Source organism: Zingiber officinale, chromosome 4B (genome assembly GCF_018446385.1).
Source record: "Zingiber officinale cultivar Zhangliang chromosome 4B, Zo_v1.1, whole genome shotgun sequence".
NCBI classification, from domain to species: Eukaryota; Viridiplantae; Streptophyta; class Magnoliopsida; order Zingiberales; family Zingiberaceae; genus Zingiber; species Zingiber officinale.
The window spans coordinates 53703539-53847717 of record NC_055993.1 but is presented as its reverse complement, the minus strand read 5'-3'; positions in this window follow the sequence as shown (position 1 = coordinate 53847717).

Below are 144179 nucleotides of genomic sequence, written 5' to 3'. Positions count from 1 at the left end.
GAGCCCAAAAATGTAATTTGGGATTGGTGCGGTAGTTCAATGATAGTTCTCTAGTGGAATGAATTATCATTGATAAAATTAAGTTGTGTGTTCGGGCGAACATGGGATGCTTAATTTTATCGGAGACCAAACCAATTCCTCCTCTCGGTCCCTATCGTAGCCTCTTATTTATAGAGTACTATACCCATATATACCCACCTCTATACCCACCTAAAGGGGCCGGCCAAGCTTGGGAACCAAGCTAGGGCGGCCTAGGTATTGGTGGCCCTAACTGAACCCAAGCTAGTAGGGTTGGCCATAATTAAATAAAAAGAAATTTAATTTTAGATTTTATTATTATGGAAGATATAATTTAAAGAGAATTAAAATTAAAATATCTCTTGTAAAAGATTTACAAAGATTAAAGAAAGAGATTAGATCTCTTTCCTTATTTGTAGATTAGAGAGATTTTTATTTTCTCTTTAAAATTATTCACATGTTAATAAAATTAAAATTATAGATATTTCCTTTTATTAACCATGAAGAGATTTTTAAAGAGAAATTTTATTTTTTAAAATTTCCGGAAACAAATAAGGAAAGTTTTAATTGTTGATTAAAACTTGTCCAATTTGCTTCCTCTTGATGTGGCCGCCATTAGAGTTTATTTGGGAAATTTTATTTTATTTTCTCAAATAAATCATGTCAAGGAAATTAAGGAAATTTTTTTGTAATTAAATTTCCTAATTTGCCTAGGCCAAGGAATATAAAAGAAGGGGTGAGGGTGCCTTCACAAGACACAACCTCTATTGTTTTCTCTCCCTTTTTCCTTGGTGTTGTGGCCGGCCATTACCCTCTCCCTCTCTTCCTCTTGTGGTGGGCGAATACTTCATCTCTCTTGGAGTTCTTGTGGTGGCCGGATACTACTTGGAGAAGAAGAAGAAGGAGAGAAAGCTAGCATCTCTTGGAGCTTGGTTAGTATTTTGATTTTCTTCTTTGGTAAAGTTCTTCCTTTGTGGCCGAACCTTGCTTGGAGGAGAAGAAGGTGGTTGGTGGTTTCTCATCTCGGTAGATCGTTGCCCACACAACGTCCAAGATTAGAAGAGGAATACGGTAGAAGATCAAGAGGTTTTTCTACAAGGTATAACTAGTAATTTCTATTTCCGCATCATGCTAGTTATTTATGGAAATAATACCAAATACAAGAGGCTTACGTTCTAGAATTTCGAATATGTTTTTTCGAAGTTGTGTTCTTTTGTTTCTTTCTTTTCCTTGTGATTTGATTGTTCTCTTTGGTTAACCTAAAGTTATTTTAGGAAATTAAATATTAGCTTTCTATTAAAGGTTTTGTCTAGTCGGTGGTGGTTGCTCCCATATCCAAGAAGGCCATGTGCCTCGCCACGTCAGCTCTTGGGAACCTTTTATGGAAATTAATATTTAATGGAATTAATAACTTAAGGAGACTTGGGTCGAACGTGTTAGTTCCGCAGGAGATCCAAGTCAAAACCTAAAAGAACAAATAGATTAAGTTTTGGATCAAACGTGTTAAGTTACACAGGCGATCCAAATTTAATCAAAAAGAACACAAGGTAGCTAAAAAAAGGTAAAGATCTATGTAGAAAATTTTTGTACAGTGGAACCTATAGGTTTTCGAGTAGCAACCAACAATTGGTATCAGAGCTAGGGTTTTGCCTCTGTGTACTTGGTATTTAGTTTAATTATGCACATGTCATACATAATTTAGGCAGGATAATAGTAGGATTTGCTAACTTTGTGGATGCAGGATCCAACTATTATGGCTTTTAATTAATTATGTGTGTGATTGGACCCTTGGACATGTCAAGGGCAATTTATATGTGTGTGCATGATTGTATTAAAATACAGCAGGAGCTGTATTTAGTTTTATTAGGATTTTATTTTTGATCTAGATACATATACATTCCTTTTATGGAATATAGGATCAAAATGTAAAATTCTATTTATGTCATGGATCGAATCTTGCAAGGCGAGGACCAGAGGCGCAGCGGAACTCGGAGCAAGATGGATGCGACAGTTAGACACGGTGGCGGTGGCCAAATATGGCAGCAGCTTCGGATGACAACACACGGAGGACAATTAAAGATAAAAGGCATAATAGTTGAAAATTAGATTTTCTATTTATTGCTTTTATATTGTGCTGTGTGTGCATGTTAGTTTACAAGTTTAGTAGGCTAGCATAGTTAAAATTCCTCATTTATAAATAACTAAGTGGGAGAGGGATTTTTAAGTAAATCTCATGGTCTCCATTACTGGTTTGTAAGTGATGCAAACAAGCTTGTGCGTTGGCTCTGAGTGCCTTCCTCCATAACGGATGAGCTTGTTTGTGGATCACTAGAACAGACTTCCATTTTTGGATGACTATAGGAAGTTAATTAAGAGCGTGTGATCTTCCCCAACGGAAGGGGCATAATCTTATTAATGGACTTAGTGTTAAGTAATGGTGTACACTTAGACACATCTAATAGTATCCTCCCCAACGGAGTCACTGTTATTATTTGTGTGACCAAATAATACCAACTATTAATTTTATTTGTCAAAAAGTTAGGTTGACAGGATAATAAAATTAATGGGTTAAAACCCTCCTTTTACAAATATTGAATTTGTATACGTCCACACTAACGTGGCATACAAAATTCACGGTGTTTTAAGGTGTTGGTTAATTTAAAATAGTATTGTTTGAGGAATCAATATTATTCTAAATTTAGAGTTCTGACCAAAAGTTATTTAGGATGTCTTTCAACCCACTGTCCATCATACTTCAACAAAATAGACTTACTGGACCTAACTACATAGATTGGAAAAGAAACCTGGACATTGTTCTTACTGCTGAAAGCTATAAATTTGTACTGACTGAGCATTGCCCTGATGCACCTACTGGTGAATCTACCCAAGAGGAGATTGAATATCATAGGAAATGGGTAAAAGCAGATGAGATGGCGCGGTGTTACATTTTGGCTTCAATGTCAAATGTATTGCAACATCAGCATCAAGATTTACCAACAGCCTATGATATCATGAACAATCTCAAGGAACTCTTTGGTCATCAGGATAGGGCTTCTAGGCAAGAAGCCATGAGAAAGATAATGACAGCCACCATGCAAGAGGGTACTCCTGTAAGGGATCATATTCTAAAGATGATGGCTTATCTGAACGAAATACAGATCCTTGGAGGAGAAATTGATGGGGAAACCCAGATCGATATGATCCTCCAAACGCTACCTAGAAGTTTTGAGCAGTTCCGCCTGAACTATAATATGAATAAAAGGATTTATTCATTAGGGGAACTACTGACAGAACTTCAAGCAGCAGAAGGGTTATTTCATCACAATGCTCAAATTCACTATGCTGAAAATGGTTCTACTTCTAAACCGAAAGGAAAGAAGAAGAAGAAACAAGCTGGTTCAGCAAAGAAAGTGAATAAATCTCAGAGTACGGGATTTAAAGCTGGAATGAAGAAGCCGAAGGGCATCTGCAAGCAGGCAGGACATTGGAAGGCGGACTGTCCTCGTAAGAACCAAAACAAAGGTATATCTCATACTCTAGTTGTTGAAACATGTTTAGCGGTGTTATCTACCAGCACCTGGTGTGTAGATACGGGAGCCACTGATCATGTCTGCAATTCCTTGCAGGGGTTCCAGGAAACCCGACGACTATCTGAAGGGGAGATTACTGTCTACATGGGCAATGCTACTAAGGTGGCAGCTGTTGCAGTGGGAGACGTCTACTTATCTTTTAGTAGAAATAGAAATTTGATTTTAAGAAATTGTCTTTATGTACCCAGTTTTAGAAAGAATTTAATTTCAGTTTCTAAACTATTTTTAGATGGATATTCAGTTTCTTTCAGTAACGATGTAGTTATTAAAAGAAATAAAGTGATTATCTATTCTGGTGCATTAGTTGGCAATTTGTATATTTTAAATCCAAATTCTTCCACAAAGCAAAACATGGAAATTTATAATTCATCGTCTAATTCTAATAAGAGAAAAAAACCTTCAGAAATGAACCAAGCATATCTTTGGCATCTAAGGCTTGGTCATATTAACTTAAGTAGGATTCAGAGGCTTATAGCCGATGGACTTTTAAGTTCATTTGAGTTGGAAAATTTTCCAACTTGTGAATCTTGCTTAGAAGGTAAAATGACCAAGAGGTCGTTCAAGGCCAAGAGGTATAGAGCCAAAGAAGTGTTAGAGTTGGTTCACTCTGATTTGTGTGGTCCTATGTCTGTCCAGGCAAGAGGAGGTTTTGAATATTTTGTCTCTTTCATAGACGATTATTCAAGATATGGATACATTTACCTAATGCGCCGCAAGTCCGAATGCTTTGACAAGTTCAAAGAATACAAGGCTAATGTGGAGAAACGATTAGGTAAAAGTATCAAGACACTACGATCTGATCGTGGTGGCGAATACCTCTTAGGAGAGTTTAGGAATTACTTATTAGAGGCTGAGATTCAATCCCAATTGTCTGCACCTGATACACCCCAACAGAATGGTGTGGCAAAACGAAGGAATATAACTCTTATGGAGATGGTTAGATCGATGATGAGTTATTCAGAATTACCAAATTCGTTTTGGGGATATGCTCTGGAAACAGCAGCGCACATTCTGAACTTAGTACCTTCTAAATCAGTACCTTCTACTCCCACAAAATTGTGGAATGGGCGAAAGCCCAGTCTAAGACATATTCAGATTTTGGGTAGTCTAGCACATGTGCTGAAAGCTAATGCTGATAAGTTAGAATCTCGTACAGAAGTTCGCGTGTTTGTGGGTTATCCTAGAGGAACGAAAGGTGGTTTATTTTATAGTCCTAAAGACCAGAAGGTCATTGTTAGCACCAATGCCTAGTTTTTAGAAGAAGACTATATAATGGACCACAAGCCCAGATAGTAAAGTCGTTTTAGAAGAACTTAGAGGACATGTCTACTTCAGTATCAACAGGACAAGATGAAGTACCACAAGAGACCGCAACACGTGTCACACATGATATACAACCACAGCAGTGCCTCGTCGTAGTGGGAGGGTTGTGAGGCACTGAAGATTCATGTTTTGGGAGAGTCTTGGACTTGATCCTAAACATGAACCCGATCCCCGATCATATGATGAAGCACTCCAAGATATAGATGCAGATCTTGGCAAAAGGCAATGAATTCAAATAGAGTCCATGTACTCTAATAAGGTTTGGGAGCTTGTAGAACCACCGATGGTGTAAAGCCGTTGGATGCAAGTGGATCTACAAAAGGAAAAGAGGGACAGACGGGAAGGTAGAAACCTTCAAAGCTAGGCTTGTTGCGAAAGGGTATACTCAAAAAGAGGGAATCGATTATGAGGAGACCTTTTCACCGATAGCCATGCTTAAGTCTATCCGGATACTCTTATCCATTGCTGCTCATATGGATTATGAGATTTGGCAAATGGATGTCAAGACAGCTTTCCTTAATGGAAGTCTTGAAGAGAACATCCATATGAAGCAACCAGAAGGATTTATTGAAAAAGGCAAGGAGCATCTAGTGTGCAACCTCAATCGGTCCATTTATGGACTGAAACAAGCTTCAAGGTCTTGGAACATCCGGTTTAATGAAGTAATCCAGTCATATGGATTTATTCAGTGTCCGGATGAGTCTTGTGTATATAAGAAGTGTAACGGAAACGTGGTGGTATTTCTTGTACTATACGTAGATGATATTTTGTTAATTGGCAACAATGTCAAGGTATTATCAGACGTAAGGGTATGGTTGTCCAAACAATTTGATATGAAGGACTTAGGAGAATGTGCACACATTCTTGGGATCAAAGTTATAAGGGATCGCAAGAAAAGAATGTTGTGTCTATCCCAAGCTTCATATATAGATACAATCCTTGCTCGTTTTAGCATGCAAGACTCCAAGAAAGGTTTCTTACCTTTTAGACATGGAGTAGCTCTATCTAAAGAGATGTCTCCAAAGACATCAAAAGAGATAGAGGACATGAAAGCAGTTCCTTATGCTTCGGCTGTAGGAAGCCTAATGTATGCAATGCTATGTACGAGACCTGATATCTGTTTTGCCGTAGGCATGGTCAGCAGATATCAGAGTAACCCTGGACAAGGACATTGGACTGCGGTAAAGCATATATTAAAGTACCTGAGAAGGACTAGGGATTATATGCTAGTTTACCAAGCAGACGATCTGCTCCCTGTGGGTTATACGGATTCAGATTTCCAATCAGATAGGGATAACAGTAAGTCTACATCAGGCTATGTGTTTACTTTATGAGGTGGAGCCATTTCATGGAGGAGTGTTAAGCGAAATGCGTTTCGGACTCAACCATGGAAGTCGAGTATGTGAAGCCTCGAGGCAGCTAAAGAAGCGGTATGGCTCGGGAACTTTCTAATGGACTTAGATGTGATTCCTGGTTTGCCCAAGATCATCACAATTTATTGTGATAATAGCGGTGCAGTTGCAAACTCGAAGGAACCACGAGCTCATAAGGCAAGTAAACATATAGAGCGCAAGTACCACCTGATACGAGATATCGTGAAGCAAGGAGAAGTTGTCATCGCCAAGATTGCATCAGCAGATAACCTGGCAGATCCTTTCACTAAGGCCCTTCCGGCGAAAGCTTTCGATCGGCATGTGGAGGGAATGGGAATCAGATGTATGGTAGAAGATATGGCAGCTTAGTCATTAGTATAAGTGGGAGATTGTTGGAGTGTATACTGAAAGCCTAAGCTTTGTAAACATTCATTATGAATAAAGAATCACATTTGGTCTAATTATCTACATTTGTTTGTAGTTGTTCATTTAATTTATATTGTAGATAACATAGTATGTGGTGTCACATACAGAAGATGATGTTATCAGTACCTTATAAATTATAAACAGTAGCTCACGACCAGAATGGAAAGGAACAAACCATTAGAAAGTCGTAGTGTAATTAGGTATTAGTTTATCTTGACTATATAATTACACTAGTACACTCAGAGTGTATTGAGTAGGACCATTTGAGGTCGTTCCTTTTATACTGACTTTATAAAGGAACAAAGACCTCAGTTATTATGGAAGTGTGTGCTCTTAATCCTAATATAATAACAAGCACATATGTTTGATATTTATTTCTTTAATTTATCAATGAGTGAGATTTAGTTCGATGAATCAATAAACCCGATAAATTGGAAAATGGTATCACTCATAGTGTGTGTTGTTGATTATAGAAGGAAACTGTGTCCTAGTGATACTAGGTTGATAATGTCCTCAAGAGGAGCTCATAAAGATTGTCATGTTAAACCCTGCAGGTGGACTTAGTCCGACATGATAATAAGGTTGAGTGGTACTACTTTTGGACTTAGATATTAATTAAATGAGTTGTCAGTAACTCACTTAATTAGTGGACATTCGATATCTTAAACACAGGGAGACTAACACACTCATAATAAGAAGGAGCCCAAAAATGTAATTTGGGATTGGTGCGGTAGTTCAATGATAGTTCTCTAGTGGAATGAATTATCATTGATAAAATTAAGTTGTGTGTTCGGGGCGAACATGGGATGCTTAATTTTATCGGGAGACCAAAACCAATTCCTCCTCTCGGTCCCTATCGTAGCCTCTTATTTATAGAGTACTATACCCACATATACCCACCTTCTATACCCACCTAAAGGGGGCCGGCCAAGCTAGCTTGGGAACCAAGCTAGGGCCGGCCTAAGCTTGGGTTTAAGGTGGCCGGCCCTAGCTTGAACCCAAGCTAGTAGGGTCGGCCATAATTAAATAAAAAATAAATTTAATTTTAGATTTTATTATTATGTGGAAGATATAATTTAAAGAGAATTAAAATTAAAATATCTCTCTTGTAAAAGATTTACAAAAGATTAAAGAAAGAGATTAGATCTCTTTCCTTATTTGTAGATTGGAAAGATTTTTTATTTTCTCTTTAAGATTATTCACATGTTAATAAAATTAAAATTATAGATATTTCCTTTTATTAACCATGAAGAGATTTTTAAAGAGAAATTTTATTTTTTAAAATTTCCGGAAACAAATAAGGAAAGTTTTAATTGTTGATTAAAACTTGTCCAATTTGCTTCCTCTTGATGTGGCCGGCCATTAGAGTTTATTTGGGAAATTTTATTTTATTTTTCTCAAATAAATCATGTCAAGGAAATTAAGGAAATTTTATTGTAATTAAATTTCCTAATTTGCCTAGGCCAAGGAATATAAAAGAAGGGGTGAGGGTGCCTTCACAAGACACAACCTCTATTGTTTTCTCTCCCCTTTTCCTTGGTGTTGTGGCCGGCCATTACCCTCTCCCTCTCTTCCTCTTGTGGTGGCCGAATACTTCATCTCTCTTGGAGTTCTTGTGGTGGCCGGATACTACTTGGAGAAGAAGAAGAAGAAGGAGAGAAAGCTAGCATCTCTTGGAGCTTGGTTAGTATTTTGATTTTCTTCTTTGGTAAAGTTCTTCCTTTGTGGCCGAACCTTGCTTGGAGGAGAAGAAAGTGGTTGGTGGTTTCTCATCTCGGTAGATCGTTGCCCACACAACGTCCGAGGTTAGAAGAGGAATACGGTAGAAGATCAAGAGGTTTTTCTACAAGGTATAACTAGTAATTTCTATTTCCGCTTCATGCTAGTTATTTATGGAAATAATACCAAATACAAGAGGCTTACGTTCTAGAATTTCGAATATGGTTTTTCGAAGTTGTGTTCTTTTGTTTCTTTCTTTTCCTTGTGATTTGATTGTTCTCTTTGGTTAACCTAAAGTTATTTTAGGAAATTAAATATTAGCTTTCTATTAAAGGTTTTGTCTAGTCGGTGGTGGTTGCTCCCATATCCAAGAAGGCCATGTGCCTCGCCACGTCAGTACTGGGAACCTTTTATGGAAATTAATATTTAATGGAATTAATAACTTAAGGAGACTTGGGTCGAACGTGTTAAGTTCCGCAGGAGATCCAAGTCAAAACCTAAAAGAACAAATAGATTAAGTTTTGGATCAAACGTGTTAAGTTCCGCAGGCGATCCAAAATTTAATTTAAAAGAACACATGGTAGCTAGGAAAAGGTTCTGATATTTGTACAAAATTTTTGTACAGTGGAACCTATAGGTTTTCCGAGTAGCAACCAACACCACCTATACCCACCTTCATACCCATGTTATAGGGGCCGGCCAAGCTAGCTTAGGAACCAAGCTAGGGTTGGCCAAGCCTTAGTCCATGGGTGGTCTACCCTAGCTTGAACCCAAGTCTAGGTGGTCGGCCATTATAAATTCAAAAGGAATTTTAATTTTAAATTTTTTCTTATGTGGAATACATGATTTAAAAGAGAGTTTAAAAATTAAAATATTTCCTTTTATAAGATTCTACAAAAGATTAAGAGAATAGTTAAATCTCTTTCTTTATTTGTAGATTAAAAGGTTGATTTTAATTTGGGTTTAAACCTTACATATTTATAATCCACATGTTGAAAAGTTAAATTTTAAAATTATAGAAATTTCCTTTTATAGAATCAATCATGAAGGGATTATTAAAGAGAAATTTTATTTTAAAATTTCTCCGGAAGCAAATTAGGAAGCTTTAATTTTTCTTGTGAAAAATTTCCTTGATTGCTTACATGAGGTGGTCGGCCATATAAACTAAGAAAAGGAATTTAATTTTAATTTATTAAATTTTCCTTTTCAATAGCAATAGAGTTAAGGAAGTTTTTATTAAATTTTCCTTATTTGCCAAGGCTAAAGGATTATAAAAGAGGGGGTTTTGGTGCCTTTGTGGTAACAACCTCTTTTATTTTTCTCCCTCTTTTCTTCCTTGGTGTGGCCGGCTTCTTCCCTTTCTCTTCTCTCCATCCTTGTAGCCGAAACTCTCTTCTCTCTTGGAGATCAAGTGGTGGTCGGATCCTAGCTTGGAGAAGAAGGAGAGAAAGCTTGCATCCCTTGGAGCTTGGTTGGTGGAAAAAGATCTTCATCCTTCGGAAGTCTTGCTTGGCCGAAACTTGAAGGAAGAAGAAGAAGGTGCTAGGTGGTCCTCGTCTCGGAAGATCGTTGCCCACACAACGTTCGAGATTAGAAGAGGAATACGGTAGAAGATCAAGAGGTCATTACCTACTAAGAAAGGTATAACTAATATTGTTTTCCGCATCATGTTAGTTTTATCTCCATGTAAAAATACCAAATACAAGAGGCATGCGATTCTAGTTTTTCGAATTAGTTTTTGAAATTGTGTTCTTTTGTTTTTTCTTTTCCTTGTGATTTGATTGTTCTTAGAGGTTAACCTAGGGTTACTATGGGAAGGTTAAATATTTAATTTCCTTAAAAGGCTTTGTCTAGTCGGTGATGGTTGCTCCCATATCCAAGAAGGCCATGTGCCTCGCCATGTAGTACTAGAAGCCGATTTTGGAAATAGATATTTAATTGTCTTCGTGACCTAGGTGATTTGGATCGAACGTGTTAAGTTCTGCAGGAGATCCAAGTCTAAACCTAAAAGAACAAATAAATTAAACTTAGGATCAAACGTGTTAAGTTCCGCAGGCGATCCAAGTTTAATTTAAAAGAACACATGGTAGCTAGGAAAAGGTTCAGACCTTTGTACCAAATTTCTGTACAGTGGAACCGTTAGGTTTTCTGAGTAGCAACCAACACATGAGAGGTTGGATCGGGTGGAGGATGGGACACCAAGAAGACATCAACAAGACCGTATTACTAGACCATAATAAAGACATGTCCAAGGGATTGATGTCAAAGAAGATGAAGAGGTTATTGTGGAAGACTTTGATGAGAAAAACTACAATCAGGGTAACATTGGATATCGTGGAGATAGAAATAGAACTAGAAGAAATAATGATTTAGGAGGGATTAAGATGAAGATTCCAACCTTCCAAGAGAGAAATGACCCAGAAGCTTACTTGAAATGCGAAACTAAGATGGAAATAATGTTTGACTATCATGAATTCTCAGAGTTTAAAAAGGTGAAGTTAGCTTCCATTGAATTTACTGATTATGCTATTGTTTGGTGGGATCAAGTGGTGATGACTCAGAGAAGGAATAGAGAGCAACCTGTGCCCACTTGGGTGGAGATGAAAGTGTTGATGAGAAGGAGGTTTGTACCCAGCCATTATTATAGAAGCTTATATCAGCGACTTCAAAGGTTATCTCAAGGCTCCAAAAGTGTGGATGAATATTTCAAGGAGATGGAGTTGTCCATGTGTTGGAGTGTATACTTAAAAGTTTAGCTTCTGTACACATTTATTTTGAAATAAAGAATCACATTGGTCAAATGTGTACATTTATTTGTTAAATGTAATTGTTCAATTAATTTATATAGTAGATAACATGGAGTGTGGAGTCACACTTAGAAGATCATGTTGTCAGCTCTCTATAAATTATAAACAGTTGCTCACAACTAAGATGGAAAGAAACAAACCATCAGAATAGACGTAGTGTAATTAAGTATTAGTTTATCTTGACTAATAAATTACACTGATACACTTTAAGTGTATTGAGTAGGATCATTTAGGTAAGTTGTTTTTGTACTGACTTAGTAAAAGAACTAGACCTTAGTTATTATGGAAGTGTGTGCTCTTAATCCTAATATAATAACAAGCATGTATATTTAATATTTATTTCTTTAACTTATCAAAGGGTGAGGTTTAGCTCGATAAATCAATATGCCCGATAAATTGGGAAATGATATTACTTATAGTATGTGTTGTTGATTATAGAAGGAATCTGTGTCCTAGTTATCTAGGTTGAGAATGTCCCCAAGAGGAGCTCATAAGGATTGTCATGTTAAACCCTGCAGGTGGACCTAGTCCAACATGACAATAAAGTTGAGTGGTACTACTCTTGGAGCTAGATATTAATTAAATAAGTTGTCAGTAACTCACTTAATTAGTGGGCATTCGTAATCTTAAACACTGGGAGACTAACACACTCATGATAAGAAGGAGCCCATAATGTAATTTGGGATTGGTGCGATAGTGCGGTAATAACTCTCTAGTGGAATGAGTTATTATCGATGAACTTGAGTTGTGTGTTCGGGGCGAGCACGGGATACTCAAGCTCATCGGAAGGCCAAAACCAATTTCTCCTCTAGGTCCCTGTTGTAGCCTCAATAAAGCCTCAAGTTCATCCAAAGAAAAGCCTATCTTAGTGTCCAAGAAGGAGCCGGTTCATTGCTTGGTGACCAAGCAATGGTCGGCCACATATTCTCTAGAAGTGGCCGGCCCTTGCCTTGGGCAAGGGGGCCGGCCGCAATATTTAAATTAGGAAGGTTGTTTTTGAATTTTTAAATTTCCTCAGATACTTACAATTTGTAAAAAGAGAGATTTTAAAAATTTATAAAATTTTCCTAACTTAAATTAGGCCACAAGGTTTTAAAAGAGAGCTGTAAAATTTATAAAACTTTCTTTTAAAAAGAAATATTATTAGAGATGTTTTAAATTTTAAAACTTGGTTTTAAATTTTAAAACTTTCCTTTTAATATCCACATTAGAAAAAAAAAAGAGTTTGTAAAATTTTATTGGAAGTTTTCTTCTTTTAAAATTTTATAAAAGAGTTTTTTCTTTCTTTCCCTTTTAATAAGTGGTCGGCCACCTTGCTTGGTGCCTAAGCAAGGTGCCGGTCAAATAATTAAACATCAACAAATAGTTGTTTAATTAATAAATCAATCTAGGATTGATTAATTAAAAGGAAAGAAAAATAAAAAATTAAAAGGAAATAGGAATGAGTCTAATTTTTTATAAAACTCTTTCCATAATTTTCCGTTGGGAAACTAATACAAAATGGGGGGAAGGGGAGGCCTTGAAAAGCATAACAATTGATATTGTGTTGTTGGAGATCATCAAGTGGCCGGCCCCTCTCCCTCTCTTCCCTTTGCTCTCTTTTGCTCCTTTGTGGTGGTGGTGGCTGAATTCTAGAGAAGGAGGAGAAGCTCTCCGGGTGGTGTTCGTCTTGGAGGATCGTCGCCCACATGACGTCCAAGAGGAAGCGAGGGATACGGCAGAAGATCTAGAGGTTTTTAGCATAAAAGGAAGAGGTATAACTAGTATTTAATTTCCGCATCATACTAGTTAATTTTTCTTTGTATAAATAACAAATACAAGAGGCATTCGATTCTTGTTTTTCGAATTTAATTTCGATGTTGTGTTCTTTTTTATTTTTTCCTTGTGATTTGATTGTTCCTTTTTGTTAACCTAGAGTTATATATGGAAATTAAATATTAACTTTCCTTAAAAGTCTTTGTCTAGTCGGCGGTGGTTGCTCCCATAACCAAGAAGACCAAGTGTCTCGCCATGCAGTACTGGAAGCCAATTTTTGAAACTAATATTTAATTGAATTTATAACTTAGGTGATTTGGATCAAACGTGTTAAGTTCCGCAGGAGATCTAAATCTAAACCTAAAAGAACATATAAGTTAAACTTGGAATCAAACGTGTTAAGTTCCGCAGGAGATACAAGTTTAACTTAAAAGAACACATGGTAACTAGGAAAGGTTCAGATCACGTACAAAATTTTTGTACAGTGGAGCCATTGGGTTTTCCGAGTAGCAACCAACACCATGATCTGAGCTAATGTCGACGAAGATTGGGAAGCCACCATGGCCAGGTTTTTACATGGTTTAAACCTAGAAATTGCTAATATTATTGAATTGCAGCATTATGTTGAGCTGTCGGACATGGTCCACCAAGCACAAAAAGTGGAAGAACTCAAGAGCAGAGGATTGGCTAGGAAGGGACAACTAATGACTACTCACGGCACATAGCGGACAGCTCCAACAAAGGAGGAACAACCTCAAAATAAGCCAAAGTTTGAACCCTTCAAGAAGGCCAAACCCACACCATCTATTACTCAAGGTAATCGCGAGCCCATTGTTGGTGCAATCGACCTCCAAGGTTTTAATATCAGACAAATATGTTTAAGTATGTTTAAGTATGGAGCTTGATCTAGGGAAGTCCTAGTTGTAGGCTAGGCAAGGGACGTCCTAGTTGGAGGCTAGGCAAGGGAAATATCAGTATATCATGGAAGTTAGGTGGATAGTTCTAGAGGACCTGATCCCTGGATAGCCGAATACTGAGGCAAGGGAAATCTCGATATATCGTGGAAGCCAGGTGGATAGGTTTGGAGGACTTGATCCCTAGGTAGCCAAATATTGAGTCTTGGTGAGTGAAGCCAGGTGGAGAAAATCCTAGGGGGTGGTAACCTTAGGTAACGAGAAGTATTGGAGGAGTGAACTCCAAGCAAGGTTGATCAGATGGTTTCCTGTCAACCGCGCGAGGTCGACCGAACCAGCGGATCTCGGTAAATCTAGGATTAGGTTTACCATTATATTCTGTATTACTATTACTGCTGTTGGCTAATATAGTATTACAAGAAAGGTCTTGGTTGATCAGGTGATCAAACACTAAGCAGGCAAAGTCTAAACATGCCTAGAGGACCATGTTTGGCAGGTAAGTTGAGGTAAACAACTGGAGGAGCGACAGTGAGGTCGGGTTCCTGAAAGGAACAACCTAAGGTCGCTGATCCAACTAAAGAAACCAGGAAGGTTTCCAAGTTGAGATCAAGACAGTTTTACTGTCTAATATTACTCATGCATTATATATATATTACTGTGTTAACCAGTGTGTTGTAGGGATACTTTGCTTAATTATGTGTCCCAGGTTCAGCCGGATCGGACGACCTAACCAAGGGATCGGTCGACCGAACCAAGTTGACTCAGCACAAGTCACCTCATCAGCATCGCTAAGAAGCAAAAGGAACTAGAGCTGATCGGTCAACCGAACCTTTGGATCGGTCGACGGAACCAATCAACATTAATGCACAGTAAATGCGAATCTCGACAAATCTTGACGAACAGGGAAGGAGTCCGTTCGGTTGACCGAAAAGATGGATCGGTCGACCGAACCCTTTATGATCAATAAATGCAAAAGATCGAGCCAGCGTCAGACTCCAGCTAGGAAGGAAGGGAGCGGGTTCAGTCGACTGAATAGTGGGATCGGTCGACCAAACATCTATTACACTTTTAAAAGAAGGCTCGAAGTCTATGGCTGTTACAACACTACTGATCATCTCAAAGCTTTTCTCTGCATACGGATTGTGCTACAAGTCTTCATCAGTCCTGCAAGCTACTCCGTCCGGAAGTACCAACCGAGCTTTGACTTTTAATTACTACTGTCAGTATATTTTATTTGTACTGCACTTAATTTCATATACGATAGTAGGAGTGTTACTATCTTACATATTTGTATCTATACGATCCACTTCTTTCCGAAGATTTCGGAATGAAGGGTTATAGTGATTGCCCATCGGTGCGGTCAAGGACGGCGGGCCTTCGAGTAGGAGTCGAGCTAGACTCCGAACGAAGTAAGCAAACTTGTCTACTCTTTTACTTTCCACTGTGCATGACTCTGATTTCAAAGAAAAAGAAAAATTTTAAATACGCGATATTCACCCCCCCCCCCCTCTATCGCACTTAATCGATCTATCAATTGGTATCAAAACCTCGTTAGCTCTAAAATTATTTAACCATTTTTCAAAGCACTTTTAAAACTTTTTCTTTCATTTATTTATTTTTTGAATTTTCTTTCATTCTCTTTTTTCCCGCACTACTAATCCCAAGACGAAAGTCTTGGAAATATTATTCTTTTAATTCTTTGATTGCAAGAATGTCGATGTCAATCAAGATGGGCGAAGTATCTACGACCCTCCACCGTACAATCAAGTCTACTTCAATTCCTGGAGGCAAATGATGGAATGCTTCGTTGGAAGCAATAATTTCAACAACTGGATTGCGCTAAGACACCTTCTCGAAACTCAGAGTCGAACACAAAGGTAATAAATATGTTGATAAATATTTTACCTAATGAAGCCCTATGTCAATTAGAAGGTTATAAGAATACATTCGATATGTGGACCAAATTGATCAAGCTTCATGAGACTCCGTTGAGGCTAGAAGATCAAGGAGAAAGTGAGTTCAAATCCGTGTCTGAATCTGAAAATCTATCCTCAGAGCCAGATCTAGAAGAACAAGACCAAATCAACTTCATCACACTAGTGGTTGTGGAAGAGGCTGATGGATCCGAACTCGAGTCAGAACATGTGTCCAAACCCAAATCTAAGTCCGACCAAATTCTCGAGCCTGAATCTGAAATGGCAATGGTCAAGGGGGAGAATCCTAATGAGGATTCAGAAGGTAAAATTGTCAATTCTAAATTCAAGGTTCATATAACATGTTTTAAATGCAGTGAAAAAGGATACTATAAAAGTAAATGCCCGATGAATCGATCTGCACAACCAGAGGCAAAGGAGGAACCGATGCCTAAATTCCGGAAAATGAAAGACCATATCGAATGTTTCAAGTGCAAAAAGATGGGACACTACAAATCTCAATGCCCAGAAACAAGATCCAGGGATCCAGGGGGAGCAATTAAGGTAAAACAATTTATGTTACATGAAAAATTGTACGCTTTACATCCTTCTTGTTTGAATTGTACTATGAAATTGAAAATGCATGAAAATCCTACATTAACATTACTTAATTAAAAATAATATAATTAATAAAAACTTAATTAATTCAAATAAAACTAAAATTGATGAAATCAACCCAAACCTTAATCAAGGCCCAGATTTAGTTAATCAAAATTTATTTATTCAAGATAATTTGAATTTAAATCAAAATAATAATAATCTAAAATTAACTAACAATAAACAAAATTTAACTAAAAATTTAAAAAATAAAAAACTGAACTATAAATTAAATACAAAATCAAATTTTAGAAAACTAGAAAAACTAAATAATGTTTTAAAAAATAAAATTGATAAATTAGAAAAAATTATTAATAATTTTATCAACTCACAAAATCTAGATTTAAGTTATAAATCAAAACCAAATCTTAAACAAAATTTCCACAAAACTAATTATAATCATGTACCCTTTAATTATGAAACTAATCAATATTAATAATAATAACAACAATAACAATAAACAATAATAATAACAACAATAACAATAATAAATAATAATAACAAAACAACAACAACTATAACAAAACAATATTAAATAATAATAATAACAATAATAACAACAATAACAAAAAACAATAATGATAACAACAATAATAATATGACTTATTTGAATTAATTGACTTGCCATGATCATGCATATTTATCTGCTATATAACATGTCATGCATCTTCCCTTTATGTTGTTAGTTTAGAACGGTTAGTTAAAAAAGGTTTACCAAACCCTAACAACATAGCATCAGAATGGATTGAGATGATAGTACGTCAAGAAAACTTTGTCGAAGGCATGTCTAGGCTGAATCTTGTGTATTCTACCTGGAGCACTAGACTTAGTGGATCTGACCGAAGCTACCCTAGTCAAACATGGGGTAGTTAGACCAAAATTTAGTATTAAGTTTTTTGAGCGGAAACAGTCTAATAATCCATATGAGCATCAATAGATAAAAGAATCCGGATTGACTTAAGCATGACTACCAGCGAAAAGGTTTCCTCATAATCGATTCCCTCTTTCTGAGTATACCCCTTCGTAACAATCCTCGCTTTAAAGGTTTCCATCTTTCCATCTGTTCCTCTTTTCCTTTTATAGACCCATTTACATCCAATGGTTTTTACACCATTTGGTGATTCTACAAGCTCCTAGACCTGATTAGAATACATAGATTCTATTTCAGAGTTCATTGCACTTTGCCAAGATGCTACATCTTTGTCTTGGAGTGCTTCATCATATGTCCAGGGATCAGCTTCATGTTCACCAGAGATCAAGTCCAAAGACTCTCCCAAAAATATGAATCTTTCAGGTTGCCTAACAACCCTCCCACTGCGACGAGGCACTACCTGTAATTGTGTATCATTTGTGACACGTGGTACACTTACTTGTGGTATCTCATCTTGTACCGTTGGCACTAAAGTAGAAGTGTCCTCTCTTATTTCCTCAAGAATAATTTTATTCATGGGCTTGTGCTTCATTGCATAATCCTCTTCTAAAAATCGGGCATTGGTACTAACAATGACTTTCTGATCTTTAGAACTATAAAACAAACCACCTTTCATTCCTCTAGGATATCCCACGAACAAGCGAACTTCTGTACATTATTCCAACTTATCAGCGTCTCCCTTTAGCACATGTGCTGGACTATACCAAATCCGAATGTGTTTCAAACTAGGCTTATGCCCATTCCACAATTCTGTGGGTGTAGAGGGTGCTGACTTAGAAGGTACCAAGTTCAGAATGTACGCTGCCATTTCCAGAGCATATCCCCAAGACGAATTTGGTAATTTTAAATAACTTATCATTGATCTAACCATTTTCATAAGAGTCCTATTCCTTCATTTCGCCACACCATTCTGTTGGGGTGTACAGGTGTAGATAATTGGGAATGAATCCTAGCCTCTGATAAGTAACTCCTAAACTCTCCTAAGAGGTACTCTCCACCAGGATCATACCGTAATGTCTTGATACTTTTACCATGACGTTTCTCCACATCAACCTTGTACTCTTTGAACTTATCAAAGCACTCAGACTTGTGGCGCATCAAGTAATGCACCCATATCTCGAATAGTCATCTATAAAAGAGATAAAATATTCGAAACCACCTCTTACCTGAATAGTCATAGGCCCACACAAATCAGAATGAACCAATTCCAACACTTGTTTGGCTCTATACCCCTTTGCCTTAAAAGGCCTCTTGGTCATTTTTCTTTCAAAGCAAGACTCACTGGTCGGAAAGTTTTCCTCAACCAATGAACCCAAAGGTCCATCGGCTATTAACCTTTGAATTATACTCAAGTTAATATGACCCAACCTTAGATGTCAAAGATATATTTGGTTCATTTCCGAATGTTGCTTTCTCTTATTAGAATTAGAAGATGTGTTAATAATTTCCATTTATTGCATCGTCAGAGTTATTGGATTAAGAGTATACAAATTGCTAACCAACGCACCAGAACAGATAATCACCCTATTTTTCTTGACAACCACTTTCTCTAGGATGGCCCCGCCGGCTACAAAAGGAGGCTCTAGGATGTGGTACCTTCTCTTCTTCTTCCTCTTCTTCCTCTTCTCCAAGCCGCCGCCCACCAAGGAGTAGAAGAGGGGGGCGTCGGCCGTAGCAAGGAGGGGGACGCCAGCCCTAGCAAGGAGAGGGGCTGCCGGCTCTTAGCAAGGGAGAAGGGGAGGTGCGCCGACCCTAAGCAAAGAGGAGGGGAGGGGCGCCGGCCCTAGGTGAGGAGGAAAGGAAGGGGTGTCGGCCACAAGGAGGAGAAGAGACAAAATTAGGTTTTAGGAACCACCACCTACTCCTTTTTATAGGCTTGTCGTCGGTTACAAAGAAAGAAAAATAAAATAATTCTGTTTAGAAAAAGTCTCCATTTCTATAAGCAAGTTAAACCAAGTCAAGTTAAACCAAACCAAGTTAAACCAAACCGTATTTTGGATGAGTGGATGCGAGGCTTTATATAGAGGCTACAATAGGGACCTAGAGGAGGAATTGATTTAGGCCTCCTAATGGGCTTGGGCTTCCTGTGTTCGGCCTGAACACCCAACCCAAGTCCATCAATAATAACTCATGCCACAAAAGGGTTATTATTGAACTACTGCACCAATCCTATATTACAATATGGGATCCTTCTTATCATGAGTGTGTTAATCTCCCTGTGTTTAAGATATCGTTTGTCCGTTAATTATGTGAGTTACTGACAACTCAATTGATTAACTTCTTATTCCAAGTGTAGTACCACTCAACTTTACTATCATGTCGGACTAAGTCCACCTGCAAGGTTTACATGATAATCCTTATAAGCTCCTCAAGGGGACATCATCAGCCTAAATAATTAGGGCACAGTTTCCTTCTATAATCAACAAAACATCATATAAATAATACTATCTCCCAACTCATCGGGCCTATTGATTTAATGAATAAATCTCCCCCATTGATAAGTTAAAGAAATAAATACTAAATATACGTGCTTGTTATTATATAAGGATTAAGAGGGAGCGCATCCATAATAACAGAGGTTCTGTTCTTTTATGTAGTCAGTACAAATCCACACAAAGTGTACTAGTGTAATTTTATAGTCAAGACAGACTAATACCAAATTACACTAAAACCATTCCATTGGTTTGTCCCAATCCATCTTGGTTGTGAGCTACTATTTATAATTTATAAGGAACCGATAACATGATCTTCTGTGTGGCACCACACACCATGTTATCTATAATATAAATTAAATGGATAACTGCTTTGACATATATATAAATATAAAATACAAACATTTGACCAAAGTGATTCTCATTTTAAAATATTTCAAAACAGATGTTCATACAAAAGCTAGGCTTATAGTATACATCCAAACAAAGCTCTCCTCACTCATAAGTTTATTTTTAGCATGCTTGCTAAACCGGAGGAGTTGAAAGAACCACCAAGTGGTTATGGTATTACACGGGATGATTGGAGTGTGTTTGTAATCAGTCGCATGTCTGACGACTTCAAGGTAAGATTTTTAATTTTTTATTTTCAATTAAGTTGATCACATCCACTATTTTAGTTTGAAAGGTGATATATATGAGGAATGTTTAATTTGTTGGGACCGATTATGTAGCTAGAGGGGGGGTGAATAGCTCGGTGTGATCCTCGTGCTTGACATTGCTTGTTTCTTTAAAGATATGCAGCGGAAATACAAGAAACAAAACATACAACGCTAACAAAAAGGATTTACTTGGTATCCACCTCAAGATGAGGTGACTAATCCAAGGATCCACACACTCAAACACCCTCCACTATGAAAACACTCTTTTATGGTAACTACCAAAGGTGGAGAAGCCCTACAAGTTCACACTACAAGAAGAAAGGGAAAGAGAACAAAATACAAGCTAAAAGCTTACAAGTTAGCACAAGAAAACCCTAACCCTAGATTTCTTGTTCTTGTTGTAGATCCGCCTCTTGACTTGGAAATGCCTCCAAGAACCTTCAAGATCTGGCGGTGAGAACTTTGTCGAGTTGCTGTGAAGATCGCTGAAGAGAAGAATCGAAGTCGTGAAAGTTCTAACGGGAGAAGCGCTCGCCAACAGCTATATCCTGCGCCAACGGTCGAATCCCGATCGATTGGATTGCTCCCAATCGATCGGGGAGGCTTTGGATCGATCGACCGATCAATCCAAAGCGCCTCTGTGCTCCTGGGGATTGCCTGGATCGATCGGTCAATCGATCCAGGTCCCATCGCGCGAAATCGCGCTGATCGATTGGGGGCTCTGGATCGATCGGTCGATCGATCCAGAGCTGTTTTGTGCGATCGCGCACTTCTCCCAATCGATCTACTAATAGATTGGGAGAAGGCTTGTCACGAAGACTTGCCCAATCGATTAGCTGATCGATTGGGCATGAGCCAATCGATTGGCTGATCGATCCAGCTCATGATTTCTCCCAAAATCAAGTCTAAAGTTGTAACGCCCGCCCTCCCACTGCCTAGGAAGGAACGGGGTTACTTAAATCATACGTGCATGCATACATATAAAATCATGGCAACGGAAACAATTATTTATTTGTAACTAAATTAATCATCATGCTTATCAACTGAACTTGTAGACATGCAAATATTCATGCATAAAACTTGATTAATATCAACTACTTGAAACATAGTTCATGATATCATAAGCATACTAACATGAAACCAGGAGAACATAAGTGCATAACTATCCATACTAGTTCAAGTACTATCAAGCATAAAGACAACACATGATTCATATGCAAAACTTATAACATATAAGCACAAGGCAGTCTTCCTCCACCGTGCCACTGCCACACACACTCTGGCCCTTCCTGCTGCTCCTCTTAGTTTAGCCATTCCTTTCCTTTTTCTGCAGTACAAGGAAACATAAAAACTATAAGCCCATAGGTTTAGTAAGTCCCTTTCCTACTCACTAAAACCATGAATCATACATAAGCATCGAGTCATATCATAAATGTGAGAGCATAACATAACATCATATCATATCATGTGAGAGCATAAACATAAAATAGCAACATGATCATATAAGCATCATAGACATAATTTCAAAAGCATCCTACATAAGCATAAAGGAAACACATAACATGAACTTGTAGATGCAAGATGTTCTTTTGAAAACATGTGTCATGAGATGAATACATATGCAAAATGTCCTTTTTGAAAACATATATCATATACATAATTAAACATAATCTCATCATGAGGGCGCGGCTTGTACCACATACATACATGAATGCGCGCATCCTAAGTAGATCCAAGGTAGCAAATCTTGAACCTACTAGGAACTAGGCCCGTTTCATAGACCATCGACCTAGGGGCAACTTAGGAGCCCATCCCTTTTTACTAGGCCCGTTTCATAGACCATCGACCTAGGGGCGCTTATGGAGCCCACCCTTGGTACAAGCCATACAAAAGTAAAATAGCATATCATGTTATCATATCATAGCATATCATGTTTCTTGTCATATCATGAAGAGTGCTCTTAATCCCAACTTAAGGGAAGCATCTCTTTGTCATATCATGAAGAGTGCTCTTGATCCCAACTTAAGGGAAGCATCTCTTTGTCATATCATGAAGAGTGCTCTTGATCCCAACTTAAGGGAAGCATCTCTTAGGCTTTTCATCTTACATAAGCCCTTCATAAACATATCATGAAGCATAGCATGTTCTTGTCTTATCATGAAGCATAGCATGTTCTTATCATATCATGAAGCATAGCATATTCTCATTATATCATGAAGCATAGCATATTCCTATCATATCATAAAGCATAGCATATTCTCATCATATCATGAAGCATAGCATACTCTTATCATATCATGAAGCATAGCATATTCTTATCGTATCATGAAGCATGGCATGTTCTTGTCATATAAGGAAGCATAGCATGTTCTTGTCATATAAAACATATCATTTTCATGCATAGTTAGGGGTTTTGAGCCTTCTACAAACCCTAATCCTACTTGGCCGAAACTTGCAAGGGTTTTGGTCTTGGATCTTAAGCAACTTTAAATAAGGAAAGCATCATATTAATATCACATGGTACTTATCATAACATAGAGGACCTTTAGCAAATATAACCCCTAGTTTTCTTGGTTTGGCCGAAACCTACATGTCATGGTTCTAGGTTTTTTTTTTTTTAGCAACATAAGCATGAAAGATTTAAACTAACATCATATAGGAGAACCCTTCTCATAAGGAATCATGAACAAACATAGTTAGGTTTCAAAAGTTTACTCTAAACCCTTCTTTTTTTTCCTCTTGGACGAAACCTAAGGAGATGGTTTCTAACTTTTAAATCAACATGTAGCATGAAACTTTTTAACCACCATAGCATAGCAAGTGAGGTTCTTAATAAGCATAATTAGGTTTCTAACCCTAGTGTTCAACCTTGGCCGAAACTTGTAGACATGATTCTTAGGTTTTTCAAGCAACATTTTAAGCATGGATCTTTAACCTAATATCTCATGATACATAGCATACATGTGAGGCCTTTAGATATCATGGAAAGTTCCTTAACCCTAACTTTCTTACTTGGCCGAAACATACATGTCTTGGTTTTTGGATTCTCTTTTCTTTTTTTTTTTAAACAATATGAAACTAGAAACTTTTAAACCAATCATCATATAGTGGGTACACATCATGAGGAAATCATAAGTAAACATAGTTAAGTTTCTAAACTTCCTCTAGTCTCCTTATTCCTTCTTGACCGAAACCCTAGGAACATACATCTAGGTTTTTAACAACTTGAAGCATAAAACCTTTTAAGCAAATATCATAAAATGGGTTATTTATCATGAGGAATCATAACAAGCTTAGTTGAATTTTTAAACTTCCTCTTATGCCGTTGTTTCTTGCTTGGCCAAAACCCTAAATTATGGATCTACCCTTTTATGCAACCTAAACATGAGAACTTTAGGCTAACATCATGTAGTGAGTTATAAACCATAAGGGGTCATAAACAAGCATAGTTTATATCTTAAACTTTCCCTAAACCTCTTTATCTATTCATGGTCGAACACTAAAGAGCAAGGTTCAAAAAATCTAAGCAATATCAACATGAAAAACCTTAACCTAACATCATGTAGTGAGGTACAAACCATAAGAAATCATGAACAAGCATAGTTTATATCTTAAACTTTCTAATAACCACTTTATCTTTTCATCGCCGAAACTTCAAGAGTGTGATTCCAAGTTTTAAACATAAGTCTATAAAACTATTTAACAACCATAGATAACCAAAAACTAATAGATAGCATGTTTCCATCTTTCTTATCATGGTCGAAACCTACAAGATAACATCCTAAATTTTTTTCAAAACATTTTCAAACATAGAATCGTAGGAGGCTACTTGTACTGCAGGTGAGGGGGATACTTACTTCCTCTCGCTTGATTTACTAAGGAAAGTAACCTTGCTTGGTGAAACTTTTTCCTAGAGAGAAGCTCCTTTGCTTGGTTCGGCAATGGTGAGGAAGGAGAGGTTGGTTTTCGGTGGAGAGAAGGAGGAGGAGGAAGAGAGAACAAATGAAGTTTTCCAACTCATTTTTCTTGTTTATTCATAATGAGAAGAAGAAGGAAAAATGGTCTTTTCTTCCCTTAGCTCTCTTACTCTCATTCATGAAAAGAAGAAGACAAATGAAATTTTCATTAGAGGAAGAAGAAGAAAACTCAAACTTTTCTTCTTATGTGAAGGGGGCCTTCACCTTTCCTACCTTTAACTATCATTTCGCTCCTCTTTCTAACAGCACACCCCTACTAGGGCTACTAGTTATAACATGGAACCACTTATTAAGAGGTCCAAGGTTCAATCCTTGTCATGCTTCTTTTGGTTCTTTTTATTATATATATTTTTTTAAAGAAGGATCCACATGAAACCCATTTAATCATGCATAATTTATGTAAAGTTTCTAGGGATCCTATGGGTCTTACAAAAGTCCCCTAAACCAATATCCGGTCAACCATGATCTGTTGTCTCATCGTGCCTAGCATCCGGCCATCCTTGACCTGCTAGGACTAGCTCACCAAGTGTCCGGTCAATCCCTTTGACCCACTTGGACTTTCCTCCTCGTGCTAAGTATCCGGTCAATCCCTATGACCTACTTGGACTTTCCTCCTCATGCCAAGTATCCGGTCAATCCCTTTGCCCTACTTGGTCTTTCCAACACCAGATGTCCGATCAGCCTTGATCCATCTGGATTTCCTTGTGTCTGGTTTCACTCACCAGGACTTTCCCTTTGCCTAGCTTCACTCACTAGGACTTTTACCTGGCTTCACTCACCAGGATTTCCCTTCTGCCTGGCTTCACTCACCTGGACTTTCAACTGTCTAGCTTCACTCACAAGGTCTTTCACCTGGCTTCACTCAGCAAGATTTTCCAGTCAAGTATCCAGTCAACCTAATCTACTTGATTCTCCTTCACAATCTCACCACATGAACAATTGCACCTGCAATCTCCATGTCTTGTCTCCATGTATTGTCAAACATCGAAACCCAAAAATCATGACTCGAGCTTGACTCAATTCAAGCTCAGTCAAAACGGTCAACCTTGACCTAGGGAATATTGCACCAACAATCTCCCCCTTTTTAATGTTTGACAATACCTCAATCAATACCTCATTTAAGTTAGGCTAATCCCATAGCCTCAACATTCTTCATGTCACTAGGTAATGAAGACGTAAGTTAAACCCTACATTCTCCCCCTAAGAGGGCAAACTCCCTCTTAGATAATGAAGGCCTAACTTAAACCCTTCATATTTCTCCCCCTATTGGCACACATCAAATTCAAACTCTCCCCCTGAAAAGTTACCCAAACGTTGTTCACAACTTCACTCGTTGCTCACAACACAATAATGAAGGTCTCATACCCTTCATTATCATCACATGCTCAACTATGAGCATGCACCACTTGAAAAATGAAGATATCCACTCTCCATTATAGTCAAATGCCCAACCTTGAGCATTTTCCCCAAAGAAGGTTAACCACCTTCCAAGGTGTATGAAAATTAAATTTTCATGTCCTTAAAGAGTAACTCCCCCTAAAGACATGGTCGTGACTTCTGTCATTGCACCAACAATGACTTGGAATCTCTAAGACTTTAGGAAATCCAAAGTTAGAAGTTATGAGGTTCATAAATTCAATATTGAAACCAAACCTCAACCTAAACCTCTACTTAGTCTTTCTTAACCAATCCAATCTTGTTTTCATCATGAAAACTCTCCTAAATGTATACAAATGTGTTTTGATGGGTAAGAAGTGGTTACCTAGACTAAAGGTGGTTCAAAATGCTAAAAATAAGCTTTCCTAGCCAAAATCAGCATCCCCAATCGATTGGAGTTGGGTCCCAATCGATTCAACCATTCTGAATCGATCCACTGATCGATTTAGACTGCTTGGATCGATCGGCTGATCGATCCAGCGAGCTTCTGCTTACGAGAAATGCCTTTTCAATTGATCACCTAATCGATTGAGGCACTCCAATCAATCGGGTGATCGATTGAAGCTCTGAAATTGTTGAAATTCCATTCAAGTTAACTTCCGAAACTCCCCAAAAATTTTACAAAATTCTAAAAATCTTGAAAATTGTTGTAGACATTACTTAGGGTATATACTATCAAGGAAAAATAGTTTTCTATGAAATTACATTCTATTTTCAAAAATTTACATAAACTTGAAAACATGTAAAAAGTTTAGTGTTTTCTTCCAAGTTTGTGCTCAACTATTCAATGATGATTACTATCAAAAGATAGTCTTCATCAAGGTTTTTGTTAGTTAGAGCCCTAGAGCCAATCATTTGATGATTGTATGGACTCATTGTATCATATTCTTGTATATCAATAAAGGCATTTGTTTGGTTATTATACTTATTTATATTAGTGCCAAATAGTCTAAGTATAATAGCGTCCTTGAGTAGAAGGTTCATACCTATATCAATCGATTAGTTGAATCGATAGTGAGATGATATAGGGAACACTACTCCAAATCATTCCTAGTCGAGTATTAACATTCAGGGACAATGTTAATGCAATAAGACTAGCATGTAGGTCAGCTCGATGACATGATCTCACAAGTCATGGATATAGAGATATCAAGCTGACACATGGGTATACATTGGAAAATGTATACTGAATGACCCGCCATGAGAAAGTATCATGGATCGTTATATGATTGTCATATACTTTCTCATGTGGCTATTAGTATGACTATTAGTCCTTAGACCTGAAGTCACCATGGATCCCTACATAAGGAGTTATTTACTTTGGTTTCGTCAAACGTCACCCGTAACTGGGTGAACTATAAAGGCGATTACTGGGTATGTAACGAATTATGCAGAGGGATGTGAGTGATGTAGATGGGATCTATCCCTCCTATATGACAGGAGTGACATCGATATTCTTGATAGAGTAAGACCACGAAGTGTATGGTCATACCCAAATGAGTCAATATGAGATATTGAGCTCATTTGATTGAGTGAGTCTACTTGGAGTTCAAGATTTAGATTGATTAGAGGATGACACGGTCTATGTCTCACATTGATCAATCTAAATGTCTAGGATAGAAGGACACTTGTCATATATTGTGAGGAGTCACAATTAGTAGTCACAAGGTGATGTTGGATCTCAACATTTCTTGTAACTTGGGTAGCAATGATGTATTGCTAGATGCCGCTCATTGCTTATGTTTCTAAAGGAGTTTAGAAACATTGCCAACGTTACAAGAACCTATTGGGTCACACACAAAGAACAAGTGGATGGAGATTGGGTTCATATGATGAACCAATTGGATTAAGTTCATATGATGAACCAAGATGATTAGATTCATTTGATGAATCAAATTGGATTAAGAGTAATCCAAATTGGGCTAATTGAGTTGGACTCAAGTTGATTCATGTATTCAATGAGTCTAATTTAGATTATGACTCATTAAATCAACTTAATTTAATGAATTAGATTCATTATATTAAGTTGGCTTGAATCAAATGGTTAGATTAAATCAACCATGGAAGAGATTTGGTCAGGTTTGACTTGACTTGAGAGGGAGATGAAGAGTCAAGTTTGACTTGACTAATTTCCACATCATTAGTGAGATGACAAGATGTGGACCAATGATGATACTCCACATCATCATGGTATGCCACATCATGGAGGTTACAAGCCTCCATTCTCATTAATGTGGCCGGCCACATTAAATGAGTAGGAGTTACTCATGTGGCCGGCCACACAAGTGAATGAATGGGAATGAATTTTCATCCATTGGTCTCATTCATTTCATCTCCTTCCTCTAGCCATTCTCTTCTCCCTTTCCTCCTTCTTGGCCGAGAGTTTCAAGCAAGGTGAAGAGGAATGTGTTAAGGTCCAAAGAAAAGGGTGAAGTGAAGGTCACAAAGGAGGACACCTAGAGGAGTATGTGAGATTCCTTTCCTTTCTCTCCTTTCTCCCATTTCAAATCCTACCCAAGAGCTCTAGAAAGTGCTAGCACACTTGGGGCTCTCTTCTCCATCCTTTGAGTGTGAGAGACACTCCTTGTTCGTGTGGATATCATTAGAGGAGTGTCTACGTTGACACTCTCGAGATCCGACAATTCCTTGGACGAGCGGGAAAGCGAAAGGGCTCGCTTCGAAGGTATAACTCTCATCTAGTGTAGATCTAGAGTCTTTGAAACTCGTACTCGTATTTTCATTCGGTTTTTCCTTGCACGGATCCGTTGGCCTTGGGTGATTCGGGGTTTCCGCGACGCGAAAAGCGGTTTTCGCGGCCCGAAGAACCCAACAGTGGTATCAGAGCCACGTGCAAGGCTTGTACGAGTTTAATTTTTTGTTTTATGAAAACTAAATTTTCTGTAATTTTCTGTAAAATTATGATTTTTATAGTTTTTATGGGTAATTTTTCCGTAGAAGCGAAGCACAAGTGTCTCGGCACTTGTAGGCTTCGGCTACCGGAAAGATTTTTCCAAAACGGCTTCGTTTTGCCCCAAATCCGTTTGGGACAGCGGGCTTGGGTGCCATTAGATCGCAAAGGAGCAACTCACGATGGTTAGATCGTGGGTAGGGGTACTGCCCCTAACCCCGCAAGGGGATTTGCTCCGCGATTGCACCCGAAATCGCTAAAAACGAACCTGCCGGGAAGATTTTTCCGAAACGGCAATGTCTCGACCCAAATAGTTTTGGGACAGCGAGTTTGGGCGCTGTTGGATCGCAAAGGAACCCTCGTGATGGTTAGATCACGGGTAGGGGCGCTGCCCCTGGCCCCGCAAGGGGATCCGTTCCGCGATTACGCCCGAAACCGCTAAACGGGACCGCCGGCAAATTTTACTCGTAAAAATTTTTTTTAATATTATAGAAAATTATGAAAATATATAATTTTTAATTATATAATAATTTTGTGATAGTCATGGCCTAAAAACCCAATATGATTAGATTGTGTTGTAATTCATAATACGGCCTGTGTGCCGTTATGTGTTTGCGCGTGTTGTATGTTTTTATTTTTCCGCGACCTGCGCGTCGTGCCTTTCTCTTATATTCTTGTTGTAAATTAGATTTAGACTCGAATGTAACTCGAGTTTCAAATTGTAATGTACAAATTGGAGCGGTGGAGGGTCCACACGAGACGGAGTTCCGAGGCGGGCACGAGCAACACAAGGTGGTCAAAGGGAGGAGCTTGGAGAAGCTGTTGACCCTAGGTTGACCATTCGATCTTCTCATTGGCTTGAGAAGATCGTAGTAGGGCCATGACTAAATCACAAATATATTAATTAGTTAATTGCTTATGTATATGATGCATGTTTAATAAGTAATTAATTAATTAGTGCCTTACGATTAGATTAGATCTAAGTCGTGCACATGATGCACCCTTGCGATTAGATTAGATCTAAGTCATGCACAAGATGCATCCTTTTCGATTAGATTAGATCTTGATCGAACCAACTCTAAATGCCTAACCGTGCCGTGCTACCTATCACTACCTCGATCACATGTATTGTTGAATCTGCCAAAGCAGAGCAATACATATTATCTTGGTAAGTGCGGAGGGACAATCTTGGTCCCGCCTATCAACGCATGGGTGAATACAAACTCAATTAGATTGAGTATTCCTAGTTACTCGGTTGGATCGAGTCAACTATAGGCATTCTTCCAATAGTTGGAATGATAGGTCAAAATCACATCTATATTAACTCTCGGGCGTATTAGCCAAAGCTAACTCGAGTTTAATATAAATGCGGATATTGATTTTATAAACAAGAGTTGCATAGAGATGTAATTGGTAATCGTTACCTACCGATCATACTAAGCCTTGGGCGTATTAGCCAAAGCTAACTCAAGGGTTAGTATGATGTGGATATTGTCCCACAAGAATTATAGAATTCAGTGGGAGCATCATTTAATTAAAGGCCTAATTAAATGATTTTAAAAGAATATGATATTTATTTCTGCAAATTTTCTGTTGTAGATAACCATGACGTCGAATACGAACTCTTTCTCCCTGCGTTCTGTCCTTAAGAAGGACAAGCTCAACGGAGCAAATTTCCTAGACTGGTACAGGAACCTAAGAATAGTTCTCACTCAGGAACGTAAACTGTATGTTCTGGAGCAGCCCATTCCGGAGGCTCCTCCTGCCACTGCCACGCGAGCAGACCGAGATGCTTACAAGAAGCATCAAGATGACGCATTAGATGTGTCCTGTCTTATGCTCGCAACCATGAACTCTGAGCTTCAGAAGCAACATGAGTTGATGAGTGCTTACGATATGGTTGCACATCTTTGTCAACTATATCAAGGACAAGCAGGGCACTGGAAGAGGAACTTTACAGGATACCTGGAAGATCTTAAGAAGAAGAGAAATAAAGTTTCTACTTCAGGTATAAATGTTATAGAAGTCAACCTCTCTATTTCTTCATCGTGGGTATTAGATACCGGATGTGCTTCGCACATTTGTACTAATGTACAAGCACTGAGAAATAGCAGAGCATTGACAAAGGGCGAGATAGACCTACGAGTAGGCAATGGAGCACGGGTTGCTGCTGTTGCTGTAGGGACTTATTTTCTATCTCTGCCCTCTGGGCTTATACTAGAGTTATACGATTGTTGTTATGTGCCTGCATTGACTAAGAACATTATATCAGTTTCTTGTTTGGACAAGAAAGGATTCTCGTTTATAATAAAGAACAAATGTTGTTCTGTCTATTTAAACGATATGTTCTATTGTAGTGCACCTCTGATGAACGGACTCTATATTCTAGACCTTGAGAGCTCTATCTATAATGTTAGTACCAAGAGGTTCAAATCGAACGATATGAACCACACCTATCTCTGGCACTGTCGCTTAGGTCATATAAATGACATGCGCTTATCCCAGCTCCATAAGGATGGTTTGCTGGACTCATTTGATTTTGAATCATATGAGGTATGCGAGTCATGCCTACGAGGCAAGATGACCAAGACTCCCTTTAGTAGGCACAGCGAGAGAGCAACTGATTTGTTAGGACTCATACATAGTGATGTATGTGGCCCTTTCAATGTTGCTGCTAGAGGCGGTTATAGGTACTTCATCACATTTACTGATGATTTCAGTAGATATGGTTATGTGTACTTGATGACACATAAGTCTGAATCCTTTGAAAAGTTTAAAGAATTCAAGAATGAAGTACAGAACCAGCTTGGCAAGAGTATTAAGATACTTCGATCCGATCGAGGTGGAGAATACCTTAGCCATGAGTTCCGTGACTATCTAGCTGAGTGTGGGATTCTATCCCAACTCACTCCTCCTGGAACACCACAGTGGAATGGTGTATCCGAACGGAGGAATCGTACCTTATTAGATATGGTACGATCTATGATGAGTCACACAGATCTTCCGACATACCTTTGGGGCTATGCTCTAGACACGGCAGCTTTCATTCTCAACCGAGTTCCATCAAAGGCCGTGATAAAGACACCATATAGGATATGGACTGGGAGAGATGCCCAGGTGTCTTTCATGAGGATTTGGGGCTGTGAGCCTTACGTACGACGTCAAGTCTCAGACAAATTAGAACCAAAATCTGACAAGTGCTATTTCATCGGATATCCCAAGGAAACTAAGGGATATTACTTCTACATTCCCAATCAGCACAAGGTAGTTGTGGTAAAGACTGGGGTCTTTCTGGAAAGGGACTTTGTTTCTAGAAAGACTAGTGGGAGCGCGTTCGATCTTGAAGAAGTTCAAGATGCGAACAATAGCACTGATGCATCGATGGAAGTTGGACTGGAACCACAAAGTGTTGTGGATGATGTTGTTCCACAAAGAGTTGAGGAACAACAACCAGTTCAAGTAGACATACCTCTTCGCAGGTCTGATAGGGTACGTCGTCAGCCTGAGAGATACTCATTTCTCTTGTCTGACCATGATGACGTTATGCTCATAGAGGTTGAGCCTACCACCTATCAGGAAGCTGTGATGAGACCAGATTCTGAGAAATGGCTAGAGGCCATGAGATCCGAAATGGAATCCATGTACACCAACCAAGTATGGACTTTGGTTGATCCACCTGAAGGGGTAAAACCCATTGGGTGCAAGTGGGTCTTTAAGAGAAAGACTGACATGGATGGACTTATCTATAAGGGTTGCTTGGTAGCTAAAGGTTTACAGTAGATTCATGGTATTGACTATGATGAAACCTTTTCTCCAGTAGCGATGTTTAAGTCCATTCGGATCATGCTTGCTATTGCAGCCTACCATGACTATGAGATATGGCAGATGGATGTCAAAACCATGTTTCTGAATGGAAACCTGCTCGAGGATGTGTACATGACACAACCTGAGGGTTTTCTAGATCCACAGCATACTAGCAGAGTATGCAAGCTGCATAGGTCCATTTATTGACTAAAGCAAGCTTCTCGGAGCTGGAATCTTCGTTTCGATGATGCAATCAAACAGTTTGGTTTCATCAAGAACGAAGATGAGCCTTGTGTCTACAAGAAGGTTGTAGGGGATATAGTTGTCTTCCTCATATTGTATGTGGATGACATACTACTCATTGGGAAGGACATCCCTATGCTTCAGTCTGTCAAGACCTGGCTAGGGAGTTGCTTCTCAATGAAGGACTTAGGTGAGGCATCCCGCATTCTAGGGATACAGATCTATAGGGATAGATCTAAGAGATTGCTTGGCCTAAGTCAGAGTACATACATTGACAAGGTACTCCTTCGGTTTGCCATGCAGAACTCCAAGAAGGGATTTCTGCCGATGTCACATGGCGTGAGTCTTTCGAAGACTCAAGGTCCCTCTTCTAGAGAGGAGAGAGACCGTATGGATCAGATCCCTTATGCCTCAGGCATAGGATCGATCATGTACGCCATGCTATGTACTCGACCTGATGTCTCGTATGCTTTGAGCATGACGAGCAGATACCAGTCAGATCCAGGTGAAAGTCACTAGATAGCGGTCAAGAATATTCTTAAGTACTTAAGAAGGACTAAGAATATTTCTTGATATATGGAGGCAATGATGAGCTAGCTGTAAAGGGTTACAGTGATGCTAGCTTCCAGACCGACCAGGATGACTATAGATCGCAGTCGGGGTTCGTGTTTTGCTTAAATGGTGGTGCTGTGAGATGGAAGAGTTCGAAGCAGGACATAGTAGCTGATTCTACAACAGAGGCCGAGTATATTGCTACATCAGAGGCAGCAAAAGAGGCAGTTTGGATCCGCAAGTTCATCACTGAACTTGGGGTGGTTCCTAGCATCGTTGACCCAGTTGAGTTCTATTGTGACAACAATGGAGCTATAGCACAGGGTAAGGAACCTCGCTCACACCAGCGGATCAAGCACATACTACGGCGCTTCCATCTCATTCGAGAGATTATCGATAGAGGAGATGTGAAGATTTTCAGAGTACCTACAGAGGCTAACATCGCAGATCCCTTGACCAAGGCTTTGGCACAGAGGAAGCATGATGGTCACACTACGTCATTAGGCCTTAGAGCCTATACTGATTGGCACTAGTGCTAGTTGGAGATTGTTAGTTAGAGCCCTAGAGCCAATCATTTGATGATTGTATGGACTCATTGTATCATATTCTTGTATATCAATAAAGGCATTTGTTTGGTTATTATACTTATTTATATTAGTGCCAAATAGACTAAGTATAATAGCGTCCTTGAGTAGAAGGTTCATACCTATATCAATCGATTAGTTGAATCGATAGTGAGATGATATAGGGAACACTACTCTAAATCATTCCTAGTCGAGTATTAACATTCAGGGACAATGTTAATGCAATAAGACTAGCATGTAGTTCAGCTCGATGACATGATCTCACAAGTCATGGATATAGAGATATCAAGCTGACACATGGGTATACATTGGAGAATGTATACTGAATAACCCGCCATGAGAAAGTATCATGGATCATTATATGAGTGTCATATACTTTCTCATGTGGCTATTAGTATGACTATTAGTCCAAAGACCTGAAGTCACCATGGATCCCTACATAAGGAGTTATGTACTTTGGTTTCGTCAAACGTCACCCATAACTGGGTGGACTATAAAGGCGATTACTGGGTATGTAACGAATTATGCAGAGGGATGTGAGTGATGTAGATGGGATCTATCCCTCCTATATGACAGGAGTGACATCGATATTCTTGATAGAGTAAGACCACAAAGTGTATGGCCATACCCAAATGAGTCAATATGAGATATTGAGCTTATTTGATTGAGTGAGTCTACTTGGAGTTCAAGATTTAGATTGGTCAGAGGATGACACGGTCTATGCCTCACATTGATCAATCTAGATGTCTAGGATAGAAGGACACTTGTCATTGTAACGACCCAACTCCTGGGTACTAATCTGTGAGCCGGATCGCTACATTAACTACTGAAGCTACTGTGCGAAAAACTGGGTAAAATAAAATTTAACTAACTGACTCGGTTAATCTGACAACTGATACACCCATGCTGTTATAAGGAAGGATTCAAGACCCTTTCCGGTTGGTGTACATGTGCTAAGGAGGATACTTGACCTCCCATCTGAGCTAGGAACTCAGAACTAACTTCCCAGCTAGCTGCTGATCGATCCACGGATCGATCAAACTTGCTACGATTATGTGCCCTGCTGGATTGGTCTGCGGACCGAACCAGCAAAGGCTGGATCGGTCGGCAGACCAATCCAGGTGTGTCTGGATCGGTCTGCAGACCGATCCAGGCACCTGGAGGCGCTGAGATGCCTACTGTTCGATGCTGGATCGGTCGGCTGACCGATCCATGCACCTGGAAATTTCCTCCGAGGCTACTGTATCGAGCTGGATCGGTCGGCAGACCGATCCAACTCTGATAAGAAATCAGAGTTTCTGATTTCAGAACTTTCAAGCACTGGAACGTACCACAACTCACAGACATAGGTTCTAGATACATGAAAAACAATCTAACATTAACCTACATGCGTCCTAAACTGAACAAACTGAATAGTGCATAGTTTTACTGGATTAAAATATTTAACCAGCTAAGGATTAAACCATAAACAAACTAACAACGTAAATACTAGAATTAAGCTGTTTCGACCCCTAGGATCTTTATTCCAAACCCCTTGCACACACACACCTCCATAGCATTGTCCTCCAGCATCCGTTAGTCCACTTTTCTTTTACCTGTATCTGCAGTATAAGAAAAGTAGTACCTGTAAGCTAAAGAGCTTAGTAAGAAACCATCTACCTCATAAAAACATGCAACGATGCGAGTATGGTTTCAAAACATGCTATTTGAAAACTGAACTGAGCATGGCAACATGGCATGGCATACAAACATGTACTGAACTGATCATGGCATACAAACAAGCTGAGCATAGCATACTGTATCTGAAACTAAGCATACATACTGAACTGGTCATGCATATACATCTAACTGGTCATGAACTCAAATCATGAAACTTAACTGAGATAATCAACTGAAACTGAAACTAAGTTAGTGTTTCCATCACTGATTACATATTTGGAAAAACTATATATAATAATAGATGAAAATACTAAACATGCTGTTGGGGCCCTGGCAAATGTACTTACTTTGCGCGCATCCCTACGAAACCCGGGATTGCAAGTTCCGAATCCAGCAGGGTTACTAGGTTATCTGAACCTAGGGACGACTGTGGGAGTCCAGCCCATGGATATCTGATCCAAGTACAAAGCCAACTAAATAAAAGTAAAATACTGAATACTATTTTATTTTACTTTGTTGTTCTAGGTTATCTGAACCTAGAGGCTACTGTGGGAGCCCACCCAATGGATATCTGATCCATATAGCTGTAATAACTGATAATAAACAGAATAAAATGTTTCTAATACATTTTACATGCTGTTAGGACGCCTACTAGTGCATCCTTCTGAACTGGGCATTCTACCGAATGCTTGTTGTGCACTAAAAGCACACCCTAAAACTGAAAACTGTAAAATTACTGAACTAACGCCAAAACTAACAAGCGAGAGCAATTATACTGCAGGTGAGGGGTTTCTTACCTCAATCGCAAGGTTTTCTTACGATTCTAACCGCTAGGTTTTCCGGAATACTGCTCCGTTCGACGAACCGCTTACGTCCTCACGTTCCTCTCACGGAGAAGAACCTTTTTCGTGTTGGAGTCATCGCCGGAAGATGTTCCCTTGACCCTTAGTTTGGTGTGTGTGCCGTGCGTGAGGAAGAGGGGAAGAGGAGAGGTGCGGCGGTTTTAGGTTTCGGGTGAGGAAAAGCTACGGTGAGAAAATAATCTAAACTTCTCACTTAAATCCTTATTTATATTTACTAATTAATTCATCCAAAATCAATTATAAATATCATTGATTCCCTCTTCTTTCAGCACGGCCCTGCTGGGTTCAACTGGTTACTAGCATTATCTCTTACACCATAGGTCTCGGGTTCGATTCCCGCCTAAGCTATTTTGCGACCTATTTGTTTTTGCTACTTCCGGTACTCCAAAAATTATGTAAAAATATCCTAAAAATCTAGAGAAATCATAGGATATTTCTAAAATAAATTCGGGAATTTTTCGGGCTTTACAATCCCCCATACCTTATAAAAAGTTCATCCCCAAACTTAAAACAATTCTGGGTACTTCTGTCTCATGCTGGCCTCTATCTCCCAAGTCGCCTCTGCTGCTGTGTGATTTTGCCAGCTGACTTTGACTAATGGTACTTCCTTGTTCCGTAATTTCTTTACTGCTCGGTCTATTATCTGAATAGGCCGACTGTCATAGCTGAGATCATCACGGACCTGTACCAACTTGGGCTCAATCACCTGGGTGGCGTCTGGAATATGCTTCTTCAGCATGGAGACATGAAATACGTTGTGGACAGCTGACATCTCCTGAGGTAGCTCTAGCTCATATGCTACCTTGCCCACTCTCTTCGTGATAAGGTATGGTCCCACATATCTGGGAGCTAGCTTGCCCTTCTTCCTAAAACGCATGACCCCCTTCATGGGAGCTACTCTGAGGAAAACTGTCTCCCCAACTGAAAACTCTAGGGGTCTGTGCCGCGTATCAGCATAGCTCTTCTGGCGGCTCTGAGCTGTCTCTATCCTCTGGCGAATCTGCTGTATGGCTGCTGTGGTATCTGCTACTAGATCTGTCTGAAGCTCTAGTTCCTTCTGTTCACCACTCTCATACCAGCAGATTGGTGATCTGCACCTCCGCCCATAGAGTGCCTCATAAGGTGTCATGCCGATAGTGGCCTGATAACTGTTGTTGTATGCAAATTCTGCTAGACTCAGATATTTGCACCAACTTCCCTTGAAATCTAGGGCACAAGCTCGGAGCATATCTTCGAGTACCTGATTTACTCGCTCCGTCTGACCATCTGTCTGAGGATGGAAAGCTGTGCTAAATTTTAACTGGGTGCCCATAGCTGACTGCACACACTTCCAGAAGTGTGATGTAAATCTGCTGTCTCTGTCTGATATAATGGTTCGTGGGACTCCATGCAGCCTGACAATCTCCTTGAGATACAACTGAGCTAGCTGCTCCATGGAATAGGATATTCTAATAGCTAAGAAGTGGGCTGATTTAGTCAACCTGTCGACTATTACCCAGATGGCATCAAAACCATTCGTGGTTCTGGGTAATCCCACTATGAAGTCCATAGAGATATCCTCCCACTTCCATTCTGGAATCTGGATCGGCTGCAGAACTCCTCCTGGTCGCTGATGTTTTGCCTTAACCCTCTGACAGGTTAGACAGATGCTGACGTATCTGGCGATATCTCGCTTCATCCCAGGCCACCAAAATCGTTTCTTTAGATCCTGATACATTTTGGTGGAACCAGGATGCATCGCATAGGGAGTCCTGTGAGCCTCGTCTAGAATCAGTTTTCGTAGTTCCTCCTGATCTGGAACACAAAGTCTGTCACCACATTACACTACCCCACTAGCGGACACTCTGAACTCTCCATTTTCTGATTCTGCTAACCCTTGCTTGATTTTCTAGATTTCAGTATCCTGCTCCTGAGCTGTCTGGATATCATCAAGCAAGGTAGATGCTAAGGACATAGTGGAAAGCTGCCCGACTATAAGCTCGAGACTAAAAGGTGTAATCTCCTTCCTTAGGGGTGGTGACATAGCTGCTAAAGATAATAAGGTAGCACTGGAGTGCGTCTGCTACCTTATTAGCTTTCCTTGGATGGTAGAGGATATCTATGTCATAATCTTTGACCAGCTCTAACCATCTACGCTGTCGCATATTCAGATCCTTCTAAGTAAAGAAATACTTCAGACTTTGATGATCTGTATACACTCTGCACTGAGCTCCGTACAAATAATGTCTCCAAATCTTGAGAGCGAACACCACTGCTGCAAGCTCAAGGTCGTGAGTAGGATAGTTCCTCTCATAATCCTTAAGTTGTCTGGAGGCATAGGCGATCACCTTGCCCTGCTGCATCAGTACTGCTCCTAATCCCAATTTAGAGGCGCCACTGTAGATGTCGAAGCTGTCTGTGTTTTCCGGTATAGCTAAAATAGGAGCACTGGTCAATCTCCGTTTTAGTTCGCTGAAGCTGTTCTCGCAGTCCTCTGTCCACTGAAATTTCTTGTTCTTCCTGGTGAGAGCTGTCAGTGGGGAGGCTATCCTGGAGAAGTCCTCTACGAATTTCCTGTAGTAGCCTGCTAATCCCAGAAAGCTTCTGATTTCACTGGTGTTCCTGGGTCTCTTCCATTTACTTACTGCTTCTATCTTGCTGGGATCTACCATAACACCATCCTTGGAGATGATGTGACCGAGAAAGGCTACCTGGTCTAGCCAAAATTCACATTTCATGAATTTGGCGTACAGCTGGTTCTGCTGAAGGATCTGCAAAACTATCTTCAGATGCTCTGCATGGTCCTCCTGAGTGCCTGAATAGATAAGAATGTCATCGATGAACACGATGACAAACTTGTCTAAGTATTCTCTGAATACTCTGTTCATGAGGTCCATGAAAGTAGCAGGAGCATTTGTCACGCCGAAAGGCATGACTACGAACTCATAATGTTCGTATCTGGTCCTGAAAGCTGTTTTAGGTATATCACCTTCCTTGACTCTAACCTGGTGATATCCTGATCTGAGGTCAATTTTAGAGAACACTGTGGCTCCCTTTAGCTGGTCAAACAGGTCATCTATCCTGGGGAGAGGGTACCTGTTTTTAATTGTGACCTGGTTCAAGGCACGGTAGTCTATGCATAGGCGCATGCTTCCATCCTTCTTCTTCACGAACAACACAGGTGCTCCCCATGGTGAGTGACTAGGGCGATGAAACCCTTGTCAAGAAGCTCCTGAATTGCTCCAGAAGTTCCTTGATTCTGCTGGAGCCATGCGGTATGGTGCCTTGGAAATTGGATTTGTGCCGGAATGAGCTCTATCTCAAATTCAATCTCCCTGTCTGGTGCTAAGCCTGGTAGCTCTTCAGGGAAGACTGCTGGGTAGTCACAAACGACTCGAACCTCTGAAAGCTGTTGGTTCTAGTCCTGGCTGGTGTTGACTACATTTGCTAAAAATCCCATGCATCCTGAATCCATTAGCTGCTGTGCTTTCAATGCTGAGAGAAACTTCCTGGCTTTTCTCTTTGGTTTTCCCATGTACTCCTGCTTCAGGTTGGAATATGACCTTCTGTTTACTGCACTCTATAGAAGCGCCGTATCTGATCAGAAAATCCATTCCAAAGATGACATCGTAGTCCGTCATTTCTAGCACTATCATATCACCAAAAAGTTCTCTGTCTGCTATAATGACTGGAACTGCTCTGAGCCAGTGTGTAGATGCCATAATGTCTCCTCAGGGTAGTGTTGTTAGAAACTGACTATTGAGTACCTCTGGAGGTGTTGCTAATTTCTCGGCAAATGCCCTGGATACATAAGAGTGGGTTGCCCCAGTATCGAATAAGACAATTGCATTATGCTGTAAAATATTGATCTGACCTGTGACAACTGTCGAGGCATTTGCTACGTCCTCTCTGGTCAGTGAGAAAATCCTGGCATTTGTGTTAGCTGTGGGGGCTTCTAATCTGCCCTGACTGATCTGTGGACCATCTAAGGCAACATACATCTGGTGTAGCTGCGCTGGCTGAGCTCCATACTGTATCGGCTGAGGCTGAGGAAGACTGTTCTTGTTCGGGCACTGCTTAGCCATGTGCCCTTCCTGTCCACATTCAAAACAACCTCGCGTACCCTTGCGGCAAACTCCTGGATGATGTTTCCCACAAGCAGTACATTTGGGATGTCTGGAATGTTTTCCAACTGGTCCTACTTTTGGGTCACTGCTTGCCTTGCGTTTCCCCTTCCAGTTGGAGCTATGTCCCTGTTGTTTCTGCTGAGTACCTGAGCTAGCTTGTCCCTTGGGCTCTGTGGATACCTGCTTCTGCTGGGTGATATTGTGCTGATAGTGCTCGGTGATCAGAGCACTACTCACTAGCTCCTCTGTGGTTTGTGGCCTATGAACGCCACCAGCCACATTCATTGCGATCTCTGGTCTGAGCATCTTCAGCATCAAGCGTACTCGTTCCTTCTCTGAGCTGACTAGTTCTGGACACAGACGAGCCAACCTGTTAAATTTCTTCACGGCCTCCTGAAGTGATAGGTTGCCCTGACGAAATTCTGTAAACTCGTCATAGTGTCGGTTCGTGACCTACATGTGAAAGAATTCCTCGAAGAATTCTTTCTCGAAGTTATCCCATGTCATCTGGTTTACAGGCCACTTCGATTTAATCCGCTCCCACCACATGCGTGCATCTCCTGTTAAACACAAGGAGGCACATTTCACATTTTCGTGCTCTGGCTAGTCTAGAAGCTCCATCGTGCTTTCCAGTGTTTTAAACCATGCCTGAGCATCCCATGGTTCGCTGGTGCCTGAGAAGTTCTCGGGTTTAATTCTCTGCCACTGGATAAGGTAAGCTTCTCTCTTAGCCCCTGCTACTGGGACTGGTACTGCAGGCTGAGCTGGTACTACCTCTGTGATTACTGGAGTCGTGAGGTTCGGTACTGGAGTGACTGGGGGAGTAGTCTGCTGGTTAGCCTTTAAGGAGGCTATCTCCTGTTGCTGATCAGCTAACTGCTATTGTAGCTGAGCCACTAGTGCTGTAAGGTCTGGGGGAGGCACTGAACTGCCTGCCTCATGCTGGGGCTCAGCCGCTGATGCTTTCTTAGCTGGACGTCCTCGTACCATTTTCTAAATAGCAGAGAACACATATATATAACTAGGCTATCATGTCATAGTTAACTACTGGTAACATGTTAAATACTATCACTGTAAACATGAATTAATTAACTACCAACATGAGAGCAAACATGAAAAACACATATAACTGATATGAAAGCTGAAAATAAAATTGAGTGAGAGATGTTCTTACTTGGAAGCTGTAGGCACAATGCTGATGTGTGTGTAGGAAGTAAGGAACTTGCTCTGATACCACTCTGTAATGACCCAACTCCTGGGTACTAATCTGTGAGCCGGATCGCTACATTAACTACTGAAGCTACTGTGCGGAAAACTGGGTAAAATAAAATTTCACTAACTGACTCGGTTAATCTGACAACTGATACACCCATGCTGTTATAAGGAAGGATTCAAGACCCTTTCCGGTTGGTGTACATGTGCTAAGGAGGATACTTGACCTCCCATCTGAGCTAGGAACTAACTACAGACCTGCCGATCGATCCACGGATCGATCAAACTTGCTACGATTACGGATCGGTCGGCGACCGATCCGGTGTCTGATCGATGCAGACCGATCCGAGCACCGAAACTTGGATGCTCTCGGTCTTTGGATCGGTCGGACGATCGATCGATAGCATGCATATTGTATGCCTGGATCGGTCGGCCGACCTATCCGGGATCCTCGATATCGAACGGATCGGTCGGCCGATCCAACTCGATACTGAAATCGAGTTTCGATTTCAGAACTTTCGAAGCGAACGTACCACAACTCATGACATAGGTTCTAGATACATGAAAAATAATCTAACATTAACCTACATGCGTCCTAAACTGAAAAACTGAATAGTGCATAGTTTTACTGGATTAAAACATTTAACCAGCTAAGGATTAAACCATAAACAAACTAACAACGTAAATACTGGAATTAAGCTGTTTCGAGCCCTAGGATCTTTATTCCAAACCCCTTGCACACACACACCTCCATAGCATTGTCCACCAGCCTCCGTTAGTCCACTTTTCTTTTACCTGTATCTGCAGTATAAGAAAAGTAGTACCTGTAAGCTAAAGAGCTTAGTAAGAAACCATCTACCTCACAAAAACATGCAACGATGCGAGTATGGTTTCAAAACATGCTATTTGAAAACTGAACTGAGCATGGCAACATGGCATGACATACAAACATGTACTGAACTGATCATGGCAAACAAACAAGCTGAGCATAGCATACTGTATCTGAAACTAAGCATACATACTGAACTGGTCATGCATATACATCTAACTGGTCATGAACTCAAATCATGAAACTTAACTGAGATAATCAACTGAAACTAAGTTAGTGTTTCCATCACTGATTACATATTTGGAAAAACTATATATAATAATAGATGAAAATACTAAACATCTGTTGGCGAGATCGCCCAACTGCCGCAAGATCCCTACGAGACCGGATTGCGAAGCAATCCAAGATGCCTAGGGATCTCGTTCCTCAACGACTCTTGTACAGCTCCGGATATCCCAAGTGCCAACTGAATAAAAGTAAAATACTGAATACTGTTTTATTTTACTTTGCTGTTCTAGGTTATCTGAACCTAGAGACTACTGTGGGAGCCCACCCAATGGATATCTGATCCATATAGCTGTAATAACAGATAATAAACTGAATAAAATGTTTCTAATACATTTTACATGCTGTTAGGACGCCTACTAGTGCATCCTTCTGAACTGGGCATTCTACCGAATGCTTGGTGTGCACTAAAAGCACACCCTAAAACTGAAAACTGTAAAATTACTGAACTAACGCCAAAACTAACAAGCGAGAGCAATTATACTGCAGGTGAGGGGTTTCTTACCTCAATCGCAAGGTTTTCTTACGATTCTAACCGCTAGGTTTTCCGGAAAACTGCTCCGTTCGACGAACCGCTTACGTCCTCACGTTCCTCTCTCGGAGAAGAACCTTTTTCGTGTTGGAGTCATCGCCGGAAGATGTTCCCTTGACCCTTAGTTTGGTGTGTGTGTCGTGCGTGAGGAAGAGGGGAAGAGGAGAGGTGCGGCGGTTTTAGGTTTCGGCTGAGGAAAAGCTACGGTGAGAAAATAATCTAAACTTCTCACTTAAATCCTTATTTATATTTACTAATTAATTCATCCAAAATCAATTATAAATATCATTGATTCCCTCTTCTTTCAGCACGGCCCTGCTGGGTTCAACTGGTTACTAGCATTATCCCTTACACCATAGGTCTCGGGTTCGATTCCCGCCTAAGCTATTTTGCGACCTATTTGTTTTTGCTACTTCCGGTACTCCAAAAATTATGTAAAAATATCCTAAAAATCTAGAGAAATCATAGGATATTTCTAAAATAAATTTGGGAATTTTTTGGGCTTTACAATCCCCCATACCTTATAAAAAGTTCGTCCTCGAACTTAGAATAATTCTGGGTACTTCTGTCTCATGCTGGCTTCTGTCTCCCAAGTTGCCTCTTCTGCTGTGTGACTGTGCCAAACGACTTTGACTAATGGTACTTCCTTGTTCCGTAATTTCTTTACTGCTCAGTCTATTATCTGAATAGGCCGACTATCATAGTTGAGGTCTTCGCGGATCTGTACCAACTGGGGCTCAATCACCTGGGTGGCGTCTGGAATATGCTTCTTCAGCATGGAGACATGAAATACGTTGTGGACAGCTGACATCTCCTGAGGTAGCTTTAGCTCATATGCTCCCTTGCCCCCTCTCTTCGTGATAAGGTATGGTCCCACATACCTGGGAGCTAGCTTGCCCTTCTTCCCAAAACGCATGACTCCCTTCATGGGAGCTACTCGAGGAAAATCATATCCCCAACTGCAAACTCTAGGGTGCGTCGTGTATCAAGCATAGCTCTTCCGACGGCTCTGTCTGTCTCTATCCTCCGCGAATCTGTATGGCTGTGCTATCGCTACTAGATCCATCTCAAGCTCTAGTTCCTTCATTCACCACTCTCATACCCAGATTGGTGATCCGCACCTCGCCCATAGAGTGCCTCATAAGGTGCCATGCCGATAGTGGCCCGATAGCGTTGTTGTATGCAAATTATGCTAGACTCGGATATTTGCACCAACTTCCTTGAAATCTAGGGCACAAGCTCGGAGCATATCTTGAGTACCTGATTAACTCTCTCCGTCGACCATCGGTCCGAGGATGTGCTAAATTTTAACTGGGTGCCCATAGTTGACTGCACACACTTCCGGAAGTGTGATGTAAATCTGTTGTCTTTATCCGATATAATGGTTCGTGGGACTCCATGCAGCCTGACAATCTCCTTGAGATACAACTGAGCTAGCTGCTCCATGGAATAGGATATTCTGATAGCTAAGAAGTGGGCTGATTTAGTCAACCTGTCGACTATTACCCAGATGGCATCAAAACCATTCGTGGTTCTGGGTAATCCCACTATGAAGTCCATAGAGATATCCTCCCACTTCCATTCTGGAATCTGGATCGGCTGCAGAACTCCTCCTGGTCGCTGATGTTCTGCCTTAACCCTCTGACAGGTTAGACAGATGCTGACGTATCTGGCGATATCTCGCTTCATCCCAAGCCACCAAAATCATTTCTTTAGATCCTGATACATTTTGGTGGAACCAGGATGCATCGCATAGGGAGTCCTGTGAGCCTCGTCTAGAATCTATTTTCGTAGTTCCTCCTGATCTGGAACACAAAGTCTGTCACCACAGTACACTACCCCACTGGCGGACACTCTGAACTCTCCACTTTCTGATTCTGCTAACCCTTGCTTGATTTTCTGGATTTCAGGCTGAGCTGTCTGAATATCATCAAGCAAGGTAGATGCTAAGGACATAGTGGAAAGCTGCCCGACTATAAGCTCGAGACTAAAAGCTGTAATCTCCTTCCTTAGGGGTGGTGACATAGCTGCTAAAGATAATAAGGTAGCACTGGACTTCCTGCTGAGTGCGTCTGCTACCTTATTAGCTTTCCTTGGATGGTAGAGGATATCTATGTCTTAATCCTTGACCAGCTCTAACCATCTGCGCTGTCGCATATTCAGATCCTTCTGAGTAAAGAGATACTTCAGACTTTGATGATCTGTATACACTCTGCACTGAGCTCCGTACAAATAATGTCTCCAAATCTTGAGTGCGAACACCACTGCTGCAAGCTCAAGGTCGTGAGTAGGATAGTTCCTCTCATAATCCTTAAGTTGTCTGGAGGCATAGGCGATCACCTTGCCCTGCTGCATCAGTACTGCTCCTAATCCCAATTTAGAGGCGTCACTGTAGATGTCGAAGCTGTCTGTGTTTTCTGGTATAGCTAAAATAGGAGCACTGGTCAATCTCCGTTTTAGTTCGCTGAAGCTGTTCTCGCAGTCCTTTGTTCTTCCTGGTGAGAGCTGTCAGTGGGGAGGCTATCCTGGAGAAGTCCTCTACGAATTTCCTGTAGTAGCCTGCTAATCCCAGAAAGCTTCTGATTTCACTGGCGTTCCTGGGTCTCTTCCAGTTACTTACTGCTTCTATCTTGCTGGGATCTACCATAACACCATCCTTGGAGATGATGTGACCGAGAAAGGCTACCTGGTCTAGCCAAAATTCACATTTCGTGAATTTGGCGTACAGCTGGTTCTGCTGAAGGATCTGCAAAACTGTCTTCAGATGCTCTGCATGGTCCTCCTGAGTGCCTGAATAGATATAGAATGTCATCGATGAACACGATGACAAACTTGTCTAAGTATTCTCTGAATACTCTGTTCATGAGGTCCATGAAAGTAGCTGGAGCATTTGTCATGCCGAAAGGCATGACTACGAACTCATAATGTCCGTATCTGGTCCTGAAAGCTGTTTTAGGTATATCACCTTCCTTGACTCTAACCTGGTGATATCCTGATCTGAGGTCAATTTTAGAGAACACTGTGGCTCCCTTTAGCTGGTCAAACAGGTCATCTATCCTGGGGAGAGGGTACCTATTTTTAATTGTGACCTGGTTCAAGGCACGGTAGTCTATGCATAAGTGCATGCTTCCATCCTTTTTCTTCACGAACAACACAGGTGCTCCCCATGGTGAGTGACAAGGGCGTATGAAACCCTTGTCAAGAAGCTCCTGTAATTGCTCCTGAAGTTCCTTCAGTTCTGCTGGAGCCATGCGGTATGGTGCCTTGGAAATTGGATTTGTGCCGGGAATGAGCTCTATCTCAAATTCAATCTCTCTGTCTGGTGCTAAGCCTGGTAGCTCTTCCGGGAAGACTGCTGGGTAGTCACAAACGACTCGAACCTCTGAAAGCTGTTGGTTCTTGTCCTGGCTGGTGTTGACTACATTTGCTAAAAATCTCATGCATCCTGAATCCATTAGCTGCTGTGCTTTCAATGCTGAGAGAAACTTCTTGGCTTTTCTCTTTGGTTTTCCCATGTACTCAAACTGTACTCCTGCTTCAGGTTGGAATATGACCTTCTGTTTACGGCACTCTATAGAAGCGCCGTATCTGATCAGAAAATCCATTCCAAAGATGACATCGTAGTCCGTCATTTCTAGCACTATCAGATCACCAAAAAGTTCTCTGTCTGCTATAATGACTGGCACTGCTCTGAGCCAGTGTGTAGATGCCATAATGTCTCCTGAGGGTAGTGTTGTCAGAAACTGACTATTGAGTACCTCTGGAGGTGTTGCTAATTTCTCGGCAAATGCCCTGGATACATAAGAGTGGGTTGCCCCAGTATCGAATAAGACAGTTGCATTATGTTGTAAAATACTGATCTGACCTGTGACAACTGTCGAGGCATTTGCTACGTCCTCTCTGGTCAGTGAGAAAATCCTGGCATTTGTGTTAGCTGTGGGGGCTTCTAATCTGCCCTGACTGATCTGTGGACCATCTAAGGCTGCATACATCTGGTGTAGCTGCGCTGGCTGAGCTCCATACTGTATCGGCTGAGGCTGAGGAAGACTGTTCTTGTTCGGGCACTGCTTAGCCATGTGCCCTTCCTGTCCACATTCAAAACAACCTCGCGTACCCTTGCGGCAAACTCCTGGATGATGTTTCCCACAAGTAGTACATTTGGGATGTCTGGAATGTTTTCCAGCTGGTCCTCCTTTTGGGTCACTGCTTGCCTTGCGTTTCCCCTTCCAGTTGGAGCTATGTCCCTGTTGTTTCTGCTGAGTACCTGAGCTAGCTTGTCCCTTGGGCTCTGTGGAAACCTGCTTCTGCTGGGTGATATTGTGCTGATATTGCTCGGTAATCAGAGCACTACTCACTAGCTCCTCTGTGGTTTGTGGCCTATGAACGCCACCAGCCACATTCATTGCGATCTCTGGTCTGAGCATCTGCAGCATCAAGCGTACTCGTTCCTTCTCTGAGCTGACTAGTTCTGGACACAGACGGGCCAACCTGTTAAATTTCTTCACGGCCTCCTGAACTGATAGGTTGCCCTAACGAAATTCTGTAAACTCGTCATAGTGTCGGTTCGTGACCTGCATGTGAAAGAATTCCTCGAAGAATTCTTTCTCGAAGTTGGCCCATGTCATCTGGTTTACTGGCCACTTCGATTTAATCCGCTCCCACCACATGCGTGCATCTCCTGTTAAACACAAGGAGGCACACTTCACCTTTTCGTGCTCTGGCCAGTCTAGAAGCTCCATCGTGCTTTCTAGTGTTTTAAACCATGCCTGAGAATCCCATGGTTCGCTGGTGCCTGAGAAGTTCAAGGGCTTAATTCTCTGCCACTGGATAAGGTAAGCTTCTCTCTTAGCCCCTGCTACTGGGGCCACTGGGACTGGTACTGCAGGCTGAGCTGGTACTACCTCTGTGATTACTGGAGTCGTGAGGTTCGGTACTGGAGTGACTGGGGGAGTAGTCTGCTGGTTAGCCTTTAAGGAGGCTATCTCCTGTTGCTGATCAGCTAACTGCTGCTGTAGCTGAGCCACTCATGCTGGGGCTCAGCCGCTGATGCTTTCTTAGCTGGACGTCCTCGTACCATTTTCTAAATAGCAGAGAACACATATATATAACTAGGCTATCATGTCATAGTTAACTACTGGTAACATGTTAAATACTATCACTGTAAACATGAATTAATTAACTACCAACATGAGAGCAAACATGAAAAGCACATATAGCTGATATGAAAGCTGAAAACAAAATTGAGTGAGAGATGTTCTTACTTGGAAGCTGTAGGCACAATGCTGATGTGTGTGTAGGAAGTAAGGAACTTGCTCTGATACCACTCTGTAACGACCCAACTCCTGGGTACTAATCTGTGAGCCGGATCGCTACATTAACTACTGAAGCTACTGTGCGGAAAACTGGGTAAAATAAAATTTCACTAACTGACTCGGTTAATCTGACAACTGATACACCCATGCTGTTATAAGGAAGGATTCAAGACCCTTTCCGGTTGGTGTACATGTGCTAAGGAGGATACTTGACCTCCCATCTGAGCTAGGAACTCAGAACTAACTTCCCAGCTAGCTGCTGATCGATCCACGGATCGATCAAACTTGCTACGATTCTGTGCCCTGCTGGATCGGTCTGCGGACCGATCCAGCAAAGGCTTGATCGGTCGGCAGACCAATCCAGGTGTGTCTGGATCGGTCTGCAGACCGATCCAGGCACCTGGAAACGCTGGATTCTCTCTGTTCGGTGCTGGTTCGGTCGGACGACCGATCAGATAGCATACAGTAGCATACTGTATGCCTCTGGATCGGTCGGCTGACCGATCCAGGATCCTGATACTGCAACGGATCGGTCGGCAGACCGATCCAACTCTGATACGAAATCAGAGTTTCTGATTTCAGAACTTTCAGGCACTGGAACGTACCACAACTCACAGACATAGGTTCTAGATACATGAAAAACAATCTAACATTAACCTACATGCGTCCTAAACTGAACAAACTGAATAGTGCATAGTTTTACTGGATTAAAACATTTAACCAGCTAAGGATTAAACCATAAACAAACTAACAACGTAAATGCTGGAATTAAGCTGTTTCGACCCCTAGGATCTTTATTCCAAACCCCTTGCACACACACACCTCCATAGCATTGTCCTCCAGCCTCCGTTAGTCCACTTTTCTTTTACCTGTATCTGCAGTATAAGAAAAGTTGTACCTGTAAGCTAAAGAGCTTAGTAAGAAATCATCTACCTCACAAAAACATGCAACGATGCGAGTATGGTTTCAAAACATGCTATTTGAAAACTGAACTGAGCATGGCAACATGACATGGTATACAAACATGTACTGAACTGATCATGGCATACAAACAAGCTGAGCATAGCATACTGTATCTGAAACTAAGCATACATACTGAACTGGTCATGCATATACATCTAACTGGTCATGAACTCAAATCATGAAACTTAACTGAGATAATCAACTGAAACTGAAACTAAGTTAGTGTTTCCATCACTGATTACATATTTGGAAAAACTATATATAATAATAGATGAAAATACTAAACATGCTGCTGGGGCCCTGGCAACTGTACTTACTGTGCGCGCATCCCTACGAGACCCGGGATTGCAAGTTCCGAATCCAGCAGGGTTACTAGGTTATCTGAACCTAGGGACGACTGTGGGAGTCCAGCCCATGGATATCTGATCCAAGTACAGTGCCAACTGAATAAAAGTAAAATACTGAATACTGTTTTATTTTACTTTGCTGTTCTAGGTTATCTGAACCTAGAGCTAGGTTATCTGAACCTAGAGGCTACTGTGGGAGCCCACCCAATGGATATCTGATCCATATAGCTATAATAACTGATAATAAACTGAATAAAATGTTTCTAATACATTTTACATGCTGTTAGGACGCCTACTAGTGCATCCTTCTGAACTGGGCATTCTACCGAATGCTTGGTGTGCACTAAAAGCACACCCTAAAACTGAAAACTGTAAAATTACTGAACTAACGCAAAACTAACAAGCGAGAGCAATTATACTGCAGGTGAGGGGTTTCTTACCTCACTCACAAGGTTTTCTTACGATTCTAACCGCTAGGTTTTCCGGAAAACTGCTCCGTTCGACGAACCGCTTACGTCCTCGCGTTCCTCTCGCGGAGAAGAACCTTTTTCGTGTTGGAGTCGTCGCCGGAAGATGTTCCCTTGACCCTTAGTTTGGTGTGTGTTCCGTGCGTGAGGAAGAGGGGAAGAGGAGAGGTGCGGCGGTTTTAGGTTTCCGGTGAGGAAAAGCTACGGTGAGAAAATAATCTAAACTTCTCACTTAAATCCTTATTTATATTTACAAATTAATTCATCCAAAATCAATTATAAATATCATTGATTCCCTTTTCTTTCAGCACGGCCCTGCTGGGTTCAACTGGTTACTAGCATTATCCCTTACACCATAGGTCTCGGGTTCGATTCCCGCCTAAGCTATTTTGCGACCTATTTGTTTTTGCTACTTCCGGTACTCCAAAAATTATGTAAAAAAATCCAAAAAATCTAGAGAAATCATAGGATATTTCTAAAATAAATTCGGGAATTTTTCGGGCTTTACAGTCATATATTGTGAGGAGTCACAATTAGTAGTCACAAGGTGATGTTGGATCTCAACATTTCTTGTAACTTGGGTAGCAATGATGTATTGCTAGATGCCGCTCATTGCTTATGTTTCTAAAGGTGTTTAGAAACATTGTCAACGTTACAAGAACCTATTGGGTCACACACAAAGAACAAGTGGATGGAGATTGGGTTCATATGATGAACCAATTGGATTAAGTTCATATGATGAACCAAGATGATTAGATTCATTTGATGAATCAAATTGAATTAAGAGTAATCCAAATTGGGCTAATTGAGTTGGACTCAAGTTGATTCATGTATTCAATGAGTCTAATTTAGATTATGACTCATTAAATCAACTTAATTTAATGAATTAGATTCATTATATTAAGTTGGCTTGAATCAAATGGTTAGATTAAATCAACCATGGAAGAGATTTGGTCAAGTTTGACTTGACTTGAGAGGGAGAGGAAGAGTCAAATTTGACTTGACTAATTTCCACATCATTAGTGAGATGACAAGATGTGGACCAATGATGATACTCCACATCATCATGGTATGCCACATCATGGAGGTTACAAGCCTCCATTCTCATTAATGTGGCCGGCCACATTAAATGAGTAGGAGTTACTCATGTGGCCGGCCACACAAGTGAATGAATGGGAATGAATTTTCATCCATTGGTCTCATTCATTTCATCTCCTTCCTCTAGCCATTCTCTTCTCCCTTTCCTCCTTCTTGGCCGAGAGTTTCAAGCAAGGTGAAGAGGAATGTGTTAAGGTCCAAAGAAAAGGGTGAAGTGAAGGTCACAAAGGAGGACACCTAGAGGAGTATGTGAGATTCCTTTCCTTTCTCTCCTTTCTCCCTTTTCAAATCCTACCCGAGAGCTCTAGAAAGTGCTAGCACACTTGGGGCTCTCTTCTCCATCCTTTGAGTGTGAGAGACACTCCTTGTTCGTGTGGATATCATTAGAGGAGTGTCTACGTTGACACTCTCGAGATCCGACAATTCCTTGGACGAGCGGGAAAGCGAAAGGGCTCGCTTCGAAGGTATAACTCTCATCTAGTGTAGATCTAGAGTCTTTGAAACTCGTACTCATATTTTCGTTCGGTTTTTCCTTGCACGTATCCGTTGGCCTTGGGTGATTCGGGGTTTCCGCGACGCGAAAAGCGATTTTCGCGGCCCAAAGAACCCAACAGTTTTCCAAAGACATTTTAAAATATTTTCAAAACCAATATCCAACCATGTTCTTTGGGCTCAATGCACATGACTTGTACATTAGCTTTCCTAATGATTGGAATACACATAACTATGTGTTTTGATGAATCTAAAATCCCAAAAGAATGCACTAAGTTAACATCTTGAGTTTTGTTCATCATCCTTGTTAGCTAGAGCCCTAGAGCCAATCATTTGATGATTGTATTTTGGAATTCTTGTATCATATTCTATATAAATAAAGGCATTTGTTTTTTGGTTATTATACTTACTTGTATTGGTGCCAAATAAACTAAGTATAATAACATCCTTGAGTAGAAGGTTCTTACCTCTATCAATCGATTGGTTGAATCGATAGTGAAATGATATAGGGAACACTACTCTTAATCATTCCTAGTCGAGTATTAACGTTCAGGGACAATGTTAATACAATAAGACTAGCATGTAGGTCAACTCGATGACTTGATCTCACAAGTCATGGATATAGAGATATCAAGTTGACACATGAGTATGCATTAGAGAATGTAAACTGAATGACACACCATGAGAAAGTATCATGGATCGTGATATGAGTGTCATATACTTTCACATGTGGCTATTAGTATGACTACTAGTCCTTAGACTTGAATCACCATGGTTCCCTACATAAGGAATTATGTACTTTGGTTTGGTCAAACGTCACCCGTAACTGGGTTGACTATAAAGGCGATTACTGGGTATGTAACGAATTATGCAGAGGGATGTGAGTAATGTAGATGAGATCTATCCCTCCTATATGATGGGAGAGACATCCGTATTCTTGATAGAGTGAGACCACGAAGTGCATGACCATGCCCAAATGAGTCAATATGAGATATTGAGCTCATTTGTTTTAGTGAGTCTACTTGGAGTTCAAGATTTAGATTGTTCAGAGGATGACACAGTCTATGCCTCACATTGATTAATCTAGATGTCTAGGATAGAAGGACACTTGTCATATATTGTGAAGAGTCACAATTGATAGTCACAAGGTGATGTTGGATCTCAACATTCTTGTAACTTGGGTAGTAATGATGTATTGCTAGATACCGCTCATTACTTATGCTTCTAAATGATTTTAGGGGCATTGCCAATGTTACAAGAACCTATTGGGTCACACACAAAGAACAAGTGGATGGAGATTAGGTTCATATGACGAACCAAGAGGATTAGATTCATGTGATGAATCAAATTGGATTAAGAGTAATCCTAATTGGGCTAATTGAGTTGGACTCAAGTTGATTCATGTGTTCAATGAGTCTAATTTAGATTATGACTCATTGAATCAATTTAATTAAATAAATTAGATTCATTATATTAAATTGGCTTGAATTAAATGGTTGGATTAGATCAACCATGAGAGAGATTAAGTCAAGTTTGACTTGACTTGAGAGGAAGAGGAAGAGTCAAGTTTGACTTGACTTTATGCCACATCATTTGTGACTTGGCATTAGGAGAACTAATGATGATGTGCCACATCATCACATGTGCCACCTCATGGAGGTTACAACTATTTTCTTTAATGGCCTCCACATTAATTGTGATTAATGTGAAGGGGGTTACACCACTTGTAGTGGTCGGCCACTTGATGGAAAAAGAGAAGATTTCTTTTGGTGAGTAACTCTCATTCAAGTCATCTTCCTCCTCCTAAGCTCTCTTCTTGCTCCTTCTCTTCTCTTGGTCGTGGGTTTCAAGCAAGGGAGAAGAAAGGAGAGTGAATCTAATCCAAGAAGAAAGGTTAGTGAAAGTCACATAGAGATTTTAGAGGAGTGTGTTCTCTTCTTTTCCTTTCTTCTTCTTCCAATTCCATCCGAGAGCATCAAGAAGTGCTAGCACACTTGTGGTGTTCTCTTCTCCATCCTTGTGTGTTAGAGAACACATCTTATTTGTGTGGATACTTCTAGAGAGTTGTCTACTTTGACAACTAGAGATCCGGCATCTCCTTGGACAAGCGGGACTCGCGAAGGGCACGCATCGAAGGTATAAGATTTTCTCCATGTAGATCTAAGTGTAGATCAAGGTAAACTCGTACTCGTAGTTTTTCAAAAAATTTTCTTTGCACGGATCCGTTGGCTAGGGAGTTTCGGGGTTTCCGCGACGCGGAAAAGCGGTTTTCGCGGCCCGAAAAACCCAACAGTGGTATCAGAGCCACGTACGAAGGCGTGTACGAGTTTATTTTGGTTTTTATGAAAAATAAACATTCTGTGAATTTCTGTAATTTCATGATTTTTATAGTTTTAAAGGGTATTTTTCTCGTAGAAGCGAAGCACAAGTGTTTAGACACTTGTAGGCTTCGACTACCGAGAAGTTTTTCCGTTACGGCAATGTTTCGACCCAAAACTTTTTGGGACAGCGGGCTAAGGCGCTGTAGGATCGCTTAGGAGCAACTCGCAATGGTTAGATCGCGGGTAGGGGTACTACCCCTAACCCCGCAAGGGGATTTGCTCCGTGATTGCGCCCAAAATCGCTAATCGGGACCGCCGGGAAAAATTTACTCATAAAATTGTAAAAATTATGAAAAATTATAGAAAATTATGAAAAAATATATAATTTAGAATTATATATTATTTTTGTAATAGTCATGGCCCAAAAAGACCCAATATGATTGGATTTGTGTTGTAATTTATAATACGGCCTTCGTGCCGTCATGTGTTTGTGTGTGCTGTATTTGATACGCGACCTGCGCGTCGTGCCTCCCTATTTATATTCTGGTTGTAAATTAGATTTAGACTCGAATGAAACTCGAGTTTCAAAATTGTAATGTAAATTTTGAAGCGGTGGAAGGTCCACTCAAGACGGAGTTACGAGGAAGGCGCGAGCAACACAAGGTGGTCAAAAGGAAGGCGCTTGAGAAGCTGTTGACCTTAGGTTGACCATCTGATCTTCTCATTGGCTTGAGAAAATCATAGTAGGGCCATGACATAATCACAAAATTATTTAATTAGTTGCTTATGTGTGTATGTGATGCATGCTAGTAAAATAGTAATTAATTAGTGCCTAACGATTAGATTAGATCTAAATCGTGCACAAGATGCACCCTTACGATTAGATTAGATCTACATCGTGTACAAGATGCACCCTATCGATTAGATTAGATCTATATCGAGTATATGATACAACATCGACATTTAGATTAGATCTAAATCACGACAACTCAAAATGCCTACCGTGCCGTGATACCTACTACTACCTCGATCACATGTCGTCGTTGAATTTGCCAAAGCAGAGCAACACATATTATCTTGGTAGGGTACGGAGGGACAATCTTTGTCCTGCCTATCAACGCATGGGTGAGTACAACTCAATTAGATTGAGTAACTAGTTAACTCAATTGGATCGAGTTTAACTATAGGCATTATCCAATGGTTGGTAGATAGGTCAAAATCATGTTTCTATTAATTCTTGGGCGTATTAGCCAAAGCTAACTTGAGTTTTAATATAAATGTGGATTTTTGATCCTATAAACAAGAGTTGCATAGAGATGTAATTGGTAATCGTTACCTACCGATCATAATAAAACTTGGGTGTATTAGCCAAAGCTAACTTAAGGGTTAGTATGATGTGGATCTTGTCCCACATGAATTATAGAATTCAGTGGGAGCATCATTTAGTTGAAGGCCAAATTAAATGATTTAAAAGAATATGATATTTATTTCTGCATTTATTTCTGTTGTAGAATTTCCATGACGTCAAACACGAACAACTTCTCTCTACGTTATGTCCTTAAGAAGGACAAGCTCAACGGAGCAAATTTCCTGGACTGGTACAGGAACCTGAGAATAGTTCTCACCAAAGAACGTAAACTGTACGTTCTGGAGCAGCCCATTCCGGAGGCTCCTCCTGCCACTGCCACGCGAGCAGACCGAGATGCTTACAAGAAGCATCAAGATGACGTATTAGATGTGTTTTGTCTTATGTTCGCGACCATGAACTCTGAGCTTCAGAAGCAACATGAGTTGATGGGCGCTTACGATATGGTTGAACATCTTTGTCACCTATATCAAGGACAAGCAAGGCACTGGAAGAGGAACTCCAAAGAATACCTGGAAGATCTTAAGAAGAAGAGAAATAAGATTCCTACTACAGGTATACATGTTATAGAAGTCAACCTCTCTATTTCTTCATTGTGGGTATTAGATACTGGATGTGCTTTGCACATTTGCACTAATGTACAAGCGCTGAGAAATAGCATGGCATTGACGAAGGGTGAGATAGATCTACGAGTAGGCAATGGAGAACGGGTTGCTGCTATTGCTGTAGGAACTTATCATCTATCTCTGCCCTCTGGGCTTGTACTAGAATTAGATGATTGTTGTTATGTGCCTGCAATAAGTAAGAACATTATATCAGTTTCTTGTTTTGACAAGAAAGGATTTTCGTTTACAATAAAGAACAAATGTTGTTCTGTCTATTTAAACGATATGTTCTATTGTAGTGCACCTCTGATGAACGGACTCTATATTCTAGACCATGAGAGCCCTATCTATAACATAAATACCAAGAGGTTCAAGTCAAATGACATGAACCAAATCTACCGCTGGCACTGTCGCTTAGGTCATATAAATGACAAGCGCTTATCCCAGCTCCATAAGGATGGTTTGCTGGACTCATTTGATTTTGAATCATATGAGATATGCGATGACAAAGAGCGACTGATTTGTTAGGACTTATACATAGTGATGTATGTGGCCCTTTCAATGTCGCTGCTAGAGGCGGTTATAGGTACTTCATCACATTTACTGATGACTTCAGTAGATATGGTTATGTGTACTTGATAACACATAAGTCAGAATCCTTTGAAAAGTTCAAAGAATTCAAGAATGAAGTACAGAACCAGCTTGGCAAGAGTATTAAGATCCTTCGATTAGATCGAGGTGGAGAATACCTTAGCCATGAGTTTCGTGACTACCTAGCTGAGTGTGGGATTCTATCCCAACTCACTCCTCCTGGAACACCACAGTGGAATGGTGTATCCGAAAGGAGCAATCGTACCCTATTAGATATGGTACGATCTATGATGAGTCACACAGATCTTCCGACATACCTTTGGGGCTATGCTCTAGACACGGCAGCTTTTATACTCATCCGAGTTCCATCCAAGGCCGTGATAAAGACACCATATAGGATATGGACTGGGAGAGATGCCCAGGTGTCTTTCATGAGGATTTGGGGTTGTGAGGCTTACGTTCGACGTCAAGTCTCAGACAAGTTAGGACCCAAATCCGACAAGTGCTATTTTATTGGATATCCCAAGGAAACTAAGGGATATTACTTCTACATTCCCAGTCAGCACAAGGTAGTTGTGGCAAAGACTGGGGTCTTTCTAGAAAGGGACTTTGTTTCTAGAAAGACCAGTGGGAGCACATTCAATCTTGAAAAAGTTCAAGATGCGAACAATAGCACTGAAGCCTCGATGGAAGTTTAACTGGAACCACAAAGTGTTGTGGATGATGTTGTTCCACAAAGAGTTGAGGAACAACTACCAGTTCAAGTAGACATACCTCTTCGCAGGTCTGATAGGGTACGTCGTCAGCCTGAGAGATACTCATTTCTCTTGTCTAACCATGATGACGTTGTACTCATAGAGGATGAGCCTACCACCTATCAGGAAGCTGTGATGAGACCAGATTCCGAGAAATGGCTAGAAGCCATGAGATCCGAGATGCAATCCATGTACACCAACCAAGTATGGACTTTGGTTGGTCCACCTGAAGGGGTAAAACCCATTGGGTGTAAGTGGGTCATTAAGAGAAAGACTGACATGGATGGACTTATCTATAAGGGTTGCTTGGTAGCTAAAGGTTTCAAGCAGATTCATGGTATTGACTATGATGAAACCTTTTCTCCAGTAGCGATGTTTAAGTCCATTCGGATCATGCTTTCTATTGCAGCCTACCATGACTATGAGATATGGCAGATGGATGTCAAAACCGCGTTTCTGAATGGAAACCTACTCGAGGATGTGTACATGATACAACCTGAGGGTTTTGTAGATCCAAAGCATACTAGCAGAGTATGCAAGCTGCATAGGTTCATTTATGGACTAAAGCAAGCTTCTCGGAGCTAGAATCTTCGATTTAATGATGCAATCAAACAGTTTGGTTTCATCAAGAATGAAGATGAACCTTGTGTCTACAAGAAGGTTGTAGGGAACATAGTTGTCTTCCTCATATTGTATGTGGATGACATACTACTCAATGGGAAAGACATCCCTTTGCTATAGTCTTTCAAGACTTGGCTAGGGACATGTTTCTCAATGAAGGACTTAGGTGAAGCATCCCGCATTCTAGGGATACAAATCTATAGAGATAGATCTAAGAGATTGCTTGGCCTAAGTCAGAGTACATATATTGAAAAGGTACTCATTCGCTTTGCCATGCAGAACTCCAAGAAGGGTTTTTTGCCGATGTCACATGGCGTGAGTCTTTCGAAGACTCAGGGTCCCTCTTCTAGAGAAGAGAGAGACTGCATGGATAAGATCCCTTATGCCTCAGCCATAGGATTGATCATGTATGCCTTGCTATGTACTCGACCTGATGTCTCGTATGCTTTGAGCATGACGAGCAGATACCAGTCAGATCCAGGTGAAAGTCACTGGATAACGGTCAAGAATATTCTTAAGTACTTAAGAAGGACTAAAGAATATTTCTTGATATATGGAGGCAATGATGAGCTAACTGTAAAGGGTTACAGTGATGCTAGCTTCCAGACCGACCAGGATGATTATAGATCGCAGTCGGGGTTCGTGTTTTGCATTAATGGTGGTGCTGTGAGCTGGAAGAGTTCGAAGCAAGACACAGTACCTGATTCTACGACAGAGGCCGAGTATATTGCTGCATCAGAGGTAGCAAAGGAGGCAGTTTGGATTCGCAAGTTCATCACTGAACTTGGGGTGGTTCCTAGCATTGCTGACCCTATTGAGCTCTATTGTGACAACAATGGAGCTATAACACACGCGAAGGAACCTCGCTCACACCAGCGGACCAAACACATACTGCGGCGCTTCCATCTCATTCGAGAGATCATCGAGAGAGGAGATGTGAAGATTTGTAGAGTACCTACAGAGGCTAACATAGCAGATCCCTTGACCAAGGCCTTGGCACAGAGGAAGCATGATGGTCGCACTAGGTCATTTGGGCTTAGAGCCTACACTGATTGGCACTAGTGCTAGTGGGAGATTGTTAGCTAGAGCCCTAGAGCCAATCATTTGATGATTGTATTTTGGATTTGTTGTATCATATTCTATATAAATAAAGGCATTTGGTTTTTGGTTATTATACTTACTTGTATTGGTGCCAAATAAACTAAGTATAATAACGTCCTTGAGTAGACGGTTCTCACCTATATCAATCGGTTAGTTGAACCGATAGTGAGATGATATAGGGAACACTACTCTTAATCATTCCTAGTCGAGTATTAACATTCAGGGACAATGTTAATGCAATAAGACTAGCATGTAGGTCAACTCGATGACTTCATCTCACAAGTCATAGATATAGAGATATCAAGTTGACACATGGGTATGCATTAGAGAATGTATACTGAATGACCCGCCATGAGAAAGTATCATGGATCGTTATATGAGTGTCATATACTTTCTCATGTGGCTATTAGTATGACTACTAATCCTTAGACCTGAAGTCACCATGGTTCCCTACATAAAGAGTTATGTACTTTGGTTTGGTCAAACGTCACCCGTAACTGGGTGGACTATAAAGGCGATTACTGGGTATGTAACGAATTATGCAGAGGGATGTGAGTGATGTAGTGTTAGCTAGAGCCCTAGAGCCAATCATTTGATGATTGTATTTTGAACTTATTGTATCATATTCTATATAAATAAAAGGCATTTGGTTTTTGGTTATTATACTTACTTGTATCGGTGCCAAATAAACTAAGTATAATAACGTCCTTGAGTAGATGGTTCTCACCTATATCAATCGGTTAGTTGAACCGATAGTGAGATGATATAGGGAACACTACTCTTATTCATTCCTAGTCGAGTATTAACATTCAGGGACAATGTTAATGCGATAAGACTAGCATGTAGGTCAACTCGATGACTTGATCTCACAAGTCATGGATATGGAGATATCAAGTTGAAACATGGGTATGCATTGGAGAATGTATACTGAATGACCCGCCATGAGAAAGTATCATGGATCATTATATGAGTGTCATATACTTTCTCATGTGACTATTAGTATGACGATTGGTCCTTAAACCTGAAGTCACCATGGTTCCCTACATAAGGAGTTATGTACTTTGGTTTCGTCAAACGTCACCCGTAACTAGGTGGACTATAAAGGCAATTACTGGGTATATAACGAATTATGCAGAGGGATGTGAGTGATGTAGATGGGATATATACCTCCCATATGACGGGAGCGACATCGGTATTCTTGATAGAGTTAGACCACGAAGTGCATGGCCATGCCCAAATGAGTCAACATGAGATGTTGAGCTCATTTGATCGAGTTAGTCTACTTGGAGTTCAAGATTTAGATTGATTAGAGGATGACACGGTCTATGCCTCACATTGATCAATCTAGATGTCTAGAATAGAAGGACAATGTCACATATTGTGAGGAGTCACAATTAGTAGTCACAAGGTGTTGTTGGATCTCAACATTCTTGTAACTTGGGTAGCAATGATGTATTGCTAGATGCCGCTCATTGCTTATGTTTCTAAAGGAGTTTAGAAACATTGCCAACGTTACAAGAACCTATTAGGTCACACACAAAGAACAAGTGGATGGAGATTGGGTTCATATGATGAACCAATTAGATTAGGTTCATATGATGCACCAAAGATTGGATTCAAATTAGACTTATTGAGTTAAACTCAATTAGATTCAATTGTTGAATGAGTCTAATTTAAATTTGATTCATTGAGTCAATTTATATTAATGAATTGAGATTCATTAAATTAAAATTGACTTGAATCAAAGGTTGGATTTGACTCAACAAGGAAGAGAATTGGTCAATTTTGACTTGACCAAATGGAAGTTGAAACATCAAGTTTGACTTGATGCATTGCCACATCATGAAAGTTGACTCATCCTACATGGCATGACTAACCTTCCCACATCATCTCCACCTCATGAGGTATGCCACCTCATGGAGGTTACACCTCCCATTCCATTTAATGTGGCCGGCCACATTAAATGAGGGAGTTATGTGTGGCCGACCACACTAAAGGGTGGAGGGGGTTTTCATTTGGTGGCATTCATGTTGGGTTTTTCAGGCCGCGAAAATCGCTTTTCCCGTCGTTGAAACCCAGAATCACCCAAAGCCGTAGATCCGTGCAAGGAAAAATTTCGAAACCACAAATACGAGTTTTATACTACGATCTACAGTAGATCTACAAAGGAAAAACCATTTTACCTTCGATGCGTGCCCTTGCAAAATCCCGCTCGTCCAAGGTACTTGTCGGATCTCCAAAGTATCAAGGTAGATACTTCTCTAGTGATATCCACACGAACAAGGAGTGTCTCTCACACTCAAAGGATGGAGAAGAAAGCCCCAAGTGTGCTAGCACTTTCTAGAGCTTTCGAATGGGATTGGAAAGGAAGAAAAAGAAGAAGGTACAAAAGAAATCTTATACACTCACTAGTAGTATCCTTCCTTTGTGACCTTCACTCTACCTTTGCTCTTGGATTCACTCAACCACCTTCTCCTCACCAAGGAAGTCACGGCAACCACCAGCCAAGAGAGGGAAGAAGCAAGGAAGAAGATAATAGAATGAATGCCCACATCAATACAAAAATCAAAAACTCCTCTCAACATTTGTGTGGCCAACCACACAATGTAACCCCCTTCATTAATGTGGCCGGCCACATTAAAACCCAAGGGAAGAGTGTAACCCCCATGAGGTGGCATACCTCATGAGGTGGAGGTGATGTGGCAAGGATGAGTCATCCTTATGATGTGGCAATACATCAAGTCAAACTTGATGTTTCAAATTCCATTTGGTCAAGTCAAAATTGACCAATTTCTTCCTTGTTGAGTTAAATCCAACCTTTGATTCAAGTCAATTTCAATTTAATGAATCTCAATTCATTAATATAAATTGACTCAATGAATCAAATTTGAATTAGACTCATTCAACAATTGAATCTAATTGAGTCTAACTCAATATGTCTAATTTGAATCCAATCTTTGGTGCATCATATGAACCTAATCCAATTGGTTCATCATATGAACCTAATCTCCATCCACTTGTTCTTTGTGTGTGACCCAATAGGTTCTTGTAACGTTGGCAATGTTTCTAAACTCCTTTAGAAACATAAGCAATGAGCGGCATCTAGCAATACATCATTGCTACCCAAGTTACAAGAAATGTCGAGATCCAACATCACCTTGTGACTACTAATTGTGACTCCTCACAATATGTGACATTGTCATTCTATCCTAGACATCTAGATTGATCAATATGAGGCATAGACCGTGTCATCCTCTAATCAATCTAAATCTTGAACTCCAAGTAGACTCACTCGATCAAATGAGCTCAACATCTAATGTTGACTCATTTGGGCATGGCCATGCACTTCGTGGTCTAACTCTATCAAGAATATTGATGTCGCTCCCGTCATATGGGAGGGATAGATCCCATCTACATCACTCACATCCCTCGGCATAATTGTTACATACCCAGTAATCGCCTTTATAGTCCACCATGTTACGGGTGACGTTTGACGAAACCAAAGTACATAACTCCTTATGTAGGAATCCATGGTGACTTCAAGTCTAAGGACTAATAGTCATACTAATAGCCACATGAGAAAGTATATGACACTCATATAACGATCCATGATACTTTCTCATGGCGGGTCATTCAGTATACATTCTCTAATGCATACCCATGTGTCAGCTTGATATCTCTATATCCATGACTTGTGAGTTCAAGTCATCGAGCTGACCTACATGCTAGTCTTATTGTATTAACATTGTCCCTGAATGTTAATATTCGAATAGGAATAAATTAGAGTAGTGTTCCCTATATCATCTCACTATCGATTAAACTAATCGATTGATATAGATATGAACCTTCTACTCAAGGACGCTACTATACTTATTTTATCTGGCAATAATACAAATAAGCATAATAACCAAAAACCAAATGCCTTAATATATATATAAGAATATGATATACATGAGTCCATACAATCATCAAATGATTGGCTCTAAGGCTCTAACTAACAATCTCCCACTAGCACTAGTGTCAATCAGTATAGGCTCTAAGGCCTAAAGACCTAGTGTGACCATCATGCTTCCTCTGTGCCAAAGCCTTGGTCAAGGGATCTGCGATGTTAGCCTCTGTAGGTACTCTGCAAATCTTCACATCTCCTCTATCGATAATCTCTCGAATGAGATGGAAGCGCCATAGTATGTGCTTGGTCTGCTGGTGTGAGCGAGGTTCCTTCGCCTGTGCTATAGCACCGTTGTTGTCACAATAGAGCTCAACTGGGTCAGCTATGCTAGGAGCCACCCCAAGTTCAATGATGAACTTGCGGATCCAAACTGCCTCCTTTGCTGCCTCTAATGCAGCAATATACTCAGCTTCTGTTGTAGAATCAGCTACTGTATCCTGCTTCGAACTCTTCCAGCTGACAGCACCACCATTTATGCAAAATACGAACCCCGACTGCGATCTATAGTCATCCTGATCGGTCTTGAAGCTAGCATCACTGTAACCCTTTACAGCTAGCTCATCATTGCCTCCATATATGAAGAAATATTCTTTAGTCCTTCTTAAGTACTTAAGAATATTCTTGACCGCTATCCAATGACTTTCACCTGGATCTGACTGGTATCTACTCGTCATACTCAAAGCATACGAGACATCAGGTCGAGTACATAGCATAGCGTACATGATCGATCCTATGGCTGAGGCATAAGGGATCTGATCCATGCGGTCTCTCTCGTCTCTAGAAGAAGGACCTTGAGTCTTCGAAAGACTCACGCCATGTGACATCGGCAGAAATCCCTTCTTGGAATTCTGCATGGCAAACCGAAGGAGTACCTTGTCAATGTATGTACTCTGACTTAGGCCAAGCAATCTCTTAGATCTATCTCTATAGATCTGTATCCCTAGAATGCGGGATGCCTCACCTAAGTCCTTCATTGAGAAGCAACTCCCTAGCCAAGTCTTGACAGACTGAAGCATAGGGATGTCCTTCCCAATGAGTAGTATGTCATCCACATACAATATGAGGAAGACAACTATGTCTCCTACAACCTTCTTGTAGACACAAGGTTCATCTTCGTTCTTGATGAAACTAAACTATTTGATTGCATCATCTAATCGAAGATTCCAGCTCCGAGAAGCTTGCTTTAGTCCATAAATGGACCTATGCAGCTTGCATACTCTGCTAGTATGCTGTGGATCTACAAAACCCTCAGGTTGTGTCATGTACACATCCTCGAGTAGGTTTCCATTCAAAAAAACAGTTTTGACATCCATCTGCCATATCTCATAGTCATGGTAGGCTGCAATAGCAAGCATGATCCGAATAGACTTAAACATCGCTACTAGAGAAAAAGTTTCATCATAGTCAATACCATGAATTTGCTTGAAACCTTTAGCTACCAAGCGACCCTTATAGATAAGTCCATCCATGTCAGTCTTTCTCTTAAAGACCCACTTACACCCAATGGGGTTTACCCCTTCAGGTGGATCAACCAAAGTCCATACTTGGTAGGTGTACATGAAATCCATTTCGGATCTCATGGCTTCTAGCCATTTCTCGGAATCCGGTCTCATCACAGCTTCCTGATAGGTGGTAGGCTCATCCTCTATGAGCACAATGTCATCATGGTCAGACAAGAGAAATGAGTATCTCTCAGGCTGACGACGTACCCTATCAGACCTGCGAAGAGGTATGTCTACTTGAACTGGTTGTTGTTCCTCAACTCTTTGTGGAACAACATCATCCACAACACTTTGTGGTTCCAGTTAAACTTCCATCAAGGCATCAGTGCTATTGTTCACATCTTGAACTTCTTCAAGATCGAACGCGCTCCCACTAGTCTTTCTAGAAACAAAGTCCCTTTCTAGAAAGACCCCAATCTTTGCCACAACTACCTTGTGATGACTAAGAATGTAGAAGTAATATCCCTTAGTTTCCTTGGGATATCCGATGAAATAGCACTTGTCGGATTTGGGTCCTAATTTGTCTAAGACTTGACGTCCTACGTAAGCCTCACAACCCCAAATCCTCATGAAAGACACCTGGGCATCTCTCCCAGTCCATATCCTATATGGTGTCTTTATCACGGCCTTTGATGGAACTCGGTTGAGTATGAAAGCTTCCATGTCTAGAGCATAACCCCAGAGGTATGTCGGAAGATCTGTGTGACTCATCATAGACCGTACCATATCTAATAAGGTACGATTCCTCCTTTCGGATACACCATTCCACTGTGGTGTTCCAGGAGGAGTGAGTTGAGATAAAATCCCATACTCAGCTAAGTAGTCACGAAACTCATGGCTTAAGTATTCACCACCTCGATCGGATTGAAGTATCTTAATACTCTTGCCAAGCTGGTTCTGTACTTCATTCTTGAATTCTTTGAACTTTTCAAAGAATTCGGACTTATGTGTCATCAAGTACACATAACCGTATCTACTGAAGTCATCAGTAAATGTGATGAAGTACCTATAACCGCCTCTAGCAGCGACATTGAAAGGGCCACATACATCACTATGTATGAGTCCTAACAAATCAGTCGCTCTCTCGCTGTGCCCACTAAAGGGAGTCTTGGTCATCTTGCCTCGTAGGCATGACTCGCATATCTCATATGATTAAAAATCAAATGAGTCCAGCAAACCATCCTTATGGAGCTGGGATAAGCGCTTGTCATTTATATGACCTAAGCGACAGTGCCAGAGATAGGTGTCGTTCATATCGTTCGATTTGAACCTCTTGGTACTAACGTTATAGATAGAGCTCTCAAGGTCTAGAATATAGAGTCCGTTCATCAGAGGTGCACTACAATAGAACATATCGTTTAAATAGACAGAACAACATTTGTTCTTTATTATAAACGAGAATCCTTTCTTGTCCAAACAAGAAACTGATATAATGTTCTTAGTCAATGCAGGCGCATAACAACAATCGTCTAACTCTAGTATAAGCCCAGAGGGCAGAGATATAAAATAAGTCCCTACAGCAACAACAGTAACCCGTGCTCCATTGCCTACTCGTAGGTCTATCTCGCCCTTTGTCAATGCTCTGCTATTTCTTAGTGCTTCTACATTAGTACAAATGTGCGAAGCACATCCGGTATCTAATACCCACGACGAAGAAATATAGAGGTTGACTTCTATAACATTTATACCTGAAGTAGAAATCTTATTTCTCTCCTTGTTAAGATCTTCCAGGTATCCTGTGAAGTTCTCTCGTGTCTCGCTTGTCCTTGATATAGTTGACGAAGATGTGCAACCATATCGTAAGCACCCATCAACTCATGTTGCTTCAAGCTCAGAGTTCATGGTTGCGAGCATTAGACAGACACATCAAATGCGCCATCTTGATGCTTCTTGTAAGCATCTCTGTCCGCTCGCGTGGCAGGAGGAGCCTCTGGAATGGGCTGCTCCAGAACGTACAGTTTACGTTCTTGGGTGAGAACTATTCTCAAGTTCCTGTACCAGTCCAGGAAATTTGCTCCGTTGAGCTTGTCCTTCATAAGGACAGAACGCAGAGAGAAAAAGTTCGTATTCGACGTCATGGTTATCTACAACAGAAAATTTGCATAAATAAATATCATATTCTTTTAAATCATCTAATTAGGCCTTTAATTAAATGATGCTCCCACTGAATTCTGTAATTCTTGTGGGACAAGATCCACATCATACTAACCCTTGAGTTAGCTTTGGCTAATACGCCCAAGGCTTAGTATGATCGGTAGGTAACGATTACCAATTACATCTCTATGCAACTCTTGTTTATAGAATCAATATCTGCATTTATATTAAAACTCGAGTTAGCTTTGGCTAATACGCCCGAGAGTTAATATAGATGTGATTTTGACCTATCTTTTCCAACCGTTGGAATAATGCCTATAGTTGACTCGATCCAACCGAGTAACTAGGAATACTCAATCTAATTGAGTTTGTATTCACCCATGCGTTGATAGGCGGGACCAAGATTGTCCCTCCGTACCCTACCAACACTACAACAAAATCGCTCATAGACATCGGTTTTCCACCGGTGTCTATTTGATTTTCGACCGATGTCTATGAAGCCGATGTTAAAAGTCTGCCATTTTAGACATCGGGTAAAAACCGGTGTAGTATCACTTAACGACACCGGTTTTCGAATCGGTTATTAACCGGTGTAGTATCACTTAACGACACCGTTTCATACACGGTGTAAAAACGATGTAATATAGTATGTTAATAACACCAGTTTTGGCAGCGGTAAATGACCGATGTAATATTACTTTATAACACCGGTTTAACATCGGTGGAAAACCGATGTAATATGTATTTTTTCTAACAGCACAGATTTGATTTTAAAACCGACAATAACAAAAAAAAATACACAAATATTCACAAATTGTACAAATATTCTTCATTCAATAATATCCATAAAATACACAAATATTCACAAATTATATAAATAATCTTCTTACAACAATATCCATAAAATACCCAAACATTCTTTTTACATGTTTCAACAACTAGCTAATAGATATCAAAATCAAAGTATAACATTCTGTTAACACATTAAGGTACAACTGTCTCAAATGTAATCTAGCATGCATTCAGCCCACTCGAACCGCACTTCATCAATTTCAACTCTGGAGTACTTGAGATTTGTAAACTGTAAAAACACATAAATTCACCATATGTCAAATAACTAAAACAAATGTGTGCATGTATCAAATAAAATAGAATACTGAGTTTTTAAAGGCTGCTGTGGAAGATAACGAATAGAACAGTGAAGGAAGCATAGAAGAACAAAGAAAATGTTCATAGTTAACAAGCAAATGAAGAGATATACTATTTATTGTACTACCTCTGATGCCATCTTCCAAATCTCATAAGCAAGAATGCAACTGTGCCCTTTGTATATACACATGGCTAATAGACATAATACAATAAGGAGCAAAAGCTATAAAATTCACCATCACCACACAATCAATGAAGCAGGCAAACACAAGGTGGGTTGATATGCAGTGAAAGTGTTAATTAAGTGGAACTGCAGCAAATCATGACTCAAGTCTGAGCACTATTTTAACAATACATTGCAAGGATATCTGAAGGATGTGAACACTGTATTAGAATTGTACAAGGCATCACAAATCAAAATATTTCCCTACGAGCAAGGTTTAGACAAATTAGCCTCCTGGTCAAGAATGTTTTTGAAAGAAGCATTAACCACCAACCGAAATCACGAACAGTACCAGATGCGTTTACAAGAGGTAAATGGATATTACTTGCAAAGAAAAATCATGTCTGAACATTCATAAATTTGGAGTTTTGTTCAGGTGGATTATGCTCTAAATTTTCCGATTTGGTCCAATCTGGAACGTTTAGAACATAAAAATACCATTGAGAACTTCACTCTTGGCAACTTGCAAGTTCTCAAAACTTCATACGAGTAAGATTCCAATATAATGTGTAACAACAATGTCTGTTGTCAACTTTCTGCATATTATGCTCCTGATTTTTTTGAACCTGTAAATAGGCGTTATAGCATAAAGGATAGGGATCTAGTGGAATTGGCATTGGTTTCCTTTGAAACTTCTCAGCGTATATATCAGGAAGAACTCCAAATACTTGACAAGTATTTCCACTGTTCTATTACCTACATGACTAGATAGTTTAATCCTCCTCTTTTTCTTTTTCAGTGATCATATTTCTTGAATTTGACAGTTGGGTGAAAGATAACAAACTAGATCAACTGGAACATAAAGAACATATCCCAAATTCAAGAACATAAAGATCCTAACATATCACACTTACAAAAAAAACTTTCTCTAATAAAGAAACATGATAACATCTAATAAAGTAGGGTCATACTTGATGGTAGATGTACAAAAAAAAATTGGTTCTCAAAATTCAGAAAATACACTTAAACAATAAAAAAAAACTTAGTTTAGAGTCACAAAATGAACCTAATCTCTAATTCCTTTCTTCTTAGGCAATCATTTAGTCTCCAACTAGTATATGGTTTGTAACAAAAGCATAGCATTCGGTTTGTATAAAAAAAATCATTGTAACAAATGCATAGCATCCGGTTTGTATAAAAAAATCATAGCAAGCACCAGGGGAACTAAATCAAAATTATCAAAATCACCAGGGGTAAATATTTTATTATTACCATTGCTGGAAGTGAATCCTTGTGGTCAACTCCAAAATTTTCAATTAAATCTTTCATATATCGCATGATATAGAAACCACATTGCTCCGCATCCGGTTGTTGAGGAGCCTATGTTAGAAAAGAAATATTGGAATAACTCCTTCAAGGATAGTGAAACAGTTGCTAATCAAAAGGACATACCTTGACAGCTACCCATGTTGGTTGTTTTTTCCCTTTCCTTCCAGCCTCCGCATTATACATTTTCAAGGCCCTACATGCATATAACCCATGGGAATTGTATTGCCACATCAAAATACTTACATGTTTCAACAAAGGTAAGAAAAGAAGCCAAAAAACTTACATGTTGACAACATATTTCCAATCTTGATCACGAATGCGGTGACTAAGAGGATCCAACAAAAAAATAATCTCCTTCTCAACATTGATGATAGTCAAAATCCAATGAAAACTACACAAAGAAATATAATTAGTGTATATATGCATCTTGCAAGTTCTCAAAATATGCAAGTGAGAGTGATATATAATGTTATTCTTACTCACCCAACGTTGCATGGCACAACAACCAATTGACCAGATGAGGTACCAATTAGCCTACTGCTCAAGTAACAAGCCCTTTTATTCAACTGTTCTTGGATGAAATCTCTATTCTGATTTCTTGATGGTACATATTCCACAGGCACTGGATCCACCAATCTGAAATCTTGCAGCAACATCTTTTCCTGCATCTTTCTATATAAATGCCTACAAAGAGTGGATCTGAGCTCAAGAATGGCACAGGTTTTGTTACTAACATCCATGTGATTAGATAATCTTGCTATCAAGTAGACATGGCAATAATTCATATTTATGCTTTAAAATGCTTCATGCCTTTCGGGAACTGACATATGTTTTGGTACTAACATATGCTTTCTGAAACTATTGAGTTCACAAATCTGTAAATTAGAGATATAATTTCCTAGGAAGTTGTACAAAATGTGAAACATAGGGAGGCAACATTTGGTGAAGCTGTGTAATGAGATATAGTAGACAAGCCATGATTCATCAAAATGTCAAACATAAAGACGACTAGGATTACAAGAGAGGAGACTAGTGAGACAGAAAATATCCCAAAAAAATAATGAAATATAAATTAATGAAACACATAAATAAAGTCCAATTCAATTGAAAGCTTACCACATATACACAACTATGCAAGTGTCTGTGATTGGCTTCAATTCACAAAAGGGAAATATGTCATCGCAATTAACATGGACTGTGCGTTCCATGCCAAATACATCAGGAACTAATTCCAAAATCACATTCTCTGTTTCATCAAGACGTTGAAAATAACTATATAAGATGTGTAAGGGTCTTGGCACATTGGACGATTGTAACTTAGACTTCTCTTGTCTGTTGTCAACTTGTTTCTTCCTGGTCTTCTACATATGTAGATGCAACCATATATATATTAGATATGTGACATACTTTAAATGTACACAAAATTTACACAACACTTTATCACATTTACCTCATCCCGCATGCTGATTAAGTGCACAGGCCAAGCCACATGGCCACCTACAGCATCCCCAATACTCTGACATGCAGACGGGATTGCAACAGGCAGTGGTGCTGATCGATCAATTGCTTTATCAATGGCAATCCTCATGCAATTCATAGGTAATGGAACATCATCAATAAAGTTGCCAGGTCCATTAACAGAGACAATTGTCCCATATGCAACAGTCTTGTCGTTAGGCTGCAATAACAACATCACTGCTTTTCCCTATAAGACAAACAATTTATGAATCTTCAACATCACTGCCAAATTCATTAGATACTAACGATGGGATAATAATATCAACGTGAAATATAAATTTAACCTGTAAAGCCGAATCCTTCTCAATAACTTTCACATCATCATCATCATGTTCTTCTAGGCCTTCATTTGAGAGGCGCGTATGACGTTCAACTTCAGGTTGTATATCGATCAGGCATTGTGGTTTAACTGAGCAGCTACCCTTCTCCTCACTGTCAAATTCTCGACCAGAAAGTTTCAACACCATTGCTTCCAATTTTTCTAGTCTGTCGCCTTGATAAGAAAGCATAGCTTTTGCCTCCTTAAACTCTTTCTGTTGGCTTTCATAGGCAGCCTTATCAATTTGCACCTTCCCTCTAGCAAGCTTGAAGAAGGATGATGGAGTGACATTTGCTCCTATGCCTCTCACACGTCCACCATGTTCGTTAGAATTCAAGGCCTTCGTGAGAATATCCTCAAATGGTTTGGTAAAGGGCATCTTACCATCCTTCTTTTGGACAATATAATCATCCTGTCATGCATCCAAATACAATAACTTTAAATATATACATATATCATATATGTACAAAATAAGCAATTTATGTATACTTTAGCTTACAATCTTATTCACTGTTTGCTTCAACTCATCGCCAACATATTCCCCAGCTTTGTTGAGCCGCCCTTTCTTCCAGAGGATGGCTCTGTTTATCTCTTCGTCATCACATAAAACACTGGACTGATACCAAAAACCACATGAAGTCAACGTACTCAACAACCATAAGTAGGAATTTATTAATGTTAACTAAATACTTACTATTTCTTCAGACAAACCCGCATATCCTTTTCGAGAAAGACGATGAGGGTATAAGTTTTCCTTGCTTCTCTGACTTTGTAGTTCACTTTTCCTCTACATAGTGATAGATGAATTATAACCACATATATCAACTAGAATTTAAAAAGACCACCTTAAACAACTTACTATAAAGTCTTCAGACATCCGATTAATCACAAAACTACTCCAATCTTCACGTGAAATGCAATGTCCTTGAGGTACCTTATTGAGAAGCTTCGGATTATTTCTGTTTGGATGGATGAATTTCCTGGTGAGGTGAGTTTTATACTGACGCCACTTGGTGTTTGCAGAGATCAAACACCCATTCCTCCATTTTGGGTCCAGTTCGTATGTCAACTACACAAACAAATATCTTAAGTATATAAATAACAGAACAGAAAAAAATGCATCACATAAGAAAGTTTCATGTTACTTACATTGACGGATTCCCATATCATGTTCTTAACTTCAATCGGCACTTGCTTCCAAGAGTTGTAATTAATATTAACTTTTTCTCGAGCAAGCACACCAATAAAACTTTGCAATGCAGAAGCCTTTTCGCCAACTGGCTGTCCATACTCATTAAATTTGACACTTTGTTTGACTCCGTGAATTCTTTGAACAACAAGCTTATTCATTTGTGTACGACCTCTTTTTGATCTTGTTGTTTGGGCCGTCCCGGCTGATCCTATGTCCTGGCTATCCTCAGCACCCTCTTTTTCATCCTGTTCTTTGTCTTTTGCATTTGTGTGTGAATACTTATCATCTTCACGTGCTAAATGGGCCTTTTTTCTAGTGTTCATTGTGTCGAAAACCTAATCATAACAGTGAGAATTTGAAATAGAGCAGAGCATATCATTCAAAATCACAACAAAGTAAACATTCGTATATTTTAAAAAAAAACTACTACCAAACAATGTACCAAAGTTACCAAAATAAAGTAAATAGTCACATATATAAACCATACATAAAGTTACCAAACTAAAAATTCTCATTGTCAACCCAAATCCCATCACAATCTCCACGAATACAGGATGGTTCATTGTCATCAGTTTCGTCAATATCCATTGATGGCATCCCTTTTGTGAAGCATTGGTAGTGGATTGAAGGATCTCCCAACTTATCATCAGTGATGTATTCAAAATACTCTCTATTTGTAGTTGAAAGTACAATAGACCATGTGGGATCTTGAGGGTCTTCTACATAAAATACTTGCTTTGCTTGAGTGCCCAAGATAAATGGTTCGGATTTGAATCCCATTCTCTTAAGATTTACCAAGGTGAAACCATTATCATCTACTCTAATACCAGTGTTATTCTCTACCCAATCACACTTAAACATTGGAACTCGAAAATCATGGTAATTGAGCTCCCATATTTCTTGTATCACACCATAATACATCATGTCTGTTATAATTGGATTCTTATCCTTTGAACTTGCAACTTGCATTGTTTGTGCCAGCAAGCTTACACTCGAGTTTTGAACAACTGTAACATTATCACGTTCTTTCGTGTAATAAGTGACCCCATCGATCATATAACTAGAGTATTTTAGCACTTGCTTGCTAGGTCCATTTGCCAACAGCTTCACTCTTTTTGATAATTGATTGGAGGAAGATGATGTTGTATTTGTAACCTACAATTCATCATAAGGGGGTTTAATTATTAAAAGTCTTAAAGTTCTTGTGTTCAATAATAAACATGCTAATATTTATGGTACTTACATGTTCATGAAACCAAGAAATAAAACTTCTGTGGTGTTTATCTTGTAACCACTTTGCACCTTTAATAGGAAATTTTTGCTTCAAGTGTGTCATATGTTCCCTAATCAAAAAATTTTGAAGAGATTAATCATATATTTTTTAAACAATTTCAGGAGATTATTACTGAATTAGAGGGCTTACACAATGTAAGGATCAACCTCAGCTTCATTTTCCAATACATACCGATGTGCTTGTTCCCACTCATCGTGACAACATAAGTGCACCTTGGCACCTGACAAGGACTTAGTGAGTATTGTTTCACGATGCTTTGATGGAATCCCTATCGTGTTCATATTAGATAGAAATTCTGAGCAAAACTCTACAGCTTCTTCAGCAATATAACATTCAGCCATGCATCCTTCTGGTCGATTTCTATTCCGCACATAACCTTTCAATGTTTTCATATATCTTTCAAATGGAAACATCCATCTATACCAAACTAGTCCACACAACTTGACCTCACGCACGAGATGAACTATTAAGTGAACCATTATATCAAAAAAAGAAGGTGGAAAATACTTTTCAAACAGACACAACGTCGTCACAATTTCTATTTGTACTTTATCCAACTTTGAGGCATCTATTACTTTGTTACATAACACATTGAATAAGAAACAAAACCTTGTGATAGCATTTCTGACATGCTTGGGTAGAATACCACGGATGGCAATTGGAAGCAAATGTTGCATTAAGGTGTGGCAGTCATGTGATTTAAGACCAACCAGTTTTAGGTCCTTCATTGAGACAAAGTTTTTGATGTTGGAGGAGTAACCCGTGGGAACCTTAATTCCGAACAATGAATTACAAAGTCTTCTTTTCTCATCCTTGCTTAATGTATAACATGCTGGGGGCAAAAATGTCCTTTTCTCCCCTTTTTGTGGTGCTAATTCTCCCCTAATTTTCATATCCACTAGGTCGTTTCTTGCTGCAATTCCATCTTTTGTCTTTCCTGGCATATCAAGTAATGTACCAATCAAACTTTCGCAAACGTTTTTCTCTATGTGCATCACATCAAGAACATGTCGAACATGCAGATCTTTCCAATACTCAAGTTCAAAGAATATTGATTTTTTGTAGGACTTACCATCATTTTCCTTTGATTGAAAATTTGCTCTAATTTTTCCCCATCGGCATGTAATTCCTTCTACTTTTTTTAAAACTTCATCACCGCTTAGTGGTTTTGGGGCCATAGTAAAGTCTTGCGTCCCATCAAATGCCTTCTTCTGCCTTCGATAAGGATGATCTCTACGAAGAAACCGTCTATGACCTGTAAATGACATTTTTTTACTATGCTTCAACCTTTTTGCACAAGTTTCCTCACCACAGATAGGGCATGCTTGATATCCTTTTACAGTGCATCCTGCCAGGTTTCCATATGCCGGAAAATCATTAATTGTCCACAATAGGACAGCTCTAAGCAAGAATCTTTCTTCTCGGTGTGCATCATATGCTTCAACACCAACTTCCCATAATTCTTGTAAATCATCAATCAAAGGCGCCAAGTACACATCAATGTCATTTCCCGGCTGTTTGGGACCAGAAATCAACAACGTGAGCATCATATATTTTCTCTTCATACACAACCATGGAGGAAGGTTATAGGTGATCATTATAACTGGCCAACAACTATATGTAGAACTCATCAAACTATGAGGATTGATCCCATCAGCTGCTATGGCCAACCTTAGATTTCTTGTCTCAGAAGCAAAATTTGGCCAATTATGATCCACAAGTCTCCAACAAGGTGCATCAGCTGGATGTCGCATATAGGCATCACATACTCTTTTATTAGCATGCCAAATTAACTCCTTAGATATTTCCTTGCTCCGAAACATTCTTTGAAATCTAGGAATAGGAGGAAAGTACCATAAAATTTTTGCAGGGACTCCTTCAATTATCCTAGAATTCTTGGCCAACTTCCACCTTGACAACCCACAAGTAGGACAATCGGTAAAATCCTCATACTCCTTCCAGTATAAGACACAATCATTAGGGCAAGCATGTATTTTCTTATAAGTCATCCCCATTGCACATAAGCTTTTCTTTGCATCATATAAAGATAAAGGCAATTCATTGTCAACGGGAAGCATTTCTCCAAACAATACAAGTAGTTCAGTAAAACTATTATCACTCCAGCTGTATTTCGCTTTCAAGTTATATAATTGCACAATTGCAGATAACTTTGTAAATTTAGTACACCCAACATACAGGGGTTTCTCAGCATCCTCAAGTAATTTTATAAATTGATCTGGATTCTCTGAACTTTCATATGCAGCATGTACCATATCTATAGGTTTATCAGCAAAATAGTTTTCACTTTCTCCTGCATCATTCTCTTTCTTTAAATCTCCTAATACAGATTCTTCCCCATGCCATATCCATTTTTTGTATGTTAAGTCTATACCATTACAGTACACATGTGCCCTTATGCTGTTAATATTAGTGTTCCATAGATTGCCACATTTCGTACAAGGACAAGGTATACTAGTAGGATTAGTAGCATGTTGCAGCGCAAATTGCAAGAAAGATTCTAGTCCAAGTTCAAACTCATGTGATAATCTATCCTTTGCCATCCATGCCTTGTCCATTTTGTTGTACTAATGAATCTAGAATCAATCAAAAATATCAAGACAATTACAACAATGAGCCAAAATTCTTAATCCATCATTATACAAATAAATTAACTATGCGGGTCCTCCAAGAAACCAACTACGCTTACCAAGGAAAGGATACGAATAAATTTCATAAACCAGAAACCAACTACTTCATCATTATACCAATAAATTTTATACAGAAACCAACTACTTCATCATTATACCAATAAATTTCTAAACCAGAAACCATGACATTTCAGTGAAAACAATTAGCCTAGACATAAAAGAAACTTGATAGTTCAAGGATTACATAAACCCTACTTAGCAACAGGAACTAACAACTCCTCAATCTATCAAACATAAATGATCAAATCAACTCAAGGTAGTGTTTGAGGAAATTCATCAACCACATTGCATGCATCAATCAATTAATACTTGCAAACAAGAGATCAAGAAGAAGAAACTGTCGAAGATGAGGAAGAAATTCAGTAGCGATGATGTATAAAGGAAAAATTACCGGAATGTGAAGAAGGGCTCGAGCGGTGGCAGTGAATGCTGGACCGGAGATGGATGAAGCAAAAACTACTGGAATGCGAAGAAGGCCTCGTCTTCTCAACCAAATGGAGGAGTTGGAGGAGATGCAGTGTGGTTGGACGGAGAAGCAAGTTCGTCGTGTCTTGATCCTGATCGGGAGAGGATCTAGGAAGGGGGGAAGAGGGAGATGAGGTTGAGAGAAAGTCGTGGTGGTGTCGTGGTGGCGTCGCGTGGTGGTCGGATGGTCGGAGGTTTAGGTTATCGCGAGAGAGATGTCGCGCGGAGGAAGGGCGGGATAAAGATTTAGGTTTGGAGGGAATTCACAGTGTGCAGATTTTGGCATGTGAGGAAAAATTAAAATATTTAAAAAGGGGTTTATTAACATCGGATTTTAAAAACCGATGTTAAAATCGGTGTCTATTAACCAAAAAAAGGGCGCTCATAGACATCGCCTAAAAAACCGATGTCTATGAGCTAAAATCTGCGCTCATAGACACCGGTTTTTAGAAAAACCGGTGTAAAATACTCAAAGACTTCGGTTTTAGCCTAAAATCGATGTTGTTCCACTGATGTCTATGAGCGATTTTGTTGTAGTGCAAGATAATATGTATTGCTCTGCTTTGGCAGATTCAACAATACATGTGATCGAGGTAGTGATAGGTATCACGACATGGTTAGGTATTTAGAGTTGGTTCGATCTAGATCTAATCTAATCGAGAAGAATGCATCTTGTGCATGACTTAGATCTAATCTAATCGCAAGGGTGCATCATGTGCATGACTTAGATCTAATCTAATCGTTAAGGCACTAATTAATTAATTAACTATTAAACATGCATCAGATACATAACAATTAATTAATTAATCTATTTGTGATTTAGTCATGGCCCTACTACGATCTTCTCAAGCTAATGAGAAGATCGAATGGTCAACCTAGGGTCAACAGCTTCTCCAAGCTCCTCCTTTGACCACCTTGTGTTGCTCGTGCCCGCCTCGGAACTTCGTCTCGTGTGGACCCTCCACCGCTCAAATTTGTACATTACAATTTGAAACTCGAGTTACATTCAAGTCTAAATCTAATTTACAACAAGAAAATAAGAGAACGCACGACGCGCAGGTCGCGAATATAATACAACACTCGCAAACACATAACGGCACGCAAGCCGTATTATGAATTACAACACAACCAATCATATTGGGTTTTGGGTCATGACTATCACAAAATTAATATATAATTCAAAATTATATATTTTCATAATTTTTCTATAATTTTAAAACTAATTTTTACAATTTTATGAGTAAAATTTCCCGGCGGTCCCGTTTAGCGATTTCGGGCGCAATCGCGGAACGGATCCCCTTGCGGGGCCTAGGGGCAGCGCCCCTACCCGTGATCTAACCATCGCGAGGGTTCCTTTGCGATCCAACAGCGCCTAAACCCGCTGTCCCAAAACGATTTGGGCCGAGACATTGCCGTTTCGGAAAAATCTTCCCGGCGGGTTCGTTTTTAGCGATTTCGGGTGCAATCGCGGAGCAAATCCCCTTGCGGGGTTAGGGGCAGTACCCCTACCCACGATCTGACCATCGTGAGTTGCTCCTTTACGATTTAATGGCACCCAAGCCCACTGTCCCAAACGGATTTGGGGTAAAACGAAGCCGTTTTGGAAAAATCTTTCCGGTAGCCGAAGCCTACAAGTGCCGAGACACTTGTGCTTCGCTTCTACGGAAAAATTACCCATAAAAACTATAAAATCTTAATTTTATAGAAAATTACAGAAACTTTAGTTTTCATAAAACCAAAAATTAAACTCGTACAAGCCTTGCACGTGGCTCTGATACCACTGTTGGGTTTTTCGGGCCGCGAAAACCGCTTTTCGCGTCGCGGAAACCCAGAATCACCCAAAGCCGTAGATCCGTGCAAGGAAAAATTTCGAAACCACAAATATGAGTTTTATACTACGATCTACAGTAGATCTACAAAGGAAAAATCATTTTACCTTCGATGCGTGCCCTTGCAAAATCCCGCTCGTCCAAGGTACTTGTCAGATCTCCAAAGTATCAAGGTAGATACTTCTCTAGTGATATCCACACGAACAAGGAGTGTCTCTCACACTCAAAGGATGGAGAAGAAAGCCCCAAGTGTGCTAGCACTTTCTAGAGCTTTCGAATGGGATTGGAAAGGAAGAAAAAGAAGAAGGTACAAAAGAAATCTTATACACTCACTAGTAGTATCCTTCCTTTGTGACCTTCACTCTACCTTTGCTCTTGGATTCACTCAACCACCTTCTCCTCACCAAGGAAGTCACGGCAACCACCAGCCAAGAGAGGGAAGAAGCAAGGAAGAAGATAATAGAATGAATGCCCACATCAATACCAAAATCAAAACTCCTCTCAACATTTGTGTGTCCGGCCACACAATGTAACCCCCTTCATTAATGTGGCCGGCCACATTAAAACCCAAGGGAAGAGTGTAACCCCCATGAGGTGGCATACCTCATGAGGTGGAGGTGATGTGGCAAGGATGAGTCATCCTTATGATGTGGCAATACATCAAGTCAAACTTGATGTTTCAAATTCCATTTGGTCAAGTCAAAATTGACCAATTTCTTCCTTGTTGAGTTAAATCCAACCTTTGATTCAAGTCAATTTCAATTTAATGAATCTCAATTCATTAATATAAATTGACTCAATGAATCAAATTTAAATTAGACTCATTCAACAATTGAATCTAATTGAGTCTAACTCAATAAGTCTAATTTGAATCCAATCTTTGGTGCATCATATGAACCTAATCCAATTGGTTCATCATATGAACCTAATCTCCATCCACTTGTTCTTTGTGTGTGACCCAATAGGTTCTTGTAACGTTGGCAATGTTTCTAAACTCCCTTAGAAACATAAGCAATGAGCGGCATCTAGCAATACATCATTGCTACCCAAGTTACAAGAAATGTCGAGATCCAACATCACCTTATGACTACTAATTGTGACTCCTCACAATATGTGACATTGTCCTTCTATCCTAGACATCTAGATTGATCAATATGAGGCATAAACCGTGTCATCCTCTAATCAATCTAAATCTTGAACTCCAAGTAGACTCACTCGATCAAATGAGCTCAACATCTAATGTTGACTCATTTGGGCATGGCCATGCACTTCGTGGTCTAACTCTATCAAGAATATTGATGTCGCTCCCGTCATATGGGAGGGATAGATCACATCTACATCACTCACATCCCTCTGCATAATTTGTTACATACCCAGTAATCGCCTTTATAGTCCACCCTGTTACGGGTGACGTTTGACGAAACCAAAGTACATAACTCCTTATGTAGGGAACCATGGTGACTTCAGGTTTAAGGACCAATCGTCATACTAATAGTCACATGAGAAAGTATTTGACACTCATATAATGATCCATGATACTTTCTCATGGCGGGTCATTCAGTATACATTCTCCAATGCATACTCATGTGTCAGCTTGATATCTCTATATCCATGACTTGTGAGATCAAGTCATCGAGCTGACCTACATGCTAGTCTTATTGTATTAACATTGTCCCTGAATGTTAATACTCGACTAGGAATAAATTAGAGTAGTGTTCCCTATATCATCTCACTATCAATTCAACTAATCGATTGATATAGATATGAACCTTCTACTCAAGGACGCTACTATACTTATTTTATCTGGCACTAATACAAATAAGCATAATAACCAAAAATCAAATGCCTTAATATATATAAGAATATGATATACATGAGTCCATACAATCATCAAATTATTGACTCTAGGGCTCTAACTAAAATTCATGTGTGGTAATTGCTTCTCCTTCTTCCTAGATTCTTCCTCCACTTTGCTTGCTGTTTCCGTGAGTTTTCATGGAAGGAGAAGGTGGTTGAGTCAGTTCCAAGAGAATAAGGAAGAGTGAAGGTCACAAAGGAGGATACTACTTCTTGAGTGTATGAGATTCTTTTTGCATCCTCTCTTTTTCTTCCTTTCAAATCCTACCCGAGAGCCCTAGAAAGTGCTAGCACACTAATTGGGGTGCTCTCTTCTGTAAGACCGATGCGGCCGGCTAGAAGGGGGGGTTGAATAGCCCTGAGTAAAACACAACCCTTTCTCGGACAATTAAGCTAACACTTAAAAAATAGATTAAACAGAAAATAAAGCATAAAAACGAGGCACCGAATTTGACTTGGTTACAATCGGGGAGGTTGTTAATCCAAGGATGAAGATCGCACTAAGAGCTCCTTCAGGCGGAGAAGCCTCGTTTACAGCAGTGTAAGCACAGAAAAACAGAAGCTAATCTAAACAGTGGAAGCACACAAGTGTTGTTTACAATTTCTGAACTGATTCAAAGCTTCTAGACCAAGGCTATATTTATAGTCTTGGTCGGGGCGCCTTTAAAGGTTCCGGGCGCCCTGGGGGGGATAAATTTTATCCCCCAACGTTCAGATCAGATAATTCTCGATCTGGTCAACATTACTGTTCCGGGCGCCCGGAAGGGTTCCGGGCGCCCCGGATGGGTCCGGGCGCCCCGGTCAGTTCCGGGCGCCCCGGACCCCGAAAGTCAACATAGTTGACTTTTTCATCCGGGACCGCTTCTCTGGTTCAGTCCCGCTTCGGTCCGGTTCTTCCGCTCCGGATCCACTCGTTTGGGTGATCTCTGCCTTCCGGAAAAGGGCTCACCCGAACCCAACTTCCGGTCTTCTCGAGCGTGCTTCCCTCCGGCTTCTCGTCCCTCGGAATTGCCGCGTGTTTCCTTCTCGTCCGCCAGCGTACTCATCCGCAGTCTTCGTCCCTCGGTCGTCGACCTTCTCGCTAGCTGCGTCTCTTGCTCCCCGAGCAATCTTCCGCTCCGGCTTTCGTCCCTCGGAACCACCGCGCGCTTCCTTCTCGTCCGCCGGTGTACTCTTCCGCAGCACCTCGTCCCTCGGACGCACAGCGTGCCGTCTTCCACTCGAGTACCTGTGTTCCTAAGCTCCTGCACACTTAGACACAAGGTTAAATACACAGGACCTAACTTAACTTGTTGATCACACCAAAACAACCTTGGGGTTCCAACAATCTCCCCCTTTTTGGTGTGATCAACCCAAGTTAAGCTAGGGTTAAAATAGACATAAAATTGAATTAAGTAAATTAACTTAAATTACAATTTAAGTGCAAAAAGATAGAAAAAAATTAAATCTATCTACCTCCCCCTAGACTTATACTTTCCCTTCTCCCCCTTTGATCACAAAAAAAATGGGGTTCCAAGAAAAATAATCTAAGGGTTAAAGACTTAGAAAAAATATTTCTAAAAAAATCTAAGTTTTTAAGAGATTTAGAAAATTTTTCTAAGTAATTAAAGCTGAGATTTCTAGTTTCAAGAAAAAAGTTCTTAACTTAGGAAAAAAATAATTTTTGAGAATATTTCTAAATATAAAAAAAAAAAATTCTAAGTAGGTAAATTGAAATAAAATGTTTTGAATAACCTTTTTCAAGCACTAATTAATTCTTGTATTAATGCTTCATTAGTAAGTTAATTAAACATTTATTTCAATATTTTGACTTCCAGGTCGTGGCGAGGCACTAGGCCTTCTTGGTTATTGGAGCAACAACCACTTCCTTAGACAAAGCCTCATAAAGAAATTCTTTATTTAATTTTCTCACTTAAAGCGCTAATTTTACTTTTAAAATTAATTTAAGCATGATTTAGGAACCCAATATAGGTTCCAACCTACTGGATTAACTAAAAAGTTTTTAGGGACATATTTTCTAGAGATATTTTTAATTTGTCCCTGGTGATATCTATAATACCAATTCAAATTATTGAACCTTCTAAAATTGGTTTTAGATGAGCAAGCAGAGTTTTTCAAATTTTCTACTTGAAAAATTAAATTTTGAATTTCTAATTTTAATTTTTCATTTTCTAAATTTGATTTATCTAGCATTTCTAACGGACAAGATGTAGCTAATATTGCTTTTAAATCTTTATTTTCATTTTCTAATTTGCAGCAATCTTTTGTTAAAATTTTAATGAATTTAAACATTTTATTAGAAGGAAGAGATCGTACCTCACTTACCTTGTCGATCTCGTTGTCGGTTTCTCCCCCTGAACTGCTGCTCTCTTCGGACGTGGCTCCCCCTTCATTGATGCTTTCGATGCTCATTTCGGAAGAGCTTGATTCGCAGTCGTCGTCTTGATGACTCGCCATTAACGCGAGCCCGGAGAACTCCTTGACTTCTGATTCCGACGACGTATCGTCCCACGTCGCTTTTAGGGCCTTGCGATTTTGGATAGGCTTCTTACCCTTGTCCTTCCCGTTGTTCTTCAGTTTAGGGCAATTGTCCTTGACGTGCCCTTCTTCATCGCAATGGTAGCAGCGGATGGTTCTTTTATTTCTTCCCTGCGGATGGTTAGATTTCCTAGATTTACAAATATTTTTAAATCGTCTTACCATCATTACCATTTCCTCGTCGTCGAGAGAAGATTCTGACTCAGGTTCGTCTCTCGAAGCTTTAAGGGCGACATTATTCTTGGGCTCCTTCGGACCTGCACATCTTGACTCATACACTTCAAAAGTTGAAAAGAATTCGTCTAATGAAATTTTTTCTAAATTTTTTGAAATGTAAAAGGCATCTACTAGTGATGCCCATTTTGAGTTTCTAGGAAAGGAATTTAGGGCATACCTTAGCGAATCTCGGTTACATACCTCTTCTCCGAGATTCGTAAGTCTGGTGATGAGTTCCTGAATCCTCGAGTGTAGATGTGCAATTGTTTCACCTTCTTCAAATCGGAGGTTTGTAAGCTGGTTACGAAGTAAATCCCGTCTTGCAAGTTTGGCTTCAGATGTTCCTTCGTGTAACTCAAGGAATTTATCCCAAAGCTCCTTTGCCGAGTTGTAGGTACCGACTCGATTGACTTCTTGTGTTGGAAGTACACTTAGCAGATGAAATTCTGCTTTCTTGTTTGCCACGTTGTCAGCCTGCTCCTTCTTTGACCATTGATTTCTTGCTTTGCCCTCTGGTGCTTCATAGCCAAATTCCATTGTTAGTAATAAATTATAATCTGTTTCAAGAAATACCTCCATTCGCTTTTTCCAGCTAGCGAAGTCCCCTTCGAATTTTGGTGCGTGGATGTTGGATCCGGCCATCTTGTTGCTTCGTTCGGCGGTTAGTCCTCCTGAAGCGCCTCGGCTCTGATACCACTTGTAGGACCGATGCGGCCGGCTAGAAGGGGGGGTAAAACACAACCCTTTCTCGGACAATTAAGCTAACACTTAAAAAATAGATTAAACAGAAAATAAAGCATAAAAACGAGGCACCGAATTTGACTTGGTTACAACCGGGGAGGTTGTTAATCCAAGGATGAAGATCGCACTAAGAGCTCCTTCAGGCGGAGAAGCCTCGTTTACAGCAGTGTAAGCACAGAAAGACAGAAGCTAATCTAAACAGTGGAAGCACACAAGTGTTGTTTACAATTTCTGAACTGATGATAAGCTTCTGGACCAAGGCTATATTTATAGCCTTGGTCGGGGCGCCTGGAAGGGTTCCGGGCGCCCTGGGGGGGATAAAATTTATCCCCCAACGTTCAGATCGAGATAATTCTCGATCTGGTCAAAATTACTATTCCGGGCGCCCGGAGCCCAAGGATGGGTCCGGGCGCCCCGGTCAGTTCCGGGCGCCCCGGACCCCGAAAGTCAACACAGTTGACTTTTTCATCCGGGACCGCTTCTCTGGTTCAGTCCCGCTTCGGTCCGGTTCTTCCGCTCCGGATCCGCTCGTTTGGGTGATCTCTGCCTTCCGGAAAAGGGCTCACCCGAACCCAACTTCCGGTCTTCTCGAGCGTGCTTCCCTCCGGCTTCTCGTCCCTCGGAATTGCCGCGTGTTTCCTTCTCGTCCGCCAGCGTACTCATCCGCAGTCTTCGTCCCTCGGTCGTCGACCTTCTCGCTAGCTGCGTCTCTTGCTCCCCGAGCAATCTTCCGCTCCGGCTTTCGTCCCTCGGAACCACCGCGCGCTTCCTTCTCGTCCGCCGGTGTACTCTTCCGCAGCGCCTCGTCCCTCGGACGCACAGCGTGCCGTCCTTCTCGCTAGCTGCGTCTTCCACTCGAGTACCTGTGTTCCTAAGCTCCTGCACACTTAGACACAAGGTTAAATACACAGGACCTAACTTAACTTGTTGATCACACCAAAAAAACCATGGGGTTCCAACATCTTCTCCATCCTTGAGTGTTAGCGAACACATCTTGTTCGTGTGGATATCACTAAAGAGTTGTCTACGTTGACAACTTCGAGATCCGGCGTACCTTGGACTTGCGGGATTGCGAAGGGCACGCATCGAAGGTATAAAATCTTTTTATGTAGATCTAGGAGTAGATCTAGTTTGAAACTCATATTCGTAGTTTTTCAAAAAATTTCTTTGCACGGATCCAATGGCTAGGGGGTTTCGGGGTTTCCGCGACACGAAAAAGCGGTTTTCGCGGCCCGAAAAACCCAACATGTAGATGGGATCTATCCCTCCTATATGACGGGAGAGACATCGATATTCTTGATAGAGTGAGACCACGAAGTGCATGACCATGCCCAAATGAGTCAATATGAGATATTGAGCTCATTTGTTTTAGTGATTCTACTTGGAGTTCAAGATTTAGATTGATCAGAGGATGACACGGTCTATGCCTCACATTGATCAATCTAGATGTGTAGGATAGAAGGACACTTGCCATATATTGTGAAGAGTCACAATTGATAGTCGCAAGGTGATGTTGGATCTCAACATTCTTGTAACTTGGGTAGTAATGATGTATTGCTAGATACCGCTCATTACTTATGCTTCTAAATGAGTTTAGGGGCATTGCCAACATTACAAGAACCTATTGGGTCACACACAAAGAACAAGTGGATGGAGATTAGGTTCATATGATGAACCAAGAGGATTAGATTCATGTGATGAATTAAATTGGATTAAGAGTAATCCTAATTGGGCTAATTGAGTTGGACTCAAGTTGATTCATGTGTTCAATGAGTCTAATTTAGATTATGACTCATTGAATCAATTTAATTAAATGAATTAGATTCATTATATTAAATTGGCTTGAATTAAATGGTTGGATTAGATCAACCATGAGAGAGATTAAGTCAAGTTTGACTTGACTTGAGAGGAAGAGGAAGAGCCAAGTTTGACTTGACTTTATGCCACATCATTTGTGACTTGACATTAGGAGAACTAATGATGATGTGCCACATCATCACATGTGCCACCTCATGGAGGTTACAACTATTCTCTTTAATGACCTCCACATTAATTGTGATTAATGTGAAGGGGGTTACACCACTTGTAGTGGCCGGCCACTTGATGGAAAAAGAGAAGTTTTATTTTGGTGAGTAACTCTCATTCAAGTCATCTTCCTCCTCCTAAGCTCTCTTCTTGCTCCTTCTCTTCTCTTGGTCGTGGGTTTCAAGCAAGGGAGAAGAAAGGAGAGTGAATCTAATCCAAGAAGAAAGGTTAGTGAAAGTCACATAGAGATTTTAGAGGAGTGTGTTCTCTTCTTTTCCTTTCTTCTTCTTCCAATCCCATCCGAGAGCATCAAGAAGTGCTAGCACACTTGTGGTTTTCTCTTCTCCATCCTTGTGTGTTAGAGAACACATCTTGTTCGTGTGGATACTTCTAGAGAGTTGTCTACTTTGACAATTAGAGATCTGGCATCTCCTTGGACAAGCGAGACTCGCGAAGGGCACGCATCGAAGGTATAAGATTTTCTCCATGTAGATCTAAGTGTAGATCTAGGTAAACTCGTCCTCGTAGTTTTTCGAAAAATTTTCTTTGCACGGATCCGTTGGCTAGGGAGTTTCGGGGTTTCCGCGACGCGGAAAAGCGATTTTCGCGGCCCGAAAAACCCAACAATCCTAACATCTCACTTGTATCTAATGTGTACTAAAACACATACAAGTCACCTTATAGTTTGTGTGAGATGTAAAGTTTTGGTTTTGCCCTAAACTAGGGATCATGCACATCTATCTAGGCATTTTGAGGTTATGAACATCCACAAAAGATGTTACTTGTTCATAAATGCCATTTGTCCTTAATTTCAAAGAATTAAACAAAATGTATGATATGTTATGGCATACATCAAAAAGAAATAATTTTCAAAAGAAAATTTCTATACCTACAAGATGTATGTATGACATGACATAGTATTTTTATATTTTTCATAATAAAGCATGAATGCAAAAATAAACATGATGTCATGACATATGATGGATAAACAAAGCATGGAAATTTAGCATAACCAAAATACCTAGATTAACTACCTAAGTATCCTTAAATCTTAGATAAATTAAAATTTAAAACCTACATTGCCCACTATTTCCCAAAAAATGCCAATAATCCAATGTTGACATTTCTTTTACTTTTCATAATTTGTGTCAATTTAAATTAAGTATATTCCTCAAATTTTGGCACAATTTACTCCTTCAAGGAGTAATCATCTGAGTTAAGGCATAAATTGCCTTTAATTTCCTAAGAACATACCAAAATCCCAACTTGGTAGTTCTTATGATTTTCTCAATTTGTGTCACTTAAAATATCATGCAATATATCAAATAGTGACACATTTTATTCTTACCAAGAGTAAACATATAACCCTTATCATTTTCAAAGGTTAATAATAACCTTGAAAATGCCCTCCGAGTGTCAACTTCATCAAAGTTGGGTTAACTACCCTTCTAATCAGAGTTGACACTCTCTAACCCATCTATGGGGTAGAGAAAATGCTCCTAGGAACCCAACACCTATTGGTGCACCTTGGATGCTCTAGGTACTCACTAGGAATAACCTCCCTACATACCTTCCTAGTGACCTTGTTAGGCTACTTAGTGTTGGGTTTTTTGGGCCGCGAAAATCGCTTTTTCACGTCGCGGAAACCCCGAAACTCCCTAGCCAACGGATCCGTGCGAAGAGTATACAACAAAATTTTCTATGTACGAGTTTACTAACTAGATCTACTCTTAGATCTATATGTTTAGAAAATTACCCTTGATGCGTGCCCTTTTCGAATCCCGCTCGTCCAAGGAAGTGCCGGATCTCAAGATTGTCAACGTAGACAATCCTCTAGAAGTATCCACACGAACAAGATGTGTTCTCTAACACACAAGGATGGAGAAGAGAACACCACAAGTGTGCTAGCACTTCTTGATGCTCTCGGATGGGATTGGAAGAAGAAGAAAAGAAAAGAAGAGAACACACTCCTCTAAAAAAATTCTCTATGTGACTTTCACTAACCTTTCTTCTTGGATTAGACTCACTCACCTTTCTTCTCCCTTTTCTTGAAACCCACGACCAAGAGAAGAGAAGGAGCAAAAAGAGAGCTTGAGGAAGAAGATGATGTGAATGTGAGTGAATGAAAAATTCATTCTCATTCAAAACCAAAAGGGTAACCCCCATTCTCATTAAATGTGGCCATTAAAGAGAATAGATTTGTAACCCCCATGAGGTGGCACACTTTGATGATGTGGCACATCATCATTAGTCCTCCTAATGCCAAATCACTAATGATGTGGCTAATAGTCAAGTCAAACTTGACTCTTCCTCTTCCTCTCAAGTCAAGTCAAACTTGACTTGATCTCTCTCATGCTTGATCCAATCCAACCATTTAATTCAAGCCAATTTAATATAATGAATCTAATTCATTTAATTAAATTGATTCAATGAGTCATAATCTAAATTAGACTCATTAAACACATGAATCAACTTGAGTCTAACTCAATTAGCCCAATTAGGATTACTCTTAATCCAATTTGATTCATCAAATGAATCTAATCCTCTTGGTTCATCATATGAACCTAATCTCCATCCACTTGTTCTTTGTGTGTGACCCAATAGGTTCTTGTAACATTGGCAATATTTCTAAACTCCTTTAGAAACATAAGAAATGAGCGGTATCTAGCAATACATCATTACTACCCAAGTTACAAGAATGTTGAGATCCAACATCACCTTAAGACTACTAATTGTGACTCCTCACAATATATGACAAGTGTCCTTCTATCCTAGACATCTAGATTGATCAATGTGAGGCATAGACCATGTCATCCTCTAATCAATCTAAATCTTGAACTCCAAGTAGACTCACTCAATCAAATGAGCTCAATATCTCATATTGACTCATTTGGGCATGGCCATGCACTTCGTGGTCTCACTCTATCAAGAATACCGATGTCTCTCCCGTCATATAGGAGGGATAGATCCCATCTACATCACTCACATCCCTCCGCATAATTTGTTACAAACCCAGTAATCACCTTTATAGTCCACCCAGTTACGGGTGACGTTTGACGAAACCAAAGTTCATAACTCCTTATGTAGGGAACAATGGTGACTTCAGGTCTAAGGACTAGTAGTCATACTAATAGCCACATGAGAAAGTATATGACACTCATATAACGATCCATGATACTTTCTCATGGCGGGTCATTCAGTATACATTCTCCAATGCATACCCATGTGTCAACTTGATATCTCTATATCCATGACTTGTGAGATCAAGTCATCGAGTTGACCTACATGCTAGTCTAATTGCATTAACATTGTCCCTGAATGTTAATACTCGACTAGGAATGATTAAGAACAGTGTTCCCTATATCATCTCACTATCGATTCAACCAATCGATTGATATAGGTAAGAATCTTCTACTCAAGGTCGTTATTATACTTAGTTTATTTGGCACCAATACAAGTAAGTATAATAACCAAAAAAACCAAATGCCTTTATTTATATAGAATATGATACAACAAGTCCATAATACAATCATCAAATGATTAGCTTTAGGGCTCTAGCTAACAATCTCCCACTAGCACTAGTGCTAATCAGTGTAGGCTCTAAGCCCCAATGACCTAGTGTGACCATCATGCTTCCTCTGTGCCAAAGCCTTAGTCAAGGGATCTGTGATGTTAGCCTCTGTGGGTACTCTGCAAATCTTCACATCTCCTCTCACGATAATCTCTCTAATGAGATGGAAGCGCCGTAGTATGTGTTTGGTCCGCTAGTGTGAGCGAGGTTCCTTCGCCTGTGCTATAGCTTCATTGTTGTCACAATAGAGATCAATAGGGTCAGCAATGCTAGGAACCACCCCAAGTTCAGTGATGAACTTGCGAATCCAAACTGCCTCCTTTGCTGCCTCTGATGCAGCAATATACTCGGCCTCTGTCTTAGAATCAGCTACTGTGTCTTACTTCGAACTCTTCCAGCTCACAGCACCACCATTAATGCAAAACACGAACTCCGACTGCGATCGATAGTCATCCTGGTCGGTCTAGAAGCTAGCATCACTATAACCCTTTACAGCTAGCTCATCATTGCCTCCATATATCAAGAAATATTCATTAGTCCTTCTTAAGTACTTAAGAATATTCTTGACCGTTATCCAGTGACTTTCACCTGGATCTGACTGGTATCTGCTCGTCATGTTCAAAGCATACGAGACATCAGGTCGAGTACATAGCATAGCGTACATGATAGATCCTATGGTTGAAGCATAAGGGATCTGATCCATGCGGTCTCTCTCCTCTCTAGAAGAAGGACCTTGAGTCTTTGAAAGACTCACGCCATGTGATATCGGCAGAAATCCCTTCTTGGAGTTCTGCATGTCAAACCGAAGGAGTACCTTGTCAATATATGTACTCTAACTTAGGCTAAGCAATCTCTTAGATCTATCTCTATGGATCAGTATCCCTAGAATGCGGGATGCTTCACCTAAGTCTTTCATTGAGAAACATGTCCCTAGCCAAGTCTTGACAGACTGTAGCAAAGGGATATCTTTCCCAATGAGCAGTATGTCATCCACATACAATATAAAGAAGAGAACTATGTCCCCTACAACCTTCTTGTAAACACAAAGTTCATCATCATTCTTGATGAAACCAAACTGTTTGATTGCATCATCGAATCGAAGATTCCAGCTCCGAGAAGCTTGCTTTAGTCCATAAATGGACCTATGCAGCTTGCATACTTTGCTAGTATGTTGTGGATCTACAAAACACTCAGGTTGTGTCATGTACACATCCTCGAGTAGGTTTCCATTCAAAAACATGGTTTTGACGTCCATCTGCCAGATCTCGTAATCGTGGTAAGCTGCAATAGCAAGCATGATCCGAATGGACTTAAACATCGCTACTGGAGAAAAGGTTTCATCATAGTCAATACCATGAATCTGCTTGAAACCTTTAGCTACCAAGCGACCCTTATAGATAAGTCCATCCATGTCAGTCTTTCTCTTAAAGACCCACTTACACATTATGGGGTTTACCCCTTCAGGTGGATCAACCAAAGTCCATACTTGGTTGGTGTACATGGATTCCATTTCGGATCTCATGGCCTCTAGCCATTTCTCGGAATCTGGTCTCATCACAGCTTCCTGATAGGTGGTAGGCTCATCCTCTATGAGCATAATGTCATCATGGTCAGACAAGAGAAATGAGTATCTCTCAGGCTGACGACGTACCCTATCAGACCTGCGAAGAGGTATGTCTACTTGAACTGGTTCTTGTTCCTCAACTCTTTGTGGAACAACATCATCCACAACACTTTGTGGTTCCAGTTCAACTTCCATCGAGGCTTCAGTGCTATTGTTCACATCTTGAACTTCTTCAAGATCGAACGTGCTCCCACTAGTCTTTCTAGAAACAAAGTCCCTTTCTAGAAAGACCCCAGTCTTTGCCACAACTACCTTGTCCTGAGTAGAAGTAATATCCCTTAGTTTCCTTGGGATATCCAATAAAGTAGCACTTGTCGGATTTGGGTCCTAACTTGTCTGAGACTTGACGTCGAACGTAAACCTCACAACCCCAAATCCTCATGAAAGACACCTGGGCATCTCTCCCAGTCCATATCCTATATGGTGTCTTTATCACGGCCTTGGATGGAACTCGATTGAGTATAAAAGCTGCCGTGTCTAGAGCATAGTCCCAAAGGTATGTCGGAAGATCTGTGTGACTCATCATAGATCGTACCATATCTAATAGGGTATGATTCCTCCTTTCGGATACACCATTCCACTGTGGTGTTCCAGGAGGAGTGAGTTGGGATAGAATCCCACACTCAGCTAGATAGTCACGAAACTCATGGCTAAGGTATTCTCTACCTCGATCTGATCGAAGTATATTAATACTCTTGCCAAGCTGGTTCTGTACTTCATTCTTGAATTCTTTGAACTTTTCAAAGGATTCAGACTTATGTGTCATCAAGTACACATAACCATATCTACTGAAGTCATCAGTAAATGTGATGAAGTACCTATAACCGCCTCTAGCCGCGACATTGAAAGGGCCACATACATCACTATGTATAAGTTCTAACAAATCAGTCGCTCTTTTGCTGTGCCCACTAAAGGGTGTCTTAGTCATCTTGCCTAGTAGGCATGACTCACACGTCTCATAAGATTCAAAATCAAATGAGTCCAGCAAACCATCCTTATGGAGCTGGGATAAGCGCTTGTCATTTATATGACCTAAGCGACAGTGCCAGAGATAGGTTTGGTTCAGGTTATTTGACTTGAACCTCTTGGTATTTATGTCATAAATAGGGCTTTCAAGATCTAGAATATAGAGTTCGTTTATCAGAGGTGCACTACAATAGAACATATCGTTTAAATAGACGGAACAATATTTGTTCTTTATTGTAAATGAGAAACCTTTCTTGTCCAAACAAGAAACTGATATAATGTTCTTAATTAATGTAGGCACATAACAACAATCATCTAATTCTAGAACAAGCCCAGAGGGCAGAGATAGATGATAAGTTCCTACAGCAACAGCAGCAACCCGTGCTCCATTGCCTACTCGTAAGTCTATCTCACCCTTCATCAATGCCCTGCTATTTCTCACCGCTTGTACATTAGTACAAATGTGCGAAGCACATCCAGTATCTAATTCCCACGATGAAGAAATAGAGAGGTTGACTTCTATAACATGTATACCTGAAGTAGAAATCTCATTTCTCTTCTTCTTAAGATCTTCCAGGTATTCTTTGGAGTTCCTCTTCCAATGCCTTGCTTGTCCTTGATATAGGTGATAAAGATGTTCAACCATATCCTAAGCACTCATCAACTCATGTTGCTTCTGAAGCTCAGAGTTCATGGTCGCGAGCATAAGACAGGATACATCTAATGCGTCATCTTGATTCTTCTTGTAAGAATCTCGGTCTGCTCGCGTGGCAATGGCAGGAGGAGCCTCCGGAATGGGCCGCTCCAGAATGTACAGTTTACGTTCTTGGGTGTGAATGTAACGCCCCGCCCCTCCTGCCAAGGCGACGGGGGTTACTTGCGACACATACATACTTAACACAGCGGAAGTCTTACTTAGAGAATTTAAAAACCTTTTCTTACTTAAAAATCACCATAGACATCAAAGAACCACATAGCATACCTATCATAATTTTTTTTGAGTCTTAATATCCAAATACATACTTAAGGTCATGGAGTTATGAAATAAAAACATCAACATGGCATATTTCTTATTAAACAAAAAGCAGGTCTTTTCCTTTAGCCAGTCCACTACCGCACATATCCTTCTAGCCCCTCCTGCTGCTCCCCTAGTACAACCATTCCTTGCCTTTATCTGTGGTACAAGAAAGTAAGCTGTGAGCACTCATGGCTCAGTAAGTTCCTTTCCTACTCACAAAAACCGTAAAGCATATTAAAATCACAAGTCATAAGGCATAAAGACAAATGTATCATGTCAAGAGCATATCATGACATATCGTAACATAACATAAAGTATCATGGCATAACATAACATGATCATCAAAAGTATCCTGTCATAACATAACATCATCATAACAATCATGGCATAATCATAAAGTATAAACATGGTAAACTCCTAACATATATCATGCAACATATGCATCATGTCTTTTGAAAACTTATACAATACATACTTAAACATAATTTCAACATGATTGGGGCCCCGGCTTGTACCACATACATAAATACGCGCGTCCTATGTAGGTCCAAGGTAGCAAGTCTTGAACCCTACAAGGCATACATACTAGGCACGTTTCTTAGTCCATCGACCTAGGGGCACTTAGGAGCCCATCCCTAACGAGGCTCGTTTCTTAGTCCATCGACCCCGGGGCGCTTATGGAGCCCACCCTTGGTACAAGTCATACATAAAGTAAAGTAGCATTTCATACATATCATAGTTCTTATTCTTTCATGCATATCATGTTTCTTGACATATCATAAAACATGCAATTTTTTTTGGGGCACACAGCACATGCATGAATCATAGCATACAACATGAACATATCACTTATCATATCATAAAGCATGCATATTCGGGCACACAGCACATGCATGAATCATAAGCTTGCATAATGAACATATCATTTTATCATATCCTAAAGTATGCATGATTGAACACATAGCACATACATGGATCATAAGCATACATAAAAGAGCATATCACTTATCATAAAAAGACATAACCATTCATGGAATCATTAAATAACATCTCTTGATTCATTCATAGCATGTGAGGTACATCTAGGTCACTAAACCCATATGGCCGAAAGTCATGAGTAGAGGCATGATCTCTAGACAACATACAAACATAAAAAAATCTCCTGCTATCTTCACATACTAGCATAAGAAAGGTCATAAGCATGTTAACCTAAATTTTTAAGCCCTCCTAGGTTTCCAATTCTTCCATGGCCGAAACCTTTCATGAAGAGAAATCAAGTTCTAAGCAACATGCAAACATGTAAACCCTAAACCCATATCATATCATACTTCATAAGGAACTACTTAAGCATATTTAGTTTGGGTTCTAAGTTCCATAAGTTCCTAATCTTATCATGGTCGAACCCTAGCATGTCTCATTCTAGGTTACAAGTAGCATGGAAGTGTCGAACCTTAAGCCAATATCTTATACATTTTCATGAGGAACAACATAAGCACATTTGTTTTAAATTTCAAACTTCCTAGACCCATTAACTTGTAGTGGCCGAACCATATCTATCATGGAACTAGGTTTTTAGTGGCATAAGAGCATGGAAAACACAACTACATTTCATAGCATACATCACAAGACATCATAAGCATATATAAGTTGGGTTCTAAATTTTCTCTAGGCCTTTAAACTTGTAGTGGCCGAAACACATCAAGCATGAAACTAAGTTTCTAGTGGCATAAGAGCATGGTAACCACAACTACATTTCCTAGTACTTATCACAAGAAACATCATGAACATATGTAAGTTGGTTTCAAAATTTCTCTAGGCCTTTACACTAGTATTGGCCGAAACCTATCAAGCATGAAGCTAAGTTTCTAGTGGCATAAGAGCATGGAAACCACAACTACATTTCATAGTACTTATCACAAGGAACATCATGAACATATATAAGTTGGGTTCTAAGTTTTCCTAGGCCTTTAATCCAAAGGTGGCCGAAACATGTGAGCTTGGTTTTTGTTTTTCATATGGCCTAAAAGCATGGAAAACCCTACACAATTTTCATGGCATCATAACAAGGAACAACATGAGTAAACTTAGTTAAAAATCTACACATCCTAGCTTTAAAATTTAGTGTGGCCGAAAGTTACATGTAACCAAAATTCTATGTAACAAGCAACCATAAAAACATCAACTAGTTTCATATCATTTATCAAGAAGGTCATGAGCCTCCTAGCCTTGGTTTAAACTTTCCTAGACTTTAAATCTCTTCATAACCGAATCTTCATAAGCATGAAATAAGATTCATAACTAACATACAATCATGGCATAACATTTTAGCTTCATGTCTTGTCTTAGGAGAAATCTTAGCATGCTTAGTTTTTAGGTTTAAACTCTCTTAGGCCTTTAGTTCTTCTATGGCCGAACATTCATGAGCATGGAAATGGAGTTTCAAATAACATACAAGTAAGAGGAAAGGTTAACAACATCATTATCATAGGGTACATAATACATAAATAAGGAAACATGCTTAGTTGAGTCTTAAGCTTACCTAGTCCTCTTGTTCATGCTTGGCCGAGAGTCTAAGGTTCATGGATCTAAGTTTTCATTATTCACTCTAGTATGGAAACCTTAGATTAACCTCTTTCAGAAAATACATGTCATAAGAAAAATCATAAGCATAAATAGTTACAAATTTCTTAGACTCTTCTTCTTGTTTTTGGCCGAATTTTCATAAAGCAAGTCCTAAGTTTTTAAGCTATCTCTCTTCATGGAAAACCATATAAACTATTGTACCACAGGTGAGGGGAAGCTTACCTAGTGTTCACTTGTTAATCTTTAAAGAATTGGTACCCTTGGTGAAGAGGAAGAAGGGAGCTTCTTCTTCTAGCACTCCTTTTGATTTCTCTTGCTTGGAAGGGTACACCTTGAAGGCTCCTTCTTGTAGTTTAGTTTTCTCTTAGGGAGAAACCTAAACTTGGCTTGTGGAGATGAGGGAGGAGGCTTCTAGTTTTGGCAATGGTGGGGGGGGGGAGGAAAAAAATGAAATCCTTTAGTTCCTTTCCTTTTTATGCTAAGTGGGTGGAAGTTACAAAGATGAACTTTGCTTCCTTTCCTCCTTAATTCATGCATGTATTTTTCTAATGAGAATATGTCCTCATTCCTTCCCCTTAACTCTTCTCTTCATTGTTCTCTTAAACTCCACGAAAATAGAGAAGAAAAAGGAAGAAAGACAACTTGTCTTTTGCTACTCCTTTTCTTAACCAAGAGGTAAACAAGGGGAAGAAAGTTACTTGATTTTCTCTTGTTCCCTCACTTAATTATATCTTTACTTTTAACTACAATTCCCATCATTTCCTATTCACATGTTATTCATTATCCAAGTGGTTATCATACATAATTTTATTTCCATCCTTTGTGAGAGGTTCAAGGTTCAGACCTTCACCTCTTCTTTTATTTCTCTTATTTCTTTTTTTTTTCTTTTTGATTCTTCTAACCTTTATGCTCTAAAGCAACTAACACCCATATACTTATCTCATAATTTTGTGGGTGTTATAGTGAACCAGTCCAGGAAATTTGCACCGTTGAGCTTGTCCTTCTTAAGGACAGAACGCAGAGAGAAGTTGTTCGTGTTTGACGTCATGGAAATTCTACAACAGAAATAAATGCAGAAATAAATATCAAATTCTTTTAAATCATTTAATTAGGCCTTCAACTAAATGATGCTCCCACTGAATTCTATAATTCATGTGGGACAAGATCCACATCATACTAACCCTTGAGTTAGCTTTGGCTAATACGCCCAAGATTTAGTATGATCGGTAGGTAACGATTACCAATTACATCTCTATGCAACTCTTGTTTATAGGATCATTATCCGCAGTTATATTAAAACTTGAGTTAGCTTTGGCTAATACACCCAAGAATTAATATAAATGTGATTTATGTCCTATCTTTCCAACCGTTGAAAGAATGCCTATAGTTGTACTCGATCCAACCGAGTTAACTAGCTACTCAATCTAATTGAGTTGTACTCACCCATGCGTTGATAGGCGGGACCAAGATTGTCCCTCCATATCCTACCAAGATAATATGTGTTGCTCTGCTTTGGTAGATTCAACAACACATGTGATCGAGGTAGTGATAGGTATCACGGCACGGTAGGCATTTGAGTTGACGTGATTTAGATCTAATCTAAACGTCGATGTTGTATCATATACTTGATATAGATCTAATCTAATCGATAGGGTGCATCTTGTACACGATGTAGATCTAATCTAATCGTAAGGGTGCATCTTGTGCATGATTTAGATCTAATCTTAATCGTTAGGCACTAATTAATTACTTAATTAAATATGCATCACATACACAAGTAATTAACTAAATTTTTGTGATTATGTCATGGCCCTACTACGATCTTCTCAACCCAATGAGAAGATCGGATGGTCAACCTAAGGTCAACAGATTCTCAAGCGCCTTCCTTTTGACCACCTTGTGTTGCTCGCGCCTTCCTCGTAACTCCGTCTTGAGTGGGTCTTCCACCGCTTCAAAATTTACATTACATTTTGAAACTCGAGTTACATTCGAGTCTAAATCTAATTTACAACCAGAATATAAATATGGAGGCACGACGCGCAGGTCGTGTATCAAATACAGCACACACAAACACACAACGGCACGCAGGCTGTATTATAAATTACAGCACAAATCCAATCATATTGGGTCTTTTTGGGCCATGACTATCACAAAAATAATATATAATTCTAAATTATATATTTTTCATAATTTTTTGTAATTTTTCATAATTTTTACAATTTTTATGAGTAAATTTTTCCCGGCGGTCCCGATTAGCGATTTCGGGCGCAATCGCGGAGCAAATCCCCTTGCGGGGTTAGGGGCAGTACCCCTACCCGCGATCTAACCATCGCGAGTTGCTCCTAAGCGATCCTACAGCGCCTTAGCCCGCTGTCCCAAAAAGTATTGGGTCGAAACATTGTCGTAACGGGAAAAACTTCTCGGTAGTCGAAGCCTACAAGTGTCTAAACACTTGTGTTTCGCTTCTACGAGAAAAATACCCTTTAAAACTATAAAAATCATGAAATTACAGAAATTCACAGAATGTTTATTTTTCATAAAAACCAAAATAAACTCGTACACGCTTTTTCGCGTCGCGGAAACCCCGAAACTCCATAGCCAACGGATCCGTGCAAAGAGTATAGAACTAAATTTTACATGTACAAGTTTACTAACTAGATCTACTCTTAGATCTATATGTTTAGAAAATTACCCTTGATGCGTGCCCTTTTCGAATCCCGCTCGTCCAAGGAAGTGCCGGATCTCAAGATTGTCAACGTGGACAATCCTCTAGAAGTATCCACACGAACAAGATGTGTTCTCTAACACACAAGGATGGAGAAGAGAACACCACAAGTGTGCTAGCACTTCTTGATGCTCTCGGATGGGATTGGAAGAAGAAGAAAAGAAAAGAAGAGAACACACTCCTCTAAAAAAAATCTCTATGTGACTTTCACTAACCTTTCTTCTTGGATTAGACTCACTCTCCTTTCTTCTCCCTTTTCTTGAAACCCACGACCAAGAGAAGAGAAGGAGAAAAAAGAGAGCTTGAGGAAGAAGATGATGTGAATGTGAGTGAATGAAAAATTCATTCTCATTCAAAACCAAAAGGGTAACCCCCATTCTCATTAAATGTGGTCATTAAAGAGAATAGATTTGTAACCCCCATGAGGTGGCACACTGTTAGTTAAAGCCCTAGAGCCAATCATTTGATGATTGTATGGACTCATTGTATCATATTCTTGTATTTTAATAAAGGCATTTGTTTGGTTATTATACTTGTTTGTATTAGTGCCAAATAGACTAAGTATAATAGCGTCCTTGAGTAGAAGGTTCATACCTATATCAATCGATTAGTTGAATCGATAGTGAGATGATATAGGGAACACTACTCTAAATCATTCCTAGTCGAGTATTAACATTCAGGGACAATGTTAATGTAATAAGACTAGCATGTAGGTCAGCTCGATGACTTGATCTCACAAGTCATGGATATAGAGATATCAAGCTGACACATGGGTATACATTGGAGAATGTATACTGAATGACCCGCCATGAGAAAGTATCATGGATCGTTATATGAGTGTCATATACTTTCTCATGTGGCTATTAGTATGACTATTAGTCCTTAGACCTGAAGTCACCATGGATCCCTACATAAGGAGTTATGTACTTTGGTTTTGTCAAACATCACCGGTAACTGGGTGGACTATAAAGGCGATTACCGGGTATATAACAATTTATGCAGAGGGATGTGAGTGATGTAGATGGGATCTATCCCTCCCATATGACGGGAGCGACATCAATATTCTTGATAGAGTGAGACCACTAAGTGCATGGCCATGCCCAAATGAGTCAACATGAGATGTTGAGCTCATTTGATTGAGTGAGTCTACTTGGGGTTCAAGATTTAGATTGATTAGAGGATGACACGGTCTATGCCTCATATTGATCAATCTAGATGTCTAGGATAGAAGGACACTTGTCATTATTTTGTGAGGAGTCACAATTGGTAGTCACAAGGTGATGTCGGATCTCGACATTCTTGTAACTTGGGTAGTAATGATGTGTTGCTAGATACCGCTCATTACTTATGCTCCTATATGTGTTTAGGGCATTGCCAACGTTACAAGAACCTATAGGGTCACACACTAAGGACAATTAGATGGAGATTAGGTTCATATGATGAACCAAGAGGATTAGATTCATTTGATGAATCAAATTGGATTAAGAGTAATCCTAATTGGGCTAACTTGAGTTGGACTCAAGTTGATTCATGTGTTCAATGAGTCTAATTTAGTTTTTGACTCATTGAATCAATTTAATTTAATGAATTAGATTCATTATATTAAGTTGGCTCGAATCAAATGGTTAGATTAGATCAACCATGGTAGAGATTGAGTCAAGTTTGACTTGACTTGAGAAGGAAGACCAAAGGTCAATTTTGACTTGACCTTTTGCCACCTCATTGGTGAGTTGGCATTAGGTGGACCAATAATGATGTTCCACATCATCATGGGTGCCACCTCATGGAAGTTACAAAGCCATTCTCTTTAATGGCTTCATATTAATTGCAATTATTGCAATTAATTTGGGAGGTTTTTGAGAGTGGCCGGCCAATTTGTGTTGGTGTGGGAATTCATTTTCATTCAAGTGGTGTAACTCCTTCTTCTTCCTTGTGTTCTCTCCTTGCTCTCCCTCCTCTTCCTTGCCGTGACCTATCAAGGTGCTAGCACACCATTGTTTAGGTTTTCTCCATCAAGAATTGTTCGTGTGGATACTTCTAGAGGACCGACGCTTGACGGTCTAGAGATCCGGCAACTTCTTGGACGAACGGGAACGCGAAGGGCTTCGCTACAAGGGTAATGATCTTAACTTTAGTGTAGATCTAAAGTTTTTACAAACTCGTACAAGAAAAAGGTTTTTCGAAAAGTTTTTGTTTACGAATCTTTGCACGAGATCCATGGCTTTGGGTGACTCGGGGTTTCCGTGACGCGAAAAAGCGATTTTCGCGGCCCGACGAACCCAACAGGCACACTTTGATGATGTTGCACATCATCATTAGTCCTCCTAATGCCAAATCACTAATGATGTGGCAAATACTCAAGTCAAACTTGACTCTTCCTCTTCCTCTCAAGTCAAGTCAAACTTGACTTGATCTCTCTCATGGTTGATCTAATCCGACCATTTAATTCAAGCCAATTTAATATAATGAATCTAATTCATTTAATTAAATTGATTCAATGAGTCATAATCTAAATTATACTCATTGAACACATGAATCAACTTGAGTCCAACACAATTAGCCCAATTAGGATTACTCTTAATCCAATTTGATTCATCAAATGAATCTAAACCTCTTGGTTCATCATATGAACCTAATCTCCATCCACTTGTTCTTTGTGTGTGACCCAATAGGTTCTTGTAATGTTGGCAATGCCCCTAAACTCATTTAGAAGCATAAGTAATGAGCGGTATCTAGCAATACATCATTACTACCCAAGTTACAAGAATGTTGAGATCCAACATCACCTTGTGACTACTAATTGTGACTCCTCACAATATATGACAAGTGTCCTTCTATCCTAGACATCTAGATTGATCAATGTGAGGCATAGACCGTGTCATCCTCTAATCAATCTAAATCTTTATCTCCAAGTAGACTCACTCAATCAAATGAGCTCAATATCTCATATTGACTCATTTGGGCATGGCCATGCACTTCATGGTCTCACCCTATCAAGAATACCGATGTCTCTCCCGTCATATAGGAGGGATAGATCTCATCTACATCACTCACATCCCTCCTCATAATTTGTTACATACCCAGTAATCGTCTTTATAGTCCACCTAGTTACGGGTGACATTTGACGAAACCAAAGTACATAACTCCTTATGTAGGGAACAATGGTGACTTCAGGTCTAAGGACTAGTAGTCATACTAATAGCCACATGAGAAAGTATATGACACTCATATAACGATCCATGATACTTTCTCATGGCTGGTCATTCAGTATACATTCTCCAATGCATACCCATGTGTCAACTTGATATCTCTATATCCATGATTTGTGAGATCAAGTCATCGAGGTGACCTACATGCTAGTCTTATTGCATTAACATTGTCCCTGAATGTTAATACTCAACTAGGAATGATTAAGAGTAGTGTTCCCTATATCATCTCACTATCGATTCAACCAATCGATTGATATAGGTAAGAACCTTCTACTCAAGGACGTTATTATACTTAGTTTATTTGGCACCAATACAAGTAAGTATAATAACCAAAAAAAACCAAATGCCTTTATTTATATAGAATATGATACAACAAGTCCATAATACAATCATCAAATGATTGGCTCTAGCGCTCTAGCTAACACTTAAAAGCCTTGGTCACCTTTTCTAGGTCAACTCTAGGGATTTCTTCCCTTGTGACCTTCCTAGTGACTTTCTTAGACTTCTTAGAAGTCTTAGTCACGTTTGTTGCAAAAATACTCTTAGGGATGACCTCCCTAGTATTTTTGACTTGCCCCTTAGACCTAAACTCGGTCCATAGCTATATGGAACCCTATGGTAAGAAATTACATCCTTCTTAGCCTTAGGTTTGTATCTCAAACCTCTATGACCCTTGGATGACCTTTGTTGTACTCCTAGACTTGGGTTTTGCGCATTTTGCCCTTTTAGGATATTTTTCATCCTTTTTAGGGTCTTTTCCATTTTATCAAGCCTTGACCTCAAGACTTGATTTTCTATCATTAAATCCTTAGTTTTTGATTTTTCAATGAATTCATGAGCATTTATATTTCTAGGCTTATAACGATGGTCCTTAGTGTTATTGCCTAATATTTTACCTACCTTCCTAACCCTAGGTGTGATAGTCTTAGCATGAAAAGCTACATGATTTTCCTTAATGCTATCATGATTCCTATTTTCATGGTAAATAGCATTGAAATAATATAAATTAGAACTAGCATGCTTTTTACCATTGTTATAGGGGTAGACTCAATAAATGATACCTTTCGTTTTACCTTGGAGGCTCCCCCTTGACTTGTGCTTCCTCCATGAGCCTTGACCGCTTTCTTCCCCTTAGGACATTGACTCCGGTAATGTCCTTTTTGGTTGCACAAGAAGCACACGATGTGCTCCTTGTTCCTCTTTGTTGTGGGTGTTGGTTTTTTTCGGGCCGCGAAAACCGCTTTATCGCGTCGCGGAAACCCTGAATCACCCAAAGTCGTAGATCCGTGCAAGGAAAACCGAACAAAAATACGAGTACGAGTATCAAAACTTTAGATCTACTCCTAGATCTATGTGTTGAGAGTTTTACCTTTGAAGCTTGCCCTCGCAAAATCCCGCTCGTCCAAGGTACGTGTCGGATCTCCAAAGTATCAAGGTAGATACTTCTCTAGTGATATCCACACGAACAAGGAATGCTCTCTAGCATTCAAGGATGGAGAAGAAAGACCCCAAGTGTGCTAGCACTCTCTAGGGCTCTCGGATGGGAATAGAAGAAGAAAGGAAAGCAAAGAAGAGAATACAATACACTCCTCTAAAATATTACCTTTCTTCTTGGACTTCTTGGATTAACTCACTCACCCACCTTCTTCCACCATGAAAAGTACACGGCAACCTCAAGAGAAGGAGAAAGAAGAGACCAAGGAAGAAGAAGAATCAAGCATTCAACACACATAATTACCACAAAATAAAAACCCCTCCCATAAAGTATGTGGCCGGCCACACAATGAAAACCTCCCTCATTAACGTGGTCGGCCACATTAATGCAAAGAGGAAGGTGTAACCTCCATGAGGTGGCACACCTCATGAGGTGGAGGTGATGTGGCAACTATGTGTCATGCCATGTAGGATGAGTCAACCTACATGATGTGGCAATGCATCAAGTCAAACTTGATGTTTCAACATCCATTTGGTCAAGTCAAAATTGACCAATTTTCTTCCTTGTTGAGTTAAATCCAACCTTTGATTCAAGTCAATTTCAATTTAATGAATCTCAATTCATTAATATAAATTGACTCAATAAATCAAATTTAAATTAGACTCAATAAGTCTAATTTGAATCCAATCTTTGGTGCATCATATGAACCTAATCCAATTGGTTCATCATATGAACCTAATCTCCATCCACATGTTCTTTGTGTGTGACCCAATAGGTTCTTGTAACGTTGGCAATGCCCCTAAACTCATTTAGAAGCATAAGTAATGAGCGGTATCTAGCAATACATCATTACTACCCAAGTTACAAGAATGTTGAGATCCAACATCACCTTGTGACTACTAATTGTGACTCCTCACAATATGTTACATTATCTTTCTATCCTAGACATCTAGATTGATCAATGTGAGGCATAGACCGTGTCATCCTCTAATCAAACTAAATCTTGAACTCCAAGTAGACTCACTCGATCAAATGAGCTCAACATCTAATGTTGACTCATTTGGGCATGGCCATGCACTTCGTGGTCTAACTCTATCAAGAATACCGATGTCGCTCCCATCATATGGGAGGGATAGATCCCATCTACATCACTCACATCCCTCTGCATAATTCATTACATACCCAGTAATCGCCTTTATAATCCACCCTGTTACGGGTGACGTTTAACGAAACCAAAGTACATAACTCCTTATGTAGGGAACCATGGTGACTTCAGGTCTAAGGACCAATAGTCATACTAATAGTCACATGAGAAAGTATATGACACTCATATAACGATCCATGATACTTTCTCATGGTGGATCATTCAGTATACATTCTCTAATGCATACCCATGTGTCAGCTTGATATCTCTATATCCATGACTTGTGAGATCAAGTCATCGAGCTGACCTACATGCTAGTATTATTGTATTAACATTGTCCCTGAATGTTAATACTCGACTAGGAATGATTTAGAGTAGTGTTCCCTATAACATCTCACTATCGATTCAACCAATCGATTGATATAGGTAAGAACGCTCTACTCAGGGATGTTATTATACTTAGTTTATTTTGCACTAATACAAGTAAATATAATAACCAAAATCAAATGCCTTTATTAATATACAAGAATATGATACAATGAGTCCATACAATCATCAAATGATTGGCTCTAGGGCTCTAACTAACAATCTCCCACTAGCACTAGTGTCAATCAGTATAGGCTCTAAGGCCTAATGACCTTGTGTGACCATCATGCTTTCTCTTTGCCAAAGCCTTGGTCAAGGGATCTGCGATGTTAGCCTCTGTAGGTACTCTGCAAATCTTCACATCTCCTCTATCGATAATCTCTCGAATGAGATGGAAGCGCCGTAGTATGTGCTTGGTCCGCTGGTGTAAGCGAGGTTCCTTCGCCTGTGCTATAGCTCCATTGTTGTCACAATAGAGCTCAACTGGATCAGCGATGCTAGGAACCACCCCAAGTTCAGTGATGAACTTGCGGATCCAAACTGCCTCCTTTGCTGCCTCTGATGCAGCAATATACTCGGCCTCTGTTGTAGAATCAGCGACTCTTCCAGCTAACAACACCACCATTAATGCAAAATACGAACCCCAATTGCGATCTATAGTCATCCTGGTCGGTCTGGAATCACTGTAACCCTTTACAGCTAGCTCATCACTACCTCCATATATCAAGAAATATTCTTTAGTCCTTCTTAAGTACTTAAGAATATTCTTGACCGCTATCCAGTGACTTTCACTTGGATCTGACTGGTATCTGCTCGTCATGCTCAAAGCATACGAGACATCAGGTCGAGTACATAGCATGGCGTACATGATCGATCCTATGGCTGAGGCATAAGGGATCTGATCCATGCGGTCTCTCTCCTCTCTAGAAGAGGGACCTTGAGTCTTCGAAAGACTCACGCCATGTGACATCGGCAGAAATCCCTTCTTGGAGTTCTGCATGGCAAACCGAAGGAGTACCTTGTCAATGTATGTACTCTGACTTAGGCCAAGCAATCTCTTAGATCTATCTCTATAGATCTGTATCCCTAGAATGCGGGATGCCTCACCTAAGTCCTTCATTGATAAGCAACTCCCTAGCCAGGTCTTGACAGACTGAAGCATAGGGATGTCCTTCCCAATGAGTAGTATATCATCCACATACAATATGAGGAAGACAACTATATCCCCTACAACCTTCTTGTAGACACAAGGCTCATCTTCATTCTTGATGAAACCAAACTATTTGATTGCATCATCGAATCGAAGATTCCAGCTCCGAGAAGCTTGCTTTAGTCCATAAATGGACCTATGCAGCTTGCATACTCTGCTAGTATGCTGTGGATCTACAAAACCCTCAGGTTGTGTCATGTATGTTGGGGTTGCAAGGTTGCAAACATAGTCCCATATTGGAAACACATGGGAAAGATCATAGGTTCATAAGAGAAAAGATATCTCCATTAGCATGAGGCCTTTTGGGGAGAGCCCAAGAGCAAAACCATGAGGGCTTAGGCCCAAAGTGGACAATATCATGCAATTGTGGAGATATCTAAATTCTTTTCGATCTTACAAATGGTATCAGAGCCCGGACTGCCAGAAGGTTTAACCGCCGACTGTGCACAAGAGCTATGGTCTGATTGAGCCATGTGGGTACAATATTGACCTCGAACAAAGAAAGTGGGGGCTCCTATGTTCTGATCAAGAGGACCAGACACCGGGCAGGAAGTCCTAGTTGCGACTAGGCAAGGAAGTCCTAGTAGGTCGGGTGGACCGAGGGGCAGGAAGACCTGGTGGGTCGAGGATCGGACGTGGGAAACCTATGGTCCTTTGTTTGAGGGGGGGATTGTTGGGGTTGCAAGGTTGCAAACATAGTCCCATATTGGAAACACATGGGAAAGATCATAGGTTCATAAGAAAAAAGATATCTCCATTAGCATGAGGCCTTTTGGGGAGAGCCCAAGAGCAAAACCATGAGGGCTTAGGCCCAAAGTGGACAATATCATGCAATTGTGGAGATATCTAAATTCTTTTCGATCTTATAAACCACTTGTAAGACCGTTAGATTCGATAGAGGGGGGGGGGGTGAATATCGATTCGAAAATCTCGAGTTAAAACGCAGCGGAAAAGTAAAGAAATAAAGAGATGACACTGTTGATTTTTACTTCGTTCGGAGCCTGTGACGACTCCTACTCGAAGGCCCGTACTCCTTGAGTACTTTCGTTGGGCAATTCACTAGCAATTCGGATAATTACAATTTACGTACAAATATTGCTAATGAAAAAGAAAGAAAACAAAGCTAACCGACAAACAATGAATTAATAAAGAGCCGGAGTGAGTCGTCGGAGCTTTGTGAACGTTGTTGGAGCGCAGAGCAGCAGAGTGATTGGACTCAGAGTTCTCAGCAGACTTGTATCTAGAAGCTCTTGCCTGGGGCTTCTTTTATATGCTGCTCCGGGCGCCTGGATCCCTTCCGGGCGCCTGGAATGTGACGTAACACTCCCAACCAGCATGCTCCAAGTGTCAACGTCGTCCTGGGGATAAAACTTGCCTCCGGGCGCCTGGATCCCTTCCGGGCGCCCGGACCCCTCTTCTCCAGAAAGTCCTTCTCCTGCAAGAAAAGGTTAGTCCGAGGCAAATGTACCCTGCAGCAAAGATTGTTAGCACAGTTTTATAGATAACCAAAGTATGACTTAGATTCCGTCTTTCCGAGACCGGAATCTAGTCACGATCTCGACTTAGATATCCGAAATGGATCTAAGCCGGATCGACGCCTAATGTCCCCTTCCCGGGAACGCGTCCTCGTAGTCACTCCCCTCCAGTGACTTACCTTACGTCCGGTCAGCCCGTCGACCCATCTGGACTTCTTGCCAAGCGTCCGGTCAGCCCGTCGACCCGCTTGGACTTCTCGCCAGCTATCCGGTCAGCCCGTCGACCTAGCTGGACTTCTCGCCAAGCGTCCGGTCAGCCCGTCGACCCGCTTGGACTTCTCGCCAGCTATCCGGTCAGCCCGTCGACCTAGCTGGACTTCGTGCCAGACATCTGGTCAGCCCGTCGACCTGTCTGGACTTCTCCTGCACACTCGATCAAAGTGTCAGACAACAACACAACTAACTTAACCTATTTGTCATTCATCAAAACCTGGGTTAGACCGTTAGTGCTACCCGCACCAACAATGTACACATCCTCGAGTAGGTTTCTATTCAGAAACGCGGTTTTGACATCCATCTGCCATATCTCATAGTCATGGTAGGCTGCAATAGCAAGCATGATCCGAATGGACTTAAACATCGCTACTGGAGAAAAGGTCTCATCATAGTCAATACCATGAATCTGCTTGAAACCTTTAACTACCAAGCGACCTTTATAAATAAGTCCATCCATGTCAGTCTTTCTCTTAAAGACCCACTTGCACCCTATGGGTTTTACCCCTTCAGGTGGATCAACCAAAGTCCATACTTGGTTGGTGTACATGGATTCCATTTCGGATCTCATGGCCTCTAGCCATTTCTCAGAATCTGGTCTCATCACAGCTTCCTGATAGGTGGTAGGCTCATCCTCTATGAGCATAACGTCATCATGGTTAGACAAGAGAAATGAGTATCTTTTAGGCTGACGACATACCCTATCAGACCTGCAAAGAGGTATGTCTACTTGAACCGGTTGTTGTTTCTCAACTCCTTGTGGAACATCATCCACAACACTTTGTGGTTCCAGTTCAATTTCCATCGAGGCATCAGTTCTATTGTTCGCATCTTGAACTTCTTCAAGATCGAACGTGCTCCCACTAGTCTTTCTAGAAACAAAGTCCCTTTCTAGAAAGACCCCAGTCTTTGCCACAACTACCTTGTGCTGACTAGGAATGTAAAAGTAATATCCCTTAGTTTCCTTGGGATATCCAATGAAATAGCACTTGTCGGATTTGTGTCCTAATTTGTCTAAGACTTGACGTCGTACGTAAGCCTCACAACCCCAAATCCTCATGAAAGACACCTGGGCATCTCTCCCAGTCCATATCTTATATGGTGTCTTTATCACGGCCTTGGATGGAACTCGGTTGAGAATGAAAGCTGTCGTGTCTAGAGCATAGCCCCAAAGGTATGTCGGAAGATCTGTGTGACTCATCATAGATCGTACCATATCTAATAGGGTACGATTCCTCCTTTCGGATACACCATTCCATTGCGGTGTTCCAGGAGGAGTGAGTTGGGATAGAATCCCACACTCAGCTAAATAGTCACGAAACTCATGGCTTAAGTATTCACCACCTCGATCTGATCGAAGTATCTTAATACTCTTGCCAAGCTGGTTCTGTACTTCATTCTTGAATTCTTTAAACTTTTCGAAGGATTCAGACTTATGTGTCATCAAGTACACATAACCATATCTACTGAAGTCATCAGTAAATGTAATGAAGTATCTATAACCGCCTCTAGCAGCAACATTGAAAGGGCCACATACATCACTATGTATGAGTCCTAACAAATCAGTTGCTCTCTCGCTGTGCCCACTAAAGGGAGTCTTGGTCATCTTGCCTCATAGGCATGACTCGCATATCTCATATGATTCAAAATGAAATGAGTCCAGCAAACCATCCTTATGGAGCTGGGATAAGCGCTTGTCATTTATATGACCTAAGCGACAGTGCCAGAGGTAGGTTTGGTTCAAGTCATTTGACTTGAACCTCTTGGTATTTACATTATAGATAGGGCTCTCAAGGTCTAGAATATAGAGTCCGTTTATCAGAGGTGCACTACAATAGAACATATCGTTTAAATAGACAAAACAACATTTGTTCTTTATTATAAACGAGAATCCTTTCTTGTCCAAACAAGAAACTGAAATTATGTTCTTAGTCAAGGCAGGCACATAACAACAATCATCTAATTCTAGTACTAGCCCAGAGGGCTGAGATATATGGTAAGTTCCTACAGCAATAGCAGCAACCCGTGCTCCATTGCCTACTCGTAGGTCTATCTCACCCTTCGTCAATGCTCTGCTATTTCTCAGCGCTTTTACATTAGTACAAATGTGCGAAGCACATCCGGTATCTAATACCCACGATGAAGAAATTGAGAGGTTGACTTCTATAACATGTATACCTGAAGTAGAAATCTTATTTCTCTTCTTCTTAAGATCTTCCAGGTATTCTTTGGAGTTCCTCTTCCAGTGCCTTGCTTGTCCTTGATATAGGTGACAAAGATGTTCAATCATATCGTAAGCGCCCATCAACTCATGTTTCTTCTGAAGCTCAGAGTTCATGGTCGCGAGCATAAGACAGGACACATCTAATGCGTCATCTTGATGCTTCTTGTAAGCATCCCGGTCTGCTCGCGTGGCAGTGGCAGGAGGAGCCTCCGGAATGGGCTGCTCCAGAACGTAGAGTTTACGTTCCTGAGTGAGAACTATTCTCAGGTTCCTGTACCAGTCTAGGAAATTTACTCCGTTGAGCTTGTCCTTCTTAAGGACAGAACGCAGGGAGAAAGAGTTCGTATTTGACGTCATGGTTATCTACAACAGAAAATTTGTAGAAATAAATATCATATTCTTTTAAAATAATTTAATTAGGTCTTTAATTAAATGATGCTCCCACTGAATACTATAATTCTTGTGGGACAAGATCCACATCATACTAACCCTTGAGTTAGTTTTGGCTAATACGCCCAAGGCTTAGTATGATCGGTAGGTAACGATTACCAATTACATCTCTATGCAACTCTTGTTTATAAAATCAATATCCGCATTTATATTAAAACTCGAGTTAGCTTTGGCTAATACGCCCGAGAGTTAATATAGATGTGATTTTGACCAATATTTTCCAACCGTTGGAAGAATGCCTATAGTTGACTCGATCTAACCGAGCAACTAGGAATACTCAATCTAATTGAGTTTTATATTCACCCATGCGTTGATAGGCGGGACCAAGATTGTCCCTCCGTACCCTACCAAGATAATATGTATTGCTCTGCTTTGGCAGATTCAACAATACATGTGATCGAGGTAGTGATAGGTATCACGGCACAGTTAGGCATTTAGAGTTGGTTCGATCGAGATCTAATCTAATCAAAAAGGATGCATCTTGTGCACGACTTAGATCTAATCTAATCGCAAGGGTGCATCATGTGCACGACTTAGATCTAATCTAATCGTAAGGCACTAATTAATTAATTACTTATTAAACATGCATCATATACATAAGCAATTAACTAATTAATCTATTTGTGATTTAGTCATCGCCCTACTATGATCTTCTCAAGCCAATGAGAAGATCGAATGGTCAACCTAGGGTCAACAGCTTCTCCAAGCTCCTCCCTTTGACCACCTTGTGTTGCTCGTGCCCGCCTCGGAACTCCATCTCGTGTGGACCCTCCACCGCTCCAATTTGTACATTATAATTTGAAACTCGAGTTACATTCGAGTCTAAATCTAATTTACAACCAGAATATATGAGAAAGGCATGACGCGCAGGTCGCGGAAAATAAAAACATACAACACGCGCAAACACATAACGGCACGCAGGCCGTATTATGAATTACAACACAATCCAATCATATTGGGTTTTTGGGCCATGACTATCACAAAATTAATATATAATTCAAAATTATATATTTTTCATAATTTTCTATAATTTTAAAATTAATTTTTTACAATTTTTACGAGTAAAATTTCCCGGCGGTTCCGTTTAGCGGTTTCGGGCGCAATCGCGGAACGGATCCCCTTGCGGGGCCAGGGGCAGCGCCCCTACCCGCGATCTAACCATCGCGAGGGTTCCTTTGCGATCCAACAGTGCCTAAACTCGCTATCCCAAAACGATTTGGGACAAAACCTTTGAGAAGAATTTTCCCGGCGGTCCCGATTTGCGATTTCGGGCGCAATCGCGAAGCAAATCCCCTTGCGGGGTTAGGGGAAGTGCCCCTACCCACGATCTAACCATCGTGAGTTTCTCCTAAGCGATCCTACAGCGCCTTCGCTAGCTATCCCAAATGGATTTGGGTCGAAACATCACCGTTTTGGAAAAAACTTCCCGGTAGTCGAAGCCTACAAGCGTCTAAACACTTGTGCTTCGATTACTCGAGAAAAATACTCATAAAAACCCAAAAATCATAATTTTACAGAAAATTATAGAAACTTTAGTTTTCATAAAACCAAAAAATTAAACTCGTACAAGCCTTGCACGTGGTTCTGATACCACTGTTGGTTTTTTTCGGGCCGCGAAAACCGCTTTTTCGCGTCGCGGAAACCCCGAATCACCCAAAGCAGTAGATCCGTGCAAGGAAAACTGAACAAAAATACGAGTACGAGTTTCAAAATTTTAGATCTACTCCTAGATCTATGTGTTGAGAGTTTTACCTTTGAAGCGTGCCCTCGCAAAATCCCGCTCGTCCAAGGTACATGTCGGATCTCCAAAGTATCAAGGTATATACTTCTCTAGTGATATCCACACGAACAAGGAATGCTCTCTAGCATTCAAGGATGGAGAAGAAAGACCCCAAGTGTGCTAGCACTCTCTAGGGCTCTCGGATGGGAATAGAAGAAGAAAGGAAAGCAAAGAAGAGAATACAATACACTCCTCTAAAATATTACCTTTCTTCTTGGACTTCTTGGATTAACTCACTCACCCACCTTCTTCCACCATGAAAAGTACACGGCAACCTCAAGAGAAGGAGAAAGAAGAGACCAAGGAAGAAGAAGAATCAAGCATTCAACACACATAATTACCACAAAATAAAAACTCCTCCTATAAAGTGTGTGGCCGGCCACACAATGAAAACCTCCCTCATTAATCTGGCCGGCCACATTAATGCAAAGAGGAAGGTGTAACCTCCATGAGGTGGCACACCTCATGAGGTGGAGGTGATGTGGCAACTATGTGTCAGGCCATGTAGGATGAGTCAACCTACATGATGTGGCAATGCATCAAGTCAAACTTGCTGTTTCAACATCCATTTGGTCAAGTCAAAATTGACCAATTTTCTTCCTTGTTGAGTTAAATCCAACCTTTGATTCAAGTCAATTTCAATTTAATGAATCTCAATTCATTAATATAAATTGACTCAATAAATCAAATTTAAATTAGACTCAGTCAACAATTGAATCTAATTGAGTCTAACTCAATAAGTCTAATTTGAATCCAATCTTTGGTGCATCATATGAACCTAATCCAATTGGTTCATCATATGAACCTAATCTCCATCCACATGTTCTTTGTGTGTGACCCAATAGGTTATTGTAACGTTGGCAATGCCCCTAAAATCATTTAGAAGCATAAGTAATGAGCGGTATCTAGCAATACATCATTACTACCCGAGTTACAAAAATGTTGAGATCCAACATCACCTTGTGACTACTAATTGTGACTCCTCAAAATATGTGACATTGTCCTTCTATCCTAGACATCTAGATTGATCAATGTGAGGCATAGACTGTGTCATCCTCTAATCAAACTAAATCTTGAACTCCAAGTAGACTCACTCGATTAAATGAGCTCAACATCTAATGTTGACTCATTTGGGCATGGCCATGCACTTCGTGGTCTAACTCTATCAAGAATACCGATGTCGCTCCCGTCATATGGGAGGGATAGATCCCATCTACATCACTCACATCCCTCTGCATAATTCATTACATACCCAGTAATCGCCTTTATAGTCCACCCTGTTACGGGTGACGTTTGACGAAACCAAAGTACATAACTCCTTATGTAGGGAACCATGGTGACTTCAGGTCTAAGGACCAATAGTCATACTAATAGTCACATGAGAAAGTATATGACACTCATATAACGATCCATGATACTTTCTCATGGCGGGTCATTCAGTATACATTCTCTAATGCATACCCATGTGTCAGCTTGATATCTCTATATCCATGACTTGTGAGATCAAGTCATCGAGTTGACCTACATGCTAGTCTTATTGTATTAACATTGTCCCTGAATGTTAATACTCGACTAGGAATGATTTAGAGTAGTGTTCCCTATAACATCTCACTATCGATTCAACCAATCGATTGATATAGGTAAGAACGCTCTACTCAGGGATGTTATTATACTTAGTTTATTTGGCACTAATACAAGTAAGTATAATAACCAAAATCAAATGCCTTTATTAATATACAAGAATATGATACAATGAGTCCATACAATCATCAAATGATTGGCTCTAGGGCTCTAACTAACAGTGGGGGCGGTCTCCTTGAGCTTATCTTTGCCCTTTAGTGCCACTTGGCCCTTCTTCTTGACCAATTTGGGGCACTTGCTCTTGTAGTGCCCATGTTCCCTTCACTCAAAACATATAATATGATTTTTATTTTTAATTGAAACATTTATGCCTTAATGTGTAGGGATGGCACATGATCCTCCATTTGATGTTTCTTGATTTTTGGAGGATACATCGTCTTCTTCTCCATTTGACCCGGATGTAGAAGCTTCTCCTTCTTCTTGATCCGGCGTCACCAAAGGTTGCTCCCCCTCAATCCTAGAGGTGGAGGCTTCTTCATCTTCATCTTGTATATGGAACAAAGAGTATGCTTCCTCTTTGCCCTTTTCATTGCATTCCTTTGAAGATGAAGCTTCTTGGACTTCTTCTTCGGAAGTTGAGCATCTCTCAACTTCGGAGTCCTCTTCCTCTTGGTCTTGATCCAATGAGTCACCCTCTTTGGATTCTTCTTGTATTTGTACAGTGGAGGGGATCTCATAAATCTTTGCCAACTTGCTCCAAAGCTCCTTGGCATCCTTGAATTCTCCAACTTGAGCCAAAATATTGCTTGGCAATAAATTGACCAAAAGCTTGATCACTTTATCATTTGCCTTGCTCCTTTGAACTTGCTCTTGACTCCATTTGCTTTTCTTGAGAGGCTTGCCCTTGGAGTTTGTTGGAGCCTCAAAACCTTCCATGAGAGCAAACCATTGCTCTATCTCCATCATCAAGAAATTCTCGATCTTTGATTTCCAAAGATCGAAGCTTGTTGAAATAAATGATAGAGGCACCCTTGTATCGAATCCAAGCCTGTCTTGGAATTCCATTTGAGGTTGAGCTTCTTGTGATGAAGTCTTCGACTTGTAGAATTGCTCCAACTTCTTCACCCTCTAGCTTTTTCCCTTTCCGGCGATGATTCCGGTGAAGAGCAACCTTGCTCCGATACCACTTGTTGGGACCGATTATGTAGCTAGAGGGGAGGGTGAATAGCTCGGCGTGATCCTCGTGCTTGACGTTGCTTGTTTCTTCAAAGATATGCAATGGAAATACAAGAAACAAAACATACAACGCTAACAAAAAGAATTTACTTTGTATCCACTTCAAGATGAGGTGACTAATCCAAGGATCCACACACTCACGCACCCTCCACTATGAAAACACTCCTTTATGATAACTACCAAAGGCGGAGAAATCCTACAAGTTCACACTACAAGAAGAAAGAGAAAGGGAACAAAATACAAGCTAAAAGCTTACAAGTTAGCACAAGAAAACCCTAACCCTAGATTTCTTCTTCTTGTTGTAGATCCGCCTCTTGACATGGAAATGCCTCCAAGAACCCTCAAGATCTGGCGGTGAGAACTTTATGGAGTTGCTGTGAAGATTGCTGAAGAGAAGAATCAAAGCCGTGAAAGTTCTACCGGGAGAAGCGCTCGCCAACAGCTATATCCTGCGCCAACGGTCGAATCCCGATCGATTGGATTGCTCCCAATCGATCGAGGAGGCTTTGGATCGATCAACTGATCGATCCAATGCGCCTCTGTGCTCTTGGGGATCGCCTGGATCGATCGGTCAATCGATCCAGGTCCCATCGCGCGAAATCGCGCCTCCCAATCGATCCACTGATCGATTGGGGGCTCTGGATCGATCGGCCGATCGATCCAGAGCTGTTCTGTGCGATCACGCACTTCTCCCAATCGATCCACTGATCGATTGGGAGGAGGCTTGTTGCGAAGACTCGTCCAATCGATCAGTTGATCGATTGGGCATGAACCAATCGATCGGCTGATCGATCCAGCTCATGATTTCTCCCAAAATCAAGTCTAAAGTCCCCTAAACCAACATCTGGTCAACCATGACCTGTTGGCTCATCGTGCCCAGCATCCGGCCACCCTTGACCTGCTAGGACTCGCTCACCAAGTGTCTGGTCAATCCCTTTGACCCACTTGGACTTTCCTCCTCGTGCCAAGTATCCGGTCAATCCCTATGACCTACTTAGACTTTTCTCCTCGTGCCATGTATCCGGTCAATCCCTTTGCCCTACTTAGTCTTTCCAACACCAGATGTTCGATCAGCCTTGATCCATCTAGATTTCCTCATGCCTGGTTTTACTCACCAGGGCTTTTCCTCTGCCTAGCTTCACTCACGAGGACTTTCACCTGGCTTCACTCACCAGGATTTCCCTTCTGCCTGGCTTCACTCACCAGGATTTTCCAGTCAAGTATCCAGTCAACCTTGACCTACTTGACTCTCCTTCACAATCTCACTACATGAATAATTGCACCTGCAATCTCCATGTCTTCTCTCCATGTATTGTCAAACATCGAAACCCAAACATCATGACTCAAGTTTGACTCAATTCAAGCTCAGTCAACACAGTCAACCTTGACCTAGGGAATATTGCACCAACACAATTAACTAGAAAGTAAGTGATGAGCAAAAGAAGAGAAGAAAGCAGAATGTATACCCACATCGGCTTGCCCGTAAAGATTATGCACGTTTCGCTGATGAAATAGTAAGTATTCCTACTTAATTCGGTAAATATGATCTAGAATCTGCCTATATTTTATTCCTACTAAATCTAGTAATGTGATTTCTAAAGTTGTTTATATTACACATTTTGATTATAGGGAGATGAATTATGTGATGATGAAGAGATTAATCGAGCGATTATTTGGAAGAAAGGACGGTTGAATAAGAAGGGGCAATTTGAAGGCGATGATTTGAAAATGGCAATAGAAAAGATTGTAAGCAAGCTCATTATGCCTCTTTCATACTAAATCTATGATTTGAAAATGGCAATAGTTTGGATACAAATTGCTTAGTTTCAGCAATAGTCTGGACATCATTAAAGAATCTGCATCTACTTAGTTTCATCAATACATATTAAATTGCTAGAAAATTTATTACAGAAAAGGAAAACCGGCATATTTCTACTTGTATGCTGGGCCACTTATTTATTTGTAGAAGGTAATAACTTCTGCTGGTGTACTGGACCGATAACATTGTTTTTTTAGCACACCCAGGATTTTAACCTGAGTTCCCATAAACACAATCCCCTAAACACACTGTCTGATAAAATTTGCATGGATAGTTGCACTACAGAATAAGTTGTGGCAGTAGTGTTCTCATGCTGATCATCTATGCTCTCCCCTTTTCTTTTTCGGAAAACTCTACAGAGAACCCACTCATCCTGTCAATTGTATTTGTATGCATATACAACCAGTTAAATAATTAGCAAATCACCATTGGCAATTTTAAAACAAATGTATATCCATATTAGTGTTAGTAATAGTACTTAATAGGGAGTTGTTTACCAGTAATTTATTCTGTACACGTAATTAGTCTTAGTACTACAATTAGTATTCAAATACATGGCAATAAAACTATTTGTAGTAAATATTTTATTTTCTTTTGCATGACAGGATGATTATGTGCAACAAAAATGGGAGGGTAAGTTAAACTTTGAAGAGTCAAAAAAGGATATCCTTTCAAGAGCACTTTCATCAGATGAGCATTCTGGGCGTGTGAGAGGTGTTGGAGGTCATGTCACTCCAACATTCTATTTTAATGTTGGCAGCATAGTGAAGAAACATCTTGTTGATGACCAGTTTATCCTTCAGTAAAAGGAGTTGATGGAGGCAAAGATATTAATCTCAGAACAAAATGCACGCATCATCGAACAAAATTCACGCATATCAAATCAAGATGAACGCATACAGAAACTTGAAGCAATGTTCAAAAAGGTGCATGCGACTTAGATACTGATGAAAAAGGTAGTTGCTCAGTAAAGTTGCATCCCATGAGTGACGAAAATATCAAAATTGAAAAGAATGTCCCAAATATTGAAACTTTGGATGATGATGGCATGCAAATTTTGAACAATGATGATTTCTTCCAGTATATATTTAGTTGTCGTTATATTACTTAGTATTATTGAAACTATGAGTTGCATCACTTTATAACATGATTATTTATCTTCTAGGGTAAACCTGTTGCATTGGCATTGGGTTCTAAGAGTAATATTGTTGCCTATGGTACAATTCTTCATGTCAATGGGGTTGGTAAATTACTTCATGGTGTTCCATTACCCATTAATTGTATGCGTGTCTCCATTGATAAGGTTGTTGATGAATTAGCACATTTGCCATTTCCAATTCCAAATCAATGTGATACAATTGGTGATGCTATAAGAACACATGTGGGATGGCCAGCTAACTTGGTAGTTATGCAAGATGAGGTAAATGTCATATTATATTTATAGTTAAATTGTCCAACAAAGATTAGTGTTGCACCTAACATGTGTACATTTGCAATTTTTAGAATCCTCAAAGGAAAAGAAGTGTTGTCCAAAGAAATAACCCAATTATTTCATCAACTGTGCCAAAGTCATTGCATCTATTGTATTGTTATTGTAAGCATGTTCTAAATGATTAAACAAATATATCAATGATTTGTGAGCATGGTTTCTTTGGCAATGATTACGAAATCCTTGTGCACCTTGAAGATATCATTCCTTTTTATCATTTGGATCCCATATCTGCAAATTGTATATTAATTTACATGTGGTAAGTCTTCTTATTCTATTTGTTTACCATATAAATTGTATAAACTTTATTAATTTAGCATTGTAACATTCTTCTTTTTGAAATGGTAGGCATCTTTATAAAAAGCTGAAATCATATAACAATGTCCACAAAATTAGATTTGTGAATCTACACGTTATCCCATATGTGCCATCTGTGACTCAACTAGAAAAAAACAACAAAATCGAGCACTTGAATGAAAGAGCTAGTGTTTTGGCAGATAAGCTAATTCAAGCATCAAGAAATCAACTAGTTTTGGTGCCACATAATGTTGGGTAAGTAAGACTTATAATATCAGTTTTAATTTATTGTTTCTAGAAATATGCATGCAATAATTATGTGATTTGTGCATAGTTATCATTGGATTCTCACTGTCATTGATCCATATAAGGAGAAAGTTTATTTGCTGGATTCACTTAGTCATCGCATTCGTGACAAGGACTGAAAATACGTAGTGGATATGTGAGTACATATTTTAATTTTATTAAGTATTTTTTTAATCAATAAAACTCTCATATGTCCACTCTTATTGATGTATAAAGGAGCATAAGATTGTTTAATTCAAACAAGGAAAAGAAATGGGCAAAACATGTTACATGGGAAGTAATAAAGGTATGCATGTCTACTTATGATTAAATAATAAAAAATTAAACATGTATATTAGGCATTCACAATTTGTTTTTTACATAGGGTCATCGCCAACCAGATTCGAAACAATGTGGTTTTTATGTAATGAGATATATGAGAGATATTATTGAAGAAGTGGAAACTATTGAGAGAGATTCACTTCGATCAATAGTAATATTTAACATTCAATTCTCAATCTGCTCAAATATTTGTGTGTTTATCATTTTGTACTTATCATCTTTTGATTGTTTTTTACTAATTTGTTCTGTCTTTGTTCATAGTTCATCAAAACATAGTACTCTAGAGAAAAAATTGATGAAGTGTGTTCCGAGCGGGTAGAATGCATACAAGACAATATGTATGACTAGGTATGTAAAGTCATACAATAATCTGGTCCTAACAGATATACCCATGGAAACATCATGATTATTAGTGGTAAACACATTTCTAGTACTAACAGATATGCCCCTACAAATTACATAATCTGGTCCTAAGATTTTGAGATGTTCAAACATATATATCATTTGCTGGTAAACACATTTCTGTAGGACGACTAACATTTTTTTGAAGATTATCAGTTAAGTTTATAGTAATTATAAGTTTAGATGGTAGTGATTATCAGTTTAGAAAATCTTATTCCTGACTGCATAAAGTGATTCATAGTTTAGATGGTTTAATGGATTAGTTTGTTCTTGCTTTTTTATAGAAATAAAGTAATGTTGAAGAAGGTTTTGTATACTGCATTGTGGTTTTTATGCAAACTGCACATCCACAAGATTTGAGATCTTACTTGAGTGTTGCTACTGTAATGTTGAGACATAAGGTACATGACTTCTAATTCCTTCTTTTGTTGCTGCTGCCAGCTATTCTAGTTGCTTGTGCATAATACATGGTTTAAGATATGATGTCAAGTTTATATATTCATCAACTTTTCTCGTGCTCACTTGCTTGACTACTCATGAAAATGTGAAGTTGCAACTTTTCTCATGCTTATTTGGCCATGCTTTTACTTCAACATTTCAAAAGGTCCAGATTCATGTGACTTCACTTAATTTGGTTTCTACCGCGCAAAAGATGCAAAACTGCAAGAAGTTTATAGTTGTTTATACATGTTGATAAGTTGTCTACTTTGGGGGCTTGTTTGTTTCAATTATCACTTTAGTTTGTAGTGATTATTAGATTATCATTTTCAATTATCAGTTTATAATGATCAGCAATGTACGTGTTATACATGCATGTTTCTACTTTTTTCTATTGCTTTAACTATATTTTTCTTCAGAAAAGGGGCAATTTGCAAGCTAAGTCTAAAATTTTATATGCAGAAAAAGGACCGGTACGTGAAGAATGTTCTGTTGATGCAGTTAGCACTAACGGTCTAACTCAGGTTTTGATGAATGATAAATCAGGTTAAGTTAGGTTTGTTGTGATCTAACTGAGTGTGCAGACGAAGTCCAGACAGGTCGACGGGCTGACCGGATGTTTGGCACGAAGTCCAAGCGGGTCGACGGGCTGACCGGATGCTTAGCGAGAAGTCCAGATAGGTCGACGGACTGACCGGATAGCTGGCGAGAAGTCCAAGCGGGTCGACGGGCTGACCGGACGCTTGGCGAGAAGTCAAAATGAGTCGAAGGGCTGACCGGACGTCTGGCAGGTGAGTAAAGGTAAGTCACTGGAAGGGAGTGACTGTGAGGATGCGTTCCCGGGAAGGGAACATTAGGCGTCGATCCGGCTTAGATCCATTTCGGATATCTAAGAAGAGATCGTGACTAGATTCCGGTCTCGGAAAGACGGAATCTAAGTCATACTTTTTATATTAAACTTATAAACTGTGCTAACACTTTGTTTTGCAGGATATTCATTATCTATTTGCCTCAGACTAACCTTGTCTTGCAGGAAAGATGATCCCTGGAGAAAGGTGTTCTGGGCGCCCGGGAGGCAATTCTATCCTGAAAACGTCGTCGCCACGTGGAGCTCGCTGGTTGGACCTGCCACGTCACACCAGGGTGCCCGAAAGGGATCCGGGGCGCCCCGAGCCTCATATAAAATAAGGGGCAGGGTGGAGCTTCAACAACAACATAGAATCCAAGATCTGATTCTCTGTGCTCTCGCGACGCCACGAAAAGCTTTCCGACTCAATGCTGGTTTTGTTTTCATTCTGTTGTCGGTATTTTCTTTCTCTGTCAATTCTTGTACTTAAACTCTGTAATATTCGAATTGATAGTGATTGCCCACCAAAAGCGGTCAACGACCGCGGGCCTTAGAGTAGGAGTCGACACAGGCTCCGAACCAAGTAAAGTGAATTGTGTTAGCATTGTTTTACTTTTCCACTGCGTTTACTTCTATTCGAACGTTTTTCGATATTCACCCCCCCCCCCCCTCTATCGAACGTCTACGATCCAACAAGTGGTATCAGAGCAGGTACCGCTCTGATTTGGTGCAACCACCAATCAGGCAAGGGGGTGATTTGCTTTAATAAAAAATTTCTATTTTCGGCTTTCAGCTTTTCGCATATCTCCAAACTGGTATTCTTACCTTTTTGGAATTTTTTTCGTTGTAATTAAAACCAAATTGGTGCAACACCAATTTAGCTCTTTTTTTCTTAATTCTTCCTACACTACTAATCCAAGACCAAGTCTTGGGATATCATGTCTATTTGTTGATTTGTGTGCAGGGAAATTATGTCTCAATTGGAAGGCTTCAGCACAGTACGTCCTCCCCTATTCAACGGGGATGATTTTTCATACTGGAAGAAAAGAATAGAAGTGTACCAGAAGACAAACTACAATCAATGGTTCGGCATCACAAAAGCCTACCGAGCGCCAGTTGACAACTCCGAAAATCCACTAGACCCGGAATAGTGGACTCCGGACATGAGGAAGAAGGCATCAATGGAGAACAAGGCGATTAACACACTACACTGCGGACTAACAAGGGAAGAGCTGAACCGGGTCGAACCACATCAGAATGCAAAAGAACTATGGGACAAACTGATCGAGTTGCACGAAGGAACGAGCGACGCCAAGGTAACAAAACGACACTTGCTTTTAAATAGAATATTTAACATAAAAATATAGGAAGGAGAAACAGCCAGCCAACTCAACGCAAGAATCAAAGACATTCTCAATGGACTCCACGCAATAGGGCACCAAATGGAGAACCGGGACTTAATAAGGTATGCCTTAAACGCTTTTCCACGCAACAGCTTGTGGGCATCTATCGTAGATGCCTACAAGATCTCAAAAAATTTATCAAAATTAAAACTAGATGAGCTTTTTTGTGAATTAGAACTACATGAGCAAACTAACGTCGGGGTCGAGAAAGGTGTAGCTTTATTTGCAGGTTCCTCAAAAGAAAAGAAGAACAAGTCTGAACCGGAAGAAGATTCTGACCAGAACTCTGAAGATGAAGAACACCTGGTGAACCTGGTAAGGAAGATGTTCACCAGGAGGAAAAGAAGCTTCAGCAAGAAAGACCTTCAAAAGATCAACTCTCCAACCGATTCGAGGAGTGTGATGTGCTTCGGATGTAACAAGAAGGGCCACTACAAGAACGAGTGCCCGAGATTGAAGATCGACAAATCGAAGCAGACCAAAAAGATGGCCCTCAAATCGACATGGGACGACTCCTCCTCGGAAGAATTGAAAGCAAAAGATCAGAAGCACCAGAGCCACCTCGCGCTGATAGCCCACGAAATAGAGTCGGAAGATGAATCGGAAGACGGGTCCGAACCCGAATCAAGCCACGAGTCCATACTCGTTTCCGAAGGTTCCGAAGAGGTATTCCTAACCTTAAACCGAAAATTTTTTAAAATTATTTCGTGCATAAATAATAAATTAGTTAAATTAGAAAATGAAAACAAATTGCTCCTCGAGGAAAATCAAATCTTCAAGGAACAAGTTGTAAATAATAAACCAACTCAAGATCTAACACTTGAGGAGGAAAATTCATCATTAAAATTAGAAATTAATAATTTAAAAATATGTTAGAAAAATTTACTACTAGATCAAAAAATTTAGACTTAATTCTAAATAATCAAAAAGCATGTTATAATAAAACCGAACTCGGATATAAGTCGAACTCAAATAAAACTTTTAAATCATTAATAACCCAATACAAACCAACAAATAAAGCCTGGGTTCTAAAAGCGTGTTTAACCACACAAATCGGACCTAACCAATATTATATTCCTAAAGATAAAATATATTATGTAAAGTCAAATAAACCAAATCAAAAACCAGAACACAAACCTAAATAAAAAAATTTAAAATCTAAACATATTAGAACTCAACAAAATTTAAACTATCACCAAGTAAAATATAATTATAAAAGAAATAGACATAAACCGAGAACTAAAAATTAAATTAATGGTCATTAATTTAGGGGGAGGGTCCAGAATAGCTGGCACCTCCAAAACTAACCTATCCGGCAGGGTAACCCTAACAACCTACCCGACAAGGTAATTAGGATTAGTTAAAAAAGGTTCAAGTTTAACTTGAAAAATGGTACTGGTGAAATTTTGGATGATAGTACGTTAGGGAAGCTTAGTCTATTCATGTCTAGGAAGATATGGCTTCGACATGGTGCATTTGGCTAAGTGAAACTGACCGAAACTACCCTTTATGGATCCTAACCAGTTAGACCAAGGTTTTGTGTTGGGAGATTGTTGGTGCAATATTCCCCAGGTCAAGGTTGACCTAGTTTGACTGAGCTTGAATTGGGTCAAGCTCGAGTCTTAATGTTTATGTTTTGATGGTTTGACAATACATGTTTGACATTACATGTAGACAACACATGGAGATTGCAGGTGCAATTGTTCATGTGTGGAGATTGTGATGGAGAGTCAAGTAGGTCAAGGTTGACCGGATACTTGACTGGAAAATCCTGGTGAGTGAAGCCAGGTGAAAGTCCTAATTTGGAGGTTAGGCAAAGGAAGTCCTGGTGAGTGAAGCCAGGTAAAAGACCTAGTGAGTGAAGCTAGGCAGTGTGGAAATCCTAGTGAGTGAAGCCAGGTAGAGGAAAATCCTGGTGAGTGAAGCCAGGTGAAAATCCTAGCGAGTGAAGCTAGGTGAAAGACCTGGTGAGTGAAGTCAGGCAAAAGGAAAGTCTTGGTGAGTGAAGCCAGGCAGAAGAGAAGTCCTAGTGAGTGAAACTAGGCAGAAGGGAAGTCCTGGTGAGTGAAGTCAGGCACGGGGAAATCCAGATGGGTCAAGGTTGACCAGACATCTGGTAAAAGTCCAAGTGGGTCAAAGGGATTGACCAGACACTTGGTGAGAGAGTCCTAGCTGGTCAAGGGTGACCGGATGCTAGATTTTATGAACCAACAGGTCATGGATTGACCGGATGTTGGTTTGGGAGCTTGGGACTTGGTTTTGGGCAAAACCAATGTCTGGATCGATCAGCCGATCGATTGGATGATGCCCAATCGATCAGCCGATCGATTGGGAAGGTCCCAACGACAAGCCTCAAGTGGGCAAGTCGCAGAGCGCATAGAACGCCTCTGGATCGATCGGATCGATCCAGTGACACAAATCGATCAGTGGATCGATTGGGGTGGCGCGTTTCTATGCGATAAGCCCTGGATCAATCAGCCGATCGATCCAGGCAATTCCTGAGAGCACAGAGGCACTCTGGATCGATCAGTGGATCGATCCAAAGCCTCCCCGATCGATTGGGAGCAATCCAATCGATCGGGATCCGACCGTTGGCACAGATAAAGGCTGTAGGCGTGCGATTCCTTCGGTAGAATTCTCGGCCACTTCTCCCGATCTTCACCAGCGATCACAGAGCTTCTCCACAGGGTTCTCATTGCCAGTTCTTGAAGCTCTTGGAGGTTTTTCCAAGTCAAGAGGCGGATCTACAACAAGAGGAAGAAAGCTAGGGTTAGGATTTTCTATACTCATTGTAAGCTTTTGCTTGTATTTGTGTATCCTTTCCCTTTCTCCTTGTAGTGTGAACTTGTAGGGCTTCTCCGCCTTCGGTAGTTACTGAAAAGGAGTGTTTATTAGTGGAGGTGTGTGTGAGTGTGTGGATTGGACTAGTCACCTCCTTTGGAGGTGTATACCAAGTAAATCTACTTGTTAGCGTTGTGTGTGTTGTTTCTTGTATATTTCCGCTGCACGTCTTTGAAGAAACAAGCAACACCGACCACGAATACGCGACAAGCTATTCACCCCCCCCCCCTTCTAGCTACATTTCGGTCCCAACAATTGGTATCAGAGCGAGGCCACTCTTCATTGGAATCATCGCCGGAAGGGTCAACAAGCTAGAGGTTGAAGAAGTTGAAGCAATTCTACAAGTCGAAGACTTCATCAAAAGGCTCAACTTCAATGGAATTCCAAGACGGGTTTGGATTCGATACAAGGGTGCCTCCATCATTTATTTCAATAATCTTCGATCTTTGGAAATCAAAGATCGAGAATTTCTTGATGATGGAGATAGAGCAATGGTTTGCTCTTATGGAAGGTTTTGAGGCTCCAAGAAATTCGAAGGGCAAAGTCCTCAAGAAAAGCAAATGGAGCCAAGAACAAATCCAAAGATGTGAGGCCAATGATAAAGTGACCAAGCTTTTGGTCAATATATTGCCTAGCCACATTCTTGGAAAAATTGGAGAGTTCAAGGATGCCAAGGAGCTTTTGAGCAAATTGGCATCAATTCATGAGATCCCCTCCACTGTACCAGACCAAGAAAAATCTAAAGAGGGTGACTCATTGGATCAAAATAAAGAGCAAGAGGACTCCGAAGTTGAGAGACGCTCAACTTCCGAAGAAGAGGAAGTCCAAGAAGCTTCATCTTCAAAGGAATGCAATGAAGAAGGCAAGGAGGTTGTCACGCCCCCAGAGGAGACCTTACCGAAAAATTTCGGCAGCATCTCCCCTGTACGGGTGACAATCTGAGACATACATACATACAAAATACATCAGCCACATACGACTGGAATATATATACACAACCACGCAGTTATATAATCAGCCCACTCGGCTGGAACTAAAATCAACACAGCGGAAATCAAAAACAACAATCACAAAATACAAATCAACTGACTGCGAGCCGGCTCGGCTTTACACAATGATATCAAACCAAATACAAGAGAATACAAACATATAAACAAGTACAAAACCCAAAATACAAATAATGTAAGAAATACCAAATTCGTAAGGTCGTCCTCGAATGTGACGTGGAACTGGCGGACAGGATCTTTAGGCGACTCCATAAATCCTTTACCCGCTACCTGGTGAAATTACCAATATACGGGGTGGTGAGTATAAAGACTCAGCGGGTAATAGACAGATAGTGCATGAGTATAGTAAAGAACTAGAGATACAAAGGTATACAGTCTCGTAAAGAAATAGCAGATACTACAGTGATAACATAATAAGTGTCCATACCTGAAACCATACCCTAGGCTAGTAAGGGAAGGTAGGTGTAGCAAAGTCCTGCTACAGTACTGTTCATAACTACATGGTATCATGTGAGGTATATACAGGTCAATAGTAAGTAAGCCAGTGTCTAAACACATATCACAGGTATAAATCTCAACCTATGTAAGCATAACAGTATAAATAAACAACAACAGCATAATCTAGCAACAGCAGCATAAGAAACAACAGTATCAGCAGGTATAATAATAACAGCGTATGCACGGATGGTCACTCCCGCCCACCCCTCAAGTCCATGACCCCAGTATGGACGAGAGGCCGGGACAATGACAGACTGTACACCACTCCAGCTATCACTACTCTCGAGTGGCTGAGGGGACAGTTGCATAGTAGCTGAATAGCTACGTCTGCGACGGGGTCCCTGCTGCCCGTGACTCCAGCAAACACTACCCATGAGTGTGCGAGTGGGGGGCACGACAGGACAAGCGGCACGCTCCAAGCTACCACTACCCATGAGTGGCCGAGCGTGCGGCCCAGGCCAACGACCCTCTCAACCATAAGGGAGATATGGTCGCCGACAAGCATGCAATGACATGATGCGAATAATGCAGCAGTCATCATATATATATAAACAGAAACAGGTATGCTACATGAAGCCAGCATGCTCAGCAAGGTGTGTAAATAAACAGCAATCAAGGCAGATAAACATGGTATCAGGTGTCCATATAAACAGAAAACAGGTATGCTACATGAAGCCAGCATGCTCAGCAAGGTGTGTAAATAAACAGCAATCAAGGCAGGTAAACATGGTATCAGGTGTCCATATATCCAATATCTACTATCTAATGTCTGGTATCTGATATCCAATACCTAGTACTATAGTATCTGCTAAATATCATGATAGCAACGAGAGACTGTATAGATACGGAAACGAGTAGCTCAATGATTGAGTAGAAGTATCAAATGCAGGAAAAATAAGAGTGGAGTCAAGATAGATACAGCAACTATCTGAACATAAAGCTCATGTACTAGGATCAAAATACAAAAGAGATAAAGTAAGAAGTACCCGCCTTTATCTGTCGATCATGATAAAATAAATTCATCCCACGTCAAGACGCTCGCCTCGAATAAAGTCTTGTGATCACAATATGTATAATGTAACCAATTAAGTAGAAACTAAATAACTAAACAGAATCCCTAATCTAATTAGGGAAACACTAATCGAACATAATCCTTGAGCTTCTCCACTTCTTAATTATCATGAATCCATTAATTCATTTAAAATTCCAATCCTATCATCAATCATCAATAGACAACCAATCCATAATATACTAATAATGATCATGCATCCACCTGATTAATCTCATCCTCAATTTAATGATTCAACTAATCACAATTTCATTTCATCTAACAAATCCAATGCTAGTAAATCAACACATCCCAACTGAATTCCAACTTCTAATCATTAATTCATTAACTCAACTATTAAGCTAAGTATCATAAATCCAACGCAACCATCCATCATAGAAACTAGAGTTTCTAAGTTATTCGGAATCAATGGAATTCGATAAATCTATTTTTAACAACCCACCAACCATTCCACTTACTGAATGTTAATCAACATATTTCAACCATTCGATTCCAACAACACCATCAAACCAATACTACTATTTATCATAGAAAATAGATCTTCCAAGTTATTCAGAATCAATCGAATTAAATTACTCCCTTTCAACAATCCACCCATAACCCTACTAATTAACCATTAGTTAAGCATACAACAGATTCCAAAATAAAAACTCACCCGAGTACAATGTATCAGTTGATGATCCACAGATCTCCCTCGGACATAATCTGTATGCTGTGATAGCGAGCCACCCAAATGAAAGTTGATGAACCTAAAGCTAGAGCATGGCCAAAGGTAAGCTCGACTGTGGCTAGATCAGGAAGGACACTTGGCATCAGCTCAGGGAGGAAGCTAGGGCACAAACTCAGCCGGTTGAAGGAAGAAGGGCCGGCGATGAAATTTGAAAACAGGGCTCGACCAATTCTCCAACCAATGCTATCACAGGTCTGAGAAGAACCTCAGCGACGGCAGCAACAAATCCACATTGGCGATGGAGAAATGTAGAGCTATGCTGGCGATAAGCTCCGAAGTGGTAGAGAGATCCAATCTTCAAAAATCAATCTATGTTGGTAAGGAAGAGGCACCGACATCCAGTGAAGAGTAGAAGACAGTATACCTCCCTAGTCCAAGATTTGACGAAGAAGAGGTGCTGGATCAGACGGAGGGGTGGCAACTAGGGCACGGAGATGGCTCGACGATGGCCAATCGGTGTAGTGCGGCGCGACAAGGGTCTCTGGATCAAGAGAGGGGCGGTGCTAGGGCACCACCGGGTAGTTGATAGGAGGAAAGGAGGCTCGGCTGCTGCCGGGATAAGCATCGCCGAGACAATCAAGTGCGGAGACGCGCATCAGAGCTGAGAACAGTTGGCGAAATCGGGAGAAGAGGGAGCTTGGTCGACAGTGGCTCAAACGTCACCGACGACAATGAAAGTGGGGCGACGCAAGGAAGAGGAAAGGAGAAGAAGAAGTTCGGCGTAGGGGAGATTAGGGCTCGAGGAAGATGGAGGTGCGGCGGGGGATTGGGTGTCCACGGCGAGGAAGAATCGGGAGAGTGAAGAGGGGAATCAAGGAAAGAAATTAAATACCTAGGGTTAGTTCAATTAAACCCAAAGTTCATTCCTTAATCAACTCCCACTGAAGGGTATTCCAAACAGGCCCTTTTCCCAATCCTATAATTGATCCCCTTAAAATACGCCAACCGGGCTCCAAAAAAATTCTCAGAAAATTCCTATAAATTCCTAAAAAATTAAATAAGATTATCTATCAAATAACCTTATTATTTAATTACTATTTGGGTGCTGTATTTTACAGTAGCATACTCCTTGTTCCATGTACAAGATGAGGATGAGGAAGCCTCCACCTCTAGGATTGAGGGGGAGCAATTTTCATTGACACCAAATCAAGAGCAAGTAGAAGCCTCCACATCCGGGTCCAAAGAAGAAGAGGGTGAAGAAGCTTCCACCTCCACAAGTCAAGACCAATCTATTGGAGGAGTATCAAGTTTGGATCAAGAGGAAGCTTCTACCTCCGGATCAAAAGGAGAAGATGCCACCCCTACAAGCAAAGGTATAATAATTTCAATAGAAAATAAAAAAAATCATATCATTTGCTTTGAGTGTAGGGGAAAAGGACATTACAAAAGTAAATGCCCTAAATTGGCCAAGATGAAGGGCCAAGTGGCACAAAAGGGCAAGGAGAAGCCCAAGGAGACCGCTCCCGGAACAAAAAGGAGCAAGGAGCACATTGTGTGCTTTTTGTACAATCAAAAGGGGCATTACCGGAGTCAATGTCCCAAGGGGAAGAAGGCGGTCAAGGCTCAAGGAGGAAGCACACCTCAAGGGGGAGCCTCCAAGGCAAAAAGAAAGGTATCATTTATTGAGCCTACTCCTTTAAATAATGGTAAAAAGCATGCTAATTCAAGTTTGTATCATTTTAATGCTATTTACCATGAAAATAGAAAGCATGATAGCATTAAGGAAAAACATGTAGCTCTTCATGCTAAAACTACCACACCTAGGGTTAGGAAGGTAAATGAAAATCTAGGCAAGAAAACTAAAGATTTAGTTATAGGTCTAGAAGTAAAAATGCTCATGGACTTAATGAAAAACCAAAAACTAAGGATTTAATGATAGAAAATCAAGTCTTGAGGTCAAGGCTTGATAAAATGGAAAAGACCCTAAAAAGGATGGAAAATATCCTAAAATGGCAAAATGAGCAAAACCTAGGTTTAGGACAACAAAAGCCATCCAACGGCCATAAAGGTTTGGGATACAAACTTAAGGCTAAGAAGGATGTAATTTCTTACCATAGGGTTCCATATAGCTATGGAACCGAGTCTAGGTCTAAGGGTCAAGTCAAAAATACAAGGAAAGTTATTCCTAAGAGTATTTTTGCAATAGATGTGACAAAGACTTCTAAGAAGTCCAAGAAAGTCACAAAGAAGGTCACTAGGGAAGAAATCCCTAGAGTTGACCTAGAAAATGTGACCAAGGCTTCTAAGAAGCCTAACAAGGTCACTAGGAAGGTATGTAGGGAAGTTATCCCTAGTGAATACCTAGAGCATCCAAGTAGCACCAATAAGTTTTGGGTTCCTAGGAGCATTTTCTCTACCCCTTAGATGGGTTAGAGAGTGTCAACTCAAATTGAAAGGGTAGTTAACCCAATCATGATGAAGTTGGCACTCTAAGAACATTTTCAAGGTTATTGTTAACCTTTGAAAATGAAAATAATTTTTATTTACTCTTATAAGAGTAAAATGTGTCACAATTTAATAAATTGGATGATATTTTAAGTGACACAAATTGGGAAAATCATAAGAACTACCAATTTGGAATTTTGGTATGTTCTTAGGAAATTAAAGGCAATGTATGCCTTAACTCAATTGGTAACTCTTTAAAAGAGAAAATTGTGTCAAAATTTGAGGAATAAGTTTAAGTTAAATTGGCACAAATTAGGAAAAGCAAAAGAAATGTCAAAATTGGATTATTGGCATTTTCTTGGGAAATAGCGGGCAATCTAGTTTTAAATCTTAATTTAGCTAAGGCTTAAGGATACTTAGGTAGACAGCCTAGATATTTTATTTATGCTAATTTGCCATGCTTTTCTTGCCCATAATATGTCATGACATCATATTTATTTTTGCATTCATGTTTTATTATGAAAAACACAAAAATACCATGTCATCTCATACATACATCATATAGTTATAGGAAATTTTATTTTGAAAAATATTTCTTTTTGATGTATGTCATAACATATCATGCATTATTTTAATTCCTTTAAATTTAAGGACAAATGGCATTTATTAACAAATCACATCCTTGGTGGAGGTTCATAAACTCAAAATGCCTAGATAGATATGCATGATCCCTAGATTAGGGAAAAACTAAAAGTTTACATCTTACTAAGAACTATAAGGTGACTTGTATGTGGTTTAGTACACATTAAATACAAGTGAGATGTTAGGATGAAGAACAAAACTCAAGATGTTGATTTAGTGCATTTTTGTAAGTTTTAGGTTCATCAAACACATAGTTATGTGTTTTCCAATCATTGGGAAAGCTAATGTACAAGTCATGTGCATTGAGCCCAAGGAACATGGCTGGATATTGGTTTTGAAAATCATTTTAAAATTCTTTTGGAAAACCTTGGTGAAGGCTATCTTTTGATAGTAATCATCATTGAATAGTTGAGCACAAACTTGAAGAAAACATCAAAGTGTTTACAAGTTTTCAAGTTTGTGTCAATCTTGGAAAATATGAAGCATTTTCTTATAAAACTATTTTTCCATGATAATATATGTCCTAAATAATGTCTACAATAATTTTCACGATTTTTGGGATTTTGTAGAATTTTCTAGGGGTTTCTGAAATTGACTGAAATGAAATTTCAGCAATTTCAGAACTGCAATCGATCAGTGGATCGATTGGAGTTCCTCAATCAATGAGACAATCGATTGAGAAGGCCATTCTCGCGAGCAGCTCGCTGGATCGATCAGTCGATCAATCCAGACTGGCTGAATCGATCAGTGGATCAATTCAAGGGAGTGTAATCGATTGGGACCCAACTCCAATTGATTGGGGAACCTGATTTCAGTTGGGAAAGCTGATTTTTAGTGGTTTGACCCTTGTTTAGTCTAAGAAACCTTTCCTAACCCCTCAAAATACATTTGTATACATAAAAAGGGTGTTTTCATATTGAAAACAAGGATGGATTGGTTGAGGAAGACTAAATTGAAGTTTAGGTTGAGGTTTGGTTTCAATATTGAATTTTTGAACCTCAATACTTCTAAATTGGGTTTCCTAAAGATTTTGGGATTCCAAGTCATTGTTGGTACAATGACAGAAGTCACGACCATGTCTTTAGGGGGAGTTACTCTTTAAGGACATGAAAACTAAATTTTCATACATCGTGTAAGGTGGTTAACCTTCCTTAGTGAAAGATGCTCAAGGTTGAGCATTGGATTACAATAGAGAGTGAATATCTTCATTGTTTAAGTTGTAAATACTCAAGGATGGGCATTTGTCTACATTGGGGAAGAATGTATGGTTAAAGGAAAATGAAAGGTATGGGACTTTCATTATCGGGTTGATCGCAACGAGTGAAGTTGTGAACAACGTTGAGTAACTCTTCAGGGGGAGAGTTTGTTTTGATGTATGCCAATAGGGGGAGAATGTAGGATTTAAGTTAGGACTTCATTATCTAAGAGGGAGTTTGCCCTCTTAGGAGGAGAATGAAGGGTTTAACTTATGCCTTCATTACCTAGTGGCATGAAGGAGGTTTAGGCTATGGGATTAGCCTAACTTAAAGAAGGTATTGTCAAACATCAAAAAGGGGGAGATTGTTGGATGATTGTTGGTGTAATATTCCCCAGGTCAAGGTTGACCTAGTTTGATTGAGCTTGAATTGGGTCAAGCTCGAGTCTTAATGTTTATGTTTTGATGGTTTGACAATACATGTTTGACATTATATGTAGACAACACATGGAGATTGCAGGTGCAATTGTTCATGTGTGGAGATTGTGATGGTGAGTCAAGTAGGTCAAGGTTGACCGGATACTTGATTGGAAAATCCTAATGAGTGAAGCCAGGTGAAATTCCTAATTTGGAGGTTAGGCAAAGGAAGTCCTGGTGAGTGAAGCTAGGCAGTGAGGAAATCCTGGTGAGTGAAGCCAGGTAGAGGAAAATCCTGGTGAGTGAAGCCAGGTGAAAATCCTAGTGAGTGAAGCTAGGTGAAAGACCTGGTGAGTGAAGCCAGGCAGAAGGAAAGTCCTGGTGAGTGAAGCCAGGCAGAAGAGAAGTCCTAGTGAGTGAAACTAGGCAGAAGGGAAGTCCTGGTGAGTGAAGATAGGCACGGGGAAATCCAGATGGGTCAAGGTTGACCAGACATCTGGTAAAAGTCCAAGTGGGTCAAAGGGATTGACCAGACACTTGTTGAGAGAGTCCTAGCTAGTCAAGGGTGACCGGATGCTAGATTTTATGAACCAACAGGTCATGGATTGACCAGATGTTGGTTTGGGGGCTTGGGACTTGGTTTTGGGCAAAACTAATGTCTAGATCGATCAGCCGATCGATTGGATGATGCCCAATCGATAGGCCGATTGATTGGGAAGGTCCCCATGACAAGCCTCGAGTGGGCAAGTCGCAAAGTGCACAGAACGCCTCTGGATCGATCGATCAATCGATCCAGAGACCCAAATCGATCAGTGAATCGATTGGGGTGGCGCGTTTCTACGCGATAAGCCCTGGATCGATCAGCTGATCGATCCAGGGAATTCCTAAGAGCACAGAGGCGCTCTGGATCGATCCAAAGCCTCCCCGATCGATTGAGAATAATCCAATTGATCGGGATCCGATCGTTGGCACAGATAAAGGCTGCAGGAGTGCGATTCCTTCGGTAGAATTTTCGGCCACTTCTCCTGAACTTCACCAGCGATCACAGAGCTTCTCCACAGGGTTCTCACCGCCAGTTCTTGAAGCTCTTGGAGGTTTTTCCAAGTCAAGAGGTGGATCTACAACAAGAGGAAGAAAGCTAGGGTTAGGGTTTTCTATACTCATTGTAAGCTTTTGCTTGTATTTGTGTATCATTTCCCTTTCTTCTTGTAGTGTGAACTTGTAGGGCTTCTCTGCCTTCGGTAGTTACCGAAAAGGAGTGTTTATTAGTGGAGGTATGTGTGAGTGTGTGGATCCTTGGACTAGTCACCTCCTTTGGAGGTGGATACCAAATAAATCTACTTGTTAGCGTTGTGTGTGTTGTTTCTTGTATATTTCCGTTGTACTTCTTTGAAGAAACAAGCAACGCCGACCACGAGCACGCGACGAGCTATTCACCCCCCCTCTAGCTAAATTTCGGTCCCAACATTTTGTACTAAGTCCAGTGGATAGGACTATTTGGAAAACCTCGAAGGTATGGTTACTTTAATGATGTCCAAGTGACTCACCATAGCCCAGAAGTTTATCCAGAGAACGCCTATTTGTTGAACCCAACGCTAAACTTAAATCTAACACAAGTTAAAAAAATAATAATAATAATAAACCCTAAAATTGAACCTAATTCATCTCACAAAATTATAGGATACCCTGATTGAAAACATAGATCGGGTGAGATGACTAAGGACTTTAACCTTTAAATTAAAATTAATATAAAATTAAACTAAAATTGAAATTGAAATTAAATTAAATTAAAATTAAACTAAAATTAAAATTATATTAAATTAAATTAAACTAAAATTAAATTAAAATTAAATTAAATTAAACTAAAATTGAAATTGAAATTAAATTACATTAAATTAAATTAAATTAAAATTAAACTAAAATTAAAATTAAAATTAAATTAAATTAAATTAAAATTAAATTAAATTAAACTAAAATTAAAAATAATAGTAATTTTTTAAAAATTTATTTTTTATTAAAACTTAATTTTTTTATTTAAAAATAAAATAAAAATTTAAATTTTGTTTTAACTTAAAATTTTATTTTAAAAATTAAAACTTATATTTTTTTTAAAAAAAAATATTTTAAATTAAAACTTAAATTTTTTAAAACTTAAAAATCTATTTTAAAACATAAATTTGTGTTTTTTAAAAATTTATTTTAAAAATTTAAACTTAAATTTTTTAATTTAAAAAATTTATTTTAAAAATTAAAACTTAAATTTTTTTCTTAAAAATTTATTTTTTAAAATTAAAACTTAAACTTTTTTAATCTTAAAAATTTATTTTAAAACCTAAATTTTTTTTTAACTTAAAAATTTATTTTAAAAATTAAAACTTATGTTTTTTAACTTAAAAATTAAAACTTAGTTTTTTAACTTAAAAACTTATTTTTAAACTTAAATTTTTTATAAACTTAAAAATTTATTTTAAAAATTAAACTTAAATTTTTTTTAACTTAAAAATTTATTAAAACTTAAAAATTTATTTTAAAACTTAAATTTTCTAAACTTAAAAATTTTATTTTAAAACTAAAATTTTTTTTAACTTAAAAATTATGGAACGTAAATTCTTCTAACTTAAAAAGTGATTTGTCACTTAAATTTTTTTAAAAATTTAAACTTAATTTTTTATTAAACTAAATTTTTTACTTAAAAATCATCCTAACTTACATTTTTTTCTAACTCTCAAATTTCTATTTTTAAAAATTATTTAAAAAAAAAAATCAAAACCGGAGTCAAAAACCAGGGGCGGGCGCCCCTGGTATACCGGCCCGGGGCGCCCGGAGGGGATCCGGGCACCCCGCCCTACTTGACCCTGGGCGCCCGGAATAGGTCCGGGCGCCCGCAGTCCCCTATATATAAAGGGCAGGGGCGCCCCCTACACTTGCACCTCCTCTATTCGCTTTCGTTCAAGCTTCTTCCTCGCTTTACTATGAAAACATTCAAAATTAAATTTTTCCTCGTTCTACGGTTAATACGCGGTCACGAATCAACCGAGGTCGTCAGTTCTAAAATATTTTAGCAATAGCTCCTCGGTAAAATTCTTGTCTTCTGTTTAAAGTTTTAGAATTTTGTTGCATGTTTGTTTTCTTTAATTAGTATAATTTTGTTTTATAATTTAGGAAACGTTCTAAATCTGGTGTTGGGCCCTCTACTCCCAGTGTTGACCCTAGGTTTCCCACTGATGAGCTTAGGATTAAGTTTGAGTCAACCATCTATATGCCCATTAGGACTAAATGTATAGATAGAGTGTTCTTTTTACGCTCTTGCGGTCCAACTATAGAGGCTATAACCCACTATAACTTGCGAAACCTTGTTGAATGTACTAGCCCAGTAAACATAAGTTTGTGTGTAGAAATTTATAACAACCTAGTAAAAGTAGACGACTTTACCTATACTACTAGGGCAGCTGGCACTGATATCACGCTGTCCCCTACTACCATCCGTGACTTTTTGGAGTTACGAGAGTCTACCTGTCCGTTTCAGTGTTATCCTCCCAGGGAGCTACCCTTTGGAGATCCCTACTCGCATATTACTCTTGATATGATTTATTCGTATTTTGTTGGGGGCGAGCGAGTACCCACTGTGACCCAGTTTAGGTAAGTTACCCTTCGAGTCCAGGACTACGCCTTTTATAGGGTCTTAGTCTTTTGCATTCTACCACTGAGCACTCGTGACATCGCGATAATGCGCCCATTCCACTCCTTTCTCCTCTATGCCCTGTGTCATAGGTTAGATATTGACATTAGCCTACATATCTTTTCCACCATTATCTACTCGGCAGGATACGTGACTAGTGGGTGAGTTCACATGCCCTACTGTCACTTTCTGACAGCATATATGTCCTCTTTGGGCATTGATGTCACCAGAGGTGGCATCCGCTATATGACCGAGTTTGACGTTATAGGAGCTAGGAACTTTTCCTTAGCTAGTATTCATATAGATGGTGAGGGTATCATGACTTGGCAGAGGGGGGCACAGCACCAGCCTGACCTAGATGCCCAGCAGGAGGAGGTAGAGCAGGATGAGTTCTTTCTTGCACTGTTTCCTAGCGAGGCCGCTCCTGCCCTAGCACCAGCTCGAACCCCAAGTCCCGCTTCTCGCACTCTAGCCGATCGAGTATCCGGACTAGAGAGAGCTATGTCGAGCCTCCAGCAGGAGTCCTCCGAGTTTCACCGAGACATACGGCGAGAGGTCTTCGATCTCCGACGAGAGGTGCGACAGGAGGTCTTCGATTTGCGACGAGATGTGTGGCAGGAGATCTCTGACCTGCGATGAGACCTACGAGAGGATGACCGGACTTGTCACACTGAGCTATTGGCACTGCTTCGATTGTTGGGTTTCGGACCACCTCTTTCATCATCTCAGTAGTCGTGATTGTTACATAGCACTGTTATGACACTATTACAGCTTTTGTAGTACATATTATTCTATTGACTCTCATTTTAGATCTGATTGGTTATACTCTAATTTAATAGACTAGGATTTTTCAAAATTCAAAACCTATTTTCAAAAACAATTATTTTAAATTCTAGGATAAAATTATTTTATTTTTTTCAAAACCTTCCTACTTTTAGAATTTCAAAATAATTTTAGCCTTAGACTAGAAAAATCCCCTTAGAAATCATGTTCCCCTAGGACTAGTATTTGAGCATCTCACCAACACTCTAGGTTTACCATGCTTGTGATTGACAAACATAGAAAGGGGTGAGATGTATAGGCCTATTGCCTGGACTTAAGATGCTTATGTCAGTGCATCAAAATAAGTCTGGGCGTTAAATACCAAACATACAGTGATCAAGTTAAGTTATTCAGTTTAGTCATCCGCTAACTGATTACAATGAACTTAACTTGACTAACCAAGTGAAAGCTGCTATCTTCTGATAGTCAGTAAGTACCTTATTGGTTAGACAGTTATTTTAGATGTCAGGTTTAGGGGGAGGATCAAATCAACACTTAACACCAAAATTATTTTCTCCACCTTAATCATAATATCTTTTCTAAAATTTCGGCTCTCAATTTGAAGTTTTTACAAACTTAATTATTATTGAAAAGAAGATTTTTTTTCAAACTTAGCTTTGAAATCCTTAATCTTGAAAACTTATGTTTCAAATTTTTTTAAAAAATTTTTTAAACTAGCTTTTATAAAACTAAATTCTTCAATTAGATTTTATAAACTAAGATTTTGAATCTATTGCAAATTTAGTTTTAATTAGTTTTGAAAAGTAAATATCTTTTAAAATTTAGCTTTGAAATCTTTGATTTTTTAGGTTTGAAAAGTGTTTCAAAATTAAAACTTATGTTTGAAAATTTTCTTGATAAATCTAGTTTTGAAAACTTAGCCTTAAAATTTTGATTTTGAAAACTTATGTTTGAAAATTACTTCAAAATTGAAACGTATTTTGAAGATTTATAACTTGATCCTAAAATTTGAAACTTATACACTTATACTGGAAAATTACCTTTTCAAATTTCTGATTAGAAAATTCTCTTTGAGTTTGCAAAGTCATTTTTGAAAATTAAATTAATTTTGCAAAAATGATCTTTAAAAATTACTCAAAATATACTAACTCATCACTAAGTTATCCTGCTACAATTAGCTACTCTTTCAAAACTTAGCTATTTTCTAAAAGCTAAAACTAATGTTTTAAACAAGTCTTCAAAAGTTTAAACTCCCCCAAGTTAACTTGACATCATTCCTTACATTTTAACTTTGACTGTATTCTGTATTTTTTAGTGTTTAACTTATGTCCTTGTTTGATGAATGCCAAAGGGGGAGGGATAGGTGGTTAAGTTAGAGAAATTGTAAAATACTGGAAATAGGCTAATATTAATAAGGGATTTTTTCGGGATTTTTGGAAATTTTTCGGGAATTTTTCGGAGCTCGTACGTATGAGTTGACGGGGATAAAAACGGGGCCCGGAAAAGCCTGTTTAGGCTACCCCATTTAAATGAGGAAAAGTTGATTTTCCTTTTTCCTTTTTAAATTCTTTTTTTTCTTTATCTTCCTCGCCGAAAACCCTCTCCCACGCGAGCCGACCCGTGCCCGAGCCTCGCCCCGCGCCCGATTGCTCCTAGCCCTAACCGTCGGGCCGTCGGTTTCTTCCTCGCCGCCCACCCACTTCTTCTTCATCTCCTTCATTTTTCTTTCTTCCCGAGCCACACCACCGATTCCTCTCCTCCCTAAGCCTCTGGGTGCCGGCACCAACCCAGCACCACTTTTGCTCCACCATCTCACCGAGTTACGACGCCACCACAGCCGCGCGCCCAACCCTAGCCGTGGAGATACTGAGCAGCACCGCCGCCTCACGGGACATCGCTGCCATTCTTCCTTCTTTCCCCCTGCTCGGCCGCCCCCAATCTGCCGGTCACTAGGTTTTGCCGAGACTCCCTCCTTTCCCTACTCGCCAGCACTTGAGCAAGAGTTGGTCATCCTTACGGTGAGCATCATCACCGACACTGCCGAAGCCCTCTAACAGTGCCCTAGCACTGCCGCCGACCTTTTCTTTCACTGCATTTCCGGCGATCGGGAAGGTAAGGGTTACTTAGTTGAAGTTTGGGATCTAACTATGTACTGTGGTTGTATTCCTGATCTTCTCTTGTTATGTTCAGTAGGGTTTCTGTGAGTGAGGAGGGTTGCCAGCATCTACTTCCTCCGGCAGCAATCCGCTTGAATGTGGGTTGAGGTGAGCGTTATCCTTAGCTGCTAAAATAGGTGATGGGTAATGGATTACTAAATTTTGGGCATTTAACCATGATTGGATAGCGGTATCACAGTGTATACCTCCGACATTGATCAACTGAGGAATCCCTATTTCTTGGTGAGTTTTTGTGTTCATTCTGATGGTTGAATGATTAGGGATATTGAATTCTATATAGGAGTCATTGCTATGAATGTGTTGATCGTTTAGTAGTAAATTATAGGTATCTATTATATTTAGTTTTGAGACTCGATTTAGCTAATTAATTTATAGGTAATTAGCTAAATCTGTAAATGTATCACAGGAGTTTGACGCGAGACGAGTATCTCGGAGTCAGGATTGGACCATTTTATCGGATGTGGGTACTTTTGACTTTTTGTCTTTGATATGCTTAGTAATGAAATTAACATGTTGCATTAATTGTGTTTCTTATCTGTTTCGGTTAATCACTACCCAAATCTTGGTACATGCTTGATTGATTGATTGGTTTGCATCTCATGTATATTTTACCTGTTTATACATGCTTATAGGGGGTAGTGATATACCATGCTTCACCATGTTCAGGACCTAGGTTTTTATACCTTCTGTGTACCTTTGATTCGATATGATTCGGTGATCTAGGGTGCACTTTTCTATATATATGGATTAGGTCAGGATGTTTTTATGGTTATTGCCATGCACCATTTGCATGATTGCATGTTGTCCGCTCCATTATTGTTGAGCACATCGCAAGTTACATGGATCTGCACACACCACCACTCATGGGTTAGTGGTCGATTCAGGCAGAGTGTGTTGCAGTAGGGACTCTGTTAGGCACCGTTGGTCCGCTCATGGGTAGTGTGACACAACGTATTATCCGGCAGGGATTCCTCCCCGTCATCGTGTACTGGGAGTTGAGAGCATTGTGCTCCCCGATTTATGATTTAGGGTAGGAGGATAGGTGTACTCCGACAGCATCCCGTCCACTCGGTCACTCATCAGGAGTAGTGACGACAGAGTGCACGGTTGTCACAGCCCTACCCACTCGGCCTCACTATTGTGTGAGATGATCGACTGGCGTCAGGGGTGACCAGGACGCATCATTGGCATCATATGCATGATGCATTTATTGCTTGTGTTTGTGTTTGCTGCATTTATATGCTGCATATTGTTTGGATACCTATGTTTGACATGCATACAGGATTTCCCTATCCCTCGTACTGTTTGACCTTATACTCAGGACCTGGTTAGTACAGTATTCTCCTATTTACTTCAGATGCATTTTTATCTTTCTTATCAGGAGACTGTACGCATGATTAGTGCTAGGTGTTATTTCTTTACTTTGCATATCAATTGTACCTGCTGAGTGTTGGACTCACCCCGCCTCCATTGTTGTTAATTTCAGGTTGATGCTATCCGGAGGGAGTTCCAGTCGCTAGTCCTCACTGCACGTAGTGTTAGATCCCTGCAGACCTCGAGGATTTATTTACCATTTGGTTTGGTTTTTATTTTACTTATGTGTGTACTTGGTTATTTGGATACTTGGACATCGTATGTTTTTCTTTTGATATTGATGGATGTTCTATTCGATATGTTTTTATTACATGCCTGCCTGGACGGCAGAAGAGGTGAGTTTCGTCGGATTTGAGTTTTACGAGTGTAGTGGAGTAGGGTGGTTTTCGAGTCAGTGTAGTATTGTGATTACTATTATTAACTGCGTGGTTGTGACAGCCAGAGGCTGAATATCTATATAAACTGCGTGGTGATTGTTTTTATTTATTGTTATTATTCCAGCCGCCTGTGGCTGAGGTATATGGGTTATGTAGAAGTTTCAGATTGTCCGCCGTGCAGGGGAGATGCTGCCGAAATTTCTTCGGACAGGGACTCCTCTGGGGCGTGACAATTTAGTGGTATCAGAGCCAGGTTTTGCGATTTTTGTTTTCGTATTTTGGATATTTGGAATAACCTGATACCAATTTATTTGGTATCAGAGCGCCAGAGTTCGGCGACGCTTGTTGGATTTCCGTGTTTTGGATTTTTGAGATTTATCTGATACCAATTTATTTGGTATCAGAGCGGGTTATGATACCTGCTTTTGGTGTTCTGGAGATTTATCGGATACCTGTTGTTGGTATTCTGGATATTTGGGTTAGCCAGGTTTGCGAGTCAAACTGGGCATTTTCGGATTTCTGTTGTGGTTATGTTTCGGATTTCCGTTATGGATTTATATGGATTTCCGACGATTTTCTCGTGCGAAATTTTGAGGTCAAAAGTTGGGGACTGGACAGTGACGGAACATCTCCAGACAGCAAATAGGTATGATGTTTATTTTATGATTTTTATACTTGTAGTAATATCTGTAATTTAATTTAACAGATATGAGACGATCTACTCGTATTGCTGCGAGACGTGGTGCTGGACGACCACGTGTGAGGACCACGGGATCTCTGGATATGCCAGAGATGCCCACTATTAGTGAGCCTGTCAGTCAGGGACAGACTCAGCATGCTGCGGGCACGTTGGGCTTTCAGATCCCGACGGCTCCTATAGAGGTACCTACCTCGGTTGTGCCGAGCGTACCTATCCCTACAGTAGTTCTGGTACCATTAGAGGTACCATTGGCGTACCCGACTAGCCTACAGCGTATTCAGTACCACCGCCACTTGGATCTATGTACTCGACACCATGCTTTGTGCCCCGTGCCTCTGATGGCAATGCACCATATCCTACCATTACCTACTACCTCCACCGCACCACTTATGTTCACCCGGTACCACGGCTTATGCTTCAAGATATACGACGGAGTTCCACCTCCGGTTTATTCCGTGATACCACCGTTGTATCACCCAAGAGCCCGCCAGCCTCGCACTCCCGATATTGTCATTGACGAGCTAGGATTCCAGCATTGGCTGAGTCGATGAAGACTCGTTTCACTCTTTTCCGCGGAGATCTCGATCCGAGTATGGCTCTGTCATGGATAGAGACTATGGAGCAGACTTTCTTCTATATGGCATGCTCCGAGTGGGAGAAAGCAGAGCTAGCTGCCTATCATTTACGGGATGAAGCTAATGCTTGGTGGATTACTCAGCGTTCTATTATTGGTGAGCGCAACGTCACGTGGACCAGGTTCAGAGAGGCTTTTGAGAGCCACTTCTTTCTACTGTCTTATCAGATGGCTCGCCGACAAGATTTTATGAGTCTGAGGCAGAACAACCGCACAGTGACCAAATATAATACTGAATTCCACCGGTTGGCTAAGTTTTGTCCAGAGTTAGTTGCGGATGACAGAACTCGCATGATGCAGTTTATTCAGGGACTGGATGGTTATCTGCATGTACGGCTTGCCGGTTTAGGGATCACATCTTACTCTGATGCACTGGATCGAGCTTTGATGATAGACTTAGCTCAGCAGACAGCATATCCGGACAGGAAAAGGAAGCATACGGGTCAGACATCAGGGCAGATCCAGCAGACACAGGCGACAGGACAGCATCAGAGTAGTCACAGACGATCAGGTCAGAGTTCTTCTAGGGTATCTCGTAGGCCTCAGAAGTCAGGGCGGTCTTCTTCAGGATGTTCCCAGTTTTCTCAGCAGAACCGGCAACCACCTTCTAGTGATACTCATTGTTTCATATGTGGATCCAGAGATCACCTCACCCCAGCTTGCTCTCTGGGACAGTCAGTTTGCTTTTATTGCAAACTACCGGGGCACCAGAGCCGAGATTGTCAGCTGAAGGCTCAGCACACGGCTTCCGGAGGGTCAGGTTAGAGGGGACAGTCTAGTCAGTCAGGGGCATATCGAGGAGGGCAGAAAGCCCAATCTTCACAGCGTCAGCAGGGAGCAGCTCCCTCAGCAGCAGCATTTGGCATGCTTGGACAGGAGTACTCCAGTGCTTCCATAGCGCCCCAGAGTTCTATTCCAGGACCTTATTATCCGACTCAGGGGCAGTACCAGACTCAGTTCCAGCCAGCTGCACAGTATCAGTCACCATCCTCTCAGTCTTCTCTGGCACATGGTCCAGCAGCGCCTCAGTGGCAGCGTTACCAC